The sequence below is a fragment of the Phyllobates terribilis genome, unplaced genomic scaffold (genome assembly GCF_046119375.1).
Source record: "Phyllobates terribilis strain yellow unplaced genomic scaffold, ASM4611937v1 Scaffold_5__5_contigs__length_657084704, whole genome shotgun sequence".
Lineage (NCBI taxonomy): Eukaryota > Metazoa > Chordata > Amphibia > Anura > Dendrobatidae > Phyllobates > Phyllobates terribilis.
The window spans coordinates 170903666-171047844 of NW_027362765.1; the positions used below are offsets into that span (position 1 = coordinate 170903666).

At 44.5% G+C, this 144179-nt stretch overlaps 2 protein-coding genes across 4 annotated transcripts; one reads left to right on the forward strand and one right to left on the reverse strand.

Annotated features, from left to right (window-relative positions):
* The first annotated feature begins 17716 nt into the window (after window positions 1–17716).
* Window positions 17717–65062, forward strand: FBXL20 (F-box and leucine rich repeat protein 20). 2 transcript variants are annotated; one of them, XM_073683417.1, is made up of 15 exons: window positions 17717–18187; window positions 30003–30064; window positions 30176–30230; window positions 34652–34726; window positions 34821–34915; window positions 37447–37515; window positions 46590–46685; window positions 48388–48514; window positions 51674–51748; window positions 54208–54341; window positions 57727–57787; window positions 58338–58382; window positions 58486–58542; window positions 60234–60446; window positions 60539–65062. In XM_073683417.1, the coding sequence occupies exons 1-15, from the start codon at window positions 18146–18148 to the stop codon at window positions 60644–60646; spliced, it is 1314 nt and encodes a 437-aa protein (XP_073539518.1). In that variant the 5' UTR covers window positions 17717–18145; the 3' UTR covers window positions 60647–65062. The 2 variants fall into 2 exon arrangements, with proteins under 2 accessions (XP_073539518.1, XP_073539519.1); XM_073683418.1 differs by having other exon boundaries at window positions 54211–54341.
* Window positions 65063–68570: 3508 nt separating this feature from the next.
* On the reverse strand, window positions 68571–92436 carry LOC141272566 (transcription factor CP2-like protein 1). Of its 2 annotated transcripts, XM_073683419.1 has the most exons (15): window positions 92077–92436; window positions 90671–90813; window positions 88484–88560; window positions 85981–86086; window positions 84453–84559; window positions 84175–84327; window positions 83905–84015; window positions 83717–83811; window positions 83511–83565; window positions 82997–83090; window positions 82044–82134; window positions 81454–81533; window positions 75604–75749; window positions 69814–69865; window positions 68571–68845 (listed from the first exon to the last, which is right to left on the reverse strand). In XM_073683419.1, exons 1-15 carry the CDS (start codon window positions 92157–92159, stop codon window positions 68808–68810), a joined length of 1431 nt encoding a protein of 476 aa, XP_073539520.1. In that variant the 5' UTR covers window positions 92160–92436; the 3' UTR covers window positions 68571–68807. The 2 variants fall into 2 exon arrangements, 1 of the variants encoding a protein (XP_073539520.1); XR_012322019.1 differs by lacking the exon at window positions 81454–81533.
* Between the last annotated feature and the right edge of the window lie 51743 nt (window positions 92437–144179).

Genomic DNA, 144179 nt, shown 5'->3' on the forward strand with positions numbered 1-144179 from the left:
AAAGACATGTACTGAAGCAGATATGATTTGCCAAAGAACACATCAACTGGCCTAAAGAGAAATGGAGAAACATTTTGTGGACTGATGAAAGTAAAATTGTTCTTTTTGGGTCCAAGGGCTGCAGACAGTTTGTCAGACGATCCCCAAACTACATTCAAGCCACAGTACACTCTGAAGACTGTGAAGTATGGTGGTGCAAGCATCATGATATGGGCATGTTTCTCTTAATATGGTGCCGGACCTATTTTACCGCATGCCAGGGATCATGGACCAGTTTGCATATACAGTTGAAACCAGAAGTTTACATACACTATATAAAAAGACACATATGCATGCTTTTCTCATTATCTGACATGAAATCAGAATAAACCTTTCCCATTTTAAGTCAATTAGGATTACCATAATTTTTAATATTTGCTAAATGCCAGAATAATGAGAGAGAGAGAATGTTTTAAGGCATTATTATTTATTTTATTATTTTGGGATAGCATAAACTTCAGTTCCTGCATAACAAAAGCAGGGATTAGGACCGTAAAGGTGCAATTTTTATAAGGGCTATATCTCTACAAGGCTATGTACTTAGTTATATTGTAAGTAAGGGCTGGCAGACTTCCTTTAAAGCCACCAACAGGGATTCCCTTGAAGGAGTTTTTTGGGCTCTAGACAAATTTTACACTGTCATGATCTGGTAATCTGCAGTGACATAGAGTGATTGCAGAAACTTTCCTAGAGCCCAGAAAAACTCACACTTTTAGTGCTGGTATCCAGAATAAAAATGAATGCTGTATTCTGATTATTAGCTTCATTCACTTCATATAGTGCCAGTATAGGGCAGAGTAGGAGGGTCCATGAATTATTGCAGTATTTTACTTCCTCCCTGCTAAGATTTTCAGTGAATATAAAAAGTCTACACAACTTTGTTAAAATGCCAGATTTTTGTCATTTAAAAAAAATCATTATACAAAAAGAGTCTTTGCAGAACTTTTTCCACCTTTCATGTCACCCACAATCTGCAAATCCATTGAGAAATAAACTGAAATCATTTTGAGGGGGCGATAAAAATACCAAAACTATAATGATGTGGTTGCATAAGTGTGGACACCCTCTTATAATTGGGGAAGTAGTTGTATTCTGAATTAGCTGATTTAAACTCATGTTACATAGTAGTTGGTACACATCTGCCATCATTTACAGTGATTCTCATTAACCCCATATAAAGTTTACATGTTCTAGTAGAATTTTCCTGGTCTGTAAACGGCTTACAATACAGCAAAGGGATCTCATTGTTGAAATTTATCAATCAGGAGAAGGGTACAAAAAAATTTCCAAGGCATTTAGATATGCAATGGAACATTATGAAGACAGTCATCAAGAAGTGGCTTAAATTCTGTACAACAGTGGCATTACCTAGTATTGGATATCCCTCAAAAATTAATGAAAAGACAAGAGGAGGGGGGAGGCTGTCAAGAGGCCTAGAGCAACCTTACAGGCGCTGCTGGAATTTCTGGCACATACTGGTTGTCAACTGCATGTGCCAACAGTTTCCCATATTCTTCATATGTCCAGTGAGGTAGGGTGGCCAAAAGAACACCATATCCACAGTGAAGCATGGTGGAGGCAATATTATGCTTTGGGGCTGTTTTTCAGTAGCCGGAACTGGGGCTTAGTCAAGGTTTAGGGAATTCTGAACAGTTCCAAGTATCAGCCCATTTTGCATCAAAATCTCCACACCTTTGCTAAAAGCCTGAAGATGGAAAGGAATTTCACCTTTCAGCATGGCAACAGCCCTAATCATACCTCCAAAACTACAAAAGAATGGCTTCACCAGAATAAGATCAAAGTTTTCGAATGGCCCAGCCCGAACCCAGAACTGAATCCAATCGAAAATCTGTTGGGTGACCTGAAGAGGGTGCTGTACACATAAGATGCCCTCATAATCTGACCGATTTGGAGCACTACAGTCATGGCCAAAAGTATTGAGAATGAGACAAATAGTAATTTTTCCAAAGTTTACTGCTTCATTTTTTGTAATGGCAATTTGCATATACTCCTGAATGTCAAAGAGTGATCAGCTTAACAGCAATTACTGTACTTGCAAAGTCAATATTTGCTCAGAAAATGAACTTTAACCCCCAAAACACATTTCAACATCATTGCAGTCCTGCCTTAAAAAAGGAGCAGCTAACATCGTTTTAGTGATTGATCCATTAACACAGGTGTGGGTGTTGATGAGGACAGGGCTGGCGATCAATCAGTCATGATTAAGTAAGAATGACATCACTGGACACTTTAAAAGGAGGCTGGTTCTTGGTATCATTGTTTCTCTTCAGTTAACCATGGTTATCTCTAAAGAAACACGTGCAGCCATCATTGCACTGCACAAAAATGGCCTAACAGGGAAGAGTATCGCAGCTACAAAGATTGCACCTCAGTCAACAATCTATCGCATCATCAAGAACTTCAATGAGAGAGCTTCCATTGTTGTCAAAAAGGCTCCAGGGCGCCCAAGAAAGACCAGCAAGCGCCAGAACCGTATGTTAAAACTGTTTCAGCTGCGGGATCGGACTACCAGCAGTGCCGAGGTTGCTCAGGAATGGCAGCAGGCTGGTGTGAGTGCTTCTGCACGCACTGAGGCGGAGACTCCTTGAGCAAGGGCTGGTTTCAAGGAGGGCAGCAAAGAAGCCACTTCTCTCCAGAAAAAACATCAGGGACCGACTGATATTCTGCAAAAGGTACAGGGAGTGGACGGCTGAGGACTGGGGCAAAGTCATTTTCTCTGATGAATCCCCTTTTCGATTGTTTGGGACATCTGGAAAACAGCTTATTCGGAGAAGAAGAGGTGAGCGCTACCACCAGTCTTGTCTCATGCCAACTGTAAAGCATCCTGAAACCATTCATGTGTGGGGTTGCTTCTCAGCCAAGGGAATTGGCTCACTCACAGTCTTGCCTAAAAACACAGCCATGAATAAAGAATGGTACCAGAATGTCCTCCAAGAGCAACTTCTCCCAACCGTCCAAGAGCAGTTTGGCGCCCAACAATGCCTTTTCCAGCATGATGGAGCACCTTGCCATAAAGCAAAGGTGATAACTAAATGGCTTATGGAACAAAACCTAGAGATTTTGGGTCCATGGCCTGGAAACTCCCCAGATCTTAATCCCATTGAGAACTTGTGGTCAATCATCAAGAGACGGGTGGACAAACAAAAACCAACAAATTCTGGCAAAATGCAAGCATTGATTATGCAAGAATGGACTGCTATCAGTCAGGATTTGGTCCAAAAGTTGATTTAAAGCATGCCAGGGAGAATTACAGAGGTCTTGAAGAAGAAGGGGCAACACTGCAAATATTGACTTGCTGCATTAACTCATTCTAACTGTCAATATAACCTATTGGTACTCATAATATGATTGCAATTATATTTCTGTATGTGATATAAACATCAGACAAACACTAATAAAAACCAGAGGCCAGCAGATCATGTGAAAATATAATTTTGGTGTCATTCTCAAAACTTTTGGCCATGACTGTACTGCAAAGAAGAATGGGCAAAGATTGCCAATTCCAAATGTGCCACATCATATATTCAAACAATACTTCAACAAAGTATTAGTTTAAGGGTGAGCATATTTATGCAACCACATTATTTTAGTTCAATATTTTTTTTTTCCTCCAGAAAAGATTTCAGTTTTTCAATTGATTTGTGCAGATTATGGGTGACATTCAAGGTGGTAAAAATTTTGAAATTATTCTTCTTGTAATTATTTTTAACATTACGAAAACATGCCATGTTTTCCAGGGGTATGTAGACTTTTTAAATCCACTGGATGGGGTGATATAAATAAATATCCCTAAAATACATGATTATATTGGCAGAACAAGAAATTACAAGTTGTCTTTAAAGTCTTGTGATCACACCAGCATTGGCATTGTTTCCTGCAGCTAGTCAATCCTCACAATGCAGAAAGTGGTAGACTATGTGAGCAAGGAGGCTTGTAGAGATTGTGACCTTGACCAGGTTGTGGCGTCATAGCTGGGTTTTGAAGGAAACGGTACTGTTAATGTGGATTCAGTAGCACTGTAAAGTTGCTTATTACTGGATGTACGAGGGATGTTCAGTAAGTTATCTATCCCAGTATGTTCTGTCAGTGTTCGAGAGCTGAGCTTTTCTGTGTATGTTAAGATATGTCTGGACATGCAATACCCACAGTAGAAGTTCAGTCTGATGAAATCACTGGAAGTGACAGGATGGCAAGTGCAGTACAGTGCGGCTCTATAAAGAAAGTGAGGGATTCAGAGCTTCCTTCTGTGATTAAATATCTTATAAAAGAAGCCTAAAAGAAGGAATGATTGTGCTATTTAGTGCTGATGCACCTTCCTACTACCAAGTGAAGTTTTGTGCCAAGCATTTTAAATAGGGTAGGGAATCAATTGAAGATGACCTCCATTCAGGTCTAACTGTCATTGCATCTTCAGAGCAAATGTGCTGTAAAAATGAAAGCTATACTTTTTGAAGATCATCAGGTCAAAGTCAGTGTTATAGCTCTTGAATTATTTATTTCAGTTAGCACGGTTTCCAGTATTGTTCATGATGTTTTGATGATCTCAAAGGTCAATTCCATCTGGGTGCCACGAATGTTGACGATTGAGCAAAGAAGATGTTGCCAGCAATTTAGCCAAGAGAATTTAGACATGCTTAGAGAAAATCCAGGAGACTTTTATTCTCAAATTATTACAGGTGATGAAACATGGGTCTACCACCATGATCCTGAGACCAAAGAAGAGTCCATGCAACGAAAGCAAAAGGGGTCACCAGTTCCAAAGAAATGTTGAGTTCAGTAGTGAGCTGGAAAGATCATAGCAACATTCTTTGGGGATGCAGAAGGTGTTTTATTACCAAAATATATGCCACACAATTCAACAAGTACTGGAGACACCTACGTGAGGCGAAAAGAAACGTAGTGGGAAGTTGTCGACAGGTGTGTTGCTGCTTCATGACAATGCACCAGCTCACAAGTCACGCAAATCATAAGCTGTTATCAGGGGCCGTGGCTTCTTAGAACATATCTATCCACCTTACAGTCCAGATCTGGCTCCAAGTGATGCTATTTCGGAATCTGAATAAATTTCTGTGTGGGAAATGATTTCCAGATGATAATGCAGTTAAAGAGGCAACAACAGGGTTCTTGCAGCAGCAATACAACTCCTATTCTAAGGGCTGGAGGCAAAGTGGAATAAGTGTGTTTTTAAAAATATCAGAAATGTGACAAAAATTTCAAAAAAATGTGCAATTTTCAAACTTTGATTATCCCTTTTAATCTCGATAGTCATGCCACACAAAAACATTAATAAATAACATTTCCCTCATGTCTGCTTTACATCAGCACCATTTGTAATATGTTGTTTTATTTTATTAACATTTTAAAAGGTTTAAAAATGTAGCAGGAATTTTTCATTTGTTTCAAGGAAATTTACAAAACTTATTTTTTAGGGACCTATTCCATTTTGAAATGACTTTGGGCGTCCTATATATTGGAAATCCCAAAAAGTGACACCATTTTAAAAACAGCACCCCTCAACGTATTCAAAATGGCTTTCAGGTAGTTTATTAACCTTTCAGGTGCTTTTCAGGAATTAATGCAAAGTGACATGACAGGAATGAAAAAAATTATTTTTACCACCTAAGTGTTTCTAATTTTTGAACAGGATGCTATAGCTGGAAGACTTAAGGCCTTTATTTGCCTATGTATTGCAATGGCAAACATCAGAACCTCATTAAGAAGATATCAGGGTGCCGATGGGGTTAAAGAGGACACCCGCACTCTTTTAACCATCTAGATGCTGTAGCCACTATTACCAGCAGTATTTTTAAGGAGTTAAACGGCCATGACCGGTGCCAACACTGATCATGGCTGATGCAGTAAGTTTTCAGCTATAGTGTACAGCTGACAGCTACAGGATTGTCACCCATGGGGGGATGCAAGTCTCTTATATCGCAGATCAGTTTTAAGTCTTATTGGCGGTCATTAAGGGGACTGATAATCATGAGTTCCAAGCAACGCTTGATGATGATGAGCTTGCAGTGTAAACAGGCTGCTGATAAGCAAAATGCTTGCTCATTGGATGAAACTATTTTTTGCAAAGCATGAAAGATCATCATTCTCGGCAGCACATCATCAAGATTAAACGGGACTCACATTACTGAGAACTATGGCAGCCTACGTGCACTGAATGATCTGTTACAAACCGTTCAGTGCGCATAGTTAAGCGCAGTCTGACTGTCTAAACAGACTGTTAAATGACTGCCGATCGTAACGATCAGCAGTTGTTTTATGCCACCCACCTGATGACCAGGCCTGTTTTGCATGTCCCCTGCTGATGACATTAGCACTTTTTCTTCTGATCACATATACCTTCTCCTCACATTTGGTGCATTGTTTCATTTTTTTTTTTTTTTTTTAAAGGTGCATTGTGACATTTTGCTGATTCAGTCATCTCCACCATCAGCTCTATATCATTGGATAAATGAGTATTTGGTTTCATATCTCTTCTATCATTTTTCTTTTGTGCTTTTGTTGCCAACTGCATTATGACAATTTATATCTGCTGGCGAAGAAAAAGACTACAAGCGTGAAATTTTATATATTGGTTAAGGAATTCTGGTGCAGATTCTGAAGTGTTGCAGTCCTAAAGCCTAACTCCATCCATGTCTTATATTCACTAGGGAGTCGTTCAGTCCCCCCAAAAATTGGTGGGCCCTGCAGACATTTATCCAGACATATTCTTCGGCCATTCTGAAATCTCCAGTAAATATCACATAAGGGTCCTGCTTAATTATTGGGCCTGCGCACAGTACTTGCTGGTCACCTTGGCAGATGTACATCCTAGTATACAGTAGCGACTCTACGTCAGTTGTCAATTTCTTATCTGGTTTTAGACGAGCTAAATGATGGCTAAAATGGATATTTTTTACTGTTTTGTTCAAATCATGATTATTAATGCCCAACAGTCTCCTAAAAGATGTATCCAACGTACATGTATCCCTGAGATCTGTGCAGTTATTGAGCCTTGCTGCTGCAAGTTGTAGCATTTCCAATGCTGGCTTGTGACAGCGATATTCTGCTGTAATGGGCAGTACATGCTTCATCTGCCGCCTAATAATAAAATGAAAAAATTCCTCTGTTCATGTGAAGATTTTTCTTCTAATAGTTAATTGCAAAGTTGCATGTCTTTACAAGTACATTGCAATTTTAACTAGTTATGATTAGAATAACCCTTTAAACGGACCTGACAATTGACAATCTTTTATATATGATAATTTTTTCAGAACATAATTGAGAGAGACCATCAGGTACTGCTTTACCCTGATGAACATTATAATCCATTTATTGTCTCTTATTCTCCATTCCATCTTTCTAGAGTGAGAGATTTTTCAGAAGTGGAAAACATTCAAGACAGTTTGCTATCTTCCCAGGAATGGACAACCCAGCAAATTCACCCCAAGTCAAACCATTCTACGTTTGGAGAAACTTCAAAAAACACAAGAGCTTAGCTCAGACTCCAAAGGTCTAAACATGTTACATTTTCAAACCATGACAGTAACATTAGAAAAAGACTGAACAAATATGGCTTCTCAGGGCAGTTTGCAAAATTGCATCTGAATAAACCACAAGACTTCTAGGATAATGACCTTTGGACAGGCAAGATCCAATGGTGGCCATAATGACTTGTGCCATATTTTACAAAAACTAGACACAGCATATCAGTATAAGCATCCGAAGCAAGGTGATGGATGTGTGGTGATTTTGGCTTGTTTTGCAGCCACAGGACTTGGGCATCTTCCATTAACCCCTGTATACTAAAGTATTCTAGAATCAAATGTGAGGCCATCTATTAAAAAAAAAAAAGGTTGAAACTGAATCATGCAACAGGAAAATGAGCCTAAGTACAGCTGCAAATCTACATCATAATAGCTGAAAAAGGAAATAAAGGTGTTGTAATGGTCCAAAGTCCACAAATCAAGCCAAGTGAAATACTGTGGTGAGACCTTAAGAGATCTGTGCATGAACTAATGTCTACAAACCTCAATGAACTTAAAGAAGCACTCCTCCCATCAAAATTGTTATGCTCTTAATATATTGCAGTCATCATATTATATAGAACTGTTTTCCATTAGGTCTATGACATCTCGTGAAAAACTGACTAGCTGAATCCTTTTAAGCTCTATGTAGAAATAGGAAGTCTCTTTTCCCTGTATGAGTAATGAGTCACTGCAAAAGTCCTTGGAAGGAGGCAGCAGCTGGGTCAGGAGTTGAAGAGAGGAATGATCCTGACTTCTTCCATCCTCTGCTTCTATATACACATGGTACGTGACCCAGCTTTCCCATCCTGACTTCTCCCTTCCTATGCTTCTATATACACATGGTATGTTTCTCAACTAACTACTACCCCCCACTCTTATTTATGACCATGTTTACTTGGCCCTTGAATACCCTGCATCTGGCTTAGTCTTAATCAGCTGATCAAGATGAGCACATACCACTCCCGTCTGATTCACACCTGACTGCATTCTGTAGGACATATATGGTGAACAAGAAGTCTGCTACAGACGTGTCTGCAGTGCATTGCTTAAATGTGAGATATGAATTATACCTGAATTGAACCTGAAGGTAACTGGATACTTGGACATTGTAAACGATGTTTTTGTTTGTCTTCTCTCTCACCCCCTTAATCCTTCACTTCTTACAACCACCCCTAATCCCTTCACTTAGCAAGGAACTAGGTCTCTCCCTTCATCTCTCCCTCCACATTCATCTCACCTCTTCCTCTGAACTATTCTTCAACATTCAATCCTGTGTCTCTAAGCACAGACAGCCACATCATGCTCCCACCTACTAACACTTTCTCTGCTAATCCTCACTGCTGGCGATATCTCCCCAAATCCTGGTCCTCCTCACCACATCCCCACAGTCAGTTCCACCTATCCACGATCTATCACAAACTCTCACAACCCTTCTAACCTCATACACATCTGACCAGCCCCCACTTCTCCAGTCTCACTAACAGGATCTGTCTGGAACGCTCGTTCCATCTGCAACAAACTTTCCTACATCCATGATCTCTTCATAACTAACAAATTTTCCTTCCTCGGCATCACCGAAACCTGTCTCACCCCCTCTGACACAGCCTCTCCAGCTGCACTTTCATATGGTGGATTCCACCTTTCCCACACACCCCGCCCCATTGGCAAGCATGGTGGAGGACTTTGCTTTCTCCTGAAAGATAACTGCTCCTTCACCAAAATCCCACTGCCACCCTCCATTACTCTCCCCTTTTGAACACTGTGTGTGCATCTACCCCCCCCCCCCCTTGATCAGCCACCACCTTCCTAGACCATTTCACCACCTGGCTATTTCACTTCCTTTCCGCTGACATCCCCACTATCATCATGGGCGACTTCAACATCCCCACTGACACTTCTCTCTCAGCTGACTCTAAGCTTCTATCCCTCACTTCCTCCTTCGGCCTTACTCAATGGTCTTCCACTGCCACTCACAAAGATGTCCACACTCTGGACCTCGTCTTCACTCGCCTCTGTTCCCTGTCTAACTTTTCTAACTCACCCCTCCCTCTTTCTGACCACAACCTACTTACATTCTCTACCCTCTCCTCTCCAGGGCAACAATCCCCACTCCACAAATTGGCATACCCTCGCAGAAACCTCAAATACCTTGACCTACACTCACTCTCTGAATCCCTCCTCCCTCTTACAGACATCAGTTCCTTACATGACGCAGATGTTGCTGCCGCATTATATAACACCACAACATCTGCAGCTCTCAATTCGGTCGCCCCCCTCACACATACCAAAGCTCGCACAATGAACAGGCAACCCTGGCACACCAGCCTAACCAAGGAACTGTGACGGGCCTCCAGGGTTGCTGAGCGTAGATGGAAAAGGTCCCACTCCAATGAGCACTTCATCTCATTCAAACAGTCCCTCACTACCTTCAACTCACTACAGCAAAACAAACATACTTCTCATCTCTCATATCCTCCCTATCTCACAACCCCAAACAACTATTCAACACCTTCAATTCTCTCTTCTGCCCCTCAGCGCCTCCTCCCTCTCCTCTCATCTCAGACGAAGACGTTGCCTCATTCTTCAAGCAGAAGATTGACACCAGAAGACAAAGTTTTTGTCTAAAGTTCCCCCAGCCCCTCATCACACCTACTCAATCCTCCTTCTCCCTAACCAGCTTCTCCACCATTACGGAAGATCAACTTTCCTCTTTACTCTCCAAATCACACCTCACCACCTGTAAACTTGATCCAATCCCGTCCCACCTCATCCCCAACCTTACCACTATCTTCATCCCAACCCTAACTCACCTTTTCAACCTGTCACTAACTGGTGTCTTCCACTCATGCTTCAAACATGCCTCGATCACACCCATCCTCAAAAAGCCCTCCCTTGACTCATCCTCTCTGACTAGCTATCTCCCCATATCACTTCTCCCCTATGCCTCAAAACTACTGGAACAACATTTCCACTTTGAACTGTCCTCCCACCTTTCCTCCTGCTCTCTCTTTGACAGTCTCTAATCTGGCTTCTGACTGCACTATTCTACTGAAACTGCCCTGACTAAAGTCACCAACGACCTACTAACCGCCAAATCCAAGCGACACTACTCTGTCCTACTCCTCCTAGACCTGTCATCTGCCTTTGACACAGTGGACCATTCCCTCTTACTAAAGACTTTCTCATCTCTAAGCATCATAGACTTGGCCCTATCTTGGATCTCTTCATACCTAACAGACATGACATTCAGTGTCTCCCACTCACACACCACCTCCTCATCTTGCCCCCTATCTGTGTCCCCCAAGGTTCAGTCCTAGGACCCCTCCTCTTCTCCATCTACACCTTTTGGCTTGGGACAGCTTATAGAGTCTCATTACTTTTGGTATCACCTCTATGCGGATAACACACAGATCTACCTCTCCGGACCCGACATCTCCTCCCTACTAACCAAAATCCCACAATGTCTGTCCGCTATTTCATCCTTCTTCTCTGCTAGATTTCTAAAACTTAACATGGATAAAACAGAATTCATCTTTCCACCATCTCATTCACCCCCCCACCCGATCTATCTATCAATGTCAATGGCTGTTCACTCTCCCCAGTCCCGCAAGCTTGCTGCCTTGGGGTAACCCTGGACTCTGATCTCTCCTTCAAACCACATATCCATGCGCTTTCAACGTCCTGCCGACTCCCAACTCAAATATATCTCCTGGATCCGCACATTCCTCAACCACGAATCTGCAAAAACACTAGTGCACACCCTTATCATTTCCGCCTCGACTACTGCAACCTCCTGGTCTGTGGCCTCCCTTCCAACATTCTTGCACCCCTCCAATCTATCCTAAACTCTGCTGCCCGACTAATCCACCTGTCCACCCGCTATTCCCCAGCCTCTCCTCTCTGTCAATCCCTTCACTGGCTCCTCATTGCCCAGAGACTCCAGTTCAAAACCCTAACCTTGGCATACAAAGCCATCCACAACCTGTCGCCTCCATACATCTGTGACCTAGTCTCCCGATACATACCTGCACGCAACCTCCGATCCTCACAAGATCGCCTTCTCTACCCTCCTCTTATCTCTTCTTCCCACAATCGCATACAAGATTTCTCCCGTGCATCCCCTCTACTCTGGAACGCTCTACCCCAACACATCAGACTCTCGCCTACCGTGGAAACCTTCAAAAGGAACCTGAAGACCCACCTCTTCCGACAAGAGTACAACCTGCAGTAACCCTCGCTCCACCATACTACTGCACAACCAGCTCTGCCCTCACCTACTGTATCCTCACCCATCCCTTGTAGATTGTGAACTCTCACGGGCAGGGTCCTCGCTCCTCCTGTACCAGTCGCCGTCACGTTTTGTTCAAGATTATTGTAATTGTTCTTGTATGTATACCCCTTTTTCACATGTAAAGCGCCATGGAATAAATGGTGCTATAATAATAAATAATAATAAAGGCAGGGACAAGAGACCTCCTGTTTCTACATAGAGCAGATAAAATAGAAGAATTAGCTGTGTAGAAAGGTAAAATGAGCAATTGTAAGTACACAGTGCTTTATACCGTTTTTTGTGGACTATAAGGCTATGTTCACACATGTTGAGTTTTTAAGAATTTTTGGCTGCAGATTTTTATGCAAATTTTCAGCTGCATTTTGCAGTACCAGCAAAGTCTATGAGAAACCAAAATTCTCTGTTCACACATTGTTTTTTTTTTTTGTTGCGTATTTTGGGCCTTGGTTGGGTTTTTGGAAAATAGAGCATGTCACTTCTTTCAGCATTTTTTCACCCATAGGAAGTAATGAGTGGTGAAAAAAACGCATCAAAATTTGCATCAGTGTTTTTGATAGCAAAATAGAATGTTTTTTTTTTTTTTCACTGAACTTTATGTACATGCATAAATAGAGACAGAAGGACAGTGAAAAAAACGCACAAAAAAGCAGCAAAGCATGCGTTTTTAACGCAGCTGATTTCCTGCCAGAGATCAGTTTTGCTGCAGATTTGTTATATAAAAAAACCCAACATGTGTGAACATAGCCTAAGATGCACCGGACCATAAGACACACCCCAAATTTCAAGGAGGAATTTTTTTTTTTTAATGTGTCAAATGGGGGTCCGTCCTATAGTCCGAATTTAGCTTACCGGGGAGGGAACAGTGGCAGTGAAGCAGGGTTGAAGGAAGTTGGTGGCGGCAGGAGTAGGGTGATGCTGCAGACCCTGGGTAGGGAGGAGGGGATGTCCCGGAGGTTCGAGGCAGGAGTCATTCATCTCCCACTATGGCCATCAAGAAAATGTCAGCGGTGCAGGCAGGAGCAGAGTCCCCGCTCTGCACATTAATCTCCTGACAGTGGGCTTCAGGAAAATGGCCGCTTCCAGCAGCGCATGCTCCGCCTCTACATTTGCAAATGAGGTGTTGCTCCAAGCCCGATCAAAGCGACTAATCAATGGCTTCATTAACTCCATCAGGAGTGATTAAGGTAACTACATCAAATACTTGGACTGGCTAGGGATTTGTTGACTGACATTTGATTGCATTTTAGAATTAAGTTGAGAGTGGTCTAAAAACTTTAGAGAAGTAATCATTGCCTTGCACAAACAATGAAAGGGATACAAAAAAATACAAAGGAATTGGATATTCCTAGAGATATGGTAAGAGGCAGACTTCACAAGTTCATAGGAACACCAACTAGACTAACTGGCCGTGGGAGAAAGAGAAAGCCATCACTGGCTGCCGCCAGATTCCTGAGGGGGCTGGTGGTCAAAAACCCTTGAGAGATTGCAAAATATATGCTGCAAGATTTGGTGGCAGCAGGCATTGAGACTTCAGTAAATGCTGAAGTTCTGTTGTCGAACTCCAAGCTGTACATCTCTACTGACCGAAAAGCAGAAGAAAAGTCCTCGCCAATATGCTCAAAAACCATAAAAATAAGGCACAGACATTTTGGGATTCTGTTACACTAGCTACACTACCTGGACATGGCGGAAATAGGAAGCTATCACCAGTGTAAACCAGATTACTGAGGAGGGAGGTGGTCAAAACCCCTCAACTGGCTATAAATGACCTGCAGCAAGATTTGGTGGCAGCAGGCATTGAGGTTTCAACCTACATAGTAAGGTGTACACTAAACATTGAAGGTATCCATGGCCAAACTCCAAGACATACAGCTCTTCGACCCAAAAGCACAAGAAATGTCTGCTTCAATATAACATAAAATTTTTTTTCAGTAATAAGGTAATACAGCATTTTTAAAGAGAAATACCTTTAACACATTTTTCCTTGTATATAGCCTTCAAAAGGCATCACATATGTATGTTTAAATATCTCCAGCGAACTCTGTCAATTATTTGCCATCAACTTTCTTTCCTTACCCGATTCACTAAAGACGCTTAGGTCATGAACCGTAAGGAGTTTTTCTGGTTTGAAAGAGTGAACATCTTCAAAATAACACTTGTTCTTAGGCTATTAGCCCATCTGTATTTTATCCTTATCCCCACCCTCGTCCATTTCCGGCTTTGGATACTTCATGTGGTTCCCAAGTTGCCAGAGGACCAACAAAAAACAATGCTTAATAGGTCTCCTGGATTGTCATCTAATTGCGAGCTGCCGCCCATGCTCATGTTCTTGATATTTGCCAAGGCCATCTAACAAGACGTTGGGTATGTCCTAGCCAGGCAATATGCCCTGTGGACTAGGTCCCATCTGGCATTGTTACCACGCAGACCTCGTTTAGTGTCCACCACACTCTTTTGGACACAGATCTAACAGTCCCATTAGTCCCAATCACCAATAACGCTGTCTTTCCTACAGGCCATGCATGTCTCTTATTTTTAGGAGGGTCTCTCCATCGCTCACTTTTTTTTCTCCCATGTCATCTTACATTTCTTACTGCCCTACTTGCCTCAATTCCCCCACACTATCTACTTACTTTATTTTTGAGAACAGTCAAAATAGTGAAAAATAGTGTTGTTATGATACATATAAGACGTGACCAATGTAGCCCTCCTGGACCTCCCTAAGGCTGTGCACCCACGATGCGTTTTTTAAGCGTTTCCACAGCGGCAAAAACGCTGCCATGTTCCCCAATGATAATCCGCATGTGCTGTGCACATGCTGCGGAAATTTCCGCTGCGGATTATCATTGCGGAAAAAACCGCAGCACTACCAATTATTTTGCGGAAGAGCTGCGTTTTTGCCGCCATTGACTTGCATTAGAACGCATGTAATCAGCTTCACTAGATAAGCACATGCGGAATACATGCGTTCAATGTGCGGATGGTACCCTGGTGTAGAGGAGAGGAGACTTTCCTCCGCACCCGGGTACCATAGAAATTGTAAAAAAAAAGAATAAAATAAAAAATAAATATTATATTTACCTTCTTATGGCCCGCGGTTTGCTTGTCCTCCCTTGCCGGCAGATCGCGATGGACTGGAGGACCTGCGCTGACGTCATAGTCATGTGACGGGTCACGCGACGCTGACGTCGGCAGGTCCTTCAGTTTACCGCAATCTGCCGGCAGCCAGGACGGAGCAAAGCAAGACAGCGCGGGCCATCGGAAGGTAAGTATAGATTTTTTTTTTTATTTTTAAACATTCTTTCGGTCACACTATATAAATCCATGCTGGTTGCATGGATTTATATAGTGTGACCAAGTTGTCAAGCACTTTCCAAGTGATGCTAAAATCGCTTGGAAAGCTCTTGTCAACCCGCATGCGGAAATGCATGTGAAGAACGCTTCACTTCCGCTTGTCTCTGGCAGGAAAAACGCATGTACAATCCGCATGTACAATCCGCATGTACAATCCGCATGTACAATCCGCATGCATTTTTTCTGCCAGGGAGATGCAGAAACGCTCAGGAAAAATCCGGAGCATTTCTGCATTGTGGGCACATAGCTTAAGCCTGTAAAGTGTTTAATGCTTGCAGCTTGTGGGCTTGAGTGGCTTGTTCACTAAGTGATAGACTGGGGGCTGAAGTGAGAGGTGCATTGTGGTATCGCTTCATCTGAATCGAGCAGAGATCTACCATGTGCACCTTTTCTCTATTCATTCTCTATAGGATGCCCGGAAATAACAGAGTACTGTGGATGGCAAGTTCTGTCAGTCCCCTAGAGAATGAATAGTGCGGGGTTGCCCATGCTAGCCCTCCACTCAGATGGGGCTCTGTTCTCGGGATCGTTGGAGGTGCCAACGGTTGGTCCCCTAACGATCACCAAGCTATCCCCTATCCAGTGGGGGATAACCTGTTTTTGTAATAACTTTATAGGGAGGTATGTGTGATGTTCCAACCCCTTTAATTTGCCAGGTATGTCCTACTGTAGCTTCTGAGGCAACCTATGGAAAGTTACGTGCTCAGTAAAGTTACCTCCGCTGTAACCAACAGGGCCGCACAGCTGGTCACTTTACTGTGGCCCACTGGTGCCGTCTGGAACCACAGAACGGGAAACATTACTATATTTATATATACACTACACACAAAAAGTTAGGGATATTTGGCGTTCGGGTGAAATTTCAAGATGATCCTAAAATGCATCTAACCTTTTCAGGTGAACTTTATGTGACCTTCTCTAAATTTTTGGATGCTCATGTTCAACTGTTCAATGCTTCAGTTCTTTTGCACAACTTGCTGTTCTCTAACAAGGAGCTCAGTGGGAAAATTCACAGCAGGTGTTTGATCCATGAATCACCCAACAAATTTCGGGGGTTCAATTAGAATTGGTATTAAACAGTCCTCCACATCCTGCTGTTCACATTTTGATATCATGAGACCAAGACGACACCTAACAATTGATCAACAGTACGAGGCTTCAAGGATGTTCTCAGACGGAAATGTCCACGGAGATTAGAGTATCATAAAGTGTCATCAGCAGGTTGCAACAGAGATACAGAGAGACTGGAAGAGACACAGAAAATAGACATCCTTTGGCCACATCCCACACTGATGACTGCTTCATTGTGAACAATGCCCTTCGGAACTTAAATGTGCCTGGAGTTGTATGGCATTCAAGTGTCATGTCAGACCATTCAAAACAGTTTACATTATTAATTTCACCCGAAAGCCAAATATCCCTAACGTTTTGTGAGTAGTGTATATACATATATATTATTGTTGGTTTTACTGTCTTCGTGGCATATACAGGAGGCAGAAGCGTAGAATTGTATGAAATTCCATTAAATGTCTCCATTTTTGTCTATAAGCGTGGTTTGGTCCAGCAATTTAATCCTAATCATTGCACCATTGCTGTACTGGACTGGGAGGTCCCAACCCATTTAAATATCCCAGAGGATTTTCCCTTTTAAGTTGCTGTACAGGATTAGTAATACAGGGCTGTTTTCTTTCAGAAACAGCGCCACACTTATTCATAGGTTGTGTCTGGTACTGCAGCTAAGCACGCCATGTTTTCAAATATCATCCCTGCATGATTTTTTAGGAGAATCTTAGTAACTTGATTGCATATAATAAATAGGAAACCTTTTATCGGTTCCTGGTAAATCTACCAGACTTTCCTGACAGCAGTGGACATGGAGGAAGCATATAATCCATTCTGGTCTCTGAATTCATTGCTATTTTCATTCTGTACAAAGACAAGTCCGGACGGTGATCAGCTGCCGGAGACATTCTTCCTCCTTTCCTGAAATTGATTTAATCCTCCAGGTGACTGATCTATTCTCTCTCTGAAATCCCCTGCTAAATCTTCTTACTCACGGGTTTAAGATAGAAAAACGCAGTGGACAAAGCGGATTAACCCATTAAACACTTGGCCATGAGTCCACAACCCTGCAGCTATTAAAAAAAAAGTAATAGAAAAACATCAGAGAACCTAAAGTGTGCAGATAATACAGAAGTGCAGCTACTACAGAGGGGCAGATGTCATCCCCAAGTGAATGTAGCTGTGACCGAAAAAGTAGTGATTATGGGGGCAGACATTGCTAACAATGGTCCTACCACAGCCAGCCTTGCCCTAGTCTGCAGTGGCTGCTTACAGGGAACAATAGACTGCATACACTTTAGGGTACTGTCCCTTTAAATCTACACTCTTCCCCGTGTAAGGATTCCCGCGATAATGACGTAACGTTTAAATGCCCGTGCTCTCTTTCTTATTGGCTGAAGCTGTAATAGAAGGAGGAGGGGGGACTTGGGGGACTTGGGGCCCCTGGGGGGCCCGGTCTGCCGGCGGAGTGTCAGACTGTCAGCCGGGAGTAGGCGGCAGTTTCCGGCCTGTGCTCCAGTCCCCGGTGCCGGCTTTCCCATTAGTCCCTGGGGCTACGATCAGCTGTCAGCTTGTAGCCCCGCCCTCTTCTACCTCAGACAGCCAATCACAGGCGCCGATGCTGGCAGGTGCGGGTGTTATTGTTTTGGGCTAAAGTTAAAGGCCTTAGAGACGGGAGAGGATCCCGGGCAGCCCCGGTGACAGCACACGACACAGCCCGGGGAGCGGAGCTCCTGTCACGGCCGCTCAGCTGCGCCCACCCGGTCACTGCTGCTGGGACAGGCGACACCCCGGTCACTACTCGGCGGATCCCGGACACAAAGGGGCTCAGCACCCCGAGAGCGCCCACAGCGCCCCCATGCGGAGAGAGATGAACGGGGTAACCAAGAGCCGGTTTGAGGTGCGACTCGTGTACCGGGGTGATCCGGGTGTTGTGTGGGGGATGATGGGGGTGATTTGTGGGGTCAAGGGGTGTATGGATGATGACAGTGACCTCTGATGTTGGGGGATGGGGTACCTATGGGGTGAGACCCATGACCATTACCTGGAACCGCTGTGGTCATTGCACTGATGGGTCCGACCGGAGGAAACGGATTGGCTAGAGAATGTACCGGATGTTTAATGTGATGGCGCAGTCATGTGATGACACCGCTTAGCTGACATAAATCCCAGCAGTGTAACAGTTAATCATGAGACAAAGCGATTCTCCATAGTTTATTATTTTATCATTGCATCTACCACCAATTTTGGGACTGGGCAATGGATGAACCCCAATATGTCTGATCCATCCCCCGCACCCTGCTAAAATTAGTGTCATTCAGGCTGATGCCCCCCCCCTTCTACTGTTCGGGCCCTCCACGCCTGACCCTATTCTTCAGAGATGAGCGGGGTCGGAGGTCTCTGGCCGCCCCTCGTCTCCCTCACATCTGCACGTGCAGGTTTATGGGGTAGCTGGTCTTTAAGGCCATGCCCCACCTATCAGTATTCAGTCTGCATTTTTTCCTCAGGAGTGGGAGCCAAAACCCTGAGAAAAAATACTGATCGAATACTGATAGTGGGGACGTGGCCTTAGGGTGATGTCCTCATCTGTGGGCTCGGCTTATGGAAATAAACATTTTTTTTCTTCATGATTATTTTTCATAGATTGTGACAACCCCCCCCCCACACACACACACACACACACACACACACACACACACACACACACACACCTTGTGGCTGCACTTACGGGGGGTTTTGCGGCACCTCTCATTTTCACATCTGGCATTAAGAGGCAGCCGGTGCGTGTGTCGAGGCAGCGGCTGGTGTCTCAGTTGACATGCAACAGCATTTTTTCCATGGCAAAGAAAAAAACAAAAAACAAAACATCAGCTCACCGTGTCCAGGTATCGATCAACCTCATAAGGGTGCAGTGCACGGACAGAGACCACGGGCCAGCTCCAGGGTGAAAATGATCAGGTAGAAGGCAGGAAGACATCTGGCAATCACAATGGAAAGAAGGGCTGTGGAGTCAGTCAGTGTCCATTTTGGTGGAATCGTAGTCGGTATAAAATGGACCGACTCCAACCCCTAAAATATATAATAAATTGGGTACAGTAGTTCAATGCAGTTGGTGGGGAATATTTTTTCATAAGAATTTGGGAAGGTTATGAAATGTCCTATTCCTGATCTAAGGGTCTAGACTTTTAGCTGAGATGAATCTGTGCTACAGTAAATTTATCATTTAAACATGAGCCATGTATGAGGGAGTCGGAGTCGGAGGTTTGGCTTACTGACTCCACAGCCCTGATGGAAAGGACTATATTATTAGTAACCTTTTAAATATCAAAAAGAAAAACCACACTAGGCCTATGCGTTTCAAGAACTAAGGCTCGTCATCCTAGCTGATTAGGAAGCTTCATGCTCAAAACGCGGAGGCTTAGTTGGTTTTTCTTTTTTTCTATTTTGATATTTTAATAGGTACTAATAAATAATGTTTTTATAGTCCTTTCCATTTAGGTTGTCGGATGTCTTCCTGCCTTCTTCTACCTGAGCATTTTTCTAAGCTTGATCCAGAAATATAAAGGCATTCTTATACCTAGAAAAAGAATGAAATGATCTGACATGTTGCAACCAAACATGCTGTACTCTTCTTCTTCCCGAAATTTGATGTCATGGAGGAGTCAGGCTATGGTCCTATACATTAGCTGGCCGTCCAGTCCTGGGATTTCATCATGTGTATTGTTAGATTGTCCAGGAAAACATTGATGATCTATCTGTCGGATCAGGGTTTTCCTACCAATTACCTTTATCACCTACCTACCGGACATGTGTAGATAATATGCAGCAAAAATCCTCTGCTGTGACTCCGACAATAAACTGCAGCCTATCCAGCGGGTCCACACTGGCCACACAAGGATTCAATGGAGCTTTGCTTTCAGCACCATTATATCTAGTCCAGACAGTCCTCTGTGAGCGACTCCATGCTGATATATTTTCACTAGCAACCCAAGACCACGTCCTACATGTATTTGGAAACATCTGAGTGCAGTCCGATGTTTCACGCGCACTCATAGACTTGTATGGGTGCGCGTGATCCGATTATCGGATACTATGGACTGCTCCATAGTATAACATTGTGCCGAGAGCGATCTGATAAAACATCGGAGAACACTCGGCCGTGTTATGTGCTCGTGTGAGCAAACTCTAAAACTGATAATTTTGTAGTTCTGATGGAGCAAAAGACGCAAAATAGAAATCCACAATTTTTTTGATGCTTCTATGTAGTTGACTGCAGCTCTGAAGGTCCAGGGTATGTAATTCTGTCTGGGCCTGCTCTGATAATCCGGGTGTAGGACTTATTAAAGGACGGCTCTCCTACATCAGTGAGAGCAAGAATGTCACGTGTTCTATGATTGGGAACAAGAGGAGGATCCACTCTCTGCCGCCATCCCCCTCTCTGGCTACAATTTGGGGGGTCAAGCATACATTCAGGTTTTTGTGAATTGTGTTTTTTTTTTTTTTTCCCTTAGGACAGAAAAAAAGGAATTTTATAAAACCACAATGTCTGAAAGAACTACCCTACAAAAATCTCAATATTCCAAAAGAACCCCTCTGCTGGAATATTTCACCCGTAGATTAGTATGGGCCATACTGTGCCTTTGGTGTTGTTTTCAGCCACAATATGGGGTCTCACTGGAGCAGCGCAGCAGGACGGCCTGTAGTCAGACGTGCCCCGCTGTAGGGGTAACGTGTAGTGTTAATACCTATGTACATTACTTATGCCCTTCTCATTGGTTGAATACATAGATTTCCATCAGTGGTGGTCAGCAGCTTCTGCTTTGTCACCTGGACATCTCGGCATGCAGAGACGTGCAGTCATATCGTTGTGCTATAAAGGACTATGTTGGGGGAACCCTTCTACACAAGCAATCTTAGATGGTCTGTCTGTATAATGTTTGGCTGGTGCGGGTCCAACGAGTGTAGTGTCCTCTTCATTATTATCACTGGCACGGTGCCTCGCCCATGTGGGTAGTTGCCACTTGCACTGCAGCTCTTCTTACATGAATGAGACTGACGGACCCCTTCTTGGTGCTGATCGGAGGGGTCCCACTGAACAAACATTGATGGTCTACCCTAAAGCTGACCATTCAGCTATTTCTTCTTATTCCCCCTATAATGTGCACACTATTGTGCTTATGGTTTTATTAGGGGGAGGTAAATGGCAGACCCCGCTGACAGCTGCTTATCTCCAGTAAGAGTAGAGGATTGTGAGCAGTCAAAACCTTCTTTCCTCTGACAACTACAGTACTATCTGGGGAGATGTAGAAAGCCCCCTCATTGTGTATTGCTGCCTTGAAGACAGGCCATTATTCTTCATAATACCCCTCAGTTCCACCCGATGCCAGCAACAGAGGCAAGGCACATCAATCAATGCCTTGTATGTTCTCCTATTGCTAAACTCTGCAGGGCTTTCTGGGCCATGTAGTGCACCTCAGCCTGCTTCTTTAGATTTTAATAACTTGTGCTATGGGTGGGGGTGGTACGATGGCTGCCCTGGAAGGTTCGCTTTATACGCAAGCTACAACTGAAATTAATTTCTGTTCGTGCCAATGATGTTTAACTTCCCTGAGAGATGTAATGATGCCGCTGGCTCGCGGGTTTGACTGTATATTTAATTAAACCTGCCACCCCCACCCGGCAATCAGCGTGGCGTCCGGAGCCATATATCAGAGCGTTGTCTCATCTCAATTCAATGCAGATAGATAACAGAGATGGCCGGGGGGTATTATGTGAGGATCAGAGGACCTTTATACCAGCTGGGACATTAAGCTGGTGCATGCCCCCCGTGCCCTCACACAGGAGGAGCCTGGAAACCACTGCCAATTGTGCCCGAGTGTTCATCCCTTATAGAAGTGTCAGCTGACGGAAGTGCAGAATTATAAGGCCTCGTGCACACGTTCAGTATTTGGTCATTATTTTCCCTCAGTATTTGTAAGCCAAAACCAGGAGAGGAACAATCAGAGGAAAAGTGTAATAGAAACACGTCACCACTTCTGTATTTATCACCCACTCCGGGTTCTGGCTTACAAATACTGAGGTAAAATACTGACCCAATACTGAACGCGTGCTTCTAATATTGGTCACATGGATGTAAGGAAGTATTCACACACGTATGTGAGCAGTGGTCACAGAGGGCAGAAACCTTGATAGTAATTCTGTTGAATGTCTGATGTGACTGATAACAGAGAACAATTGACTGCATAGACGCCAGGTTATTGGGCCTTTCACAAGCTGCGGTATTTGCATACTGACATGTTGACACTGAGATGAAGCGAGCAGCATTGGGTTTATGCCTGGTATGCAAAAGTCCCCGCACCTGCGAGCCGTTGTGTATACCGCCATATATGTGTCTCCAGCCGCCTCCTGTACAGTGAATGTTATCAGCTCCTCTCCTGCCCAACTACAGGAAAAACGACATTTCTCTAGTTGCCCTGCAGACTTCTGGCCGCAGATTGTTTGCAAGGCGACCATGGGGAGCACGACATTACCGGCTGGTTATTATTGGACCCTCCAGGGTGGTGGAGCATTTCTAGTAATAGTGGTTGTCTCACTAGAACAATGTCTTAAAATAAAGCCATTCTGCATACGACCAGGGGTCCAGCGTCCGAGCACCCCCACATAGCGATCAGCTCATATTGCTGGGGCAACCTTCCACCTCTGATATTACATGGATGGGCTGCGTCCCCTAGATGATGATGATGCCGCCCTCAGAGGGGTCTTCTTGTAACATGCTATTAAACCCTTGACATTTCATCATTTAGGGAATCTACACCAATGTGTATGGAAACTGCTTAAAAGGCAGCTCCCTATTAACCGCGTGTCTCTGTTTTATAAGCAATAATGTGGCAATAATCTGCTTGTTTAATTCGGATGAGGCAGGGGGCTTTCGATATCCTGCCGCCCTGTGGAGGCAGCCGTGGTGTTAATAAATACAGTATATATTCAGGGAATTGCCATTTATGTAGGATCCTTGTATGATCGTTTAGTGATAAGCCTGTGACTTTACAGTTCTGAAACTTTCTCTGAAATTTGGGGGGCTTACACATATCCTTGGGATTTATGTGACACATATCACATTCTCCCCTTACATTAGAACTTCTTTACAATTTTTAAGCTACCCACTTTTTGTTCCTGAGATTCAATAAATGCCTTATGGGGTCATCTCATAAACATAACCCCTGTTTATGTGCCCTGTTGGGGCAATAAAAGACTATAGGGGGCTCCTGCTTTGGTAGTCTTGGCCCATCTACTCATTACATAGACTCGTCATTCTTCTAAATGGCTTTCCCTCTGATAATAGCTGATCTCCGACAATTAGAGAACCTGGATCAGAGGCGATCAGCCGGTTGCCATTTAAATTTACGTTTGGTAGATTAGCAATAAGTAGAGGACAGGTGACTGGGAGTGCAATTGCAGGATCAGACTGCACAAGGATTGTTGTTGTCTGTTGCTATGGAGACACAGATTTGAATAGCAGCTATAGGTTAAACTGTAGGAATCTTTTAAAGGCTTGCTTTACTACTTCTATATTGATAACTGATCCTCAGGATATGTCACAAATGCCAGGTGGTGGACTTGCACTGATCAGCTGTTCTCGGTGCTGGCAGCAGTTGTGGAGCCAAACAGCACAGGTCAATTGCGTTTGTATCAGCCGGGTACTGCAGATCCACTCCTAATCACTCATAAAGGGGTGGATGTGCAGTACCTGACCGTGGCCACTACACAGTTGATGGAGCTGTGCTGTTCAGCTCCACAACTGCTAAAATCCAGCTTGCACTGAGAACAGCTGATCGGCGGCTGTGCCAGGCGTGGGACACCAATATGGTATTGCTGGGGTAGGTCCTTAATATAATAGTGTAGCATCTCTTTAATGAAGAGAATCCCCAAATATTTATATATAATAAATTATATATATTATACACACTGCAGAAGTACGAGCAGGCCTAGATCAGGAAGGGTTTTCATCCCTTAGATGTAAATGATCTTGAGACTGGTGATGCAATGAAATATACAACTCATAATGCCAAAATATTCTAAATGTTGGCAGATCATTTTGGGTTCTGTATACAGTAGAGCTGATAAAGGGATGTTCTGGGAAAGAGTCTGCTCATTGCTGAGCTGCTTTATTCAGACTGCCACTACCAACCCAATCATTATGCCTACTAAACTGCCCAGCCACCATGTGTCCCTGACAAATCCGAGAAATATTCTACATATCAATTAAATCTGCTCACGTCCTGTAATTATACTATAATAAATGACTATAACTCCTCTGTACTTACATTTTCCCCCGTGTGTTACTGACCTGAATGATACATGAGAAATAATTTCTAAACGTGTCACTTCCTATCTTTTCTTGCTGGGCAAGTCAGCAGGAGGCTCCTGTTACAGCAGAGTCTGAGCAGCACCTATATATTAATAATTTTTATTTCTATATCGTCAACATATTCCGCAGCACGTTACATTTCAGAGTAGTATAGTAATTTAATACATAAATATAGAGCGCTAGTGCCCTCTCTGGGCAACCAGGGAACTGACAGCTGCAGTCCTCATGGGGTTGGCTCTATGATCTCTTTTCTTTTGGGTTAGGCTATGACTAGTGTTGAGCGAATTTGTTCGGCATTTCAAATTCGTGTTCGGGGTTCCGGCTTGTTCGCGCCAAAAAATCGGCTCCGCCCATGAACATCCTTGATTTGTCACGCAGATGCGAAGGGCACTAGTTGACGGGCGTAAATCTATTTATGGCTGGCCAGGTGGCTGTTGCCAAGGATGGCTCTGTGGCATTTGTCCAACCCTGGAATTTGAGGTTTCGTGAAAGTTCTAGGAAGAATCCTTTCTTTAAAATTCTGTTTTAGTTGCCACCTTATGACAGGTAAAACACATTCAAATGTTGCAAAATTTTTGCACAATACGAATGTCATTTGGTACTCAGGCTGGCTCGCGCCAAAGTGGGCAGAGCTGAAGCTTGGCATGGCGAAGCCCACCCACTAAATACATCAAAAGTTGCGTCGTAACCTGTGCCATAAATGTTATTCCAGACCCTGACTGCTGTAAAATGTGCCTAATTCATCAAGTGGCCGGTGTCTATGAAATGCCAGTCTTATTAAATCCATCCCTGAGTCTCTAGCGTGTATGTGTGATATATACACTGCTCAAAAAAGTAAAGGGAACACTCAAATAACACATCCTAGATCTGAATGAATGAAATATTCTCATTGAATACTTTGTTCTGTACAAAGTTGAATGTGCTGACAACAAAATCACACAAAAATCATCAATGGAAATGAAATTTATTAACCAATGGAGGCCTGAATTTGGACTCACCCCCAAAATTAAAGTGGAAAAACGCACTACAGGCTGATCCAACTTTGATGTAATGTCCTTAAAACAAGTCAAAATGAGGCTCAGTATTGTGTGTGGTCTCCACGTGCCTGTATGACCTCCCTACAACGCCTGGGCATGCTCCTGATGAGGTTGCGGATGGTCTCCTGTGGGATCTCCTCCCAGACCTGGACTAAAGCATCCGCCAACTCCTGGACAGTCTGTGGTGCAACGTGACGTTGGTGGATGGAGCGAGACATGATGTCCCAGATGTGCTCAATCGGATTCAGGTCTGGGGAACGGGCGGGCCAGTCCATAGCTTCAATGCCTTCATCTTGCAGGAACTGCTGACACACTCCTGCCACATGAGGTCTGGCATTGTCCTGCATTAGGAGGAACACAGGGCCTACTGCACCAGCATATGGTCTCACAAGGGGTCTGAGGATCTCATCTCGGTGCCTAATGGCAGTCAGGCTACCTCTGGCGAGCATATGGAGGGCTGTGCGGCCCTCCAAAGAAATGCCACCCCACACCATTACTGAACCACTGCCAAACCGGTCATGCTGAAGGATGTTGCAGGCAGCAGATCGCTCTCCACGGCGTCTCCAGACTCTGTCACTTCTGTCACATGTGCTCAGTGTGAGCCTGCTTTCCTCTGTGAAGAGCACAGGGCGCCAGTGGAGACTTTGCCAATCCTGGTTTTCTGTGGCAAATGCCAAGCGTCCTGCACAGTGTTGGGCTGTGAGCACAACCCCCATCTGTGGATGTCGGCCCTCATACCACCCTCATGGAGTCGGTTTCTAACCGTTAGTGCAGACACATTCACATTTGTGGCCTGCTGGAGGTCATTTTGCAGGGCTCTGGCAGTGCTCCTCCTGTTCCTCTTTGCACAAAGGCGGAGGTAGCGGTCCTGCTGCTGGGTTGTTGCCCTCCTATGGCCCCCCCTCCACGTTTCCTGGTGTACTGGCCTGTCTCCTGGTAGTGCCTCCAGCCTCTGGACACTACGCTGACAGACACAGCAAACCTTCTTGCCACAGCTCGCATTGATGTGCCATCCTGGATGAGCTGCACTACCTGAGCAACTTCGGTGGGTTGTAGAGTCCGTCTCATGCTACCACAAGTGTGAAAGCATAACCAACATTCAAAAGTGACCGAAACATCAGCCAGAAAGCATTGGTACTGAGATGTGGTCTGTGATCCCCACCTGCAGAACCACTCCTTTATTGAGGGTGTCTTGATAATTGCCATCTATTGTCTATTCCATTTGCACAACAGCATGTGAAATTGATTGTCAATCAGTGTTGCTTCCTAAGTGGACAGTTTGATTTCACAGAAGTTTGATTTACTTGGAGTTATATTCTGTTATTTAAGTGTTCCCTTTATTTTTTTGAGCAGTGTAGTATATTATGTGTGCCTCTGTATAAGTGGTGTCTTCTGGGACCCAACAATCCTTTTACCACCCATTAAGACAGCTGGAGCATACGTAGCTTATAAAGCTATATGCGTTAAAGGGGTTGTCCCCTTTTACCAAACTTTTAGCCATAGGCTCAGTTGTATGTAGACGGAAAAGATTTACTTACCCTCCCGGGGTCCAGCAATGCATCTACTCCACTGTCCCGGTTTCTGTTAGGCTGCAGCAGTGATATCATGTTGACAGTGCTGCTGCCAATCGCTCAGCAGCACTGCTGATATAGACCACACAGCCAATGTGGACGGATGCCCAAGGCTCCAAAGTCTGTGCGGTGCAGAATTTTGACCCCTCCACCATTTTCAAATCGGCAGCAGTGGCCAGTGTCACTACTTCTTAGATGATGCTAAGGCTGTGTGCCCACGATGCTTTTTTGGTGCGGATTTGCAGCGCGGAAACGCTCCAGAAACGCATTGCATACCTTATCCCATGACTTCCTATGACATTCTGCAACTTCTGTGCACATGGTCAGGATTTTTTCTGCGCGGATTTTAGGTGCGGAAAAAAACGCAGCATGACCATTTCTTGTGCGTTTCCACATGCGGATTTACCTATACAATGCATTGGCAAAACGCATGGCAAATCCGCAAGTAAAAACGCGTGTAAAATCCACATGCATATTTTTTCGGCCAAGGACATGCAGAAATGCTCCGGAAAATTTCTACTTCATTTCTGCATCGTGGGCACATAGCCTAACTGTTCTGCGCTGCCTATGCAGGAGTTGAGATGGCATTTTCATCGGCATAGGCAGCAACAGAGATAACAAAGTTATTGGTGTAATGAAGTGAGCTCTGTCATCTGTTACTGCCTATGCAGAGCTCAAGCACCCGACAGCTAACCAACCCATCTCAACTGCTGTTCTCTGTATAAGCCGCCACCGGAATAACTGAAGCTTAGCAGCTAATGAATGAAGACATTAAAACATGTGCAGTCTGAATTCAACCCCTTGCTGCAATAGGACATAAAGTTACATCCTATTGCTGCTCCCTGTCTTTAAATCAGGATCAGAAGCTGAGCGTGCTTCTTTCCCAGCAGATGATTGCTGTGATATTCAGCCTTCATCTTCCTCTAAAAGCTGCATGTGCAGCGGAGCTCCACCTGCTACTATTAACCTGTTAAATGCACTGTCAATCTCTTGACAGTGGCATTTACAGCGCACCAGCGGGTGGCTTGCTGTTCTAACAGCTCAATGACGGACGGGGGTCTGCTGAAGACCTCTCTGCCTGTCATGATGTTTCTCCTGTGAATGCCAGCTTCTGACTGGTGTTCATAGGAGACCATGATTTAGTTACGTTATATACACAGCGGTACTGTGGTATTGCTGTTGGTGGCTTGCGAAAGTATTCGCCCCTCGTCTTTTTACCTATTTTTTTTTATATATTTGTGTTTTAAATATTTCCGATTTGTGTGTGATGCACTAGCACTAAATAGTCTAAGTTGGTGAAGTGAAAAATATATGGGCATAAATTAAATTTATGGGATCAAATAACTAAAAATTGGCTTGTGCATATGTATTCACCCCCTTTTGCTATGAAGCCCCTAAACATTTCTGGTGCAAGCAATTCCCTTCGTAAGTCACATGCTTAGTGAAAGGAAGTCCACCTGTGTGCAATCTAAGTGTCACATAGTCTGTAGGTATATAAACACCTTTTCCGAAAGGCCACAGAGGCTACAACACCATTAAGCAAGAGGCACCACTAACCAAACAACACCATGAAGACCAAGGAGATCTCCAAACAAGTCAGGGACAAAGTTGTTGAAAAGCACAAGTCGGGGTTGGGTTATAAAAAATAAATATGTATTCTTTGCGTCAAACCAACACAGCTTATCACCCCAAGAACACCATCCTTACAGTGAAGCATAGTGGTGGCATCATGCTGTGGGGATGTTTTTCGGCAGCAGGGACAGGGAAAATGGTCCGAGACGAGGGGAAGATGGATGGTGCGAAATACAGGGATGTTCTTGAGCAAAACCTGTTTCAGTCTGTCAGTGATTTGAGACTAGGACGGAGGTTCACCTTCCAGCAAGACAATGACCCAAAGCATACTGCTAAAGCAACACACGAGAGGTTTAAGGGAAAATGTGTAAATATTCTGGAGTGGCCTAGTCAAACCTTAATCCTATTGAGAATCTGTGGTCAGACTTGAAGATTGCTGTTCACCAAAGGAAACCATCTAACTTGAAGGAGCTGGAGCAGTCGCCCCCCCCCCCCCAAAAAAAAAAAAACTGTTCGCTTTTTTCACAATTTCATCATACTTGGAATTTTTTTTCCCGCTTTCCAGTACATTACATAATAAAATGAATGGCATCATTTAAAAAGCCCTCACCCGAACAGAAAAATAAAAAAGTTTATGGCTGTTGAAGAGGGCGAGGAGAAAACAAAAGCGTGAAAAAAATCTATAAAAAGCCAGGATGCTAAGGGTTTTACTCTGTCTTAATTATTAAGACTTGTTTCTTTTTTTTTCTTTTTAAGCACTTTTTCCAACCCTAAATAGGGCCAGCATTAGGAATAAGGTTAAGGTGCTTTTATACACATTAAAAAAGTAACCTTGATTTCATAGGGAACAGGAAAAAATTTGAGGGTCAAAGGCCAAACTACAATGACCTCAGTATTTATACTGGACTGGTGGAAGGCGCTCGGGGAGCGCTAATGATTTGCCGGATAGGTGGTGCACATCCTTGCCATGCCCTGGGTGCTGCCAACCCACTGACAGAAGATGTTTGGGGGTAAGAAGAACTGGGCATGTAGGATTACACCTGTGCATTGCTTTAGATGGTCTGTGTCAGAATTTTCTGTAGTATTTCCATGTTTTTTCAGTCTTTCACATGAAACTTTGCCCTTTTACTCCTTTTGTTAACCCTTTATTGCTTGTTTTTCTTTCAGATGTTCTCAAACAATGATGAGGCTCTAATCAACAAGAAGCTTCCAAAGGAGCTTCTGCTTAGGTAAGAAATTGCCTTTTACTATGAAAATGGGGATGAACGCCCATTACTCTAGTCATTCTGGCGAGACAGTTCATATTGTCACACCTTTTTTTTTTTTTTCTCTTTTATTAGGATCTTCTCATTTTTAGATGTTGTAACCTTATGTCGATGTGCTCAAGTCTCCAGGGTAAGCGAAGACCAGTGAGATCAATCGATCCCTTCGCCTTGACCATGACTGTCTCCTGTGATGTTGCCCCGGGTGTAGTTAGATCCCAGTAATGCCCCCGTGAAGAGGATTACTTTTTGCGGATGATGTGCATAGATCCAACTGATTAAATAAATATAAAAAATTCGCGCTGAGCTGTCGGAGAAGAAGGAGGGAGAGAGATAAATTTATCAATAAAATCAATTTATTATAAATAGGTTAAAAGGTCTAAATAGCAATTCCAAGAAAATAATTATGAATGTGTCCCCAGAGGTGGGTAGATAAAAAAATCCAATTGATAGTAGCCAGTCAGGGTATCAGAGGGACCATAGATTAGCAATGATACCTAGAAGGGGGAGAGAGGGGAGGTGTATCAGTAGGGCATGTTTTGGTTCTTATTGTAGAGGTTGATGAAGAGAGATAATTACCTTCCTTGTATAAGAGTATTCTTATGTTGCGTATTCTCACCAGGGGTGATATCCAAGTGGCTAGAATATATAGGTGCCTATTTGTGCAAGAGATTTTAAAGAAATTATTAGTTAAAAAGTGTTACAATCGTGCTTATTTATGGTTTTAAAATCGTACTCTTTATGATTTTTAAACCCACAGGATACCTGGTATCGCAGTTCTGTGTATGATCCTATGGCGTTGATTAGAGATAAAAAAGGGGTCTTGAGGGAGGTAGAGCAGAGCGCTTAGTTAGCCTAGTTGCCCTAGAAGGAGATAGAGAATTGTAACTAATTCAAAATACATGCGTCACTGTATAGGTCTCCCCAATAGGTGGTAGTAGCGGGAGGAGGACCCGATACTAGTGTCCAATATATAGTTTATATAGTACCCAACGTTAATATGTGTCCAGTAGATGCACTATTAAGTAGAGTGTATAGTTGCTATCAAAAAGTGGTCAGTATCTCTAGCGGATATCAATATTAATCTTATGGCAAATGAGAGTCTTACAGCAATGAGAGTCTTACCTCCTCTTCGGTATAAATGATTGCAAGGGGCAGTAAGAGTGCAAGCTGGAAGGTGCGTTGCGGGTACTGCTGTTGTCCTTTAGTATATAGATGGTATCTGGTTTACCTCGTGGGTGGTTGAGTAGAGCGGCAGGAGGAAGCAGAGCCCCGGCCGGTGGCTATGTGCTTCCGTCAATATAACCTCGTTGGCGCGCAGATTCAGGTGGAGCCGGCAAGGCAAGAAGGACCTTGCGTGACGTCACTGACACGTGATGGTCATGTGATTCCTCAGGCTACGGAGCGCTGAGAGAGCCAATTCCAATTCCGACGCGTTTCGGAAACGAACGGTTTTTTATTATCTTCCAAAAATCCACAAATCCCTCACAAATCCCCCTGGTAGACCTATCATTTCCGGGATCCAATGTCTTACATCCAATCTCTCTAGATTCATTGATCGCCATTTGCAGCATCTGGTCCCTCAACTCCCAGCCTTTATTAAGGATAGTAAGCACATTTTAACCATGCTGAATAAGATTACCTGGAAAGACAACTATATCCTGGGAACTCTTGACATATCATCACTATACACAGTAATACAACCTAAAAAAGGCTGTGAAGCTGCTACTTATTTTCTCAACAAATTGAGCAATACCCCCCCAGAACAAATCACATTCATTATAGAATGTATGGAATTCATCTTGTCCCACAATTATTTTCAATATGGGACGAACTACTATACCCAGGAATGGGGTACTGCCATGGGGACCAGATTCGCGCCTAGTTATGCCAATCTATATGTAGGCAGATGGGAGGATCTTTATATCTACCCAGGTGGGGCTCTACACGCGAATCTGGTCCTCTGGCAACGTTTTATTGATGATATTTTTTTCATCTGGTCCGGAGACCAGAAGTCACTTGATGAATTTCTATTGGAAATTAATGTTAATGAATTTTTCCTTGAATTTTCCTCTAACGTCAGTAAACAGCAAGTGAATTTTCTAGACATTGATATTTATATTGAACAAAATCATCTTTTTACACGTACTTACTCCAAACCTACTGACGTTAATGGCTATATACCTTTAGACAGTTGTCACCTACCAAACTGGCTATTAAACATCCCAAGAAGCCAATATATGAGAATCTACAGGAACTGCGCAAGGGAAACTGATTGAGGTGGAAGCGCAAATACTTACTAAAAAATTTTTGGACAAAGGTTACAAAAAGGACTTTTTGTTAGCTACTCATAAAACTATCTCAGAATCACAACGTGAAAATCTACTAACTGATAAAGCCAAACATGATGGAATGAATCAGGACAATAGGAATCAAGAAACCTTGGCAGACATCCCCATCATCACCCAATTCAATGCCAATACAAAGATATTAAAAAAAAAATTGTCCGAAAACACTGGAGCATCCTGAAGGAGGACAAAATCATTGGGGATTTAATACCCCCACATCCCAAATTTGTCTTTAAAAGAGCTAACAATCTAGGGAACATAATTGCTCCAACAGTAAAAAATCCAATGATAACTAACTCCCATAATATGGAAGGCCCCCACCCAAATAATCACACAGGCTTCTATCCATATCATAAATGTTCTGTTTGCAAACGCCTATCATTGAAAAAACAAAAAACTATTAAAAATCAAAACATTGAACTTCCAATTAGTGATTTTATTACATGCTGTACAAAGGGAGTGATTTATGGGTTAAAGTGCCCATGTGACAAGCTATACATTGGTCGCACTAAACGCCCTCTGTATGTAAGGATCAACGAGCACCTTAGAAATATTAAAAATAAATTTGCAGGTCACCCTCTCTCCAGACACTACACCATGAAACATGGGGGGAGGATTATTGGTACCCAAGTGACCGGTATTCAAACTGTCCCCAAACACTGGCGACAAGGGGACTACATTAAGTATATGTCTAGAATTGAGAGTCAGTGGATTTTTAATATGGATACTCTGAGACCTAAGGGTCTCAACAGCGAGATTGAATTATTTGCGTTCAATGATTGAAGGACCTCCTACCTGGAATGAAGGACTTCCCACAATGGCCGCCTATAAAGTATATAAACAGCAGGTACACCTTTGAGAGCCATCCCTGAGGAAGGAAACCGTTCGTTTCCGAAACGCGTCGGAATTGGAATTGGCTCTCTCAGCGCTCCGTAGCCTGAGGAATCACGTGTCAGTGACGTCACGCAAGGTCCTTCTTGCCTTGCCGGCTCCACCTGAATCTGCGCGCCAACGAGGTTATATTGACGGAAGCACATAGCCACCGGCCGGGGCTCTGCTTCCTCCTGCCGCTCTACTCAACCACCCACGAGGTAAACCAGATACCATCTATATACTAAAGGACAACAGCAGTACCCGCAACGCACCTTCCAGCTTGCACTCTTACTGCCCCTTGCAATCATTTATACCGAAGAGGAGGTAAGACTCTCATTGCTGTAAGACTCTCATTTGCCATAAGATTAATATTGATATCCGCTAGAGATACTGACCACTTTTTGATAGCAACTATACACTCTACTTAATAGTGCATCTACTGGACACATATTAACGTTGGGTACTATATAAACTATATATTGGACACTAGTATCGGGTCCTCCTCCCGCTACTACCACCTATTGGGGAGACCTATACAGTGACGCATGTATTTTGAATTAGTTACAATTCTCTATCTCCTTCTAGGGCAACTAGGCTAACTAAGCGCTCTGCTCTACCTCCCTCAAGACCCCTTTTTTATCTCTAATCAACGCCATAGGATCATACACAGAACTGCGATACCAGGTATCCTGTGGGTTTAAAAATCATAAAGAGTACGATTTTAAAACCATAAATAAGCACGATTGTAACACTTTTTAACTAATAATTTCTTTAAAATCTCTTGCACAAATAGGCACCTATATATTCTAGCCACTTGGATATCACCCCTGGTGAGAATACGCAACATAAGAATACTCTTATACAAGGAAGGTAATTATCTCTCTTCATCAACCTCTACAATAAGAACCAAAACATGCCCTACTGATACACCTCCCCTCTCTCCCCCTTCTAGGTATCATTGCTAATCTATGGTCCCTCTGATACCCTGACTGGCTACTATCAATTGGATTTTTTTATCTACCCACCTCTGGGGACACATTCATAATTATTTTCTTGGAATTGCTATTTAGACCTTTTAACCTATTTATAATAAATTGATTTTATTGATAAATTTATCTCTCTCCCTCCTTCTTCTCCGACAGCTCAGCGCGAATTTTTTATATTTATTTAATTTGCATTTTTTGGACAACTGTGGTTTTGTTTAAATTCGCTACAGACCTCTCGGTTTTATTCCCAAGAGCGCCAAAGATATATACTTTTATTTTTTTTATAGATCCAACTGATGTCTTATTTTAGAGATAAACACCTTTAAGATCATTGGTTTTTCTTTCAGGCCTGGAATGTCCTCGCACTTGATGGAAGCAACTGGCAGCGAATTGACTTGTTTGACTTCCAGAGGGACATAGAGGTAATTAATTGAGTAGTTTTTCATGTCCTTTCCTTCCATCAGGTTGAATATTTTGATCTCTCCACAATCTTTTGTCATCACTAATATGTTCCAGGGTCGTGTGGTAGAGAATATATCAAAGAGATGTGGGGGCTTCCTCCGCAAGCTCAGTTTACGTGGATGCCTTGGTGTAGGGGATAATGCTCTGAGGTATGTGCGGACCAACATTGTGGAATATACTGTAATAAGATGACTTTAGGACAGAGACTTGCTATATGCTATTTGTATATTTGCATGACTAACGCTATGTAGAGTCGCAGTAGAAATTCATAGGTTTCCCCGAGAGTCTCAGCTGATTATACATTGGATTCTACCCACAAACTCCAAAATGCCTTAGGGTGCTTTCACACTGCGTTCTTCCCACGTTCAGTGGTCTCATTGGTTTTTGCATCCAAACCCCCGCACAATGGGTTTCGGGCCTATGCGCCGATGGGGCCATTGACTAGAATGGTACAGACGGAGTCACCCTGTACTCTGTCGTGCATCATTTTTGGACATGTACGCCTACGTCAATGGCCCCGTCGGCGCATACGCTGAAACCCGTTTTGCGGGGTGTTCGAATGTAAGCCCTGAGTGGACCACTGAACTTGGTGAAAAATGCAGTGTGTGTGAAAGGGCCCTTAAACTGCAAACTACTGTGCGGTAAGGCAGGGTATTGGAAATTGCTGCCTCGCAATAAACAGTGTGGAAAATAAGTATTTAATACACTGCCGATTTTTCAAGTTTTCCCACCTACAAAGAATGGAGAGGTCTGTAATTTTTATTGTAGGTACACTTCAACTGTGAGAGACGGAACCCAAAAAAAATCCAGAAAATCACATTGTTTGATTTTTACATAATTAATTTGCATTTTTTTTTTGCATGAAATCAGTATTTGATACAATAGAAAAACAGAACTTAATATTTGGTACAGAAACCTGTGTTTGCAATTACAGAGGTCAGATGTTTCCAGTAGTTCTTGACCAAGTTTGCACACACTACAGCAGGGATTTTGTCCCACTCCTCCATACAGATCTTCTCCAGATCTTTCAGATTTCAGGGCTGTCATTGGGAAACATTGAGTTTCAGCTCCTTTCAAAGATTTTCTATTGGGTTCAGGTCTGGAGACTGGCTAGGCCACTCCAGGACCTTGAAATACTTCTTACGGAGCCACTCCTTAGTTGCCCTGGCTGTATGTTTTGGGTCATTGGCATGCTTGAAGAGCCAGCCACGACCCATCTTCCATTCTCTTAGTGAGGGAAGGAGGTTGTTGGTAAAAATCTTGTGATACGTGACCACATGCAGTCGTCCTGTTCTCTTTGCAGTAAAGCACCCCCAAAGTATGATGTTTCCCCCACCATGCTTCACTTTTGGGACGGTGTTCATGGGGGTTGTTCTCATCCTTCTTCTTCCTCCAAAGACTGCAAGTGGCTTTGATATTGGAAAGTTCCATTTTGGTCTCATCTGACCGCATGACCTTCTCCCATGCCTCCTCTAGATCTTCCATATGATCATTGGCAAACTTCAAACAGGCCTGGATATGTGCTGGCGTGAGCAAGGGTACCTTGCATGCCCTGCAGGATTTTAATCCATGACGGTGTAGTGTGATGTTTGAATCACTGGTCCCAGCTCTCTTCAGATCATTGACCAGGTCCTCCCATGTAGTTCTGGGCTGATTCCTGACCTTTCTCAGAATCATCCTTGCCCCACAAGGCGAGATCTTGCATGGAGACCCAGACCGAGGAAGATTGACAGTCATCTTGTGTTTCTTCCATTTTCTAATAATTGTGCCAACAGTTGTTGCCTTCTCGCCAAGTTGCTTGCCTATTGTCCTGTAGCCCAACCCAGCCTTGTGAATGATTGAGTGTGTGGACAGGTGTCTTTTATACAGGTAACAAGCTCAACAGGTGCAATTAATACAGGTAATGAGTGCAGAGTAGGAGGGCTTCTTAAAGAAAAACTGACAGGTGTGTGAGAGCCAGAATTCTTGCTGGTTGGTAGGTGATCAAATACTTATTTCATGCAATAAAATGCAAATAAATTCTGTAAAAATCATGCAATGATTTTGTGGAATATTTATTTTTTTTTTTTTTTAGATTCTGTATCTCACAGGTGAAGTGTACCTATGATAAAAATTACAGACCTCTCCATTCTTTGTAGGTGGGAAAACTTGAAAAATCGTCAGTGTATCAAATAAGTATTTTCCGCACTGTATTATTAAGCACTTTCTCATACTTCTGCAAACACAGAGATTATCACCTTCATATGGCCATTTACTTCATGTGTACATTCTGTTTGTGCATGGTGCACGTAGCCTAATATGACTGTGTCCTGGCCCTTCTCTGACCTTGCAATGGCTGATTGTGAACCCCAATAATTTTTATCCTTCCTCTGTACCACTGAGCTCTGCCAGCAAGAACTTAACTATGGGAGGTCAATCGGCTGCCTCAGACTGTAACCTTCTTATTTCTACTACTCTGGTTAATGATTGCCGAACTCAATGGTTTCCTGACTGTTCAGGAGAGGCATCAGATGATCGCTCTACTCTATGATTAGTGTACAGGAGGGTCCCAGCCCTGGAATTGGGCAACAAGCTCAATAGTATCTTAAACACTCCTAAATGTCTGGAAACTTTTATAATTTCCAATGCTTTTCCTCTCCTTTTTAAATACTTACAAAGTCATATTTTTTTCCCCTTACAGAACATTTGCCCAGAATTGTAGGAATATTGAGGTATTAAATCTAAATGGCTGCACCAAAATCACTGACACGTGAGTAATAGTCTGCAGTATATGGGAGGTCCATGTCGCAGTGGACTTTGTTGGCGAATCATCCTTTCTGGATATCTGATGATGTACAGTACAGACCAAAAGTTTGGACACACCTTCTCATTTAAAGATTTTTCTGTATTTTCTTGACTGTGTAAAGTGTTATGCACACGCCCGGACTGACTGGCGTGTGCGTGATTTAGTGATTCCACTGTGCCATGAACCGGAGAGTGCCCGGAGGGGCGTAACTAAGTATCCACCCGATCCGACTTAGGTCGCACGACGGCTAACGACGCCGTGCACCAGGGAGGAACCGAGCAGAGGGACCAGGTGCTACTCCAGGTCAGACGCCGGACACGGCTGTTGACCCACACAGGGGAATACAGGAACAGGCAGGTTAGGCTGGCACACAGACTGGTGGGTATTGGTAGGCACGGCTGGCGTACAGATGGGGAGGTACTGGCAAGCACGGCTGGAGTGCAGACGGGATAGGGTCCAGTACAGACTGGGACTCAGGAACAGAACCGCAGATGCAGTAGACAAGCAGAGCAGAGAGGAACCGCTGGAGCGGTGGGCAAGACAGAGCAGGGTGAAACCGCCGGAGCGGTAAGCAAAGCAGAGCGGGCAGGAACCGCCAGAGCGGTGAGTAAGGCAGAGCAGAGATAAACCGCCGGAGCGGTGAGTAAGGCAGAGCAGAGGGGACAGGGCTCTGTTCACACGGAACAGACGGCAAGGGAAAGGCAGAACCAGATACACACAAGATACTTGCAATGAAGTAGCGAGTGGACTCTAAACTCACAAACGGAAGTACAGCGACAACGAGTAGGAGTTAGGTGCAGGTTCAGACTCTGCAGAAAAAGGGAAGGTACAGACATAGAGAAAAACAGGTAACAGGCTAGGAGAGTATTCAGACAGGAACTGAGTGTTCAGACAGGAACTGACACTGCAGCGAGATACAGGAGCGAGTCTGGGTATGCGGCCCCCAGAATGGCGGACAAACAGGCTAGAAGACACAGATAACAGGTCTGGGTATGCAGCCCCCAGAAGGCGGGACGAACAGGCTAGGAGTGTGTTCAGACAGGCCTGGGAATACAGCCTCCAGGAAGGCGGACAGGCAGGAAAAACAGAACGGGACCTGGCACATCAGAGGCTAGGAGCTCTCTGAGGGTAAGAGTTGCTCAGGTACCAGCTTCAAAGTGGAGCTGGTTTAAATATCAAGTGACAGACAGCAATAGGTTGGGGACGCATTAGGGGTGTGCCTACAGCAGCTACAAGAAACAGGAAGTAACCGGGCCGCCTCCCTAAGCAGTCAGAACAGAGGTAAGCAGACAGCATGAATAGAAGCCTGGCTAGCAGACTGGACTGAAGATCAAGTTTGCGATCTTGCATAGTGGTAGATGGTGCACTATGCAAGCCCGCCACCAGGTATGTTACAGTACCCCCCCCCCTTTATGCCCCCTCTTCTTCAATCCTGCAAGAGTGTTCCGCAGAGAATTTGGAGGCTAATCCTTCTCTTCAAGAGGATTACCTCTTCTGTCCACTAGAGGAAACGAAACTGGTCTCATCATCTTGGTAACTAGGATGCTTCCTCCCATCAAGCCATCCTCAGCAACAGATGAAGTGGGTGAAGTACCAGGAACAGCACACAGCAAAGTCTCTCTCCATTTATTATCAGATAGCACCCCGGTGGATTCAAGAGACAACTGGAGGTCCTCCGCCTGGTTGGAGGGGTGCAGAGACTCGGGGATAACCACTGCTTCGGAGTACACCTGGCCAAGCTCACTGGATGAAGTGGGCAAGGTATCAGGTACAGGGTGAAGGAAAGTCTCTCTCCATTTGTTATCAGGTAGCACCCCGGAGGATTCAGGAGTCAACTGGAGGTCCTCCGCCTGGTTGGAGGGGTGCAGAGACTTGGGGGTATCCACCGCCTCGATGGACGTAAGGCCAGATTTATTAGAGATGGAGGGTCCTTGCTTTGGGACCATCTTCAATCTGGTTTCAGAGATGACATGTCTGTGAGGCTGGACGGTACCTGAAGCCAGATCATTGGTACAATCGTCGAGACTGTGTGGGGACATTGCCTCCGCTTCTCTTCCTTCGGAGACTTCAGCACACAGCGAGTCAGCGACTAGCAGATCTGGTGAAGAAGAAGAAGAAGAAGAAAACATTGCTGACTGTCCTGAAGTTATGGGAACTGGACACCCCTTGTACCTTAACAGTCCCCCAGGATACACCATGCAAGGTCTCCAGACCTGAGCGGGCACTAGATCTCTTGGCTCTGGACGACCTGTGGGTAAGCCAGTCAGCACCTGGAATGTGAACTTCTTCATATGTAATGCTCCAATCTGGAGCTTAATTTGTACAGACATATTTTGACGGTTTCTGGGTAGGGCTCGTCCTTCCGCAGTCAATGCCCAAACCGGTTTCTGGAGTGTTCGGACGGGAATCAAACACTGACTCTTCAAAGCTTTATGCCTGAAACTTCCGGTTAATCCAAGGCTTTCACTTGCCACGGAGACAGTCATTGTCATCTGTGGAGAGGAAACACAAACGCCAAGGGCAGCCTCTCCTACAGGCCTAATGTCTTGGGATTCTCCAACCGTCGCTGGACAAAGACCGTCAGGGGGTCCCAAACAACCGCAGCGGGACCGCAATCCGATCTTGTGACTGAGTTCCGGCCTCTGCTTTGCCTGAAGAACATGGTCAACCTTCATGGATTCAAGTGGGTAGCTGCTTCTACAGGCTGGAGGACAGAACCTGGCGTGATGGCTTGCCTCTACGCCTTGCACGTCTGGACTGCCTCTTGAGGTTGGGAAGAGAAGTATTCAGTGGAACATAGTCATCCTGTGTGGACTCTGGGCGGGCAGCAGTCTCTTCAGGCTGGATAACTGGTGAGTTACCCACACACATTACCCATCGGGGCTGCTCCGGGATATTGGGAAGGGAAGCTATAGCAGTGGCTTCAGGATTGGGGTCATCGAAGACCATTAGAAAGGCCGCCAGGAAGGCCTGCAGGTCAAAGACGATAGGGTCCCATGCTTCCCATAGGGGGCTGATCCATTTCAAGGCATCAACCGCTAGGTAGGACATCATAAATGCCACTTTAACCCGATCGGTAGGAAAATAGTGAGGACAGAACTTGAAATGCAGCAGGCATTGCTCTACGAACGCACGACTTCGTTTTGGATCCCCATAGTATCGTGGTGGATCCGCAGGAACGAGTGCTGATAGCTCCATTTGGACTGGTGCGTACATCGCCTGGACATCAGCTTACGAAAAAAAAATTTCTTGGTGCACGTATTCGCCAGACAAGGATTCAAATGTCTCTGAGAGCGAAGGGCCGTGGGGCTCAACGGGAACCATGGCCTGAGCAAACTGTTGTGCACACGCCTGGACTGATTGGCGTGTGTGTGATTTAGTGATTCCCCTGTGCCATGAAGCGGAGAGTGCCCGGAGGGGCGTAACGAAGTATCCACCCAATCCGACCAAGGTCGCACAACGGCTAATGACGCCGTGCTCCAGGGAGGAACCGAGCAGAGGGACCAGGTGCTACTCCTGGTCAGACCTCGGACACGGCTGTTGACCCACACCGGGGAATACAGGAACAGGCAGGTTAGGCTGGCACACAGACTTGTGGGTATTGGTAGGCACAGCTGGCGTACAGACGGGGAGGTACTGGCAAGCACGGCTGGAGTGCAGACGGGATAGGGTCCAGTACAGACTGGGACTCAGGAACAGAACCGCAGATGCGGTGGGCAAGACAGAGCAGAGAGATACCGCCGGAGCGGTGAGCAAGACAGAGCAGAGAGATACCGCCGGAGCGGTGAGCAAGACAGAGCAGAGAGATACCGCCGGAGCGGTGAGCAAGACAGAGCAGAGAGATACCGCCGGAGCGGTGAGCAAGACAGAGCAGAGAGATACCGCCGGAGCGGTGAGCAAGACAGAGCAGAGAGATACCGCCGGAGCGGTGAGCAAGACAGAGCAGAGAGATACCGCCGGAGCGGTGAGCAAGACAGAGCTGAGGGGACAGGGCTCTGTTCACACGGAACAGACGGGAAGGGAAAGGCAGAACCAGATACACACAAGATACTTGCAATGAAGTAACGAGTGGACTCTAAACTCACAAACTGAAGTACAGCGACTACGAGTAGGAGTTAGGTGCAGGTTCAGACTCTGCAGAAAAAGGGAAGGTACAGACATAGGGAAAAAACAGGTAACAGGCTAGGAGAGTATTCAGACAGGAACTGACACTGCAGCGAGAGACAGGAACTGACACTGCAGCGAGATACAGGAGCGAGTCTGGGTATGCGGCCCCCAGAATGGCGGACAAACAGGCTAGAAGACACAGATAACAGGTCTGGGTATGCGGCCCCCAGAAGGCGGGACGAACAGGCTAGGAGTGTGTTCAGACAGGCCTGGGAATACAGCCTCCAGGAAGGCGGACAGGCAGGAAAAACAGAACGGGACCTGGCACATCAGAGGCTAGGAGCTCTCTGAGGGTAAGAGTTGCTCAGGCACCAGCTTCAAAGTGGAGCTGGTTTAAATATCAAGTGACAGACAGCAATAGGCTGGGGACGCATTAGGGGTGTGCCCACAGCAGCTACAAGAAACAGGAAGTAACCGGGCCGCCGCCCTAAGCAGTCAGAACAGAGGTAAGCAGACAGCATGAATAGAAGCCAGGCTAGCAGACTGGACTGAAGATCAAGTTTGCGATCTTGCATAGTGGGAGATGGTGCACTATGCAAGCCCGCCACCAGGTATGTTACATAAAGGCTATTTGACCAAGAAGGAGAGTGATGGGGTGCTACGCCAGATGACCTGGCCTTCACAGTCACCAGACCTGAACCCAATCGAGATGGTTTGGGGTGAGCTGGACCGCAGAGTGAAGGCAAAAGGGCCAACAAGTGCTAAGCATCTCTGGGAACTCCTTCAAGATTGTTGGAAGACCATTTCCGGTGACTACCTCTTGAAGCTCATCAAGAGAATGCCAAGAGTGTGCAAAGCAGTCATCAAAGCAAAAGGTGGCTACTTTGAAGAACCTAGAATATAAGACATATTTTCAGTTGTTTCACACTTTTTTGTTAAGTATATAATTCCACATGTGTTAATTCATAGTTTTGATGCCTTCAGTGTGAATGTACAATTTTCAAAGTCATGAAAATACAGAAAAATCTTTAAATGAGAAGGTGTGTCCAAACTTTTGGTCTGTACTGTATATCTGGATTAGAAAAGGGGCATGCTTTATTTATTTATTTTTTTTTTTATAGAAACTGCACCACTTCAGCACATGGGCTGTGTCTGGTATTGCAGCTAATCCCCATTAAGGTTAATGCAGCATAGTCGAGACACAGGCCATGGACAAGTGTAGTACTGTTTCTACTGCAATAAAAAAAATAAAAAATTCTATTTCCGAGCATCCTCGCTAATGTACAAGCTTCTTAAGATGTTATGCAATCAAAGGTGTTGGTTCATATTTTTAAATGGGTAAAATTGGAAAGTGTTTCTAAATAAAGCAGCTTTGCAGGTTACCTCTTAATAAAAATCCTCTCCATTCTCAAGAACGGAGGGATTTTTATTTATGTAGTGTACTGCTTGTTCCTAAGGTCACCGGCCACCTCATAGGTGGTCAGTCTCCTCGGCAAAGAGCGCGCTTTCCAAGTGCTGCTCTGAAACTGACCATATTGTTGGATCCGGCCAGCCTCTGTGTCTTTCCACTTCTCCTATGTTGCAGAGGCAAAGTTGTTTCAGTTAGTAGTGCTCAGTTTGGGCCATCGGAGAGTACTGTCCGTCTTCAGGAGCACACCGCCCCCTTCAACCAGGAAGCGGAGAGGCAGGGAAGCAGTGCGTGCCTGAAGACAGGAACATGAAACAGCCTCTTCTTTTGTGGTTTACAAAAATCTAATTTTAAGACTTCTCCCAACCTTATCTGGGGTTACATGTTGAAATCCTGTACAGGAAACATTGTTACATAACTGTAGGAATGGCCGTTTTAAAGGGGGTTTTCACTTGGAATGTGTTATCAGAAAATGACCTCTTGTTTACTTCAGGTTTTTGTTAAATGTATTTTTATAATCTTGTGGGGGGGGTTTTCCTCCAATTTCTCATAACTATCTATATAGAAAAATCAAAATCTTGCCGTTTTCACACTGGTAAGTAACTAGGCCTTATACTTGACTCTTGCTTCCTGTGCTGTTCTGATGATGTCTCATCAGTCTTAATATTATCACAAACAAGATTACAATGAGAGGTAACACCTGTATATACAATGGATAACACCGGATCCACCATTCACTATACACGGTTACAATTTATTATGACCTTTGCCTGGATTAGCGCATGCCCATTTTATTCTTCGATACAGGAAGCAGAAGTCTAATATTAGGCCTAGTGGCCATCTTTTCTTTTTTTTTGCACCGTAGCACAAATATTTTAAAAATACCATTAATATAACATAATTTTAACAATAGGTAATTTTCTGATGACCCATTCCCTTTAAAATGGTGATTGTGTCAGTGAGGGGGTCATCACTACCGACACAGAATAGCATCCTGTACTGAGGGGACTTTAGTGACAGCCATATCTATTCTCTCTGATTGGGTATCGATCACTTACAATCTCCCATTACAAAAAGTCGTCAGTTTTCGTGACAGTGAATCCACATGTTGGTTGAAATCAGACAGCTTGTTAGGCTATGTGCGCACGTTGAGTATTTGATTGCAGAAATTTCTGTAAGGTTTCTGCATCTCTTGGCAGCATTTAAGTGATAAAAGAATGTGTCTGTTTTATTTCAAATAGTGTTTTACTGTGTGTGTGTGTGTGTGTGTGTGTGTGTGTGTGTGTGTTTATTTAACTCTTTACTTACAGGTTTAGTAATGAGAGTGTCTGGCTGACACCTTCATTACTAAACCTAGGGCTTGGTGTCAGTGACACCTAATCCCATTGCCCCTAATCCCATTCAAATATGAAATGCCATTTCTGAGGCAGCTGAGGGCTGCTATTTTTAGAATAGGAAGGGGCCATTAGGCCAACATTTTCCCTGGCTATTAATAACAGGTCACACTCACAGCGGTTTGGGTAGCCTTTAGGGTACATCCCCACGATCAGCAACCAGCAGCGCTTTGGACACAGTGTATTTTCGCTGCGTCCAGAATGCTGTGTTCTAATGCCACACTTGTTTTGTCAGTACATTCGGATCCACTGCATGTAATGACATTTCAATTGGTCAAGATCTGAAGTGGAGACTAGTGTCTTCGCTACAGAAATTGACATGCTGCGGGTGAGTTTATGCAGTGTCAAAAACAAGCACAGTGGGCATGGGATTTCTTATAAATAAAATGAATTTAAATAAAAAAAAATGGTGTGGGCTCCCTCCTCATTTCCATAACCAGCAGAGCGAAAGCCGACCACAGGGGGCTGATATCACTAGCCAGGGAAGGGTCCATTAGCCAACAGCTGTTTTCTTAGTGTTTACTGGCTACAGGGGGACCCCTGAAAAAAAAATTGACGTACGGTCCCCCTATAAAATCTAACCAGAAAGCTGTAAGCTGATATTAATAGCCAGGGAAAGGGCCATGGATGCTGCCCCCCTACGAGGCTAATAATATCAGCCCTCAGCGGCCCCAGAAATGGCACATCCATAAAGTGCACCAAATTTGTCACTTAGCCTTGCTCTTCCCACTTGCCCTGTGGTGGTGGTAAGTGGGGTAATAGGGTTGGGGTTCATGTCAGCCTTGTATTGTCAGCTGACATGAAGCCCAGGTTAGTAATGGAGGGCGTCTATAAGACGTCCTCATTCCTAACCCATAGTAAAGGTTTTGAAATAAACACACGGCCTGAAAAAAATCCTTTGCTTCAAATAAAAGTCCACACGGTTTTAATCATTTATTTAAGAATAAAAAACACAGTATACTCACCTAATGCCTAATCCGCTGAAGCCAAAGTCCCCTGTAAAAAAAAAAACAACAAAAAAAAAACACCATAGCCCTCACCTGTCCGACGTGATGACATAATACAGAGTGTCCCACAAAGATCTGGGTCAGTTCTAGAGCAGTCACATCAGCAGTCATTTGAGGACAGCAAGCTATGCAATGACAGGAGTGTAATCACTCCTGTATCAGTGTATAACACTGAGCTGCCGGGAGAGAGGTCACCGGAGTTCAATCAATTTTCTAACGCTGTGATGGTGCTGTAAGTGAGATCACTGGAGCTCATCAGCTGATTGAACTCCGGTGACCTCTCTCGGCAGCTCAGCACTATACAGTGCCGGGAGCGATCACGCTCCTGTCAGTGTATAGCGTGCTGGGTGATCCGATCGCCATGGGACACTCGGGATTATGTCGGATAGGTGAGATATGGTGGTTTTATTATTTTTTACTGGGGACAAAGGCATCAGGGATTTGGTGAAGGTGAGTATAATGTGTTTTTTATTTTAATATTTATTTATTTTTAGTTTTTTTTTTTGTTTGTTTTGTTTCACTGTGAGCAAAGGCGCCGGTTGATGACATCTCCCATCAGCGGCACCTTCTCTCGCTATTATCAGCGGCGGCAGACATAGGCTGATGGAAGGAGTAGTCTCTCATCAGCCGACGTCTGTGACTTGCGGTCAGTTCTTTGTGTGTTTTTTGCCTTGTTTTTGACCCATTGATTCCCAATTCTTTGTGCGTTTTTCTACGTTTTCCACCCATTGATTTCAATTGAGTCAGTCAAATTCGCAACAAATCCGCAAACCTTTTTATAACTGTGTTTTGTTTTTTTTTCTGCAGATTTGACTGACTCAATTGAAATCAATGGGTGGAAAACGTAGCAAAACCACACAAAGAATTGACTTACTGCAGATTTAAACTTAATGCAAATACTCAAAAGAAAATTACTGATCATGTGCACAGCACTTCAGGATTCTCACTGACTATGCTGGCACAAGGATTCCCTAACGTTTTTGGGACACTTCCGCTTGGGGAAAAAACGCACCGTGTGCACACAGCCTAATAGTCTATGCAGAATTGAGTAGAAATCTTTGATCTAAGCCGTTTACAGACTGTTGGGAGCAATTGAATTATTGTGTCTGTCCTTCCTTACAGAACCTCGTCTAGTCTCAGTAAATTTTGCTGTAAATTGAAACATTTGGACCTGGCTTCATGCACATCCATTACCAACCTTTCCCTCAAGGCTCTCAGGTAAGCATTACCTTTACCTTGCAGGGCACAAACATAATTCACTGCTCCATCCCATGTGTGAACTGTGCTCTTTCTATACATTTGTCTGATTTTTATGGGACAGTTTGAACATCGAATTAAAAGCTTTTCCATAACATTCTCTTATTCCCAGAATGCATGTTATTGACCCAGTATTATAATGGTGCCTAGGAGACTGAAGGGTTAACATCGAGGCTGGTGCCTATGGGCTGTGCCTAGTGTTGCAATTCTTGTCATTCAAGTGGATGGCACTGAGCTGCAATACTAGACCTTGCATGAAGGCGAGAAACCGCATTTTTTTTTTTTCTAATCTTAGACAACCTCTCACAAGGAACGCTAAACCTGATAATGAATGTTGAAATGAAATATTAATCCACCTGCTTCCAGCACCCTAGGGCACAAGTGGGGGAGCTTTCTGCTGCAGCCAGTTGTCTTACAGTCACACACGGGCGGAGGAAGAAGACCTGGCTGAGCTCTGAGACACACAGAAGATTTGTTTTTATAGTTCTCAGTTTTAATAGAACAATGAGCAATAGGATTAAAGAGAAGGATAACATTAAGAGAGGAATTGCCAGAATATATATATTACATAATACACAATACACACACTCTCGCACATCCCTCTGGCCCGCCCTTGTATCTTATTACTGGTACCTCCTTCTCTGCCTCTCTGCTCTCGCTCCTGAGGACTGCAGTGACAAGGTGAGGGGGCGCCTCACCGGAAAAGTGTAAGTGAAGCAAGCTGCAGGCGTCCGGGACGCGTGGGGTATCGAAAAAAGAGAGAGAGAGCAGCACTGTGCCCAGAAAAACACGCCTCTTTCACTCATCTGGCCCGCCCTTGTATTACCTCCTTCTCTGCCTCTCAGATCTCGCTCCTGAGGACTGCAGTGAAGCGGCGCAGGCGCAGGTGGAGAAAAACTAAAGCACAAAAAAAATGAAAAATGTTGTGGTCCTTGAGTGGCTGAAAAGAAAAATAAACGTGGCGTCACGAGTCCGTCAGTCTGATCTATCAAAATGTAAAATTAATTATCCTGATTGGTGAATGTCATAAAGAGAAAAAAAATCAACACACCAGAATTGTAGTTTTTCCAGTCAATGCAACTACTGTATGTAAAAAAATACAATAAGAAGTGATAAAAATGCAAAATCTACCCCAAAATGTTATTCATAAAATCCATCAGATCGCCATGCAAAAATATGCACGCCCTCACAAAGCTCAATCAATGTAAAAAAAAAAATAAAGTATCAATATTGGTGACACAAACAAAATTTTTTTTTTTGTTTTTTTACATTTTAAAAGAAAGACAAAAAAAAACTATATACAAGTTTTGGTTTCGCTGTAGCTGTACTGACCTGGAGAACCCTATTCCAAGGTCATGGTGACGACACAATGAATGTGTTAAACACAAAATACTGTTGCAGAACTGATTTTTAGTATTTTTCTCCACAATTTCACCGCACTTGGCTTTGTATGTTTTCCCATTTTTGAGTACATTGAATGAAAAAATTAATGTAGTCATTCAAAACTGCAACTCATCCCGCTAAAAAACCCAAATATGTGGATGGAAAAAAAATGTATATAGCTCTTTTGAAGAAGGGGTTGAGTGGAATAGTGTGATTATTATGCAGTTTGTGGATTTACTGTTATTTTTTTAATGAATGTTCTGTTTTTTCTACATGACAGTGAGGGCTGCCCCCTCCTGGAGCAGCTGAACATCTCTTGGTGTGATCAGATCAGCAAGGACGGGATCCAGGCTCTGGTAAAGGGCTGTGGGGGGCTGCGGTTTCTATCCCTCAAGGGTTGCACTCAGGTATGACTTTTTTTATTCTTCCCTGCATTTGATTTGTGGATTAATCAATTAAAAACAATGTCTAATGGTACTATTCCTTAAAGGGGTTGTCCGGTCTAAAATGAAAAGTCTGCAGTCACCCTGTGTGACTGCAGACTTGTGAATCCCCCCAGTTCAGGCACTGTGTGCTGCGAGGATTTGCCGTTGGCTGTCCCAGGAACGCCGGTTAAGTATGCAATATGCATAGTCCTGGGCAGAACCCGTCTAGGGGGTGCAGCCTCGCTCAGTACACTTTTTTTAATTTTAGACTGGACAACCCCTTTTAAGATAACGGAAAAACTGAAGAAGCTCCACTGTCTTTGATGCTGCAAGGGAGGACGGGTGGTACGATGCCGGAGCCGCATCTGTTAAAGCTACTGTGTTTCAGCGTATGACCATTGCCGTGCAGCATCCCTCACTATACGTTTTACATGTCCTACGTAAATCTACAATGTAACAACCAAATAAAATGGACTTGCAGATTTCTCTTAATTGTCTGTGTTATTGGAATAAACACAGACCGTGGGGGTTTAATAGCTACCACCAAATTTTTCATGTTGAACTGGACACACCATGTAACTGTAGCTGCAGAGCGGAGTAATACAATATTTATATATATTTTTTATTTTTTTTTTTGTTCATTTGCGCCTCTTTGTTGCGGATATATTAGCAATCAAATGTTTGGCACCTAGTGAGTTAACTTTAGTTAAAGTGGTATTCCCATCTCCAAGATCCTATCCCAATGTGTAGCAGCAGCAGAAGCAGCAGCTACCTCCAATTAGAAATGTAGTATAGTACTCCTGATAAGCTGTGTCAATATTGTGGGTATCCATGGTTACGTCCACTGATATATAGTGACAGTTAGTGGTCATCTCCGTGGATACCTAAGGTACTGCAATGCTCTGCACATTGAGTAAGCGACATAGCGAATCAGAAGAACTATACTACATTTCTAATTGGAGGTTTTTGATATTTATTCAATATTATTATTAAACCTTTTACATATTTGGATAGGATCTTTGAGATGGGAATACTCCTGAAAATATTAGACTTTATTCTGCTCTGCTGCCACAAATTAGATGATGTCCAGTTCAACATGAAAAATTTGGTGAAAGATCCTGTCCCACCATCTATATCACTCCTAAGGGGAGTGAACCAGTTTTTAGCTTGGTATCTGGTGGAGGCAGACCTTCTTGCTTATCCCCAAGTGGGGAGGGAAATTGCAACCTGCCATGACGTGAGAGCGAACGTGCAAGTATAATTTTTGGCAGGCTAGTCAGGGACCAAATTAGATACCTTCTGCTCCTCTGGCCATAATCGCCATAGGGGGGGGGGGGGTGCAGTAACACACTTGATAAGTGGTTTGCTTTGCGATGCTAGTGTCTTTAACTTACAGGGGTATTCCCATCTCCAAGATCCTATCCCAATATGCAGCAGCAGCCTCCAATTAGGAATGTAGTATAGTTCTTTGAGTTACGACCACTCATAGTGACTGCTAGTGGTCATCCACTCATTGTTAACGTTGAGCTGTCTGTTTCAGTTTTGGACAGTTCTACTACTTTTTTGTAAGCTTGTCAGCCATAGTCTTGTCAATGACAGTTTACAGGTACAGGCCCTGTTCCTGCCTTTCTCTACCAGCTAAGACTGCTATTGGGTGTGCCGTGATGTCTCATACTTCCAGGACTACAACAACAAAATACATTTTACCTAAGTGGGCCAGTTTGCTTCTTCAGAGTAATATTTCAGGCCACCCCTTTGAAACCTGAAGCTACTGCCCAAACGCCATGATTGCCTTGTTGGGCTAACTGTTTCTTGACAGGTTTTGTTTAATGTATCTTTAAGCTCCATCTTTCTAACAGCTGTCCCTATTACTCTAATTTTCCCTTAGGAAAAAGGTCTCCCACCCCCCTCCCAAGATGAGGCCCAATAAGATTACAAAGATCTTCCTCTGGACAGCACCTTTCGTGGTGTACATTCTAACTGCTTGTGGGCTCACCATAATAGTAGAGCTACTCTTTCCTAACACTTTTCTGTGGGAGTTGGAGACCCTTCCTTCCTTTTCAGCATATACGGCCCCTTAATATCTAGGGGTGTGATCAATTTCTCTGGGCCTCAAGACAGAATGATTCCACTATATCTGTAGCCTTTTTATTTGCATTGTCTACATCACCATGGGTAGGCAAGAGGGTGCATGCTATCTATTTTCCATATCTGGACCACATGATAATGGTGGCTTCCAAGTCCTCCATTCGAGAGAGCCTTAAGATTACCTTGCCAATTTTGCCTGACCTCGATTATCCTCAACTCCAGTCCAGACCAGAACCATTTCTTTTTAGGAAAAACTCTTCTCCCTAAAAATATATTGTCTGGTTGTTCCCGGCATACATGCAGGTTGTTGTGGTAAATTGATGCGAAAGTTGATCCTCCTGATCTTTCTTGGACCATTCTTTCTTTTTTTCACAGCCCCATACTCCACCCCTTCCATTTTTTTTATCCCTTGTACCATCTTGCGCCGTGATACAAGTTCACAAACTTTTTGGGTCACATCATTCTTGTTCTCTGGTCAATTTGTGGCTCTCCAACGGTGATCCCAAGATGACATTAGCCACTCTCTTCTTCCAAAACTATGGTTGGTTTTATTTCAGATGAACCAATAAGTTGCAGGAGGGCCCAAGTCATAATGCCTCTTCCTTAATCCATTTTCTTCTGGACCTGCATAAACAGGTCCACCCTCTGGTCAGTCACCTGGTCAAGGGTTGAATAAGCAATACCAATTCACTTGACTACCTAAGGCACCAAGAAGGGACTTGCAGCAACTCAGTCACATCATAATTTTTCATAAAGATCTGTCTCGCATGGGTGAAAAGCAGCCTGGGCCTTTAGATTCCTGATTCATTCTGGTCCCAGATTTAAGATTTGGTAGGAATTAAATCAGTGTTTTATCAGGTGCAAATTTACCATTTCTCTGAATGCTGAGCTCTGTATAACCTGCCCACACCACTGATTGGCAGCTTTCAATGCACACTGTGCATAGGCTGAAAGCTGCCCATCAGAGGTGGGGGCTGGCTATACAGTGCTCATGAATAGGAGTGTATGTGGATATTAATTTTACATGTCTCCTTCTGTCTTTCTCCTGTGTAGCTAGAAGATGAAGCTCTTAAGTACATTGGATCACACTGTCCAGAGCTTGTCACACTAAATCTACAGGCGTGTTCAGTAAGTGGACTTGAGATTCAAACGTTGTGTGTGTGTAATTATCAGTCTGCTAGATGCCTTATTTGGGAGATTCTTCAAGTTATCTCAATTTCAGTGAGGAGCCATCTAATATTATTGGTTATGGATGGGTAAGTCTCAGCCCTTAGATTAACTTGAAGCTCTTGGTCTTCAATGCAGAAATCACTTTTTTATGTCTTTATTAGTACTGGTCTCCTAAGATAGGGCAGGAGGCTGAGGCACCTCAAGCTCCTAGATCCAACTACAACTTCTGCTCTTTCTGTATAGTTACACCCCTTGTCTGGGCTATATAGACAGTTATTTGCACTCCTCAACATAGACATTGCAACACCAAAAAAGAAAAGTTGAATTATTTAAATCAAGGATCCATGGACATGTTAATGATGCAATAAATGGAAACACAATTTTCAAAACTTCTTGAATATTCACTATAGAGTATGAGAGCCATGCGCAGAAATCCCCTCTTACATGCCTTGCTGTTATCAATGAGGTTATTAATGGTTGTATGAAGAATGTTCTGCCATGTAGAATGCATTTGGGCACACAAATTGTCAAAATCCGCTGCTGGCAGCTTTTTTTTTGCAATTGCTGGCCAATGACATCCCAGATGTGCTACATGTGAGACACTGCAGGCCATGGTGGCATCTTTAGCCACAAAAACTGGTCACAGTAGTACGAGCAACATACAGCCTGGGGTTGTCATGTTGATAAACTTCTGGGACACTTCTGAGAAATGGCCATACCACTGATTCCTCAGACTACTGTACAATTATGGCATCCACACCAAAATCCCGGGAGTGGGACATTCCCTCATGAAGTCCTGTTCATTGTGTTGCCCATATGGTCTCCAGACCAATCTCTGGTTATCGTTGCATCCAAGACAAAAGCTGGACTCCTCAATGAAGAGGATAGACCTCCATTGCAGTTTTGCTCTGAACCATCATGGTGTTTGTGAGAGGTGGCGTGACTTCAGTGAAGAAGCCTTCATGTCGGAAGGTTACAGCAATCCCACTACTGGGTTTATGATTCAGGATGGCAATTTTTGCTGTAGCCAGGCCTCACTAGTTTTCATTCTTGGTACACTAACAGCACTGTGTTACATTGATTTGGTGATGGAACCAGTTGTTCAGCCATTTCTTCAGTGTCCCTGAAGCTGTTTTTCAACGACAAAGCCAAGTTATTACTTGTGCTAATGTGAGCAGCCTGTATTGCTTAAACTGCTACCATGGCCTACAGTGTCTGAAACGTCATTGGTCAGCATTTATAACGAGAGCTGCCAGCAGGGTATCTTGATGATTTGCGTGTTAAAATGCATGCAGCGTGGCAGAGTATTTAAAAAAAAAATCATGATTTATTCAGTATTGTGTATGAGCATCATACGCGATACTGATTAAATCATAATTTTTGAAATTTTTGTTTCCATTTTTTTCATCATTTGCATTTTAACTAATCTGTCTATCAATTTTGCATATTTCCTCGACTTTTCCTTCTTGGTGTTGGAATTTCAATGTTGAGTGTAGATTCAGATTGAAATAGTCACATAGGATAAAAATGCCTCATTTGTAAGATGAGGGAGCACAAATTACCATGTTGAAATCTCAAATAGATTTTCCTTTTAATCACTGTCTAATATGCGATAATCACAACAAAATCAATAATTGAATTGGGCACATTTTTATGCAGGTCCAATAAACATGGGAGTACCTGATGTCCTGGACCAGTTATCTCCAATATGTTAATCGCCAGCTTTTAGAAAACTGCAATTCCCATCAATTCCAAACTGCTGGATGCTGGAATTTTATGTTTTGCAAAAGCTGGAGAGCTGCAGGTTGGAGAGCGATGATCTGAACCATTTAAGCTTGGTGATTTATTGCTTTGATCAGACCTTATTGGTCGGGAAGATTATGCTGTGTAAATCCAGCCTAACATAGTCACTTAAAGGGGTTTTTCAATGCCAAAATACATTTGATAGTTTTAAAAGAATAACTGGAGATATACTCTCCTTCGAGCGTCCCCACAAATACAGGCTATAGAGGTCTGCGCCAGCTCCGGAAGCGACTTCTGTATGGAAGTTTCAGGATCGCTGCAGCCGGTGATATTTTCTGGGGAGTCTCTCTTCTAGTCTCCTGACCACTTCGGTGGTCTTGTGACTTCTGAATGGAGCGGATATCCCTTCCAAAGCTGGTGCAGACCTCTGGAGTGGCCTGAGCTGGGTCCGTAGGAGGTGCGCTCTAGCAGGTTTGATATTGAGTTACTTGAACTTTTAGGGTTCCTTCTATTCACCTCCCTGTCTATAAGTTATCTGAGTCTGTCTTATAACCTCTGCCCACTCTCTAAACTTGGTGACACCTGATGATTACACACCTGCCTACTCGCCTGGGCCCAAGCCATGGCAGCACTGCTTTTAGCTCATGTCCCAGCTCTCACTGCCTCTGTCCCAGCAGCAAATAACGGATGACGGTCTCATCACGATTTGCCGTGGATGCCACAAGCTGCAATCTCTCTGTGCCTCCGGCTGCTCCAACATCACAGACTCCATTCTTAATGCACTGGGACAGAACTGCCCCCGGCTCAGGTAACGGGCAGGGTTGAGTTGTGTATACACAGTCACTGGGGCAGAAATGTATATATTCCCCTCCCTATCCCATATAGAGCAATATTATACACTTTACCTACACCATTCAGGGATAAATGTATTCATTTGCTTTATTTAAACTTATGACATAATGAATAGAATAAATAATATTTCCAACAAAATACTGCTCTTCAACTAAATGAATTAATGAAAATACACTGCTCAAAAAAGTAAAGGGAACACTCAAATAACACATCCTAGATCTGAATGAATGAAATATTCTCATTGAATACTTTGTTCTGTACAAAGTTGAATGTGCTGACAACAAAATCACACAAAAATCATCAATGGAAATCATACTTATTAACCAATGGAGGCCTGGATTTGGAGTCACCCCCAAAATTAAAGTGGAAAAACGCACTACAGGCTGAACCAACTTTGATGTAATGTCCTTAAAACAAGTCAAAATGAGGCTCAGTATTGTGTGTGGCCTCCACGTGCCTGTATGACCTCCCTACAACGCCTGGGCATGCTCCTGATGAGGTTGCGGATGGTCTCTTGTGGGATCTCCTCCCAGACCTGGACTAAAGCATCCGCCAACTCCTGGACAGTCTGTGGTGCAACGTGACGTTGGTGGATGGAGCGAGACATTATGTCCCAGATGTGCTCAATCGGATTCAGGTCTGGGGAACGGGCGGGCCAGTCCATAGCTTCAATGCTTCATCTTGCAGGAACTGCTGGCTCACTCCACATGAGGTCTGGCATTGTCCTGCATTAGGAGGAACCCAGGGCCAACCGCACCAGCATATGGTCTCACAAGGGGTCTGAGGATTTCATCTCGGTACCTAATGGCAGTCAGGCTACCTCTGGCGAGCACATGGAGGGCTGTGCGGCCCTCCAAAGAAATGCCACCCCACACCATTACTGACCCACTGCCAAACCGGTCATGCTGAAGGATGTTGCAGGCAGCAGATCGCTCTCCACGGCGTCTCCAGACTCTGTCACGTCTGTCACTTGTGCGCAGTGTGAACCTGCTTTCATCTGTGAAGAGCACAGGTTGTCAGTGGCAACTTTGCCAATCCTAGTGTTCTGTGGCAAATGCCAAGCGTGCTGCACGGTGTTGGGCTGTGAGCACAACCCCCATCTGTGGACGTCGGGCCCTCATACCACCCTCATGGAGTCAGTTTCTAACCGTTTGTGCTGACGCATGCACATTTGTGGCCTGCTGGAGGTCATTTTGCAGGGCTCTGGCAGTGCTCCCCCTGTTCCTCCTTGCACAAAGGCTGAGGTAGCGGTCTTGCTGCTGGGTTGTTGCTCTCCTACGGACCCCTCCATGTCTCCTAGTGTACTGGCCTGTCTCCTGGTAGCACCTCCAGCCTCTGGAAACTACGCTGACAGACACCGCAAACCTTCTTGCCACAGCTCGCATTGATGTGCCATCCTAGATGAGCTGCATTACCTGAGCAACTTCTGTGGGTTGTAGAGTCCGTCTCATGCTACCACAAGTGTGAAAGCATAACCAACATTCAAAAGTGACCAAAACATCAGCCGGAAAGCATTGGTACTGAGATGTGGTCTGTGGTCCCCACCTGCAGAACCACTCCTTTATTGAGGGTGTCTTGATAATTGCCAATAATTTCCATCTATTGTCTATTCCATTTGCACAACAGCATGTGAAATTGATTGTCAATCAGTGTTGCTTCCTAAGTGGACAGTTTGATTTCACAGAAGTTTGATTTACTTGGAGTTATATTCTGTTGTTTAAGTGTTCCCTTTATTTTTTTGAGCAGTGTAATTTTGTAAGGGCTTAAAAGGGTAGTCCAGGACTTGAAAGACCTCCTTCGATCTGATAGATCTTCATCATTTAACAGTTGCTTGCAGATACACAGTGGTCGGAAATAGATTGTATACAGATCTGGGACACCAAGTCCATACACTTTATAGTGGCTGTTCTTGGGTTCTGCAGCTAAGTTCCCATTCACTTCAGTATTAGCTGAGCTGCAGTACCTGGAAAGGCCACTGCAAAGTGTATAGAGCTGTGCTGTTCCCGCTCCATACACTGTTTTTCCTTTTGGCTACAAGGAGAAGAGGGCTGGCAAATGATTTAGACACACCACCAAAGTCCCTTAATTTTCAGATAAATCTTTACACTTCAGAACCTCCATGTAAGAATTAAAGGGGTTGTCCAGTAAATTTATATTGGTGGTCTATCCTCTGATTGGTCATCAGTATCAGATTGGTGGGACACCCCCACCAATCATCAGTTTTTGGTTCCGGCAGAAGAGCACAGATTTGTCGACTGTACTGTGGCTGCAGTGAGGTACTGTAGATCCAGTCGTGTTCATTCATTCAAATAGGCGTGCATGTGCAGTACCCAGTTGTGGCCACTATACAGTTGATGGAGCCATGCTGTTACGCTCCGACACTGATCGCGATGCCAGAGGTGGCCGGATGTGAACAACACATTGGTGGAAGTGCCAGGTGTCGCACTCCCACCCATCTGATATTGATAACCTACCCTAAGGATAAAATCTTCAACATAAAAGTAGTGTACAGCCCCTTTTTAAGGTGCTTTTTTCTTCCTGCTTACTCAGGTGTAGTATTATGGAGAGTAGTTTCATCCTTTTGTATTAAATAGTCCTGTTGTTGCATTATGTAACATGTAGCAGAGACATTGAGCATTAAAGAGGTTGTCCACTACTTTAATATTGACAAACATTCCTTAGGATAGGTCATCAGTATCTGATCAGTGGGGGCGCGACACCCGGCACCTATGCCGATCAGCTGTTCTCAATGCTATCGGCGACCGGAAGTGCTCAGATCAGTAGGGGGTGGCTGTGCAGTACCCGCCGCGGGCACTATCAGTAAATGGAGCAACTCCGTAACTAAGCACTTACAGCTGCCGCTGATGCCTAGAACACTTGATTGACGGGGTCGCACCCCCCACGATCAGACATTGATGACCTATCATAGGTCATCAGTGTTTAAAGTAGTGGACAATCTCTTTAAATTATGCAGAGGACCATGTCCTGCTGGACTTGGCCAGCTTGATGGACTTTAAATCTGATATGTGGAGGAGATAGAAAATGATCCTGAACCCAGAAAATTGACTCTGTAGTCAATTACAGTATTATCAGGGGAAAGTTTAGCTCCTCCTCATTGGTGACCGCCTTCAGTTTCCATCATTGTGTTCAGTGCTATCACTGAGGATTATGAGAACTGTAGGTTTTGCACTAAAAGTTAATTTATGTAGGTATGACAGATGTAGAACTGGTTACTGTGGCAGGAACATTAGTTATCATGATGACAGAAATCCAATATTGTAATTGGCCATGAATGTTGTCTATATTAAGTACATATAATATATTGCAATTTTTTCTTGCAGAATACTTGAAGTAGCTCGATGTTCACAACTGACAGATCTGGGGTTCACCACTCTTGCAAAAGTAAGGCTGATGATTTCTGCTATTGCATTCATATTGTGTATCTTACCTGCTTTGCTTTCTATGTCCTTATATCTTCTCGAGTGGGGAATAATAATTTTCTATTTTCTACTTGTCAAAATGCCATTGGGGGAACTGTTGACTCATCAGATGATGACACTCCATGTATACAATGACCATGAGTATAGTCTTACTGTACACTCAGTGCTCTGTGTCCAGGTAGGATATTGTGAGTCTGATCTTCAGCAGGGTTCCCCATGGGGGAGCACACCAGGGAGATCTAAAGACATTAGTCTGTTTATCCTTTTGTGGCATCTGGTAAATGATAAGTAGTATGGATGCCCTTGCCTGCAATAGATAAACCATGAATGTTTTCCTCCACTGTAGCTTTGAGCTGGGTTTAAGTTTTGTTGGTTGTTTTGCACTACAGTATAACCCATTTCCCGGGGTTGTGAGACAGCAGGTCCATAGCAATCAGGTCATATTGTCAGAAAGATACTTGGCAGCACTAAAGCCTCGCTCCTTTTTTTTTTTTTTTTCCCCCATTCCCTAGAACTGCCATGAGTTGGAGAAGATGGATCTTGAGGAGTGTGTACAGGTGAGCTGTCACCTGCCTGACGCTGTGGGGATTACATAACCGTAGGTTTCTGTGTGGACGCGTGTTAAAAAAAATTACTAACATCCCCACTGTTCTGCTGCAGATCACAGACAGCACTCTCATCCAGCTCTCCATACACTGTCCACGGCTGCAGGTGTTGGTAAGTATTACAAGTTATAATGTCTGAACCCAGCAGCATACACTCCAAATTATTAGCCTTCTATAAGGAAGTCTTAAGTACAAAGCTAAAATATTACACAGGTACGTATTATTCATGATTGGTGTTGTATTTAAAGTAACATTGCGGCACTTTTTGACGATATAGTGCAGCACAGGCAATAAGTAGGGAATAATGTAGAGGCTCATGCTTATACCTTGTGCAGTTGATTTGCCATTTTTGAGTGGTCAGTTTATTCATTGTAAAATGCTGCGGAATATCTTGGCGTTTATAGCAATAAAATTATTTATTCATTCTTCCCCTCTGATATTGTTTCCCCTAAAGCAGACTACACTTCCCATGATGCCTCAAGCTTTGCAGAGGGGAGGTTTTATCACATAGAATTAGGGCAGAAGTGATAGATCAGTGACCTAGAACTGCTGTCCCCCGACTCTCGCACTATAAATTCCAATGTATCTTGTTTGATGCAGCGTCAGCCTTCCTCTCTGCCGTCTGCTTGTGATGGGTTTCTCTCTGTCAACTCTTATAAGCAGTAGAGAGGAGAGACGGGCTGAATTTGCATCTCCTAGAAATGAACAATAAATTCTGCACATAGAACACTGTGGACTATTTTTCTGACGTGTCAAGAGAGCCGTGATCTAGTAGATAAATCCATGCAATGCTATCTTTGGGTCCATTGGGGGCATTTTTATCAGCGAGAAGGGTGAGGAAGAGTTTGAGGGCTGTCAGGTCATGATGGCAGTCCATCATCCGCAGATAGTGAGAGACTGACCCCTACACATCAGGGTTTGTACAGGACTGGTCAGACTGGGATTACACAGCTGCCAAAAAAATATTATATGAGACCAGACTTCACTTTACACGCCTTTTGTTTTATGATCCATTTCTGTCTTTGGCTTCAAAAACTGTCTGAAGAAACCTATCCTAAAGGCTGAAGACTAAACCTGATTCATGGCCAACTTAAAGGGAACCTGTCATTAGATTCATGCTGCTCATACCATGGCCAGCATGCATCAGAGTCTGGCTGTGTGTGATTCTAGCCAGTTATTTTTACTTTTGAAATAAGTTGAGTTTCAGAGAAAACTGTTTGAAAAGTCATCCATGGATTTTAGGGAGGGACTAGGCTAGCTTGGGATAGCCCCCAGACTGCTTCTTTTTGCGCTGCTTCAGTTGATTGACAGGTCTCTCCCTACATATACATACAATTCATGCTGTTTCATATTGCTGCATATGGTTTGTCATGAGAAATCTAATGTATAAATCATATCCAAATCAAGCTAGAAGTGCAGCGGGGTCGTGTCAATGCAGTTACACTGTGTCTTCCATTGAGACTCCCACAGTGTACTAGCAGCCTAATTTGCATACGACTTCTGTATTAGATCGCCATGACCAGCACATTAGATCTCTATATAAAAAAAAAAAAAAAAAAAGTTACCCTTAAAGGGAACATTAGTCTATATTTAAATGGGTGAGTGGTGTAGACCCCAGTACGTGTGATCTGTGGAGGTCCTCAGCGATCTTGCCTTGTTTCTAGATTATATCTGTTTATGGGACAACCTTTTTAATGAAAGTTAATTTAATAGCACCCAAGTGTTTTAATTATTGTAATGGGAGCATTGATGTGTAGCTTTATATATAAAGGGGAGTCCATTACTGCTGTTTTCTGCACACAGAGCCTATCCCACTGCGAGTTAATAACGGATGATGGGATCCGTCACCTGGGCAATGGTGCCTGTGCCCATGATCGCCTGGAGGTCATCGAGTTAGACAATTGTCCCCTAATTACCGATGCATCCCTTGAGCACCTCAAAAGCTGCCAGAGTTTGGAACGTATTGAGTTGTATGACTGCCAACAAATATCAAGGGCTGGCATAAAGAGGCTGCGGGTGAGCGTAAAAGTAATTTTTTTTTTTTGGGGATACTTTTATTGTTCACTACTCTCCTAATATATTTGTACCCAACCTTCTTCTTTTTCCAGACACATCTCCCCAACATCAAAGTCCATGCCTACTTTGCTCCAGTCACACCCCCTCCTTCAGTAGGGGGCAGCAGGCAACGGTTCTGCAGATGCTGTGCCATCCTATGAGAAGAGACACACTTTGGGTCTCCCCCCACCACACCTGTGTGGGTTTAGAGGTGGACTCATTCAAAGGACAATGCGCCAGCTTACTGAGGTGATGGGTGGAGGTGAGACTTCCCTCCCATATGTAAGACGCACATGCCCACTACAGACAAGGCTGGGTCCTGCAACCCACACAAGTTTGTATTTTGTTTTTTTATTTTTTTTTATTTTAACGTTACGTTATTCCGACTGGTGGAAAATTGAAGAGAGAAAGGTAACACTCCAGGATATTACCCCTCAACAAAGGAATGGCATGGGAGAATATTTTACAATTTTGTGGTCTGGACCAGTGACCTTTAGGCCATATCCACCTAGTCCTCTCCTGTGGTTAATGGGCAACCCTATAAGGATGGGGGAGGGGGCATCTGTAAATTTTGCAGGGAGAAGATATCGACCTTTCTCTATGGCTTTCATTTGAGTTGGGTCCTGGTTTTCCCCTTGCTGTAGCTCCAGAGGAGAAAATGTGGACTCGGGAGCATTGATAAATGTACAAGGACCTAATAATCAAATTGCTCCAGCTCTGACTTCCACGTCTAACCTTGGCACTGCAACAGTGAAGCAGCTGCGGGCAACCACCTTGGACCCTCCTTGCCCTCCCCCTCCCCAGGTTGCACATGTTAGACTCTCTTGAATCCTCATAATGCATTCCCCAACAAATGAAATGGAAATTAAAACAAAAAAGTTACAAGAAATGAGTTATATATTATATATAAATATATATATATAGACTTTGTACAATATAATTTTAATGATCTGATGGGATGCTCCCTCCTCACACTCGCGTTGATGTGATAATGATGCCAATTACAGAAGTAAAAATGGAAACAGAAGACCATGTTCAGTTACTACATCTCCTCTCGTCTGTGTATGTGTGTGGCTCCAGGTGTTCGAGGGCTGCCAAAGCTTTTTTATTTTTCTGTGTGTTGTTTTGGGCTGCAGTATTAGCCTTTGTTTATCTTGTGTGTCTTGGCTGCTGCAGTAAAGTTTATGCCATTGTAGTGAAGGGGAATAGAAAAAAAAATGCAGCCGAAAACTACACCTAAAGACAATGACCTATGCCTTACTACTTATTTATGTTTTTTTTTTTTCTTTTTAAAGGGGCAATACATGGGGGGGAATTGCAGCACTGCAGTCCTTTCATGTGGTACCGTTCACAATGAAATGAATCATAAAGTGACGTACTCTGTATTTATGACTGCGTTGCACCATTTTTAATTTGGTCTGGGTGACCTGTTCGACACCTTGACTGGGTCGAACTTTTTGGGCACAGCGCTTGGTGGATTGCTGTTTTGGACACAAAATACTGGCAAACACGTATTTGCAACCAATTAGGCACCTATAACCAATTGTGTAAGTATATTATATATTACACACAGTACGACATTTTGATAAATTTAGCAGAATTTTCTCCATATTTCGGTCTAATCTTCCTCCTATACATTATACTCGTGGTGCCATCGATGAATGGGCTTCTGTATTGTAGATGTTGTGTTTTTACAGTGCAGCAGGGTTGGCATATGGAGAACGTAACCATGTGTATTGCATTACAGTGATCGTAGACTGTAAGGCCAGGTTCACACATGGTGGGTTTGTTGCAAACTTTTGGTGGTGATGCCGGACAATATGTAAACTGTAAAAGTCTTTTTATACTAAAAAAAAAAAAAAAAAAATCTGTGCTGACTTAAGGGTGTTCGATAAAATTCAACCCTTTGCCATGCCCCAGATTTGTTTCTCGGAATTTCACTACAGATGTTACCTGTTGTTTTTCTAAAACATTATAGAATCTTGGCAAGCAATCAATTTGGGATTAGGGGTACGGTATTACCCTACGCCAAATGGGGCTCCATTTTAGTTTTTTTTTTTCTACCTTAATTCCTGAGTTGGGCAGCTACCTCTCCTGAGGTATGGCCATGATCTAGTGCTGTGCTATGGTTGTAAGCTTTCCCAAACTACAGTCGTGCCCAAAAGTTTTGAGACTAACACAAATTTTATTGTGTTCCAGTGTTTTTTTTTTAGATCTTTTAGTCAGATGTTTCTATGATTGCTACAGTACAATTCTCAGCATTACATATGTTTTTAAACCTTTTGTGGACAAAAATATCAAGACTCAATATTTATAGTGTTGTCTCTTATTTTTCAAGACTTCTGCAAGTCTCCCTGGCAGCTGGATATCAGTTTCTGGGCCAAATCCTGATAAATGCAACCCATTCTTGTCTAATCACAATTTGTGTTTTTGTCCCCCTGCTTTTTGAGAACTGACCACAGGTTCTCAATGGGATTGAGGTCCGGGGTGTTTCCTGGTCATGGACCCAAAATTTCAATGTCTTATTCACCAAGCCACTTGGTTATCACTTTTGCTTTGTGACATGGTCTCCATCATGCTGTTTCCATGTCAAAAGGCAAACGTTATAACTAAGTGGCTTGGTGAACAAGACCTTTTATTTATTTTACTCACTTATATAGCGCCAATAATTCCACATCCCATCGCAGACCATATCGGCGCTGTCCCCATTGGGACTCACAATCTAGATTCCCTATCAGTATGTCTTTGTGTGGGAGGAAACCGGAGAACCCGGAGGAAACCCACACAAACAGAGAGAACATACAAACTACTTGCAGATGTTCTCCTTGGTTGGATTTGAACATTGGTAATTAACAATGCTTAAAAATGTCAAATTGCTCCTGGATCCCCGGAAGATGTTTAGATTACATTCTTTATTCATAGCAGTGTTCTTGGGTTGCTTTTCATCCAAAGGCATGGGCTCACTCCCAATTTTTGCCTCCTACATGAATGGTCACAGTATGCTTTAGTGTTGACATGACATTGTTGCTTTCACCTTTTCTTCTCCAGAGAATCCTTTTTCAAGATGTCCAAAATAGTCCTCAAAGAAAATCACTTTACCGAAGTCCTTTCATTCCAATCCCTGTACTTCCTGCAGAATGTCAGTCTGTTTTTATTTGAGAGGTGGCTTCTTTGCGGCCCTTTTTTGACACCAGGTCAGCCTCCAAAAGCCTTTGCATCACTGTGCATGCAGCTGCACGGACGCCTGCCTGCTGCCATATCTGAGCAAGCTCTGCACTGGTGTTAAACCGATCTAGTAGTTGAATCCTCTTTAGGAAATGTCCCTGGCACTTGTTGGACCTTTTTGGTACCTTCTTCACAGGAATTTAACTTCTCTTTTGAAGTTCTTGATGATTCAATAAATTGTTGATTTAAGGGCAATGTAACAAGCAAACAATGTCTTTGCCTATAAAGCTGTTTTTAAATGTAAAGCAATGATACCCATGGTTACCACCAAGGAAAAGCATACAATCAAAAGAGAAGACAATGGGCCTGAGTTATCAAGGCTTTTATGCCAGTATTCTGCACAGTACTTCGCAGGGGCACATTTCTAAGATTATCTCAGCACAGGAACGTTTTTTTTTTTTTTAACACATCCAATTGTGGAACTTAATTTTCATCACAAGGTTTTGGAATAAAAATATCTTTGTTTGTGGGTTAATCCCTTTTAAGTCGGGTCCACACATCACTCTGCTAGTATGGGTGCAGTCTGATGACCGTATAACACTGAGGACGATCGCATCGCAGTGTCGGCGGCTCTCCTCACCCGAGTGTGATAGCTGCATAGAAATACATGCTGTCACACCCTGGTCAGGAGAGCATCCGACCAGTCTGAGGATTGCGATGTGATCGTCGTCCGTGTTATACGGCCATCTGACTGCTGCTCAGCTAAACATTTCGGCCCCTTTTGTTCAGCACAATTTTGATATTTAATGGTATCATCTAAGAGTCTAGTCAATATTTTAACTTTCTTTACCATTGAGCTGTGAAAAATTAAAACATTTTTTTAGGTAAACCTACTTTGTATTGTAACAAACAATTTTTAATTTCTACAAGAGGTAAGAAGAAAAAGAAAATATACCCCCTTAATTAAGCCATTTTTCCCAAGTACAGTAATATCCTATATGTGGTCATTCATTAGGGAAGGGGCGCTATTCAGAACGGAAACTTTGCTGGATTTGTTTCCCGTCACCATACTGTATTTACAGAGCCCCTGAGGGATAAGTACAGAGGAAACGCACCCCCCCCACACACACACACACACAAAATTACCTCATTTTTGGAAACTGAACTTGTGACTTTTATCAAGTGTCTTCAAGAAATTGATGTGCAGCAGTTGGCAAAAAAGTGATAATTCAAATATTTTTTCCAATTACGGTTAGTTTCCTTTATCTCCCCGATGCTGACCATGTGGTATAAGTGACATATTAACTTTATTCTGTGGGTCAGTACAGTTAACGAGATACCAAATTTATATTGTTCTATTTATGTTTTACTATGTTTGCACAATAAAAATACTTTGTAAAAAAAAATAATAATTTGTGTGTCGCCAAATTCTAGGAGACCTAAAAAAATTATTTTTCTGTTGACAGGACAGTATTAGAATTTTTTTCTCTCTATGACTTTTTGATTTTCTTTTTTATTCCATATTTTGTGAGAGAACGTGACAAAACAAGCAGTTTACTCCCCCCCCCTTTTTATGGTCTTCATTAGATGGGATAAATAGGATGCTCAGTTTATTGTGTAGGTCCATATGGACACGATGCCAAATATGTAATTGTATCACTTTATGTTAAAATCCAGTTTTTCCAAAAGATTGTCTTAATGTTTTACCTGTTGGCCTGTTGGCATATAAAAACTTTTCAATTTTTGTTGACTGAGCCGTTTGAAGACCTGTTTTGTTTTTCTTTTGCATGATGAACTATAGAATTTTTTTTTTTTGTTAGTATCATTTTTGAGGTTCATGGAACTATCGCTTTTAGTAAATATTTAATTATTTAAGCAAAATGATCTTAAGGCCCTCTTCACACGTCCTGGTGTTTCCAGTACTGGAAAAAACAGTACCGATGTGGTCCGTGTTACATCCGTGTGTATGTGTGTGCAATTTGTGTGACATCCGTGATCTGTCCGTGTGACACGTATGGAATGAAATACAGCATAGAAATTAAAAAGTGTTACGTATTAAAGATGTTCAAAGATAGAAATAGATATCGATGAGGAACATAGACGATAATAGATGTGGTTAGAGAGAGAGCTAGATACACTTTTTTTTTTTTTTTTACATATTAAATAATTAATTGAAAAGAAAATGATGTGGGGTTTTCCCTATAGTTTAAAAACAGCGCAGATAAAGCAGACAGCTGCAGGCTTATATTATCAGGCTGGGAAGGTCCCTGGTTATTTGCCCATCCCATCAAAAAAATAGAAGCCCACAGACGCCCCAGAATTGGCTCATCATATTAGATTAGCCAATTCTGGCTCTTTACCAGGTTCGTGCGGTGGCAATGATGCTCATATATGGGTTTGATGACAGCTGTGATTTGTCAAAAATCACAGCTGCCTTCAAGTCCTGGTGTTAGTAATGGAGAGGTGTCAGTCACACACTACAATTACTAACCCTGTAAGTAAAAATCAGTGTACACACACACACACACACACACACACACACACACACACACACACACACACACACACACACACACACACACACACACACACTCCCCCGTAGGTCCACCATAATCCTCCCTCCTCATGTTAAAGGCATTGCAGGACGGTATCCGTGGTTACGACCACAGATATAGTGACAGGTAGCTAGCTGTGACTGTACATATACACCGTGATACCCCACCTATTCCAACAAATATACACTTTTTTTTTTTTTTTGGGTGGGGTGGCCCAACTAGGACTTTTGCTATGGGGCCCAATGATTTCTATCTACGCCCCTGTGCTGCATCAAAAACTCTCCAAAACTCATTGTGGGCACACAGCCTTATCATTTGGTTAATTTCAGACAACTATGCCAAGTACAAGTATATAAAAATATTTGGCTTTTTTCTTTTTGTTTGTATCGTGATCTTTAATTTTAAAAAACAAAACCGCTTGAAATGTTCTCACTGGATGCTGGGTTTGTTTGTTTTTCTACACTTTTTAAACAGTTTCTCTATCAGAGGTAGGATTACAATGACCTTTCCACACCTCTACAAAAACAGGCCCCACCAATCACAGAAGGCGAAGTCACAGCTGACCTGCTCCCCCTCCCTTCACAATGACCTTTGCTCTGTCCGAGTACGCTCAGGCCGAGCTCCGAGTCTTTATAGCTGCTCGGTGATATGGTTGAATCGCTCCTGTGTGCATGATTTGCAACTGTTTGACAGTTTTATTACATGTGAGGAATGTGTAAGAAATAGACATTCCTCACATGTAATAAAACTGTCAAACAGTCGCAAATCGTGCACACGGAGCGATTCAACCATATCACTGAGCAGCTATAAATACTCGGAGCTCGGCCCGAGCATACTCAGCGAAAGGATTAATAGAACATACTCGCTCAACACTACTCATTAGATGTCTCAATATAAAAGATTGGGTCCTTGTTTCCAGAAACACGAAGTTAAGAGTCTATAAAATCTCCTGTGGCCGGTGTGAAAACGACAAGATTTCTATTTTCAATAGAGAATGTGCTATGGAACAAAAAAAACATTTCTGAAATTGATAAAAGAAATTAGACAAACTATTGTCATTTTCTGATATTAGCTCTTTTATTTTAAAGGTAAGCTATTTGTTTTGTGTTTAAACTTTTGTGTAACACAAAAAAATTACCTTCAAAGACCGGGTTACTAGATCCGAGAGCTAATTTTAAAGGTGAAATCCTCAGCCCGGCCCTAAGGAACCCTCCATATCACAGGTACGCGCTCACTCAGATGTCCATACAAATATGTCCGAGATCAGACCGCAATGTACAGACTGGTCACGGATCACTCAACCCGAGCGGGACAGTTTCCTATATTTCTATGAAGCTGTCCCGCTCAGGTGGGAGACTTGCAGCCCGATATCAGACCAATTTTTACGAACGTCTGAATGCTCCCTAAGGCAACGGCCCCACTATCCGTATTCAGTCAGTATTTTTTCTGAGGAGTGGGAGCCAAAACCAGGAGTGGGTGATAAATGCAGAATTGGTGACTTGTTTCGATCACTCACTCCTGGTTTTGGCTCCCACACCTGAGAAAAAATACTGACCAAATACTGATAGTGGGGCCGTGGCCTAACACTGAGTTGTGACTTCTGGATTGTCCAGCAAACACTGGAGCGATTCATCAGGTCACAAACTGCAGAAGACGACCGGAGCAGTGCTGATCACTGATGAAGACTGAAGCTGGTGAGTATAATACTAGGGTCAGGGAACTTAGATTAGTGGCACCACTTCAGCAGTATAAAAAACCCATTGGAGTGGTGCTTTCTAAACGCCTGGCTTAGAGGTATTCTGTGTTCCTGTCTGCACAACAGTGTTGCTTTTATCTGCCAACTGTGGGGGAGGTTTCCCTTTTTTTTTTTCTGAGATTCTTTTCCAGTGTATTCCTTTTCTTTTCTAGGCTCCAAGAACTGCATATTAATCCAGGTGCTGACAAAACCTCACAAAAGCATCTTTTCCATCCACTATCAGAGCATTTTACTTCCCACTGATTTTTGCGCTGCATATTCGCTGGCAGAAAATTCATTAGATTTTGAAAAATATATCAATGTAAATTGAGGGCTCGATATCGCAGTATATCATTTTATACTATGGATGTAGGTGTGAATTTCACCCTTTGTGAAATGTGGAGTTCCTTCTTCAGTGATAGATCTACAGAAGGAGATGTCGCTGCGGCAGGTCCGCAGTGCAGACAGAACGTAGCCTTAGGGGGGGACCTGAATCACATGCAGTGATCTTTTTATACTTGCCAAATTTTTGAAATGCAATTTTGGAAGTATATTATGAACCTTGTAGATTTCCTCTCCTGATTTTTATTATTTGGAACAGGAAAACAAGTATAAACGTGTATATTCGAGTGATTTTATAAGAAATTTTTATTACGAATATTAAATACACAAATATCAAAAATATCCAAACTCTTTCTTGTATGTAGAAGCGCAGCAATTAGAGGCTTTTTCTAAGAACAGGACTAGGTTTGTTTAGCGTCACACTTGGCCATCCGTTCGTCCATTGATGTGACTGGCAGTGTTTGAAGCTGCTGATCCCCTCTTGTGTGGAGCTGACAGTGCAGAAGTGTTAACGTTTCTCACTCGTTACCGGAGAATACAATGGTAGCCATCTGGGTTTTGCACTGCAAAAAAAAATTAAAATATAAACTCATACGAAAGAATGCTGTTTTTTGGGTTTCCCCGAATATTACACTGTAGATTGTCATCTTTTGTAAGATCCTTTTAGTTGCAGCTGTAGGCAAATGTAATTTTATTATTGGATTCTTTGATAAAAGAAGATTAGGGGTGCAAGGTTTAACATAAGGCTGTGTTGAGATATCAAACAGAAATACAAAATTCTTATTGCATAACAGAAATTTATTTTTATTTGGTGACAGATCCATCCAATGATGGACCCAAATGGCTCCCGATGAGCCCCCAATCACTATAATGAAGCCAGTCCTTTTACTGGGAAAAAAAATGTTGCTGCGTACTTAAGATATGGAATCTGCAGTGGATGCTCCACAGAGATGTGAACTAAGCCCAAGGAGAACTGCTGCACTACATGTCCTCGGCTTGATCTGCAGCATGCGCATATGCAGGCGCAGCTCCCAGGATACTAGATCAGTCACTTTCACTACTTAATGCCGATTAGTTGGCTTTGACACTGGTATGTTTGGAAGACTAAGCCCCAGCTGCGCAATGATCTGCTGAAGGTTTAAGGAGGAAAATGAACATTCGCCATCCCCTTCGTCCAGTATAAAGGTGTCGCATAGATGGCCCCTACAATCAGCTTGTTGCTGGGGGTCATGATTTACGGAATGGGGTTTTCAAACCATTTATGTAGATAAATACCCAGCTTTTTTATGCATGGAGTTGTAATTTAGTAACAGCTTGCGCTGTTCAAGGCTCCTGAAAATATGTATGTTACATAAAGACAATAATGTATGTTGTAATAATATGGATTGGATTAGTGGCATGTACACAGTGGTGCTGATCGATTCTGACTAAGCAACCCGTCTAGTTAATTATAGCGGAGCTATAGGTATATCATGCATTATATATACTGTTAGCCAACCAATGAGTTTGTCTATGAAACAAATGAACTCACATTTTTGCAGCGTAGCTGTAAAGCAGGATTCATCCAGCATGTTTCTCACCATCTGGGGGGGGGACACAGAACCAGGTTAGAATCTGTATATTGCCACAAAAACGCTCAACATTGCATAATATGGTAAAAATAGTGTACAAATCCTGAGCTGGTGCGTTGTGTAATATGGAGCACAGTAGTTTGGAGGGCGTGCTCGATGTTTCCTCTGACGTGATTTGATTGCTGGATCATGATATCTATTCCATTGTGAAAGTAATTTATTAGATATATCTGCATGATGCAGCTGAAATCCATCCTCTGTCCTTGTTTTTTGTGGTGTTGTAGTATGTGATGATTGGATGAGTATTATGAGTTTATGGCAATTGTCGGCCAATAGCTATTCTCTACCTCTCCCATGCGAAGTTATCATGTGTTTTTAATGGGGAGAAGGAAAGAGGCTATTGCCAGACTCCTAGTGGTGTCTTATCTTCTGCAGGAAAAGTATCGGACATATTGACAGCCAACATGGCTGATCAGTTGGGATACACATGAATGGTTTGTCCTAACTCATCAATGTAACCTCATTTGATGCGAGTTATGGAAACCTTTGAATGTTCTCACCAGAACTGGGAAACCAGTAGTGCCCGAGCTGTTGGATTTTTATGATGTGAGGTCCATTATTAGACCAGCCCTTCATGAGTAATAGACTATTCGTAAACTTCACAACCTAGTGGTTATGAGCTGCTTATGTTATATGGAAATTGGTAAATCCCAGATAGAATGAAGATATTGTTAGAACCTTGCTGTTAGGTTTTTTTTTTCCTTTGCTGGTCACATGACCTTGTTGGCCTATTTAATCCTGCTCCGCCCTTCTGGCTTTGCTGGACTTCATTGTATATCTACTTTCTAGCTAGCCTGTGCTCTGTATCTAGCTCTGTTAGTTTGCTTGGTCTACGGACCTCTATGTTCTATCTATTTTGTTTGTTCGTCTGTCTGCTACTATTTCTGTTAGGAGGTGTCCCATATTCCTCCCAGTCCTTAGTACTTGTAGGGATTCCCTCCCCACATCTATAGGTCTCCGTACAGACTAGATTAGGACTTTAGCAGGTCTGATCGCAGGATCAGGTTCCCTGTTACATCGTAGGGATTCAGCTGAGTCCTATAGTAGGGACAGATCTCCTCTCTTTCCTTAGCTTTGGTAGCAGAACATAACAGTAAGTCCAGCCTGCAAATTCTCTAAGGAAAGATTTTTTTTTTTTTTTTTTGTTGTTCCATCATGGTGTCTGTTCAGGATTTGGCTAAACACCTGCAGGGACTCTCTCTGGAAGTGGCCGAGCTCCGTCAGCACGTGAGTAACTGTCCTGGAGCATATTTCTTGGAGCCTAAGGTATGTTTGCCGGATTTATTTTTTGGTGAACATCGAGAATTTTTTTCATTTAAAAATGCTTGCTTATTGTATTTTCGTTTGAGACCCAAGTCCTCTGGGGATGAATCCCAGCGCGTAGGGTTCATAATGTCACTTTTGCGCAAAGAGCCTCAGGAGTGGGCCTTTTCTTTGCAACCTAGTGATACATGCTTCAGATCAGTGGATAGTTTTTTTTCTGCTTTAGGATTATTATATGATGATCCTGACCGTGTGGCATCAGCTGAGACTGAGTTGAGACGTTTAAAACAAGGATCAGGTAATGTGGAAAAATATTGTACTCATTTTCGTCGTTGGTCCACTCAAACAGGGTGGAACGATTCTGCTCTGAAAAGTCTATTTCTTGCTGGGCTCAGTGAAAGGGTTAAAGACCTGCTAATTGCTTATCCTACACCTGAGGATTTGAAACAGGCTATGCAATTAGCTATACGGGTGGATAGAAGACTGCGTGCTAGGGTTAATGAGAGCAAATCCTCTGCTATGTCAGTTTCTGGTTATGATAATGTGTGTACTAACAGTGGTGAACCGATGGAGATTGGATCGGTGGCACCTCGCTCTCAAGAAAAAGACCGTCGTTTTTCGGAAGGCTTGTGTTTCTATTGCGGAAAATCTGGTCATTTGATTAAAGGCTGTGAGCTTCGTATGAAGAAAGAAAAAAAAATGGTCAGTCACGCCCGTATTGCCTGTTTAAATTCCAAGGGTATATTTTTAGCTGCTTCCACGATTGCTCAGGAAAAATTAATGGAATTTCGGGTGTTTGTTGATTGCGGGTCTACACTGAATGTAATTGATGGGGGATTCGTGGAAAAACTCAATTTAAAACCTGAACCTTTATCATCCCCCATTGCTGTGGTTTCTGTGGATGGCTCCCCTTTGAAGAATATTACTCTCAAGGTCAGTGAATTTCCTCTCACTATTAATGGTGTTCACCATGAGAAATTGGATTTGGTAGTGTTGAATAACTTGCCTTCTCCAGTAATATTGGGTTTGCCCTGGTTAAAATTTCACAATCCTGTACTGGATTGGTCTACCAGTGAAATTAAATCCTGGAGCCATAAATGTTATGACAAGTGTTGTTACGGGCGTATTGCAGCTTTGGATAGGGGAGAATTGCCTGTTCCTATTCAGGATTTTTGGAGAGTTTTTTCTGAGAAAGAATCGCAGGTTTTGCCTCCCCATAGAGACTATGATTGTTCTATTGAATTTGTCCCTGGAGCGATTCTTCCTAAAAGTCGTTTATTTAACCTTACTATTCCTGAGAGGAAGGCTTTGGAGGAATACATACAGACAAGTTTGGCCGCCGGTCACATTAGGCCCTCTAAGTCTCCTGTGGCGGTTGGATTTTTTTTTGTAAAAAAAAAAGGACGGCGGTTTACGTCCTTGTCTGGATTTTCGTGAGATTAACAAAATTACGGTACGCAATCCTTACCCACTGCCATTGATTCCTGATCTGTTTAACCAGTTATTGGGGGCCAAGTGGTTCTCTAAAATTGACCTTAAGGGGGCATACAATCTGTTGCGCATGAAGGAGGGTGATGAATGGAAGACTGCTTTTAACACTCCTGTGGGTCATTTTGAGAATCTGGTTATGCCTTTTGGTCTTACTAATGCTCCTGCATTTTTTCAGAATCTGATTAATGACATCCTTAGACCTTTGATCGGTAAAAATGTGGTTGTGTATTTGGATGACATTTTGATTTATTCGCCAGATCTGGAGTCTCATTGGCGGAGCGTGCGTGAGGTATTACAGTTATTAATGGACAATTCGCTTTTTGCTAAGCTGGAGAAATGTGAGTTCGCTGTACAGAGAATTAGTTTTTTGGGCTACATTATCTCCAGCAAAGGTTTTGAGATGGATCCGGTTAAGGTTCAGGCTGTGCAGGAATGGCCTAGGCCTATTGGTTTGAAATCGATACAGAGGTTTTTGGGTTTCGCCAATTACTATAGAAAATTCATAAAAAATTTTTCTAGTATTGTCAAACCTCTGACTGATCTCACCAGGAAAGGTGCTGATGCGGTTCAGTGGTCTTCTGAGGCCATTGAAGCTTTTGTGTATCTCAAGGAGAGGTTCACCTCTGCTCCCATCCTTATGCAGCCTGATGTTACTAGGCCGTTTTTGGTTGAGGTTGATGCTTCCTCTGTGGGGGTTGGCGCAGTATTGTCTCAGGATAACGGGGATGGATTACATCCCTGTGCCTTTTTTTCAAAAAAATTTTCGGAGACTGAATTGAATTACGATATTGGTAATCGGGAATTATTGGCTATTAAACTCGCATTTGAACACTGGCGCCACTTCTTGGAAGGTGCGGAATTTCCCGTTCAGGTTCTTACGGATCATAAAAATCTGATATATCTTGATGCTGCCAAGCGCCTGAATGCCCGTCAGGCTAGGTGGGCACTGTTTTTCTCGCGGTTTAATTTCTCCGTTACTTACATCCCTGGTACTAAGAATGTTAAGGCGGATGCCTTGTCTCGCAGTTTTTCTCCCATAGTCGGTGCTGAGAAAGAGGAAAACATTTTACAAGAAGGTGTTGTGATAGCTGCTTTAGACTCCGTTTTGGAAGATGAGATTCTTAAAGCTCAGGAGAATGCCCCATCTAACACTCCTCATGGGAGGTTGTTTGTGCCTGGGACCTTTAGGAGAGATTTGTTTGTTGAGTGTCACGAATCTCGGTTGGCAGGTCATCCCGGAATCTCTGAGACCAAGAGACTGGTGGGTCGCAGTTTTTGGTGGCCTGGATGGCAGAAGGAAGTCATTAAGTGGGTGCGCCAATGTACTGTGTGTGCTAGATCCAAGTCTTCGCATGCTCCTGCTGCGGGGTTGCTTTGCCCTCTGGAGGTTCCTAGTGCACCTTGGACACATTTGGCTATGGACTTTATAACTGACCTTCCCCCCTCTGAGGGTTTTACTGTCATCTGGGTGGTCGTGGACCGTTTTAGCAAGATGTGTCACTTGGTTCCCTTTGTCAAACTGCCCTGCGCTAAAACTCTCGCTAAGGCCTTTGTCAAGGAAATTGTCAGACTTCATGGCGTTCCTACTGACATTGTTTCTGATAGGGGTCCTCAGTTCGTGGCTCGTTTTTGGCGTGCCTTTTGTGACCGGTTGGGAATTCATTTGTCGTTTTCGTCCGGATATCATCCTGAATCTAATGGCCAGACAGAAAGGAAAAACCAGGATGTTGAGCAGTTCTTGCGTTGTTTTGTGGCAGACAATCAAGAGGGGTGGTCTGAGTTTCTGCCACTTGCCGAATTTGCTCTGAACAATCATACATCTTCTTCTGCTGGTTGTTCGCCTTTTTTTTGTTGTTCTGGGAGACATCCGTCGTTTGGGTCGTTCTCCAAGTTGGGATCTGCCGTGCCTGAGGAGGAGAATTTTTCCGGTGATTTGGAAAGAGTTCGGACGGATGTGCGTGGTAATCTTCAGGAGGCCAACAGAAAATCTAAAGACTACTTTGATAGGAAACGACAGGAGGTTTTGTTCGCTGTTGGTGACATGGTTTGGTTGTCCTCTAGGAATCTGCGGTTGAGGATTCCTTCTAAGAAATTGGGTCCCAAGTTTGTAGGGCCCTTTAAGGTGCTTCAGGTTGTCAACCAATCTGCTGTTAGGTTGGAGGTTCCTACCTCCTGGAGAATTAATCCGGTCTTTCATGTCTCTCTGTTAAAAAAAGCTGTTGTGTCGGATGGTGACGCCTCTGCCTCTGTTCCTCCGGTGGTGGAGGACGGGGAATATGAAATTTCTCGCATCCTTGACTCTAGACGGTATAGAGGTAGTTTGCAGTATCTTGTGGCCTGGAAAGGTTTCGGACCCGAGGATAACTCTTGGGTGAGGTCAGATGATGTTTCCGCGTCCAGACTTATCAGAGCGTTTCACAGGAGATCTCCTGATAAGCCTGGTCCTAGGGGATCCGGAGGATCCTCTTAGAAGGGGGGGTACTGTTAGAACCTTGCTGTTAGGTTTTTTTTTCCTTTGCTGGTCACATGACCTTGTTGGCCTATTTAATCCTGCTCCGCCCTTCTGGCTTTGCTGGACTTCATTGTATATCTACTTTCTAGCTAGCCTGTGCTCTGTATCTAGCTCTGTTAGTTTGCTTGGTCTACGGACCTCTATGTTCTATCTATTTTGTTTGTTCGTCTGTCTGCTACTATTTCTGTTAGGAGGTGTCCCATATTCCTCCCAGTCCTTAGTACTTGTAGGGATTCCCTCCCCACATCTATAGGTCTCCGTACAGACTAGATTAGGACTTTAGCAGGTCTGATCGCAGGATCAGGTTCCCTGTTACATCGTAGGGATTCAGCTGAGTCCTATAGTAGGGACAGATCTCCTCTCTTTCCTTAGCTTTGGTAGCAGAACATAACAGATATCATGAAACCTTACAATGGATACCTACCATGTCACTCAGCAGGATAAGGATCCCGTGGGGGCCAGTCCGGGAGATCCGTAAGATGTGGTTTGCTGGGACACTGAATAGGTCGGCCAGTTTGTTGGTCAGTTCGGCTGCAGTCACATCTTCCATGTAGATCTCCTGATATAGGGCTGAGAGAAATAGAAGATGAACCCCATTAATTCTTCTGCTGTACATCACCTCGCCCCTGTTATTTCATTCTATATCTCCTATATAATTTAGCTGAAATCTCATCACCATTGGCCGCTCTAAGACTAAAGATGAAAAAACGTACATGACAACTGATGTTGATTCCAGTCCTTCTGTTGCTGGCGGCCATAAGAGAACCAAAACCTGTTTTCTCATGGCTTTGATATTCCTTGCCTGTCAGAAGCAATGTCGAGCCACTGGCTGAAGACTGTCGTTTTACATTGCGGTTATGTGTGAGCGGATGGCCTTGGGCATATGGGTGTTGACTTTTACATTCCCTACAGTTTCTGTTTTGTTTTATTCTCTCTGCCTAGTTCATGTGCATGCTATTTTGTACTATAGCTGTAATTCTCCAACTTTCCCAGATTAGGGAGGCTGTTCTCCATACTGACTATACGGCTGCAGAAGAGGCAGATGATGAGAATGGGCAGGAGCACTGGCACATTAATACTGCATGACTATCATAGCACCATGTATGCCAGAGGTCTTATCCAATGCTAGGTATAAGGTCTCTGGCACATACTTGTTATATCTCACTTTTTATATGATGTAAGGACGACACTGCTGTATTATGAGAAGCAGGGCCTGCGTCGGGGCAGGCAAACTAGGCATTTGCCTAGGGCCCCCACTCTCCCAGGGTGCCCTCAGCCAGTGGGTGAGCCGCTAATAGCGGCACACCATGTGGCCGCTATGGGGCTCGTGAGTCTGTACCGGCTCGGGGCCCCCCCTTCCCCGATGTCGATAGTCAGTACACTCCCCTCCACCCCCTTCACCCTCCTAGAAGCCAATACAGTTGGAAGCAATGATGGAGTAGAGAGTGTCAGGTGACGCTCCCTCTCATCATTCCCCCTCTGCATCTGACGCAGTGGGCGCGATGACGTCACTTGATCGCGCGCCACGCTGTGCCGGGCAATGGAGCTGCTGAGACGTGCTGCAGAGACTGGAGCAGCAGGGGAAAGGGGAGAAGTGAGTATTGTATTTATTCTTTTTTCAAATCAGTGAGTATGTGGTGGCTATAATACTGGATGACTATGAGGAGTGCATTATTCTATATGTACTATATGGGAGCTGCATTATGCAATATGGAGGACTATGCGGAGTGCATTTATACTATATGAAAGACTCTTCCTCAGCCGGTGTAAAGAGACCGGGAAACAAGCGTTGAACGACTTCAATATTTTTGATCTCGCTCGTTTAACGTCCTGAACTCAGCGCATGTAAATACAACAGAAATGTTTGTGTGATGGTGCAGTATCTTGGCATTTGGGGCCCCACTTAAAACTTTTGTCCGGGGCCCCACTTTGTCTAAAATCGGCCCTGATGAGAAGTATCCATGTGTAAGGAAACTTCATGGCTCCTCATTCCCTCTTTGAATAACTTTCCCAGAGAATGAATGGGGGGAGATTAGGATTTATTTTTGCCTAGTGAGAAACGCTATAGAGAGAACCAACGTGTCATGCTCCGACCTTTTGGGCCCAGGGAGATTCCATCATGGATGGTTCAGCAACCAGAATGCTGCAGGTTGCTTATCTCTGATTTCTACATTTAGGCCACGGCCCCACCTATCAGTATTTGGTCAGTATTCGGTCAGTATTTTTTCTCAGGAGTGGGAGCCAAAACCAGGAGTGGGTGATAAATGCAGAATTGGTGACTTGTTTCTATTATACCTTTTCTCTGATTGTTCCTCACCTGGTTTTGGCTCCCACTCCTGAGAAAAATTACTGACCGAATACTGATAGTGGGGCCGTGGCCTTACACTGCTCCTTTAGCATTTTGGGCCTTTTCTTGCCAAGGAACATTACACTGTCAAAAAATACCAAAATAGTGACTTGCACATAACTCTTGGATTCTCCCCATAGTTGCGGTGCAATCATTATACAGTACTGTGCAAAAATTTTAGGCATGTGTAGAAAAAAAAAAAAAGCTGCGGCGTAAGTGCTTTTATTCGCCTTCAGTGCCGGCACCGTTCCAGCGGTGTCAGCACTGCACTCACATTCTCGGGGCTCACATGAGATTGTTATGTTATGTGAGCCCTGTGTCCAATCAGCGCTAACATCACTGTCACGTATAAGTAATCAAGAAGTGAGCGGCCCGCTACAGCGCTCACTCCCTCTTGATTACTTATACGTCCAAAGGCGAGAACAGTGATGTCAGCGCTGATTGGGCGCAGGGCTCACATGACATATCCTCACGTGATCCCCGAGAATGCGAGTGCCAACACTACTGGAACGACTCTGGCATGGGAGGTTAGTATAGGTGTTGTTATTTTAATGGGGACAAACCTTCAGATTGAAAAGGGGTTGTCCTAGTGATGGACAACCCCTTTAAGGGTATTCTGTTGGCACAGAATGACTGTTCAAATTCACTCCTGCCGCTCGGTGCTTCATGGTGGGGCCAACTATTTAAATACACCTTCCCACCTGCCTGTTTGCCATTGATCTCCACCATCCCCCCCCCCCCTTATTTGATTGACAGTTCTGGCTTCATAGGGCCAGAGAAGGTAGGAGATGAATGGAAACCAAACAGGTGGGAAGGTGTATTTAAATGACTGGCACCAAGCGGCTCCTGTACTTGGTTTGAACAATTTTCTTTGTGGTGACAGAGTCCCTTTAATAGTTTATCAATAACAAAATGCAAAGAGAATGAATCAAAAAAATCTAAATCAAATAAATATTTGGTGTGACCACCCTTTGCTAGAGCATCTAGAAGAATTTATGCTGTTTTGAAGGCGATGCTAGGGACTATGTAGGATTATAGTCAGATGCATGAGTAACCAATTATACCAAATGGGTGATAATGATCATTATTTTCATATGTAGGTTGAAAAACTGTCATTAACTGACACTGAAAGAGTTGTGTAGGAAGCTTAAAACTTTTTGAGGAAGAGCCAAACTGCTACAAAAGTGAGGAAGAAGACTGTTTCTTGTCATAGGAAATGCCATGGTAAGACTGACCACATTAATAAGACACAAGGTTATACTATGTCAAAAAGTTTACCCCTAAGCAAGATTTCAAAGTAGACAAGAGTTTCAAGATTTGCTGTCCACCTCCTTTGCATATGTGGCACCCCAGGGGTCTGGTTTTCCACAGTAACAGCAATGTTATGTCTGAGAGCAGGTGGGAGGTCTCTTGGTCAGGGATCCTATGCATGCCACACCTCCTGCCCAGTCCTGGGAGGGGAAGAACTTCCCCTATATAAACCTAGGGCTGAGGCAGGGTGAGTGAGTAGAGAAGAAGCAGAGAAAAGAAGCAAATATAGGAAGAAACAACAGGAGCTCTGTGGGAGCAGTGTTACAAGGAGTCAGGGGCTGGCAGCTGCAGAGCTCGCCCTGACTGAGAAGTTATCACCGGACCCGGAGTCCGAGGCTGTGGGGACTAACTCCTATCCAGCAGCAGAAACCGACCGGCAGGGGATTGCAGGTCCTCTGGCCCAGAAACCCGAAGGCCCCGAGTCACCGGCCATACGGGTGAGCACCACACGGTACACTCAGGGACGTGGGCTACTTATACCCGCCTCTAGCAAGGTAGCCAGAAGAGTATCGTTAGTTTGGGAGGCCTACAACTCCGCCTGGCCAGGGGAGATCCCATCTGCTCAAGGACTGACCAGGCCCCAATCGCTAGCCAGTACTCCGGGAGGGTCTATCTTTGTCACCAGTAAAGACCCTGAACTACACAGTACAGTCTCCGAGTGGTTCCTGCTACCCCCATCATCCACGTCGGCTGCCCTGAGGCCATACCCCTCCCGTTGGGGGTTATACTATCACGCTGCACAATCCTACCACCGGCCTCCGCGGTCTGCCCTGCAGCAGCAGCTCCCTGGCTGCACTCAACGGGTGGCGTAGTCGTCCAACATCTACCGCTAAAACAGCGCCACTTAGTCTGACTCCCTGGGCACGGACCGGATCACCGCCACGAGACTACAACCCTCAACAGATCCGGCTCCGGGTAAGCTCCCGCGTGCGCAACGCAGCGCGACACAGGCCCAGGGGCGCGTCACATACACCTCAAGAAATGGGCAATGTTGAGGAACTTAGATCCAGAGGTCTTAGTACAGCTGATGAAAGACACATTATTAAAGAATTGTGGTCAAAAAGCCATATCTTCAACATGGAAACAAGGCAACCTAACTATGCTTGAAATCTTAAGAACTAGAGTGTAGAAAAATGGCAGCAGGTGCTCTGGACTGATGTCAAAATTTTAAATATTTTGGCTGTAACAAAAGGTAGTTAGGTCACTAACGGGCTGGAGAACAGTACAATAATTAGGAGTCCTGGAAGTGATCTGACCCCCAACAGAGCACTGATCTCAACATCATTGAGTCTCTCTGGGATAACCTGAAGGGACAGAAGGATTTGCACAAGCCTCTACATCCACAGAAGGTCTGTGGTTAGTTCCCCAAGATGTTTGGAATAAACTTCCTGCCAAGTTCCTTCAAAACCTGTGTGCAAGTGTATCTAGAAGAAGTGATGCTGTTTTAAAAGACAAATGACAGTCATTCCAAATATTGATTTTAATTACTAATCTCTCTTGTTCATTCACTTTGTTTACTTTTATCAATTAACAAAATGCAATTTAACATTTCTAATTTTTTTTTAAAGCAGTCTTACTTTGCAGCATTTTTTTTTTCAACATCTGCCTAAAACGTTTGCACAGTATTGCATTTCTGTCATCTAAATTTATAAAACCAGAGAGAAAAAGAGAGCCAACTCACCCACTCTCCTTGGCGTCCTGAAACCCGGAACTCAAGGAACAATTGCATAAATGGAAAAAGTACAAAATTGTTCCAGCTTCTGTCGTATGCAAAAAGATTTATTGGTAAAATGGAAATTCTATGGAGAAAAGGGAAATTGAAACGAGTTGCTATGTCCCTTTTCTCCATGGAATTTCCATTTTACCAATAAATCTTTTTGCACACGACAGAAGCTGGAACAATTTTGTACTTTTTCCATCTAAATTTATAGTTTGTTAGATGTAAGCCCTAATTCACCTTCAGTGTAATCCTCTCTTAGCCTTAGGCTGTGTGCCCACGATGCGTTTTTGGTGCGTATTTGCAGCGCGTAAACGCTCCAGAAACGCATTTCATACCTTATCCCATGACTTCCTATGACATTCTGCAAGTTCTGTGCACATGGTCCGTATTTTTTCTGTGCAGATTTTACTCACAGAAAAAATACGGACATGACCTATTCTTGTGCGTTTCTGCATGCGTATTTGCCTATACAATGCATTGGAAAAACGCATGGCAAAAACGCATGTAAAAAACGCATGTGTTTTTCTGCCAAGGAGATGCAGAAATACTCAGGAAAATTTCTGCTTCATTTCTGCATCGTGGGCACTAAGCCTAAGCCTTACTAAGACTGGAAGTGCCTTGCGCCTAGTATCTCGATCCCTTCGAATTGTCCACTTGCCAAGTAGGAGAGTAATCCTGCTTGGCATTTGCGTTGCAAGATCATAATCTGTTGCTGGTTTATTTGGTCACAACAACATTGTGGCTGTGCCCAGAATGTGACATTGGTCATAGGAAGTGCATCATAGAGGGGGATTATACTGATAGTGTTGCCTGTGATAAGGCATTAGTCACCGGGTGTGGAGGGAACACACATTACAACGTTCAACAACGTAAACCGCATGGACAGCAGTGCTCACCGGTCTGTATTGCATCTGTGTCTTGGTTCTTGGCTGATGACTCTGTACTAATGTACAATGTGAGACGAGGCCGTACAGACCTGTTGGGACAGACAGATGGAGAATTTTGTTCTTTTTCCCCCCATATATTACTGATTTCCTTAAAAAGTGAGCTTGGGCAACAAGCAAATTCCACCCCTACATGTATAAAAGATACCACCATACAGTATCCAAGTAATGTAATCGTAAAGTGACATCTTTACACTGCCATATATTGCTCACATATTACTGTCATCAGTGGTTAAAAAAAACTGCTATATAAATTCTAAATATTTTTTCCCATACAGTGTTAATAGACCCTAATCAATACTGCCTTATAGATCAGTGTAGAGCAGGAGATGGCGGATGATGTCTCCTATTTCTTTCCTATTGGTCATAAAACTGTTGTGTAACTTCCTCAAGTTGTTCCTTGGACCCCATTTTGCCTACCCTATTAAACCTTATACCCATAAATCTTTTAACCATAAACCTCACTGAACCGCATCTTCAAACATTGACTCCTGAAAATGATTTCCCAATGTTCTACATGTGACAGAGCAAATGGTATTTACCTTGATGTCAGAGCATGAGACAATCGGATCCCATCTGCCACTCCACAGATTTGAGTAAGGTCCCTGCGCGTCATTTTTAGGAGGTCCGCACCTGGTGGAAGGACCAATTTGGAAATTAGGACTTGTAAACTGAGTGTCTTTAGACTATATGCAGACTGGGTTTTGTTGTGGTGTTATTGAAGCAGATCCACTCAGAAATCAAAGATCACCCCATCTCCCATGATGGATGGTGTCGATGAAGAAAAGGTTGGACAGTGTGAATTCAAACTCCCGATTCTTTGTTCTCCTGTTAGAGAAGCCGCTGCCAGATGAGGCTGATTGTGGCTTACTAATCTCTCCCCATAGAGAACACAGGAACGCTGAGAGATGTAGGGCGGCAATAGAAGGGAGACTATGGGATTTCCATTATACCTCTATATATGTGATTCCGGAGGTTCTATTTCCATTTTTTTTTTCCTGTATGAATCTGGTATTAAAAATTGTCCTGTATGATGGAGACCCTTATTTTATAGAATGGTAACGGAAGAAGCTGTGGGAACTGTCGGCATCTACATCAGATTTATATAGGTTCCTGACAGTAGAAATGAGGTCATATCCCCATCGCTGAGCCCTGTGTTATACCACCATGTACGACAGCAGGGTAAATTGAATTTGACAATAATGAAATATGTTTCTGTATCAGTCTAGCATGTAAACTGATCTGCACTGGGTCTAATGAAAAGATTACATGCTATAGGGCTGGCTAGCATGTAAATGTCATAGTATTATGGTACATTACCATGCAGTTTTGAGATTTGCATAATATATCATCTGTAACCAGAGACATATGACTAGATAATGAGGATATCATTAGTCTGACATAGAAATTGCAGCAATACCATTACAGAACATCAAAAGTGAACAAGTGGAGGAGACAAATTACCCCGGGGGCCTCCAATTATTACCCTTATTACCTGTGAAATTGCAAAATGTTCGGCAGTAATTAGAGAATCGGTTTCGCAGCAGCCATTGCTGGGTGTCGCTGATGCAGGCGGAGGGACTGAGACTCTGGAGATTGATAATAAGAAACAGTATTGGTGATGACAAAGGAATATAATGCACCTTATCGGCGGCAGAGGGCAGTGCCATGTCTTGTTTAGGCTTGGTGTGTTCACTTTATGTCTGCTTCTTCCAGTATGCCCATATTACAAAGTCTCTTCCATAAAACTTGTAAAAAAACAAACCCTAAAACTTAACTTAATTTAAGGGGTTCTATGAGCTTAGAAAAAAAGGTCTTTTTTGTGAGAAGTTGCACCTCTCTTAGACTTTGTTTGGTATTGCAGCTCCGTTACTCTTACCGAAATTTGGCTGCACTACCAGACTGTGGACAAGAGTGGTGACGTTTCTTCTCTCCTACTAACACTCAACCTCTGACTCCTCAGTTTGGGATAGATACTCGTGTTTTCATGAGGTAGATCAGATGCTCACCTCTCCTGTACACTCTGTGGAGCTGTCTGAGGCACATACAGGGGATGCACAGATCCTATGGGAGAAAATGGGAATCGACATGTCATTAAGGTATAGAGCATTGACTAAATATTCCACTATGGTTTCCTGTGCTTCGTACCATCAAGCTGCTTACGAATAATTTGGTTCATCTCTATAAGCCCAGACAGGGAGGCATTGGCATTTACCTGTCAGGGGTGGGCACTTTGAAGTTACGTGGTGAGCAGATGCCAGGAGTGATGCTAGGACTTCTGGGTGTTTCAACCTCTGGCCAAGGTATGCACTACACAAACATAAAGTTATTAATCCCTCAGATTTCATGAAAAAATACACAGTATGACCTCACAAAAGTGAGTATAAGCCGCAGTGTGGGTACCTCAGTAAGGATAGTGGTTTCACAAGGGGGTTGGTACTTCTCACGATCTAGCGCTGAACGCTTCTCCACCTTCTCACGATCTGTCTTCTGCTTACGGTCTGCTCCTTTGGGCTGGGAACAGATGCAAGGAAATGTAGATAAGGACCATAGAGTGTATAAGCTGGTGTGAAGTGACCACTTCTAGCAAGTGTTGGATGCCGGTAGCTGTAGTTTTGCAGCAGTTGTCCAGCCTTAGGTTAGAGACTACTCTACATTGTCTGGTCTGGCTACCTTGAACACTTTGACTTGGCAGCTACAGGAATACAAGTGCTCAGTAAAGTTGCCCTGAGAGTCGGCCTTGTAGGTGTCCACCTGGATTCGGAAGGGGGCTCCTTTTTCTCCACCGTTTTTTCTTTGGGTGAACTCTGTACTGATACAGTGAACCTGAAAAATAATTGGATTTTACTGACTTAAGCCATTACCCCAGCGGTATCCTACAGTTCACAGTTATTTATTGCCAGTGAAAGACACCAAGGTCTGTCCACTAAAGTCGCTCGCTTTTTCCTCACCTGTATGAAGACAGACGTTCTTTTACTGGGATCCCATAGAAATTCAATGACGTTCAATACACTGGGATGTACCAGAGGGTTAATGACTCCCACAGACAAAGGGACATCTGGAATGAAGAACACAAGACATGAAGCCCCAGGCGATTAACGTGAAACTTTTTCTATCTAAAAATAATGGGGGATTTATTATGAGAGATAAGTGGTCGCCAGAGGTGTATGGCAGTGGAATATTCCCCTATGCTCATAGAAAGCATGTGCGCATTGGTCAAGCTAAGGTTGATTCCACACATCCGACTACTCCGATCAGCAGACCCGGCTTGACTGCCAGGACTCCCAACCTGTACTAAGCACTTCATAGGAATATGTGAAGCAGTTGGGTAAGGGCAGGAGACCTGGTGGTCTAGTCTTCTGATCCGGGTACAATTGATGTGTAAAGTTGGCCTCAGTGCTTATGGTGGGAGGAAATGCAGAGCGCTGTGGTTCTATTCACATCTGTACTATTTTTAAAGAGAATCTGTCAGCAGGTTTTTGCTATGTAACCTGTTGGCAGCATGAGATGAGGGCTAAGACACTGATTTCAGTGATATCTCACTTATTAGGGTGCTTTCACACTGAGTTTAGGCACCTGTATAACAGGATTCGGACCTATGCGCCGACGGTGCCATAGACTATAATGGTGCTGACAGAGTGAACACGCGCTCTGACGTGCATCATTTTTCGGGTGTGTACTTCTACTGAAGGAGGACACCTAGATGAAGTCTACTACGTCTAAGTGTCTGCCTCCAGTAGATGAACATAATGCACGACAGAGCGCATGTTCACTCTGTCAGCACCATTATATTCTATGGCCCCATTGGTGTAGTCATCGAACGGGTGCCTAAACGCAATGTGAAAGCACCCTTAGGCTGTGTGCTGCTGTTTCCATACTGTGAATGTTTTATCACCAGGACTTTATCACAGCCCAAACTAGCTCCCTAGTGCCAAGTGGTCCTACCACGCCCCCTTCTGTGATAAGCAGCTCACTGTCAATAGACAATGTACATAGAAATCTGTGGTGTGAGCGGGGTCAGCTTTCTGAGCTCTGCTACATCTAAAAACTCTGATTGTGTCACAACTGCTGCACCTAGTAATCTAAGTGATACATCACTGGAATCGGGGTCTCTTTTCCTACATTATATTGCTCTCAGATGAGGTATCAAAAACCTGATGATAGATTCCCTTCAACAATTATTCTGTGCTGTCATATGAGCAAAATAATGAGATTGAGAGCGAGCCGTATAAGACTTCTAATGAAGTCTACTTGGTTTCCGCCATGATATTTGTCATTTTGCCAGAAAAAATAGTGTGGCATGCTGTACTGCTTTTTTCCAGTATATATGTCAAAATCTGGGCTGGAGCCTCCAAACGCAGATGTGAACCTAGACCCTTAATATCCCCCACCCCTGTTGTGCAGTGATATTGCCTCAGAGATAAAGCTGCTGTGTTACAGATGATTATAGGGAGGACTTGTTATTTAAAGCGAGTGTACCTATATCCAGAATTCTGTCTCCTGGGTGACTGAGCTGCCAGCTTTCCAATTGCTGTCTTTCACTATATTGCAGGCGCCTGTCATGGAAAGCCACACGGATTACACTCTGTGGAAGAGATAAGAAAGACATGATGTGTCAAGTTCCAAGCTACGTTATGGCGTATGTCATGTACTGTAATGTCACCTAATGGCAGTGCATCCTGATCTATGCCAACCTTTTGAGCACCATTTTTCAGTTTACACATAGAGTACACTATCACCATCCCCTCCGCCAACACACACACACTATACACATATATGCACACACACATAATATACTTACACATTAATATACACACATACATATATACACATACACACATAATATATACGCATTAATATACAAACATAATATACACACATACATACATATATACACATAATATATACACATTTATATACACACATATATACATATATACGCATACACACATACATATATACACATACACATAATATATACGCATTAATATACACACATAATATACACACATACATACATATATACACATACACACATAATATATACGCATTAATATACACACAATATACACATACATATATACGCACTATACACATATATGCACACACACATAATATACTTACACATTAATATATACACATAATATACACACATAAATACATATATACACATACACACATAATATATACACATTAATATACACACATAATATACACACATACATACATATATACACATCCACACATAATATATACGCATACACATACATGCATATATACACATACACATAATATATACGCATTAATATACACACATAATATACACACATAATATATACGCATTAATATACACACATAATATACATACATACATATACATACACACATAATATATACACATTAATATACACACACATAATATACAAACACGCATAATATATACACACACAAATAACATACACACACGCATACACACACTTTCCCCTGGAAGTTAAACCAGCTAAGGCTATGCGCCCACGATGCAGAAATGAAGCAGAAAATTTCTGCAGCATTTCTGCATCTCCCTGGCAGAAAAAACGCATGCAGATTGTGCATGCGTTTTTCCTGCAGAATACATGCGGATCCACATGCGGGTTCACATGCGTTTCCGCATGCAGATTGACAAGCGCTTTCCAGGCGATAGCATCACTTGGAAAGTGCTTGACAACTAGGTCACACTGTATAAATCCATGCAAACAGCATGGATTTATACAGTGTGAACCGTAAAAATTAAAACAAATAAAGCTATACTCACCCCCGAGGCCCCGGCGTGGCTGCAGCGCTGCTTCCTGTCTGGTTCCCGGCTGCCGGCATATCGCGAGACAGAGCGGTGAAGGGCCTGCGGTCACATGACTGTGACGTCACCGCAGGTCCTCAAGTGATGCCGGCATTCAGAGAGAAGCCGCCGGACAGGTGAATATAACTTTATTTGTTATTTTATTCTTTTTTTACAGGTAGAATGGTACCCAGGTCTGGATGAGAATCTCCTCTCCTCCGGAACTGGGTACCATCCGCACATAGAGACGCATAGAAGCCGCTTGTACAAATATACAGTCACGGTTTCTATGCGTCTCAATGCAAGTCAATGGCGGGAGTTCCGCTGCGCTTCCGCAAAATTAAATGACATGCTGCGGATTTTTGTACGCAGCATAAACGCTGCGGAAAAATCCGCAGCATGTGCATAGAACATGCGGAATCCCCTTGGGGACCATGTGGTGCGGATTACCTAGCGTTTTACAAGCGTTTCCGCTGCGGAAATTCCGCAGCATAAACGCTTGAAAAACGCTACGTGGGCACTCAGCCATATACTTGCTAAGCCCCCACACTACTCTGGTGGTCTCAGGTCTGTCTTTGTTTATTTGGCTGCAGTAATGATGTGTCATCTACCTATGAGGCCACTGCTGTGTCCAACGATTAGCTGCAGCGGTCTTGTGAGTAGATTACACATCATCATTACAAAGACGTGGGGTATTTAAGAGTTAACTATTGATCTTTCTATTTTATGACCAGCAGAACTGCGAATGTAGCTCTGAAGTATAAGCGGCTAACATAGGACATTTTCAAAAAACATCACAGAAGAAGATACAGCCTTACCCACACCAAATCAGTTTACAAATGCACTAGCAGGATGCAGCAGACCCCCATGATAAACGCAGGGGCAGCACAGGTGCAAAATACTGATGAAAGTAACCACTCAAAACCACTTTTTACTTTATGACTAGCAGAACTGCGAATGCAGCTCTGAAGTATGGGACGGACGGTCCAAATTGTGTAATGCATTTATAAATGGTACAACCTTTTCCTGTAGAATGTGTGGGTGTATTATATACACACTATGAATAAAATCTTGCATATTACAGCACACAGGTCCAGATTTACATTACAGGTATTGTAAAAAAAAAAAAAAAGCAAGAACTAATGTCTGTAAGACGTGTGCACCAACCTTTAGTGACCGACGACTTTCTGCTATGTCACTTGCTCCCTTCCAGTTACTTAACAAGCGGATCTCATAGGACTGACCTACAACCAATTAGTAAAGAGCAGAAATAAGAACTCAGATAATATGACCGGGATACAGGATTTGCTATGGACTGTATAATAGGACAAAATGATCACGAGCTACATTCTCTTCCCTGAAGGTAATTTTGAAAGCTAAAATGACCTGTCATAGATGTTGCATCTGTCAGGTCATCCTCATTTATTGATTTTCTATTCATTTAATTAATACTCCTGACTTCCTCATACTTTGGTTCCCCCTGCTGGTTACATAGCTGTTCTGCGGCATAATAATGCACTAATGTAGACAGGACTGGGTCCTAGATCACCTTATCAGATGCTGTAATTTATCAGTGAGTCCCAAATCATGTTCGGTATTATTCACACTAGACTCTTCGGATGGGCTGACAACTTTAGGAAATGTGTTTATATAATACTCTGGTAAAATTATAACATTACATATACATGTATTTAATCTTATCTTCTCCTTGGGCTGCCATTCAATAAGTGACATTTAGAGCGGATCTTCCCCATAAATAGAGTATTGGAGTTTTTTATGATAATTACATGACACTTCCATGTATTAGGTAATGTGCATGTAATGCCTATTCGCTTGCTTGGCTTTTATTTGCTGTCCTGCTGGTTTTCTGAGTGTTAGTACTAACTGGAACTGGTTCCAGCAGGAGGATGACTGGACCAAAGCCGCAACCAAAACACTATAAGACAAGCTGTCACGTATTCCTTAGATGATGGCAGTTGTACCTTCCCACGTTATCATTAGGTAGGCAATGAATCCTTAAAAAATAAATGCATAGACCATCTGTTTAGGCAGTGTAGAACCACAAGTACCATCAAGCCTCTAAGCCTTAGTGGAGGAAGTTTTAGTGCTTTACTAGACTCATTGATTTAATGGATATGATATGAGGAGTCAGCCTATCTTCGTGCACTCTGCACCGATTTAAAGGGGTGGCAAACTTTCCAAGGATAAAGAATGAAATGAGACCGGAGCAGTGGAACATTACACTCCATGGCCTGTGCCAGTATTTGGAGTGGAGCCTACATGGTGGCATCATCATTGTAAGGCAGGATTTAATTAAATTGTGTGTGTATAGATATATATATATGTATATATGTATATGTATATATATATATATATAATATGTTATAGAGCTTTGCTATAAACTGGTCCTGGCTTGCATTAAAGGGTCAGGGCCGGTTTTAGACAAAGTGGGGCCCCAAATGCTTACATATTGCACCATCACACAGAAACAATTAGGTTTCATCTACATGGGCTGAGTTCAGGCCATTAAACTAGTGCAATCGACTATAGTCAATTAGTTCAGCGCTTGTTTACTAGCCTCCATACCCCGGCTGATGAAGAATGATGGGCACAGAATGATCACTAATAGATCAGTCTGTCCCTATACAGTATCATGATGTCACCAAACGTCCTGATGCACTCTCAATATAGGAAACTACACTGGTAATGCAGAACTGCTATGATCAATGTTGTTTCTGCTGTAAAAATGTTGGGGCCACTAAAGGGGTTGGGGCCCTTGGCATTTGCCCAGTTTGCTTTCCCACCACCCACTTATTCTTGCCTTGTAACGGGGTATTCCAGTAGGTAGAATTAATACCCAACCACTTGATAGATGAAAACTTTTTGATCAGTGGGTTCCCAACTGCTAGAACCGCCACCGATTGCCAGAATCCGGTACTCAAGGAACGGCAGTGTGCATGCCTGACTGTTGCTCCATTCATTTTCTGTGGGACTGCCGCACACTGCCACTCCATTCTGATGGGGATAAAAGGACCCCGTTATGATGATTGGTGGAGATCTCCGTGGTTCTCTTGACCACTACCACTTGGTGGATAGGTGATAACTACTTACTACTAGAATACCCATTTAAACTGCAACATTACATAGAAATACAAGTGATTGACATACATCATCAACAGCGACGAATATCACATCAATCCTAGTGTATGTTGTACTAACACAAGAATGAACCTTAATGTGCTATTAGTTCTATACAATTCCTTATGGTGCCGTTTTATAATACTCAGCATGGGTACTATGGTTATGACAAACTGATAGCCATTTAAATAACGTTAGTAATAACTCCTTCTTTACCCTGGTTGAGGTAGGTGAGCGTCTCCTCATGTAGCTTCACGGCTGGAGAGCTGGGAGCACAGAGGACACACTGGAAGGCCGGGCACAGCGGGGTGGGCATGGGCTGGTCCTCTTGTTTCAGAAAAGGCAGTGGTATGGTCTCCCTGTAAACCACATATAGAAAAACAGAATGGAATGGAATTTAGGAAAGTTTAATATTATATACAAGATAAAGCTACTCCACCCCTCAATGTAAATTATAACAATACTAGTCATGGTGGAATTCTGAACCCATATAATACCAGGAGGTGTGTAGGCTCAGTACATTCATACAGATCACTGAAGTTCAAGATGACAACAAATATTTCTTGCAGCAGCTGCAGAACCTCCTTTTAAGAAGAAGCATCCTCTCCATGATTGATTTTTATGCACCTCCCCCTAAACTTAAAGCAGCTGGGAAAAATAACTGTAGCTGCTGAAGAACCTCTTTTGTGACGGAATAGGCAGTCGATGGCTGAGATTTTAATTCATGCCTGTTAAATACTGCATGTTCCTTAAAGGATTAGTCCCATTTTTAGATGGTATAACTTATCCATTGAAACATGGATTTACAGCGCCCTACCTTAATGATGAGGGGGTGTGCCATGTGTACCATCCTTCCATTCATCCTCTATGCGACTGCTGGGAAAAGCAGAGTTCAGTACTTGACTATTTCCAGAAGTCCCTCAGTGGATGATTGTGGTGTAACTGTATGACTTCTACACTAGTCAGATGGAGCAGTTCAGAGCCCGCTCTCGGGATCAGTGGGGGTCTATGCAGTTAGCTATCCTATGGATTGGTCATAACTTCTAAAACTGAGAATAACCCTTTAATTGTAGAGCTTTATCCAGGGCGCATCTCACTAGTCTCCCATCATTTGTGCCTACCCCACAACCTTATACCTTCTTGGTTAAATCTGACCACAGCTCCCCTAAATATAAATATAAATATATATATATATATATATATATATATATATATATATATATATATTCTTAACCCTTTCAGAGACAGATCTTAAAGTCTTCGGATTGGCATAGATAGTCCATTGTCCGGTCAGCTAGATTTGACCTCTGTGACCCCCCCTGAGTGACACTAGGCATGCGCTGTACCACTTTCCGCCACGTTGACTCCACTTGTCTTTTTTCAGGCAGCTACATGCCCAGGCCATTAACTATTATGAGTCTGCCAGGCGGCGTTTGAAAAAGCAGAATGGAGCTAAGATATGCCACCAATGACTATCCTTAGACAACTCCTTTAAAAAGTAACTTTAAAAACCGTCATGCCATTATATAAAAATATACTATTTTCCTATGGATTCAAATAATACCAAGACCATCACGTACATCTTTGAGCGCCTGCGTAGGCAGTAGCGTTGTATCAGTTACCTGTAGATGGCATTGGTTGGGCTCTGGTAATGTTCAGCGGGTGTGGGCCAGTAATGCTCAGGTTGGCTGTGCCAGAACAGCATGGTGAATCCTTACTTCTGATACAATGAAGTTTGGGTTTAGTAGTCCAGGAAGTGAAAAGACAGAAGCATTGTCAGAATGAACCTGCTCTTATAAAGCAGAAGGATGACAATAGAGGCTGGGTCTATGTCTGCACCTGTCACCCAAGCTTCAGCGGCTCCTATTGGCTGCTAGGGATGATCCAGCCCAGTGTCCAGAGAGAGTGAGTATCTGTATACATATATACAAACATGGAGACATCACACAGGGCTCACTGTTTATATGTACGCAAGAGCGCAAAGGAAGAGAAAACTCACAACACCAATATACACTGTCATGTCACACAGTGCAGGCACACTCCGCACCTACTGATAAGGAGACAGACTTCTTATCTGCTCGGCAACACACAGCAGACCATATCTACACTACAGACAAGCGCATGAAATGAATGGGTTAATAAGGTTGAGCAATGCCTGAAAGGGGTATTTTCATTTATTTCATAGATCAAATGCCAGAAAATACACCCTGTAGTAAGTAAACAGTAATAGTACATGTAAATAACAGGGCACTTAGTTAACACTATTTTGATCAAAAAAGCATAAAAGCCATCCCACCACGACAAGGTGAACCCAATCGGGATGGTCAGCCGACCTCAAAATAGATAAGGGCAGAGCAGGACAGGGGCCCGACTGTTCAGCCACCTGTCCATGGGAAGCTATATACATGAAATGCCTTTCTTAAAAAAAAGGGAGCCACGCTCCTGTTTGTACATTTTTGCTCTATTTCATAGATGTAGATCCGATATCTGGAACCCACATTTATCTCAAGAATGGGGATCTCATTTGCTGGCTAGCATATGCTTGGCCATCTCTATTAACTTCTATGGGAATTTCTGAAAACCGGTAATCTAGCGAGCTTGGATATTTTTGGAATTTCCATAAAAGTTCAGTGAGAGACGAGCATGCGTGGTCACCTCTCTACTGACAGTGGCTGAGAAACTGGGGACTTCTATTCTTAAATTAGTTACAGATTCCAGAATTGGGCCCCACATCTATTACTGTTGTGGCCTCATATCCCATGGGCGTTTTATTTATTTATTTTACTCACTTATATAGCGCCATTAATTCCACAGCGCTTTACAGACATTATCGGCACTGTCCCCATCGGGGCTCACAATCTACATTCCCTATCACGCAAAAATAGGGAACATACAAACTCCTTGCAGATGTTGTCCTTGGTGGGATTTGAACCCAGGACTCCAACACTGCAAAGCTGCACTGCTAACCACTGAGCCACCATGCTGCCCCGTACCACAAATGTCTGAACTGAGAATACCTGTCTAAAAGGATCGTAACCATTTCAAAGATTACCACTCCAGAAGCTGAGGAACACCAAAAAAAGTTGTTACTCGTTCTCTTTGGGTCCAGCACTGCCTCTCACTGCTGCTCCAGTGACTGTGTACAGGCTGCAGCAGTGATGTCACAGCGACAGCTCTGAAGCCAATCACTGAGCGTAGCTACATTGCCAGTGTAAACAGCCCAAGCTGCTGAACTCTGCAACCTATACGATATCACTGGAATAGCAGCCATCGACAGTACTGGACCCTGGGAGGGTGAGGAACAGATCAATTTCTTTTTGGTGTTTTTTTTTGCCTCAGTGGGGCTCTGTGAAAGTGGATAACCCTTTTAATTGGAATACATCTTGAAGGGATCAGCCTATGAACTTAAGAGTTGTAAGTTTCTGGCCCCCAATGCAATTTGTGTAGAAGATCCCCTCCTACCCCAACTATCATGTGCCATTTATAATATTGGTGTCTTCTTGTGTTGCATTTTGGCTTGGGCCACATTACAAACCAGGCATGAGTATAATTATACCCCTAAATGCTACTTACAGTGCTGCTCACCATTATTGGCACCCCTTCATTTTTTTCATAGACTGTACAATATCTTCAGAAATAAATGGAAATGTACCAAAGTTATATCCTCAGGATTTTTTAATTAGTGGTCCAAAGTAATACAACAATAAAACATTGTTTTTCAACTTCCATATTGCAATTTCAAAGAATAAAATGAATAAACAGCATGTGTAGCCATAAAGGCACCCCTAATTAACACTTGGTTGCACACCCTTTGGCATTACTGACAGCCTCCAAACGTTTCTTGTAGCCATCTATAAGCTTCTTGCACTTCTCAGCTGGAATTTTCTCCCACTCTTCCTTAGCAGTTTGTTCAAGCTCTTGAATGTTTGCATGGTTCTTTTTCCCAATGGCAGATTTCAGCTCACTCCAAAGATTTTCAATGGGATTGAGGGCAGAACTCATTGCTGGCCATTTTAAAACAGTCCATTTTTTCTTTTTCAACCATTCCTGTGTACTTTTAGATGTGCGCTTTGGGTCATTGTCTTGCTGGGGGACCCATGATCTTCGACTCAAACCAAATTTTCTTACACTGGGTATTACATTTCGTTCTAAAATCTTGATAATTCTCAGATTTCATGATTCCTGTGCTACGGTCAAAGGTTCCAGTACTAGATGCAGCAAAGCAACCCCACAGCATTATGGATCCTCCACCATGCTTAAGTGTTGGTAAGGTGTTCTTTTCCTTATAAGCTTCATTGCGCTGTCTGTAAACAAACTGTTGCTTTGCATTGCAAAAAAGCTCTATTTTTGTTTCAGCTGTCAACAGAACATTTTCCCAGAAGGATTGTGGTTTGTCAAGGTACTCTTTGGCAAAGATCAGTCGTTCCTTTTTATGTCTTTCTTCAGCAATGGTTTCTTCCTTGGCCTTGGTACCTGATGTATGGACTTGTTGAATCCATGACCCAGACTGTTCCAGGTTGGCCTTCAGGTCTTTGGATGTTTTGTCGTGTTTTTTTTTTTTCCACCATTTGCACCAACCTTCGAAGACATCTCTTGTAAATTTTCCTCTTTCCCCCACGTCCAGGGAGGTTCTTGACGGTTCCATGCTTGGCAAACTTGGCAAACTTCTCAATAACATTGCTGTTAACTGTTGACACTGGGATACCAAGGTCTTTGGAGATGAACTTATACCCTTTGGAAGTCTTGTGTTTGCTAATAGTAGCCATTCTGATGTCCTCAGACAGCTCCTTTGTCTTCACCATTATGACAAAGGAACAGGGGCTACCATGAGGCTTTTTCAAACAATGAAGTCCTCATTCATTGGCTAATTCATGTCCAATGGGCACCAACAATTAATCACACGTGGATCTCTTTTGTTATTTACCACAGGCTAGTCAAAATGTGTTTCCATACTAAATTAATGTAAAGGGTGCCAATACCAGTGACACAGCAAGCTTTAGGTTTTTCTATTTTTCCCTCCCATTGTTTTTTGTTTTAAATTATTGTTTATCGTTTGCTTTTTTGTATTTAACACTCTATACAAAAAAAACTGTTTTACTTGATTCATTTTTTCAGGAGATATTCTACGTTATGTACTTAAACTTCATGGGTGGCAAAAACGATGAGCAGGACTGTAGATAGATAAGAAACTACCACATTTCATATGGCTTGGTGCACTAATGATTAGGCCCCCCATAGCTTGTTAGCATGGGGGTCTCATGGTTGCACAGACCCTGTTTTTGATGCGATATGTTACAGTTTGTCTGTTCTCCCCTGTCATTGGTCATTGGTGTTTTTAGTGGACATTGGTGGTACTAGTATGTTTAACATGTACCTTACAGCAGGGTTGAGCAATTAATTTTCATGGGGGGCCACATGAGAGACTGTGACTGTTGTGGAAGGCTGAACCAATATGCTGAAATTAATTATGCTCAATATTAATATTAACATATTAAATATAATTATTTAAATTAGTATGAATTGTATCACTTAATATTGAACAGAATCAAGTATGCTGACATCCTCCTATATACCGTATCAGCCTGAACACAGCCCCCTATATACAGTAAGAGCCCACACATAGCCTCCTATATACACTATGAGCCGCCACATGGCCATCTATATACAGTATGAGCCTCCACATAGCCTCCCATGTACAGCCATTGCTCCACATAGCCTCTTATATACAGCGAAGGAAATAAGTATTTGATCCCTTGCTGTTTTTGTAAGTTTGCCCACTGACAAAGACATGAACAGTCTAGAATTTTAAGGGTAAGTTAATTTTAATATTGAGAGATAGAATATCCAAAAAAAAATCAAGAAAATCACATTGTATAAATTAAAAAAATCCCATGCGTGTCCGAAGTAATCCAATGAATCCGAAGTAGTCCAGAAATGGATACCTGAAAAATATAAAAAGACAGAAATAAACACAAGAGACAGTCCCTCGTTCCCCATTTTATTACCCAAAATGTTCCCTGAAGCTCCGCCTTAGTCCACGTTCCTTAAATGGCTCTGGCAACTGTGAATAGCAGTAAAGTGACCGCTATTCACTGGCGCCGGGTAGTGACTAGAACTCTCATCAGCAAGACCCGACGGCGATAATGAGAGTTGACGTCAGTACCCGGTTCCTGTGAATAACAGCCACTTTACTGCTATTCACACTCGCCGGAGCCAGATTCGAGGAACTTGGACTACAGCAGAGCTTTGGGAACATTTTGGGTAATAAAATGGTCAGAGGAACGTGGACTACTGCGGAGCTTCGGGGAACATTTTGGATGTCTATGGGTGTCTGATAGACACCTTTCTATTACTAACCCCAGGGATTGATGGCAGCTGTGATTTTTGACAAATCACAGCTGTCATCTACCCTAACTACCATTACCCCGATAGTCACCGCACCAAGACCATCGGGAAGAGATGGGCAAAGCGCCAGAATTGGTGCATCTAGTGGATGCACCAATTCTGGGTCGGCGACATGCTGGTATTTTTAGGTTGGAAGGGGCCCAATAAGCAGGGATCTTCCCAGCCTTTAGCTTGGCTGGTTATGAAAAAATAGGGATCAAATGTTGTTTTTTTCATTTATTTATTATCTAAATACAAGTCCAATAAACTACACGCTCACTGCACTAATTATATATCTCCCGGATATCTAGCTTTCTATGTACCCCATATTTTATCTATCCATCTATCTACTCCACATCTATCTATCTATTTTCTATCTTTGCACATCTATCACCTAAATATCTGTCATTTCTATTCTGCATTCTATTCCAATACGTGTCACATGGATGGTGCACACGGACGTCACACAGACACAGATAGCACCGGTACTGTATTTTCCAGTACCGTAAATATCAGGACATGTGAAGGGGGCCTTATCCACATTCTGTTAAAATTGTTAGGCAGTGGGACTCCTAGACTCATAAAGCCTATGCACTAAGGGCAAGGGCTGCCAAAAATTAGGAGAGACTGCAATACACCCTGGAAGACACGTAGAGGATGGCCTCAACATTTTTTTCCCATTTTTTAGGGGTGGGACGCCTAGACTGGTAAAGTCTATACACTAAGAACAAGGGCTGAGAAACATTCACCCCTGGGGAATATGTACTGTGTGTGTATATATATATATATATATATATATATAATCGACATAATTATGTACAGTACAGACCAAAAGTTTGGACACACCTTCTCATTTAAAGATTTTTCTGTATTTTCATGACTTTGAAAATTGTACATTCACACTGAAGGCATCAAAACTATGAATTAACACATGTGGAATTATTTACTTAACAAAATATGTGAAACAACTGAAAATATGTCTTATATTCTAGGTTCTTCAAAGTAGCCACCTTTTGCTTTGATGACTGCTTTGCACACTCTTGGCATTCTCTTGATGAGCTTCAAGAGGTAGTCACCGGAAATGGTCTTCCAACAATCTTGAAGGAGTTCCCAGAAATGCTTAGCACTTGTTGGCCCTTTTGCCTTCACTCTGCGGTCCAGTTCACCCCAAACCATCTCGATTGGGTCAGGTCTGGTGACTGTGGAGGCCAGGTCATCTGGCGTAGCACCCCATTACTCTCCTTCTTCGTCAAATAGCCTTTACACACCCTGGAGGTGTGTTTGGGGTCATTGTCCTGTTGAAAAATAAATGATGGTCCAACTAAACGCAAACCGGATGGAATAGCATGCCGTTGCAAGATGCTGTGGTAGCCATGCTGATTCAGTATGCCTTCAATTTTAAATAAATCACCAACAGTGTCACAGAAAATCACCCCCACACCATCACACCTCCTCCTCCATGCTTCACGGTGGGAACCAGGCATGTAGAGTCCATCCGTTCACCTTTTCTGCGTCGCACAGAGACACGGTGGTTGGAACCAAAGATCTCAAATTTGGACTCATCAGACCAAAGCACAGTTTTCCACTGGTCTAATGTCCATTCCTTGTGTTCTTTAGCCCAAACAAGTCTCTTCTGCTTGTTGCCTGTCCTTAGCAGTGGTTTCCTAGCAGCTATTTTCCCATGAAGGCCTGCTGCACAAAGTCTCCTCTTAACAGTTGTTGAAGAGATGTGTCTGCTGCTAGAACTCTGTGTGGCATTGACCTGGTCTCTAATCTGAGCTGCTGTTAACCTGCGATTTCTGAGGCTGGTGACTCGGATAAACTTATCCTCAGAAGCAGAGGTGACTCTTGGTCTTCCTTTCCTGGGGCGGTCCTCATGTAAGCCAGTTTCTTTGTAGCGCTTGATGGTTTTGGCAACTGCACTTGGGGACACTTTCAAAGTTTTCCCAATTTTTCGCACTGACTGACCTTCATTTCTTAAAGTAATGATGGCCACTCGTTTTTCTTTATTTAGCTGCTTTTTTCTTGCCATAATACAAATTCTAACAGTCTATTCAGTAGGACTATCAGCTGTGTATCCACCAGACTTCTGCACAACACAACTGATGGTCCCAACCCCATTTATAAGGCATGAAATCCCACTTATTAAACCTGACAGGGCACACCTGTGAAGTGAAAACTATTTCCGGTAACTACCTCTTGAAGCTCATCAAGAGAATGCCAAGAGTGTGCAAAGCAGTCATCAAAGCAAAAGGTGGCTACTTTGAAGAACCTAAAATATAAGACATATTTTCAGTTGTTTCACATATTTTGTTAAGTATATAATTCCACATGTGTTAATTCATAATTTTGATGCCTTTAGTGTGAATGCACAATTTTCATAGTCATGAAAATACAGAAAAATCTTTAAATGAGAAGGTGTGTCCAAACTTTTGGTCTGTACTGTATATATATAAGAGAGTTGTAGAAATAGGCTTCATACACATATACACATTCTGTAAAAAAACACACCCTTGAAAAATTAAGAGCGAGGGTCGCATGATGACCCGCTAAAAATTATGAGTGTGGGCCGCCTCACAACCCTCTAAAAATTATGAGCGAGGGACGCATGATGACCCTTTTAAAAATAAGGTCTCCCTCCTAGATCAACTTTCCCTGAACTGCTTCCAGAGGAGAGTGTGCCGAGCATTGGGTCATCAGGTCTTATATAAGACCCAATGACGCGATGAAGCCAGCCAATCACAGTAGCGCCAGTAGCCAACATGGCCACTGCATTGTTTCAGTTCTTTAGGTTTTCATTTTGAGGTTAATTACTATTTCGATAGATGTCTGCCAATGGGATTTTCTCTGTCATGCTTCTGTAGCGCCCCGAGGGTTCGGTTGCTACAGGGGTATTGCACCTCAACCAGAGGTGTGATATTCCACTCCCAGGTAAGGATGGAGTGTGGACCAGGGCTCAGTTAGCTGCATACACCACACACACCCCATTTCCGGGGGACAGCTCGACGGTGCTCCCATTTATATATATGTAAGCACAACTGACCATGTCCCAGGCTGGAGTGGGGAGGGGGGAGAGAACCCTGTGATGTAGGAGCAGATAGGGGACGGTTTCTGGAGCATAGGAAGGAGCTCATTGGTTGCAGATCACCTGAGCTCAGACACAGTGAAGCAGATAAAAGATGGGGGCCATCTTAGGAGGGAGTTCAGTGTTCTGTGAGAAGAGAAGGCAGGGAGCAGAGCTGCTGCATGGGCTCTGCTCCCTGGGCAGGCCTAGCACTGAGGCCAGAGCCTGAGGGAAGAGAGAAGAAGGAGAAGGAAAGAAAGAGGACAGAAAGAGGAGTAGATGGGCTCCAGAAACAAGAAGGCAGAAGGGACCCTAAGAACCCACGAGATAACGGGTGAAGGGTCGGGCTGAATAAGGGTACCGGATTCCCAAGTTGGTGAAGGTAAATTGTCCCTCAGCCAAGAACCGGAGGTCGTGATCATCTATTGGTGCGACCCCCCTGCTACACCCACTAGGAAGGCACCACATAGGGTCAGGGAAACCGGCGATAGGTTTCACCAAGAGAAGGCCCGAGGCAGCTGGACAGAAGTGTGGTCACTGGTGGGGCACGAGAGGCCAGAGAAAGGACAGAAGGGGGTCCTGTGCCATACTCCTGAATTGCCTGGGGGTTGACCGAGCTCCTCATCTGGTGGACGCCACACGGCTTGGGCAGTCATTCCCTGCAGAAGTGACTCGGATAACAACTGTGAGTAAAAGACCCTGGACTGCATCACTGACTCTGTGTGATTTATGCTGCGCCTGCACCATCACCCCCAGCATCCTATTACACTGCCCTGAGGCTACACTCTTCCCGTGGGGAGTTATCCTATCCCTGTGCTGCATACCAACATCAGCCTCAGCGGTCTGCCTTGCAGCGGCGGTCATCCCTGACCGCAATCCACGGGTGGCGTAGTCAGACATTCAAAACATACAAATAGACTGCCACAGCATTTGGTCTGACCACCCTGAGCCACGGGATCGGTTTGCCACTACTACCCCCCATCATCGCACTAAGGCCCGGTTCCGGGTGCCCCACGGCCCAGGGGGCGAGTCACTTCTACTTCGAAGCCTTCTCATCTTTTCTTCAATGGGATTTGGAATATGAGTCAAGAAATGGAGAGCTGTTGCACTACCTAGATGATTTCTTATTTATAGGTTCTGCTGACTCTAGTTCCTGCAGGGATCTACTTTTGAAAATCATGGAGTTATCAAATCTCTTTTGTATCCCTCTGGCAGAGGAAAAACTGTTTATCCTTGCCATTGTTTGGAATTTTTGGGAATAGTCCTCAATTCCGTTAGAATGAAGTATAGACTTCGAAGTTCAAAATTCTAGAAACTTGTTCCACTAATTGTTAGTCAAGTAGCAAATGAAAAAAGTAATTTGAAAGAGTTTTAGTCTTTGTTAGGGTTACTAAATTTTGCCTTAAGTATATTTCCAATGAGCAGGGTATTCTCTAGACGTCTATAAGATGGTACTAAAGGGATTCATTCTCCAAAAGCCCACATCAGACTAAATAAGAACATTATGGAAGACTTAAGCCCCCGTCTCACATAGCGAGATCGCTAGCGAGATCGCTGCTGTGTCACGGTTTTGGTGACGCAACAGCGACCTCACCAGCGATGTCGCTATGTGTGACACTTTGCAGCGATCAGGCCCCTGTTGTGAGGTCGCTGATCGCTGCAAAGTGTCCTGGACCATTTTTTGGTCGTTGCTCTCTCGCTGGTCAGCACACATCGCTGTGTGTGACCAGCGGGACCAGCGATCAGGCTGGTAACCATGATAAACATCGGGTTACTAGGGCACACGCGCACTTAGTAACCTGCTGTTTATCATGGTTACGAGCCTGCTAAAGTGAGCAGTAACCTCCCGCTCACTGTAGCAGAGTGGTAACCATGATAAGCAACGGGTTACTAAGAGCGCGTGTGCCCCTAGTAACCCGATGTTTACCATAGTTACCAGCCTGCTCCTGCTTCAGCAGGCTCGTAACCAGGAGCAGGACATCGTGGAAAGATTCTTTCCACGATGTCGCTGCTCCACTGATCGTTGGTGAGCCTGCCTGTTTGACAGCTCACCAGCGACCACATAGCGACGCAACAATGATCCCTGACAGGTCGTATCGTTGTCGGGATCGTTGCAGCGTCGCTAAGTGTGACGGGGCCTTTAGGTATGTGGTTAGAGTTTCTGGGTAAGTTTAATGGTCGCAGTTGTTTACAACTTGATTTCATGTCAGATGAGGCTCTTCATCTGTTTACAGATGCAGCCGGGAGCATTAGTTACGAAGCTTTCTTTGAGGGTCATTGGTTCTGGCCCATTACATGGATTCAGAATAAAGTAGTTAAAAATTTAATAGTTTTAGAATTATTTACTGTCTTAGCATTGGCGGACACAGACTGTAGTGGGCCCCTGTGCAAGAATTTTTTGGGGCCCCCCCCGCCCTTTATAGGGGGCATGAAGCCCCCCCCCCCGTGCATCTCTCATCCCCCCGTGCATCTCTGATTCCCCCCACTACTAGTTAATTAATTGTATTTAAAAAAAATAAAAGTTGTTATACTTACCCCCAGGGATGGCTCCAGGTTTTTATGGGCCCTGGGCGACAGAGTTTCAGTGGGCCCCTTTAACACATACCATGATTCATGATGCACAGATACCACAGAGAAATATATATATATATATATATATATATATATATATATATATATATATATATATATATATATATATATATATAGTACAAGGCCAAGGATTTCACTTACTACATGACATGAGCGATATCTATTGTAAATTCTACAATAGCTCTGAAACCGGCGAATCCTCACAGCGCACAGTGCAGACCGGACAGTATAGTCTTTCATACAGTATTATGGGCACCATATAATGCTCCATATAGGATACTGACCCCCTTATAATGCTCCATACAGGATACTGGCCCCCATAAAATGCTCCATACAGAATACTGACCCCCATATAACGCTCCATACAGAATACTGGCCCCCATATAACGCTCCATACAGAATACTGGCCCCCATATAATGCTCCATACAGAATACTGGCCCCCATATAACGCTCCATACAGAATACTGACCCCCATATAACGCTCCATACAGAATACTGTCCCCCATATAACGCTCCATACAGAATACTGACCCCCATATAACGCTCCATACAGAATATTGGCTCCCATATAACACTCCATGCAGGCTGTTCCCCCCTTATAATGCTCATTACACGAGCGATATCTATTGTAAATTCTACAATAGCTCAGAAACCGGCGAATCCTCACAGAGCACAGTGCAGACCGGACAGTATAGTCCTCTATACAGTATTTTGGGCACCATATAATGCTCCATACAGGATACTGACCCCCTTATAATGCTCCACACAGGATACTGGTCCCCATATAATGCTCCATACAGGATACTGGTCCCCATATAATGCTCCATACAGGATACTGGTCCCCATATAACGCTCCATACAGAATACTGTCCCCCATATAACGCTCCATACAGAATACTGTCCCCCATATAACGCTCCATACAGAATACTGACCCCCATATAACGCTCCATACAGAATATTGGCTCCCATATAACGCTCCATGCAGGCTGTTCCCCCCCCTTATAATGCCCCATTACACAAGCGATATCTATTGTAAATTCTACAATAGCTCAGAAACCGGCGAATCCTCACAGCGCACAGTGCAGACCGGACAGTATAGTGCTCTATACAGTATTTTGGGCACCATATAATGCTCTATACAGGATACTGACCCCCTTATAATGCTCCATACAGGATACTGGTCCCCATATAATGCTCCATACAGGATACTGGTCCCCATATAACGCTCCATACAGGATACTGTCCCCATATAACACTCCATACAGAATATTGGCCCCCATGTAACGCTCCATGCTGGCTGTTCCCCCCTTATAATGCCCCATGCAGGATGACACCCCCCTTTTAATGCCCTATGCAGGATGTCACCTCTACCCCCCATAAAATGCCCCATGCAGGATGTCACCCCCCCCCATATAATGCCCCTTGCAGGATGTCACTTCCCCCCTTTTCAATGCCCCATGCAGTATGTCAGACCACCCCCTCCCTTATAATGCCCTATGCAGGAGGTCACACTCCCCCCTCCTTATAATGCCCCATGCAGTATGTCACACACACACCCTCCTTATAATGCCCCATGCAGGATGTCAATTCCCCCCTCCCCCTCTTATAATGCCCCATGCAGGATGTCAATTCCCCCCTTCCCCTCTTATAATGCCCCATGCAGGATGTCACGCCCACTCTCCCCCCACCATATAATGCCCCATGCGGTATGTCACCCCCCCATATAATGCCCCATGCAGTATGTCACCCCCCCATATAATGCCCCATGCAGTATGTCACACACACCCCATATAATGCCCCATGCGGTATGTCACCCCCCCATATAATGCCCCATGCAGGACGTCACACCCACTCCCCCCCCCATATAATGCCCCATGCGGTATGTAACCCCCCCCATATAATGCCCCATGCAGTATGTCACATACACCCCATATAATGCCCCATGCGGTATGTCACCCCCCCCCATATAATGCCCCATGCAGGACGTCACACCCACTCTCCCCCCACCATATAATGCCCCATGCGGTATGTCACCCCCCCATATAATGCCCCATGCAGGACGTCACACCCACTCTCCCCCCACCATATAATGCCCCATGCCCCCATACATAAAAAAAAAAAAATCAAATACTCACCTCACTTCTTACCTGATGCTGATCCGGACTCCACAGCGTCGCCCGCGTCTTCCCGCTGTGACAGCTCAGGAGAGATCGCGCGCGCTGTAAACATATCACCACGCCCTCTGACCTGAGACGTCACAGTCAGAGGACGTGGAAGACGCTGCGGAGGCACGGGGAGGGGTAAGTATTGTGCCGGCGCCGTCACATGACCGGAGATGTCCCTGCGCTCAGCATGGGGCCGGGGGCCCATGCTGAGCGCAGGGACATCTCCGGTCATGTGACGGCGGGGGGTCCCCATGAGGAGACGCACAAGACGGGGCCCCAACGGGGCTCCGAGGGGGCCCAGACAGCCCGGGCCCCATGCTGGAGTCAGGGAAGTCATGCCCTGATGGCGGCCCTGCTGGAGGCTGGAGGGGCCCCCTCTCCCTCGGGGCCCCCGTTCAATGAACCAGCTGCACGGGCGGTAGGTCCGCCACTGTGTCTTAGTGATCATGGTCATCTGTGGTTCTAGACTTAGGAATAGAAAAATTATGATTCACTCTGACAACCAAGGAGTTGTTTTTGCAATTAATACTTTATCATCTTAATGTGGTTGGGCAGTGAAGTTTTTAAAGCATTTGGTGCCATGCTGTTTAAATCAGAACATTTGGCTAGAAGCATATTATAATAGAAAGCAAAAGCAATTATATAACTGAGGCCTTTTCTCATCGCTAGTGGATGAAGTTCCGTCAACTGATGCCGGAGACCAATCAAGAAGGAACGTTTTGCCCACCTCATCTTTGAGACCTGATATGGGATTGACCCTGTTATTTATTGAAAGGTCTATTGCTGTCAGAACGTGGGTGGACTACTCAGCCGCATGGTGGGAATGGATTAAGTTTTGTAAATGTAAAGATTTGGATAACTCAAAAGGAAAAGTGGAAATGGCTTTACAATTTGTTGAGATGCTGCTGCGGAAAGGCTTATCTTATTCATCGATTGCTAAAACTCTCGCTTTAATTTCCTTTTTCTTAAATCTAGGAGGAGGCAATGCTCTGAGCACCCTTTTTCCCTTTAAACTGTGCATGAAAGGTTATAAGAAAGTGTTTTTAAGACCTATAAGAAAGTGTTTTTAAGACCTGATGGTAGGAGCCCGATATCAATAGATCTGCTGCAGAGGCTTTAGTTAATTTTATCAGATGTTTGTACTGATAATTTCGAGATATGTTTATTTAGGACAGCATTTATCTTTGCCTTCTTTGCTGCTTTAAGAATAGGGGAGCTGGTTTCTTCTAGCAAGACAGCTATGTCTGCTTGTGAATGACGTTTCAATAAAAATAACAAAGGCCAAAACAGATCAACTAGGGAAAGGCTGCACTATTAAACTTCATAGCATGTCTAGTTCATCAATTTGCCGGGTAGCAAAGTTTAGAAAATAGTTCCCTTTCCTAATTTCCTTTCCTTTTAATGGACTCAGAAAGAGGGTAGGAAAGGTCCAATAGCTGGATGTTCTAAAGGACAGAAATGTCCAAGAAGAAAAGGAGATTTTGCTAAATGAAATTCTCACTGCCAATCAGTAACAATCCCGAAAAGAAGGAAGAATTTGAAGCATTTAAAGAGACCAGGATGTATGAGCACAGAACTTAAACACTTGTTAAAAACGAAAAAAAGAAATGTATATTAAATAGAAAGAGGGTGACAAATCTAAAGAAGAATATAATGCTGTCTGTAGGGAATGCAGGGCAATCGCTAGAAGAGCTAAAGCCAGTAATGAAGTGAGGCTTGCAAGGGAGACCAAAAGCAATAAAAAAGGATTTTGGGGTAATTTTAAAAGAAAATTCAAAGATGAGAAAAGCAAAAGAAAATTCAAAGATGCTACAGGATTTTTACAGAATGAAAAGGGTGAAGTGGTCAAAAATGATGTTGAGAAGGCCAAACTTTTAAATTCCTATTTGGCATCTGTGTTCTCTAAGAAAGCAATTGTAACATCAACTGATCTTCACGGTGCTATCGAAGAAATAAAAGAATCCACACTATCTATAAACAGAGAGATGATGAGGGAACACTTAGCTAATTTAAATGAATTTAAATCTTCTGGTCCAGATGAATTACATCCTAGGGTACTGAAAGAGATATTAACACATATTATTGATCTCACTATTATTTGAGGAGTCCAACCAGCTAACATATAACCTCAAATTTTAAAAAACAGAATCTTTATTAGGAATAATCTTAAAACGGACTACACATCAAACCTGTGAACACACCAAGGACATTGATGGGTCACCTGATGTATAAAAGAAAAATACTTTCTGATATAGTGCCAATACTCAAACATCAATTCAGACCTCAATTGACCGAGTATATATGTACACAAATCAAGCAGGAGATTTTCAATTTAATCAGAATTCACATTCTATAGATATCCATATAAATGACCTCGCAATGCTCCCACAGAATGGCAATCAGAATACAGGACCCAAATAAACCAGTTTAACAGTGTGCTACCATAATACAGTTACTTTAGTGCAAAACAAAGTGACCAAGTTCACACTTTAAAAACAATATTTGGCAGTTAAGTCTTCTTTAAATCTCTCTAGGAAGAATCTTAGTCCCTCACACTTATTGTTCAGACCCTATGATACACCAGTCTGTTCACTTTTTCCTTCCTGCCAGCAGAGGTTGGCACCCTAGTTAAAGATGGCGATATGGCGCCCCCGCTCATTGACGGCTGTCCCTACAGTAGCCCTGGACAGCCCTATCACTATGCTGCATCACAATACAATGCAGCCTCCTAGATAAAAAAAAAAAGTCCCAATATATAGGAAGAAATATTAAAAGACTTATCTTAGATGAATCATACAGATGAATGTCCCAAAAACATATCCTCAGTGGGAGTATAAGCCTCAACGCGTTTTCCCATATTCTGGTTCCTCAGGAGGCAGATAGATATGTGTTATTTCCACAGGGATGTCTCATATACCAGATTATTCAGTGCACATTGATAAGTGTCTGTACCAGAGGATTGGGATGAATGCCCAACCTCTACTGTGTATTTAGAGATATATGCGCATATATCTGTGGTAGGGCTGTCCAGGGCTACTGTAGGGACAGCCGTCTATGAGCGGGGGCGCCATATTGCCATCTTTAACTAGGGTGCCAACCTCCGCTGGCAGGAAGGAAAAAGTGGACTGACTGGTGTATCATAGGGTCTGGACAATAAGTGTGTATATCAATGTGTAAATCATGCTATTTATATGCTAGGATAGTAGAGGACAAATCGTCATATGAATAATGTACAAAAAGTGAAAAAATGATGATCAATAATCCAAAATAATCAAAGTATCAAAATGTATTAAATAATTGAAATAGGGATACACACATGTGAGGAATGAACATTTAGAGAGGCGCCCTGGGAAGGAGCAATGCCAAGTATGGTAAATATATAGAATCAATCATCATAATAATATTACATGACAGATCAGCCCAATATGTCTCCAAGTGGAGAGAGGTGTCTAAAGTGCATGTGCATATAGAGTAAAGGCAAAACATGAGGCTGGCGTGCTGGTGGTTTGCAGCCCCTGTACACATTGGTGTCCATAAAAGATAAAAGATATTTTATACTTCAGTACATACCATTATTATATATCAGTATTCACATGCACTTCAGACACCTCTCTCCACTCGGAGACATCTTGGGCTGATCTGTCATGTAATATTATTAAAAAAGATTGAAAAAGATTAAATCGGCGATGCAAACATTTACGTCAATTCTAGGTGATTTTTCCTTCAGGCACACTGATCTGGAAGGATTTATGGGGGTGATCTGGTCCATTTATCCGATTTTGCTCTGGACATTTTTAATTTGGACATGCGGAATGTGATTGAGAATTGTCTATGGTGTTTTGGAGAGACCATTTATCGTTGACTCGTGGCGTTTGGGAAAAATCACCCTGCATGTGCTGGGTGGATTTGGTCATTATTATGGTTTTGGTTATATTTACCTATCTGGTTCTACTTTATTTATGTGGTATATTTGGTTCAGTATGAAGTTATTTACTTATGGTAACTCTTAATAAACATCACTGCTATTTTTCATCCACAATTGTGTGTTCTTTTGTGTTTTTATTTATGAATTTATTTTATTATAGCATGGCTCTTGTGCTACCATGGTACAAGCTGGACATAAATGACTGGACACACCACGTGCACACACAATGTGTTAATGAGTACAAAATCTTCCATTTGTCCCTTTACTACAGAAAGTATTCAGGCCCCTTTACATTTTTCACTCTTTGTTTCATTGCAGCCATTTGGTAAATTCTAAAAAGTTCATTTTTTTTCTCATTAAAGTACACTCTGCACCCCATCTTGACTGAAAAAAAAAACAAAACAGAAATGTAGAAATTTTTGCAAATTTATTTAAAATGAAAAACTGAAATATCACATGGTCATAAGTACAAAAGTGTTACATTGTGTCCTCAATAGTTCAAGGCCAGGTGTGGAGCATGACACTACATCTTTCTTTGGTGTTTTTTGAATCCCTGTGTCTCAGACTACCCCTCAGGTCCTACACTAGGCATAACACAGTTATCAGCTAAACCCAGACTATTCCTTGAAGAATCTGACTCGCCCCCTGGACCGTGGGGCACTCGGATCCGGGCAATAGGGGAACGATGGGGGTAGTGGTGGCAACCCGGTTCCGTGGCTCAGGGTGGTCAGACCAATGGTAGTCTGCTATGTGCTGTTCATGTTGTCCAACTACGCCACCCGTGGATTGCGGTTATTATGAACCGCCGCTGCAAGGTAATCCCCTGAGGCTGATAGTGTACGCAGCTGAGGTTGTTTAACTCCCCACGGGAAGAGTGTAGCCCCAGGGTTGTGCAATGGATGATGGGGGTGATGGTGCAGGGAGTCCCAGTACCGGTAGTGCTGGAGAAGCGAGAAAGTACACAGACAACGTACTGCAATCCAATGTCTTTTACTCACAGTTCATGTGCTCCGGGTCACTTCTGTACAGGTAGTGACCGCCCGAGCCGTGCTGCATCCACCAGGCGTGGGGCTCAGTCAACTCCCTGGCAGTTCAGAAGTCTGGCTCAGGACCCCCTTTTGTCCTTTCTCTGGCCTGCCTCACCAGTGACCCACTTTTGTCCAGCTGCCGCGGATCTGCGCGGGTAAACGTGGGCCCCGTTCCCCACTGTCCTATATGGTGCCTTCCTAGCAGGTTTGATGAGGCGTCGCACCAATAAATGATCACGACCTCTGGTCTTTGGCTGAGGGTAGTTTCTCCTCCACCAACTTGGGATCCGGTACCCTTAATCTGCCTGACCCTTCACCCGGTATTCTCATGGGTTCTTAGGGTCCCTTCCACCTTCTTGTTCCTGAGCCCTTCTGTTTCTCTCTCTCTCTCTTCCTTTTCCGTTCCTTCTTCTCCTGTTCCTTCTTCTCCTGTTCCTTCTCTTCCCCCTTTCTCGGCCTTTTTTCTAGGCCCACTCCTGAGCAGAGCTCCTACAGAGCCTCTGCTCCCTGTCTTCTCCTCTGACTGAACAGACTGACTTCACTCCCTATCTAAGATGGTGCCCACCTTTTATACTTCCCTCCAAAGCATGAGCCCAGGTGACCAGCAACCAATGGCTCCTACCTATGCTCAGGAACCGTCCCCTCCTGCTCCTACATCACTGGGTTTTCCTCCCCCCTCCCCACTCCAGCCAGGGACATGGTCTGTCGTGCCTGCATTACTGTCTAATGGGAGCACCGTTGAACTGTCCCTCGGAAATGGGGTGTGTGTGCTGTATGCAGCTACCTGAGCCCTGGTCCATACTCCATCCTTACCTGGGAGTGGAATATCACACCTCTGGCAGAGGTGCAATACCCCTGTAGCGGCCGAACCCTCGGAGCGCTACAAATCCATACTTCCAAGCAGAGGCATAGCTAGGGTTTTGGTTCGGGGGGGGCGAAACTTCTGAGTAGCGCACCAAAATAGTGGATGTAGGAGAATCTCAGCAGATTACTGCGCTGTTACTAAAAAAAAATCTCTATTCAAAGACCAACACTGATTTTACCACCATATGGTGACCATATAGTGGTAGATATTGGTGCACATAGTGTAAAGCATTCCACATAGGCCTCCATACAGTGTAATGCACTTCCCATAGGCCTCCGTACATTATAATGCACTCCCCATAGGCCTCCATATAGTATAATGCACTCCCCATAGGCCTCCATATAGTAAAATGCACTTCCCAAAGGCCTCCATATAGTATAATGCACTGCCCATAGGCCTCCATATAGTATAATGCACTCCCCATAGGCCTCCATATAGTATAATGCACTCCTCATAGGCCTCCATATAGTATAATGCACTCCTTATAGGCCTCCATATAATATGATGCACTCCCCATAGGCCTCCAAATAGTATAATGAACTTCCCACAATGACAGGCATGGGGGTCTTCAGCAGATCCCGGTTGTCATGACAACCCATCAGTGCCCCACGATAATGTGGCGCCCCTCAGGGTTCGACCGCCACAGGGATACTGCACCTCTTTAATGGGGTGTGGTATCTCTCCTTCGAGGTAAGGATGGTGCAACTGTCAGGACCACACCTCTGCATCCAATACTACACTTCTCCCACCAGAGGGGGCTAATAGGCACCAGTGTGCTGCCCCATCCAGGATAATGGGAGATTGGGAAACTAAAAGATAGAGGGAACCAAGTAGTGGGTGAGGGTGGAGGATGCACATTTAGGTTACACTTAATAATTCATATTTAATAAACAGCCATCTTGGGCTTATGGTCTTTTGGTTGTGATCTTCATCACTGAACGTGGCTTTCTGTGTGAACCTGCAGTTGATGGGGACACGGTCCTCGTACTCTGGCCTTGAGTCGAGGAGCGGGCAAGAGTTAATGGTTGTCTCTACCCTGTCAAGGTCCCTACCGAAGAAGGCCTGGAGCAGAGGAGTCTAGCTCCACCGCAAAAGGATCCCAGGGGGATGCAGACGGAGCGGTACACGCCACCTGTCCTCGCTACTCTGGCCTAGTCAGAGGGATTCCTGCTGCAAGAGGGGTACCGGCCCACGATATCTGACTTTGTTACTCTGTCTCAGTCGGAGAAGCCCGGAGGCTCAGTGGATCCCACCGGGTAACGGAGCGGAGTCGCCACCCGTACCCTTGTTCTGTGCATAGTCCAGAGGGAGACCCGGCCTTTCTACACACACGGATAGGAGAGGACTTAGTTTGAAGTCTAGGAACACTGTGGTGCGGGATCCTGGCTAAAGCACCTGAATTACTCGGAGGTTGTCGGATCCCAGGTTCTGGTGGCCGCAGAGCCCCGTGAGGAGCAGGGAGAAGCCTTGCAGCTGCATGCTCTACCGTGAGTAAAAACCCTGGAAGTCTACCCCTATGGCCTTCGGTCTCTTTATTTCTGCACCGCACAGCACCAGAATTCCTCCACTACAACTCCCTCCATCCGCCTCTCTGCCCTGAGGCCCTGCTCCGCCTGTGAGGAGTAGCACCATCTCTTGCTGCCACTACATCCCGCCTCAGAGGACTGCCATAGCGCTGGTGGCCATCACCAGACACCACAGGTGGCGTAGTCGATAATAACCACTCAACCCTGATAGCCCATTACTTTTATGTGACAGCCCTGGGCACGGAACAGATCCAGGCCACGACTGCTTCCCCCAACATCTGACCCGGCTCCGAGTACCCCATCTCCCAGGGAGGGCTGTGAGCGTCACAATCACATGACAGGGGTGCCGATGGGCGGGTCTTATGATGGAGGTAGTTTTTATGGGGGAGTGTACTTCTTCTCCCTGTATGAGTTGCCCAAATCATAAACAGATAGCAACACAGCAGAAAAAAAAAAACATGCTCCCATCATAGCTTAGGTTTCTCAGTTTGTAAAGTACAGCCCTGATTTCCTAATCTAACCTCCTGCATGATTAAAAAGTGCTGAGAGATTAGAGCACAAATATCTGGCACCTCTCTGGGAAAGGGGGGAGGGAGCACAACCCAGTTTAGCAGCTCTCCTCTTTTCATAGGATTGTCAGCTCTGCTGTACTGCCCTATTCTCCCACCCTGCCAAAGCTAGAAAATGTCAGTAATCACATTTATATCTGTTGTGTTCAAAAGCAGTGTTGGGGGACGGCCAGCTCAGCAGAGCTAGCAGTGTTAGGAGAGGAGAAGAGCTGAAAGAAGATCTTGTAATGTAACATCTAAACTCACCTGTGATTCCCCATTCCCCTACATGGACCTTATCTGAAAGGTGTGAATCATCTGTGCTCTAATCTCACAGCACTTTCTAATCATGAAGGAGGTTAGACAAGGAGATCTCACACACTGAGAAATCTAAGCTATGGGGAGGGAGTGTTCACCTTCTGTTGTACTGCTGCCTGCTTATGATTGGACAACTAATCTGGGTGAAAATTTCACTCCTCCAGTGAAAACTATTTGATAACACCCACTTAGACTTAACAAAAGTTAACTCATTAGGTGCCAAATACGCTGATATCTCTGCAATGAAAAAGCCCCCAAAAAAAGTTTTATTCTACTTTGCGGCTTCTATTATGTTGTGTGTCTAATTCAACATGAAACATTTGATGAAAGGTACTCTTTAAAGGGAGCCTTTCTTGTTGGGAAACACTATTTACCTGCAGATACAGAGTTAATCTGTAGGTACAGTGGGGGAAATAAGTATTTGATCCAATTCTGTTTTTGTAAGTTTGCCCACTGACAAAGACATGAACAGTCTATAATTTTAAGGGTAGGTTAATTTTAAGATTGAGAGAATATAAAAAAAAAATCACATTGTATAAATTAGATACATTTTTTGCATTTTGCAATGAGAAATAAGTATTTGATCCCCTACAAACCATTATGAGTTCTGGCTCATACAGACCAGTTAGACGCTCCTAATCAACTCGTTACCTGCATTAAAGACAGCTGTCTTACATAGTCACCTGTATAAAAGACCCCTGTCCACAGACTCAATTAATCAGTCAGACTAACCTCTACAACATGGGCAAGACCAAAGAGCTTTCTAAGGATGTCAGGGACAAGATCATAGACCTGCACAAAGCTGGAATGGGCTACAAAACCATAAGTAAGACGCTGGGTGAGAAGGAGACAACTGTTGGTGCAATAGTAAGAAAATGGAAGAAATACAGAATGACTGTCAATCAACATCAATCTGGGGCACCAAGCAAAATCTCACCTCGTAGGATATCCTTCATCATGAGGAAGGAGAGAGATCAGCCTAAAACTACACAGGGGGAACTTGTTAATGATCTCCAGGCAGCTGGGACCACAGTCACCAAGAAAACCATTGGTAACACATTATGCCTTATAGGTGTAAAATCCTGCAGTGCCTGCAAGGTCTCCCTGCTCAAGAAGGCCCATGTGCAGGCCCATCTGAAGTTTGCCAATGAACACCTGGATGATTCTGTGAGTTATTGGGAGAAGGTGCTGTGGTCAGATGAGACAAAAATTGATCTATTTGGCATTAACTCAACTCGCCGTGTTTGGAGGTAGAAGAAGGATGAGTACAACCCTAAGAACATCGTCTCGTACTGAAGGGAAGATGGATGGGGTCATGTATTGCAAGATTTTGGCCAATAACCTCCTTCCCTCAGTAAGAGCATTGAAGGTGGGTCGTGGCTCGGTCTTCCAGGAAGACAATGACCCAAAACATACACCCAAGGCAACAGAGGAGTGGCTCAAAAAGAAGCACAGTAAGGTCATGGAGTGGCCAAGCCAGTCTCCAGACATTAATCCCATAGAAAATTTATGGAGGGAGTTAAAGCTCCGAGTTGCCAAGCGACAGCCTCAAAATCTTAATGATTTAGAGATGATCTGCAAAGAGGAGTGGACCAAAATTCCTCCTGACATGTGCGCAACCCTCATCATCAACTACAAAAATCGTCTGACTGCTGTGCTTGGCAACAAGGGTTTTGCCACCAAGTATTAAGCGTTGTTTGCCAGAGGAATCAAACACTTATTTCTCACTGCAAAATGCAAATAAATTTATACAATGTGATTTTCTTGATTTTTTTGGGATATTCTATCTCTCAATGTTAAAATTAACCTACCCTTAAAATTATAGACTGTTCATGTCTTTATCAATGGGCAAACTTACAAAAATAGCAAGGGATCAAATACTTATTTCTCCCACTGTAAATAGTGCTAAAATTGTTACTGAAGCAGGGGCTACAAGAAGAAAATGAATTTATATCCTCCCTGTAGCCGATTGCTTTCACTCAGAGGGGAGGTTCAGGAAATGGTTACAGTAACCACTTGTTGGCAGCGGATTAATCTCTGTACGGTCCAGCCGTTCAACAGTAAATATATATTTATTCAGGAACAAAGATAACAGCTTACAGTACTACACTGTGTTCCAAATTATTATGCAAATAATATTTTCTCAGATTTTCCCAAATTACCTATATGAATTGCAGTCATTGTAATTTTCCAGTCAAATAACTATTAGAGTACAATTGAAAGGTTTTTGTACAAACTGCCTATGATAACAGTATATTTTTTAAAAACTAAAAAACTCAAACTGCACTCAAAATGCATGTTCCAAATTATTATGCACAGCAGAGTTTTCAACCTTTTCATTTTAATAAAGAACAAAAAAATGGTCATTTTTGAAATTATAAGCATTAGCAGGTTATTACAAACTGAAATTAAACAGTTTTCAACTCAAAACTTTATTCTAGATGATGTTACATTTGCACATAGGACCCCTAGTTCGAAAAGGAGCTTCTGAACTCTCTCATCCATTGAATTTGTCAGGTTTTGGATGGTTTCTGCTTCAATTGTTTTGCATGAGGACAGAATACCCTCCCAGAGCTGTTGCTTAGATGTGAACTGCCTCCCGCCATCATAGACACTCCTTTTGATGATGCTCCAGAGGTTCTCAATGGGGTTAAGGTCAGGGGAGCATGGGGGCCACACCATAAGTTTGTCCCCTTTTATGCTCATAGCAGCCAGAGATGCAGATGTGTTATGTGCAGCATGAGACGGTGCATTATCATGCATGAAAATGATCTTGCTGCGGAATGCACGGTTCTTCTTCTTGAACCATGGCAGGAAGTGCTGTTTGAGAAACTCCACATACATTATGGAGTTCATCTTTACCCCTTCAGGGATCCTAAAGGGGCCGACAATCTCTCTCCCCATGATTCCAGCCCAAACCATTACTCCACCTCCTCCTTGTTAGTGCCGTAGCCGTGTTTGCATGGGGTGTCCATCAACCAGCCATCCTCCACTCCATCCATCTGGACCATCGAGCATTGCACGGCAGTTTTTTAAGTCAGTCTTCATGTATTGTTTGGCCCACTGGAGCCGTTTCTGCTTGTGTGCAGTGGATAGAGGAGGTCGACAGGATGGCTTACGCACAGCAGCAAACCTCTGAAAGACCCTGCATCTTGTTGTTCGGGGGACGTTGGAGGCACCAGCAGCTTCAAAAACTTGTCTGCTGCTATGACAAGGCTTTTTGCCGCTGCTCTTTTAACCTGACGTAGTTGCCTGTAGGAAAGAGTCCTCAATTTTACCTTATCAGCACGCACACGTGTGTACTGTGGATCAGCTACATACTTCTTGATTGTGCGATGATCACGATGAAGTGTCTTGGCAATGTTGATTGTAGTCATGCCTTGACTTAAACACTCCACAATTTGTTGCTTCTCAGCAGCCGACACATCCTTTTTCTTTCCCATTTTGGCAGAAAATGTAGGCTGCTTAATAATGTGGGACAGCCTTCTTAAGTAGTCTTGCCTTTCATTGGACACAACTGCTAAACTATCTAGCACAGGTGTCTGCAATTGCTTACAGTGATATAAAGAGCCCTGACACACATCACCATCAATGAGTTTAACTGACAAACAAAAAAATTCTTACCTTATCACTCCTAAACACTTTTTGCATAATAATTTGGAACACAGTGTAAGCTATAAAAGAAATACTGTATTTCTTATTGCTTAGGATGTTAGAATCTTGTTTGTCAACTTGCAAAGTGAAGGTAAAATGAATGTACTCCAGCTATACACACAGTCAGTGCCGGCGTATGGGCAGGGCAGACTAGGCATCTGCCTAGGGTCCCCACTCCCTTGGGGGCCCCCAGCGGCTACAGCAGGAGCTTCACTGATAATAGAATTATAGTGAAGCTTCCGATGTAGAGACTGGTTGAGGACCTGTAGTGACAGTCTGAAGAGCTTCAGGAACTTTGGTGAAGGTGTTGCATCGAAAGATGAGCGTGCAGTGACGGACAGGAGCACCGGCCACTGAACCTCCCCCATCAGAGTGAGAGAAGCGCTCATTGGTCAGTGCTCCTGTACTCCTGCACAGAGCCTGAAGGGGAGTGGGAGCCAGAGACCAGCACCTTCTGAGCTGAGCTGCCAAATAACTTCTCCTGTGTTCACCTGTGTGCTGTGCTGTTCCTGTCAGCCACCAGCTGTTCCTGTCAGCCACCTGCTGTTCCTGTCAGCCTCCTCCTGCTCCTGTCAGCCTCCTCCTGCTCCTGTCAGCCTCCTCCTGTTCTTGTCAGCCTTCTCCTGTTCTTGTCAGCCTCCTCCTACTCCTGTCAGCCTCCTCCTGTTCTTGTCAGCCTCCACCCGCTCCTGTCAGCAGTCCCAACAGAGGAGAGGGCAGGGAGGTGTCTGTTGGGACAGTGCTGCTGTGAGCAGAAGCTGCAGCTCATAGTGTGGAACATCTTCATTCCCTTCAGCATAAAGCAGTGTGTGTATGTGAGGTATGTGCAGTGTGTGCTGTCTAGGAGAGATTTGTATGTGTTTATATGAATGTTTGTTGTCCTGCATACATGTGCTGTGTGTAATGTGTGTATCTACTGAGAATTTGTTATGCAGAGTGTGTGTGCCGTGTACATGTGTGTGGGCCTTGTACATGTGTGTACAAATGTGTGCCATGTGTATGTGTACATGTGTGTGTATAGTGTGTGCCTTGTACGTGTGTGTATAGTGCGTGCCTTGTACATGTGTGTGTGTAGTGTACATCTGTGTATATAAGTGTGTATGTTTAGATATTTTATTGCATTATTCTAACTTGTATATATGTTAATAGCATATGTAGATGGTCGTGTATAGACACACAGTGGCAGTATGTGACACACACTGTGTGTGTGTGACACAGGTACTTTAGATGCAGTGACACAGAAACACAGAGCAGCCAGTACATGGTTAATAAACAGGGGGGGATTTATTGTAACAGGGTCAATCTCCATGCAGGGAGTAACAGGGGAAATATGGGGACAATAAGGGGAGTAGCAGGTAAAAGGCTATAACCGACAATCCACAGTTTGGCTAGATGTAGCAGAGTCAAGACGGTTGTAATCGGCAGTTTTACACTTAGCTGACTCTTGTTCCCCACAAGGTCGTTGCCGACTGATGCCGGTGTGGTTTTCTTCTGGCTTCCCCGCCTAAACAATGCTTCGTCTTCTGGGGGAAGCGGGCGGTCTCCGGTATGACCCGCTGGGCCCCTAGTCCATAACACTGTACCTCATTTGCTTGGCTTCACGGACCCTGCGTCTCTTCTCCCTCTAGTCGGGCTTGACTCCAACTGTCAACTCCCTGCTTTCCCGTGCAAAACTCCTTTTTCTCCCTCTTCCTAGACACGCCCCCAGCTCCCCGGTCACCTGACCCCTGAGCTCTGGCTCTGCACATGCCCGAAGCTTCCCGGTCACCTGACCCCTGAGCTCTGGCTCTGGACATGCCCCAAGCTTCCCAATCACCTGACCCCTGAGCTCTCAGTCTGTCTTCCCCCTGAAACCAGAGACACGGCCCCGGCAGTTCCGGATCCCTTGTTCTGAAAGTACTTACACCCCGGTCTTCCCCCTTACACTCCCGCTCTCCTTTAACCTGCAATTCCACGGGCGAGAATTACTTCACCAAACGTTCACATTCTTGGACTTCCTGGACAATACGTTGCCATATAAACTGATCTTGTTCGTAGCGGTGAGGAGGCACTCCTGCTGTTGTCCGTTCTGACCGGTGTAACTCAGTTTGACCGATGGGGGGTGCAGGGTCACTTGGATTCCCAATCTCCGCCTGCCCGGTGGCTTCAACCGATGGTGTTCCCTCGCCGCCTGCACTGGGGACTGCAGGTAATCGAGTGCTGGGGCTCGGAGGTAGAATCAACAATTCTTCTTCATCCACATCGTGGCTTGGGGCAACTGTGACAGTACCCTCTCTAGAAGCAGGTGATCCTTCTTCATCTTCGTCATCTTTAGACAGACAGGGCCGCAGCATACTGCGATGAACCACTCTGGTACGGGCTCCTTTAGCCCCCTCGGGTTGAACTTCATACAAAGGTCCTTCAGCACCAACCCTGCGCTTCACTCGGTGCGGGGTCCGTTCCCACCGCCTACTCAATTTGCCCCGGGGCCGCCTGTCTCGAACCGACACCTGCTCCCCGGGCCTCAGAGCTGTCCCTCAAAGGGGCAATGTCTCATGATGTTTGAGCTCCTGAAACTTTTGTTGTACTAACCGTCGGAGGGTCTGCAGTCGATGCCAATGTTCCCGGACCCAGGAAGACATTTCCGTCCGTGGGTAGTCCTCCTCGGGGTCCAGCTCTAACTCGGTAATCTCTCGCCCCTTTCGCCCGAACAGTAAGGTATAAGGAGTGAACCCCATCGTACTATTCACTCGGTTGTTGTAGACCCACTCCAGCTCGGCCACAAACTCAGGCCATCGTACCTTCCGATCTTCCTCCAACGTGTGGAGCATTTGGATCAGCTCCATTTCCTTGAGGGTGGTAAGGAGTAGTCCGTGACTTCTCAATCCTGTACAACCGGTGCAGCTCTTCCATCACCCAGCCCTGGAAGCAGGTGCCTAGATTGGAATGGATCCTCTTTGGGCAGCCGTACACCCGAATGAAATCTCGGCAGATGGCATGCGCAGCTGATTCGGCGGTCTGGTCTCTGGTCGGGGTCACCACCGCAAACTTTGTGAAGTGGTCTGTCATCACCAGGCAATGTTCATACCCGAGATGCGCAGGTCCAACAGTCAAATAGTCGATCATCAGCACCTCCAAGGGGGCAGAAGTCACAATGGTTTGTATAGGGACCCGCTGCTCCGGGGGCTTAACCAGCTCACAGCTCCGACATCTTCGACTAGTGTCTTCTATTGTTGCTCGCAGTCGGGGGTGATACACCAGCCTCTGCAACCACTGAAATGTCTTCTCTGGTCCGAAGTGAGCCCCTCGTTCATGAGCTTCCTCAGCCACTACGCCGACAAACTTCTCTGGGATCACCACTTGCCAGGTGATCCCGAACTCTTGAAGTAGCTGTACCCGTCGGTACACCAGCCCGTCTCACAAACAAAGTCTCTCCCATTGTCCCAGCATTTTCAGCGCCCCCGGGGTCAGGGTACTCCTCTCTTCTTGACTGGGGACCTGTCTCAAAGCCACCCATTGACGTAATTGGGCAACTTCTTTGTCAGTCTGTTGAAGTCGGACCCATTCATCTCTTGGCTGCCCTAGCACTTGTTCTTCCGACGTCTCTCCGATCTGTCCCTGCGTCGCGACCAGCGGTCCCACGAAACTTCGGAAGCTAGGGACCTCATCCGCCTCCAAATCTTCATCGCGGTCATGATCAGGCCGTTCATATGTCACTCTGGAGAGGGCGTCGGCGTGAGTATTCTCTGCCTTAGACTGGTAGGCTATCTTATACCGGTACCTGGCCATGCGGGCCACCCATCGCTGCTCCAGGGCCCCCAATTTCGCATTCTCCAGGTGAGCCAGCGGGTTGTTATCTGTTCTCACCAGTACTTCGGACCCGGACAAATACTCTGCGAACTTTTCGGTCATTGCCCAAACCAGAGAGAGCAACTCTAATTTGAAAGAGCTATAATTATCTGGGTTCCTCTCAGAGTCGTGAAGAGAGCGACTGGCGTACGCAATCACACGCTCTTTCTCCTCCTGTACTTGGTATAACACGGCTCCCAGACCATGTAGACTCCCATCAGTGTGGAGTATGAATGGTGGGGAGAAATCCGCATAGGCAAGTATTGGGGCCTTGGTCAGGGCCCTTTTTAGGGCACGGAAGGCCTCTTCCTGGCTGCTTCCCCACCGAATCGCCTGATTCTTGGAGCCCGCCAGCACTCCCTTAAGTTGCTCCAGCAATGGGTTGGCTATGCGGGTGAAGTACTTCACGAATCTTCGGTAGTACCCGGCAAGTCCCAGGAAGGCCGAAACGTCCTTCACTATCTTCGGGGTAGGCCACTCCTGTACGGCAGCCACTTTTTCCCGGGTGGGCCTGACTCCTTCACCGGATACAGTATGACCGAGATATTCGATCTGTTTGCGGAACAGGTGGCACTTCTGGGGCTTCACTTTAGGCCATGACTCTGTAGGCGACTGAGTACTTGCTCCAGTCGCTGGAGGTGCTCCTCGAATTTGGCGGCATAGACAATTAGGTCGTCAAGATAAATCTGTGCCGCCTCGAAGTTCAAATCGCCCAAGCACCTCTCCATTAGACGCTGGAATGTCCTGGGGGCGTTAGTCAGGCCAAAGGGCATCCGATTGAACTTGAAAAGTCCCATGGGTAATATGAACGCCGTCTTCGCACGGTCATGTTCGGCCAAGGGCACTTGCCAATACCCGCTGGCCAGATCCAAGGAGGAGAAGTATCTTGCCTCACCTAAGGCCGACAGGGACTTTTCGATTCGGGGTAGTAGGTAAGAGTCTCGTACTGTACAGGCATTCAGTCGTCTATAGTCCACACAGAACCGCAGGGTCCCATCTTTCTTCTTGATCAGGACAATCGGGGCTGCCTACTGACTCTGACTCTCCCGTATCACACCATTCTGTAACATATGGGCTAGCACCTCCTTAACCTCTTTATAGATCTGGGGAGGTATCTGCCAGTATCTCTCCTGCACTGGGGCAGCGCTCCCTGTGGGAATGTCGTGGGTAATGGATTCGGTGCAACCAAAATCATCCTCGTGGCGAGCAAAGACTTCCTGATACCGCTCCAGTACCTCCTCAACCTGCTGCACCTGGCGAGGTGAAAGTCCCGTCAATTCAGCCCACATTTGTTCTAGGATTCTTCGTCCCCCCTTTGCACTAGCGCGGTGGGATTCCGGCGGCACGGTGACCGCCAGAGTCCAGGGGTCTCCTCGTACAGTGGACAGCTGTATCACATCAGGTCGCACCAACTTTTCTAGCATTCCCAGAATCTGGGCTATTTCTGCCCTGGGAGGGAGAGTGAGATCACCTTCGTCCAGATTAACGCACTGCACTATAACATTGCTACCCTGGACAGTGGCCAGTGTCCGAGCCACCAGGAGTCTGGGGGGTACTTTGTCCATCGATGGTGGTTCTATCTGAACTTCGACCCCCTCAAGAGGTCTGCAGGCCCGTGCGGTTAACGTGAGTACAGTTTGTCCTGGCGGTAAGGTGAGTGCCGTAGATGCTCGTACTATTATTTTCCCCAGGACCCTTCAATCGACGTCTCCTGACCCTGGGCGGCTCGGATTAATTATTGAAAAACCCTCCTTTGGGGGTTCGTGGGTCACACCGGTCTAGAGGAATCTCCTTCGGCTCACTGATCAGGATTTGCCCGATCTCTTTCAGCACATTCATTCTGAGGGTCACCGGGGGTCCACTTTTGGTTCCCCCTGTGACCAAGACAACCCCTTTTTTTCCCACATCTTTTCCACACACTCAGATCTTCATCCATACCACCCCTGCGACCGAGATGGGTAATCGATTAGCTGCCGTGAGTCGAATTACTAGTCCCCATTCAGGCCGCGCTATCTCTGGAAATCGCTGTTGAAAGTAGGCTTCTGTCATCGTAGTCACCTGGGATCCGGTGTCAATCAGGCAGTGAACAGCCCGACTGCTTATTTCGGCCCAGACAGTCGGGCTGGTGGAAACTAGGTCCTTGGGACTTCCTCTTTTTCTCTCCCCTTCCTTAGGCTCTGGGCTGTGTCCAGGGGTGGATTAAGAGTAGCAAGAGCCCCGGGCAGTTTAGAAGGCGCGGGCCCCCCCTCCCACCTGATTTATCACGTGACATGTCACATGATCCCCTGTGATAGATCATGTGATAGTTCACGTGAAATTAATTTGGCACAATATTAATTATAATATATTTTTTTAGGCTGTGTGCCCACTATGCGCTTTTTAAGCGTTTCTGCAGCGGCAATTCCGCTGCAGAAACGCTTAAAAAACGCTTGGTAGAAGGTCTGCCATGTTCCCCAATGATAATCCGCATGTGCTGTGTACATACTGCGGAAATTTCCGCTGCGGATTATCATTGCGTAAAAATCCGCAGCATTACCAATTATTTTGCGGAAGCGCGGCGTTTTCGCCGCCATTGACTTGCATTAGAACGCATGGAATCCATGCGTTTCAATGTGTGGATGGTACCCGGGTGTGGAGGACAGGAGACTCTCCTCCGGACCCGGGTACCATAGAACCTGTAAAAAAAGAATAAAATAAAAAATAAATATTATACTTACCTTCTGATGGCCCCCGGTGTCTTTATCCGATGCATCCTGGCTTGCCGGCATGGTCTGAAAAGGACCTGCCGTGACGTCATTTAGTCATGTGACGGGTCACGCGACCGCTGACGTTGGCAGGCCATCAGAAGGTAAGTATATATTTTTTATTTTTTACCATTCTTTTACGGTCACACTATATAAATCCATGCTGGTTGCATGGATTTATATAGTGTAACCAAGTTGTCAAGCACTTTCCAAGTGATGCTAAAATCGCTTGGAAAGCGCTTGTCAACCCGCATGCGGAAATGCAAGTGAAGAATGCTTCACATCCACATGTCCCTGGCAGGAAAACGCATGTACAATCCGCATGTAAAATCCGCATGTACAATCCGCATGTACAATCCGCATGTACAATCCGCATGCCTTTTTTCTGCCAGGGAGATGCAGAAACGCTCAAAAAAAATCCGGAACATTTCTGTATCGTGGGCACATAGCCTTACATTAATTGTATTGAGCACACGTAGCCATCTATACACAGCGGGAGGCTGCACGGTGCCATCTATACACAGCAGGAGGCCACACGGTGCCATCTATACACAGCAGGAGGCCGCACGTAGCCATCTATACACAGCAGGAGGCCGCACGTAGCCATCTATACACAGCAGGAGGCCGAACGTAGCCATCTATACACAGCAGGAGGCCGCACGTAGCCATCTATACACAGCAGGAGGCCGCACGGTGCCATCTATACACAGCGGGAGGCCGCACGGTGCCATCTATACACAGCGGGAGGCTGCACGGTGCCATCTATACTCAGCAGGAGGGCGCACGTCGCCATCTATACACAGCGGGAGGCCGCACGGCGCCCCCCCCAGAGACAGCAGGAGGCCGCACGGCGCCATCTATACTCAGCAGGAGGCCGCACATAGCCATCTATACACAGCAGGAGGCCACACGGCGCCATCTATACACAGCAGGAGGCCGCACGGCGCCATCTATACACAGCAGGAGGCCGCACGGCACCATCTATACACAGCAGGAGGCCGCATGTAGCCATCTATACACAGCAGGAGGCCGCACGGCGCCATCTATACACAGCAGGAGGCCGCACGGCACCATCTATACACAGCAGGAGGCCGCATGTAGCCATCTATACACAACAGGGGGCCGCACGGCACCATCTATACACAGCAGGGGACCGCACGGTGCCATCTATACACAGCAGGGGGCCGCACGGTGCCATCTATACACAGCAGGAGGCCGCACAGCGCCATCTATACATAGTGGGAGGCCGCACGGTGCCCCCCCCGAGACAGCAGGAGGCCGCACGGCACCAACTATACTCAGCAGGAGGCCGCACGCAGTCACGCATGCAGTCACGCTGCTGGGGGAGCGGTCCGGGGCCCCCCCTCCCGCCACTGCTACCGGTATAATGAGGGCAATCCGGCATTAGACACCCCGCCCGGAGCCGCGGGCCCCCTGCAGGCTCGGGGCCCCGGGCGGTAGCCCAGATTGCCCTCATTATAATCCGCCTATGGCTGTGTCCCCCAAACACGGAGCCCGTTAGTTTAACGGCTGCCGCGACAGGGGCCGCCCTCGGCTAGCACAGCCCCTGGCGTAATGTCCTGTGCCTCCACACTTCCAGCAGGTCGTGTCTCTGTCTGTGTAGGGCTGCCTCACTTCTCTACGGAACTCTCCTGCAGGGCGGAGCCTGAATTCAATTCTTTCCCTAACTGGGGCAATCGATCCGGATATCTCTGGTGTCGGTGCAGGGGTCTTCTTGAGACTGGACCATTCAGCCCCGTATCTCCTGTATCTCGTTTCGCATCTCTCCAGCCCACTCCGGTTCAGCTGCAGGCGGGGTGGGTACCTCATTACTCCAGACCATCCCTGCCAGGGCCGTCACCCCCATCTCCTGCTCTCTCACATGTGCCTCTGCCCCCACTTCTAGAAAAGTCATACGTGGGTTAGCGCACAGGCGCTCCCGCAAGGCCTGCTTCAGCTGCACATCCCTGAGGCCTGCCACAAATTGGTCCCTTAAGATCACATCAGGGGGGCCCATTCACAAATTCCCCATGTCGTCTTTTCTAGTGATATAGGCATGCACCCTCTGTAATGCATTAACATATTGCGTCACAGTCTCCCCCTCCTGCTGCACTTGGTGAAACAGCCGCATCCTCAGCTCTTCTACATTCGTGGGATCCCCATGCATCTCCTCCAATATCCACACCACTTTTTCTACAGTATCCCGGTCATGAGGTGGGCGGTACATCACAGAGTGCCGGGCCTCGCCTTCCAGGGCCAGTAAGGCTGTTACGCTCACGCCCAGACTGACTGGCGTGAGCGTGATTAGTTATCCCACTGTACCATGAACCGAGGAGTGCCTGTAGGGGCGTAACTAAGTATCAACCCGATACGACCAAGGTCGCACGGCGGCTTAGTCGACTCTGTGGACCAAGGAGGAACCGAACAGAGGGACCAGGTGCGACTCCAGGTCAGACCCCGGTCACAGTTGTTGACCCACATCGGGGAATGCAGGAACAGGCAGGTTAGACTGGCATACAGGCAGGTGGGTATTGGCAAGCACGGCTGGTATGCAGACAGATGGGCACTGGCAAGTACGGCTGGTATGCAGACAGGTGGGCACTGGCAAGCACGGCTGGTATGCAGACAGGTGGGCACTGGCAAGCACGGCTGGTATGCAGACAGGTGGGCACTGACAAGCACGGCTGGTATGCAGACAGGTGGGCACTGACAAGCACGGCTGGTATGCAGACAGGGAGATACTGGCAAGCACGGCTGGAGTGCAGACCGGGAGGTACTAGCAGGTGGGAGCGCAGGCTGGATAGGGTCCAGTACAGACTGGGAGACAGGTACAGAGCCGCAGATGCGGTAGACAAGCAGAGTAGAGCGAAACCATCGGAGCGGAGGACAAGGCAGAGCAGAGAGGAACTGCTGGTGTGGTGAGCAAGCAGAGCGGAGCGAAAACCGCAGGTGCGGTGGGCAAGGCAGAGCAGAGCGGAACCGCCGGAGTGGTAGACAAGGCAGAGCAGAGAGAAACCGCAGGTGCGGTGGACAAGGCAGAGCAGAGCGGAACCGCCGGAGCAATGGGCAAGGCAGAGCAGAGAAAAGCCGCCGGAGCAGTGGGCAAGTCAGAGCGGAAAGAAACCGCCGGAGCGGTGGGTAAGGCAGAGCAGAGAGAAACCGCCGGAGCGGTGGGCAATGCAGAGAGGACAGGGCTCTGTTCACAAGGAACTGACAGGAAAATGCAGGAAGATACGGGGGAAGGGAAAAGGGACAAGCAGAATCAGATACACACAAGGTACTTACTATGAAGTAGCGAGTGGACACAAAACTCACAAACACAAGTACAGAGACAACGAGTTGGAGTTAGGTGCAGGTTCAGATACTGCAGGAAAAGGGAAGGTACGGACATAGAGAAAAACAGGTAACAGGCTAGGATACAGTTCAGACAGGTCTGGGAATGCAGCCCCCAGAGTGGCGGAAACATACTAGAAGTCAGAGATAACAGGACAGGACCTGGCAATACAGTTGCAAAGACAAACTGAGTGAAGGTGTTGCTCAGGCACCTCCTATTGGGTGGAGGGGGTTTAAATATCCAGTGACTCATAGCAATAGGCTGGAGACGCATTAGGGGTGCGCCCACAGCAGCTATAAGAATCAGGAAGTAACCGGGCCGCCGCCCTAAGCAGTCAGTCAAGAGGCATGCACACAGCATGAACTGGAGCAAGATTAGCAGGCTGGACTGACAGCTAAAATTGCGGTCTTGCATAGTGGGAGGTGGTGCACTATGCAAGCACGCCGCCAGGGATGTTACAGTACCCCCCCCCCCTTTACGCTCCCTCTTCTTCAAACCTGCAAGGGTCTTCTGCAGAGAATTTGGAGGCCAATCCTTCTCTTCAAGAGGATTACCTCTTCTGTCCATTAGAGGAAACAAAACTGATCTCATCATCTTGGTGACTAAGATGCTTCCTCCTATCAAGCCATCCTCAGCAACAGATGAAGTGAGTGAAGTACCAGGAACAGCACACAGGAAAGTCTCTCTCCGTTTGTTATCAGGTAGCACCCTGGTGGATTTAGGAGACAACTGGAGGTCCTCCGCCTGGTTGGAGGGGTGCAGAGACTCGGGGGTAACCACCGCCTTGACGTTCACTTTGTCAAGCTTACTGGATGAAGTGGGTGGCGTTCCAGGTACCGGGTGTAGGAAAGTCTCTCTCCGTTTATCAGGTAGCACCCCGGGAAATTCAGGAGACAACTGGAGGTCCTCCGCCTGGTTGGAGGGATGCAGAGACTCGGGGGTAATCACTGCTTCGAAGTACATTTTGCCAAGCTTACTGGATGAAGTGGGCGGCGTTCCAGGTACCGGGTGTAGGAAAGTCTCTCTCTGTTTAACAGGTAGCACCCCGGGGAATTCAGGAGACAACTGGAGGTCCTCCGCCTTGTTGGAGGGGTGCAGAGACTCGGGGGTAAACACCGCCTTGATGGACGTAGGACCAGATTTATTAGACACGGAGGGTCCTTGCTTTAGGACCATCTTCAGACTGGTTTCAGAGATGACTTGTCTGTAAGGAGGGACGGTACATGAAGCCAGATCATTGGTACAATCGTCGAGACTGTGTGGGGACAACGCCTCCGCTTCTCTTCCTTCGGAGACTTCAGCGCACAGCAAGTCAGCGACTAGCCGATCTGGTGAAGAAGAAGAAGAAACTGCTGACTGTCCTGAAGATGTGGGGACTGGACACCCCTTGTACCTTAGCAGTCCCCCAGGATACACCATGCAGGATCTCCAGACCTGAGCGGGCACTAGATCTCTCGGCTCTGGACGACCTGTGGGTAAGCCAGTCAGCACCTGGAATGTGAACTTCTTCATATGTAATGCTCCAATCTGGAGCTTAATTTGTACAGACATATTTTGACTGTTTCTGAGTAGGGCTCATCCTTCTGCTGACAATGCCCAAACTGGCTTCTGGAGTCGTCGGACGGGAATCAGACACCGACTTTTCAAGGCTTTAAGCCCGAAACTTCCGGTTAATCCGAGGCCTTCACTTGCCACAGAGACAGTCATGGTCATCTGTGGAGAGGAAACACTAGCGCCAAGGGCAGCCTCTCCTACAGGCCTAATGTCTTGGGATTCTCCAACCTTCGCTGGACAAAGACCGTCAGGGGGTCCCAAACCACCGCAGCGGGACCGCAATCCGATTTTGTGACTGAGTTCTGGCTTCTGCTTTGCCTGACGAACGTAGTCATCCTTCATGGATTCTGTGCGGAAAGCTGCCTCTACAGGCTGGGGAACAGGAGGTCTTTGGGAGGAAAGAACCTGGCGTGGCGGTTTACCTCTACGCCTTGCACGTCTGGACTGCCTCTTGAGGTTGGGAAGAGAAATATTCTGTGGAGCATAGTCATCCTGTGTGGATTCTGGGTGGGCAGCAGTCTCTTCGGGCTGGAGGACTGGTAGGCTACCTACACACATTACCCATCGGGGCTGCTCCGGGATATTGGGAAGGGAAGCTTTAGCAGAGGCTTCAGGATTAGGGTCATCGAAGACCATTAGAAAGGCCACCAGGAAGGCCTGCAGGTCAAAGATGATAGGATCCCATGCTTCCCATAGGGGGGTGATCCATTTCAAGGCATCACCCTCTAGGTAGGATATCATGAATGCTACTTTAACCCGATCAGTAGGAAAATAGTGAGCATAGAACTTGAAATGCAGCATGCATTGCTCCACAAATGCACAGCTTCGTTTTGGATCCCCATAGTACCGTGGTGGATCCGCAGGAACGAGTGCTGATAGATCCATTTGGGCTGGTGCATAAATCGCCTGGGCCATAGCTTGAGAAAAAATTTTTTCCTGGTGCACGTATTCGCCAGACAAGGATTCAAAATGTCTCTGAGAGCAAAAGGCTGTGGGGCTCAACGGGAACCATGGCCTGAGCAAACAGTTACACTCGCGCCCAGACTGACTGGCGTGAGCGTGATTAGTGATCCCACTGTACCATGAACCGAGGAGTGCCTGGAGGGGCGTAACTAAGTATCAACCCGATCCGACCAAGATCGCACGGCGGCTTAGTCGACTCCGTGGACCAAGGAGGAACCGAGCAGCGGGACCAGGTGCGACTCCAGGTCAGACCCCGGTCACAGTTGTTGACCCACACCAGGGAATGCAGGAACAGGCAGGCTAGACTGGCATACAGGCAGGTGGGTATTGGCAAGCACGGCGGGTATGCAGACAGTGGGGCACTGGCAAGTATGACTGGTATGCAGACAGGTGGGCACTGGCAAGCACGGCTGGTATGCAGACAGGTGGGCACTGGCAAGAAACGGCTGGTATGCAGACAGGTGGGCACTGACAAGCACGGCTGGTATGCAGACAGAGAGATACTGGCAAGCACGGCTGGAGTGCAGACCGGGAGGTACTAGCAGGTGGGAGCGCAGGCTGGATAGGGTCCAGTACAGACTGGGAGACAGGTACAGAGCCGCAGATGCGGTAGACAAGCAGAGTAGAGCGAAACCGCCGGAGCGGAGGACAAGGCAAAGTAGAGAGGAACTGCTGGTGCGGTGAGCAAGCAGAGCGGAGCGAGAACTGCAGGTGCGGTGGGCAAGGCAGAGCAGAGCAGAACCGCTGGAGCGGTAGACAAGGCAGAGCAGAGAGAAACCGCAGGTGCGGTGGACAAGGCAGAGCAGAGCGGAACCGTAGGAGCGGTGGGCAAGGCAGAGCAGAGAGAAGCCGCCAGAGCGGTGGGTAAGGCAGAGCAGAGGGAAGCCTCCGGAGCGGTGGGCAAGTCAGAGCAGAGAGAAACCGCCGGAGCGGTGGGTAAGGCAGAGCAGAGAGAAACCGCTGGAGCGGTGGGTAAGGCAGAGCAGAGGGAAACCGCCGGAGCGGTGGGCAAGTCAAAGCAGAGAGAAACCGCCGGAGGGGTGGGCAATGCAGAGAGGACAGGGCTCTGTTCACAAGGAACTGACAGGAAAATGCAGGAAGATACGGGGGAAGGGAAAAGGGACAAGCAGAACCAGATACACACAAGGTACTTACTATGAAGTAGCGAGTGGACACAAAACTCACAAACACAAGTACAGAGACAACGAGTTGGAGTTAGGTGCAGGTTCAGATACTGCAGGAAAAGGGAAGGTACGGACATAGAAAAAAAACAGGTAACAGGATAGGATACAGTTCAGACAGGAACTGCTACTGCAATGAGATACAAAAACGAGCCTGGGAATACAGCCCCCAGAGTGGCGGAAACAGACTAGAAGTCACAGGTAACAGGCCTGGGAATACAGCCCCCAGAGTAGCGGAAACTGACTAGAAGTCAGAGATAAAAGGTCTGGGAATGCAGCCCCCAGAGTGGCGGAAGCAGACTAGAAGTTAGAGATAACAGGACAGGACCTGGCAATACAGTTGCAAAGACAAACTGAGTGAAGGTGTTGCTCAGGCACCTCCTATTGGGTGGAGGGGGTTTAAATATCCAGTGACTCACAGCAATAGGCTGGAGACGCATTAGGGGTGTGCCCACAGCAGCTATAAGAATCAGGAAGTAATCGGGCCGCCGCCCTAAGCAGTCAGTCAAGAGGCATGCACACAGCATGAACTGGAGCAAGATTAGCAGGCTGGACTGACAGGTAAGATTGCGGTCTTGCATAGTGGGAGGTGGTGCACTATGCAAGCACGCCGTCAGGGATGTTACAAAGGCTATTTCGGCTTGCATAGCTGGGGTCATCAGATGCATACTTAACATACTCCTAACTCTCTCAACCCAGTCCCACAGCATCATATTGTCCCCAGTGAACTTTGGGAGATTGCTGAGCCTGGCCCCCAGCGGCAAGCTAGATCTAGGGGCTCCCAGGATGGACTGATCTGCAGTATCTGTGTCTAAAGACTGCATCCTGCCGACTACGCCAAATGTGACACAGGTACTTTAGATGCAGTGACACAGAAACACAGAGTAGCCAGTACAGGGTTAATAAACGGGGGGGATTTATTGTAACAGGGTCAATCTCCACGCAGGAAGTAACAGGGGAAATATGGGGACAACAAGGGGAGTAGCAGGTAAAAGGCTATAACCGACAATCCACAGTTTGGCTAGATGTAGTCGAGATGGTTGTAATCGGCAGTTTTACACTTAGCTGACTCTTGTTCCCCACAAGGCCGTTGCCGGCTGATGCCGTGTTGTTTTCTTCGGGCTTCCCCGCCTAAACAATGCTCCGTCTTCTGGTGGCAGCGGGCGGTCTCCGGTTTGACCCGCTGAGCCCCTAGTCCATAACACTGCACCTCACTTGCTTGGCTCCACGGACCCTGCGTCTCTTCTCCCTCTAGTCGGGCTTGACTCCAACTGTCAACTCGCTGCTTTCCTGCGCAAAACTCCTTTTTCTCCCTCTTCCTAGACACGCCCCCAGCTCCCCGGTCACCTGAGCTCTGACTCTGGACATGCCCAAAGCTTCCTGGTCACCTGACCCCTGAGCTTGCAGTCTGTCTTCCCCCTGCAACCAGAGGCACGGCCCCGGCAGTTCCAGATCCCTTGTTCTTAAAGTATTTACACCCCGGTCTCCCCCTTACATGTGTATGTGTGATCCACATTTATAAATCCCGGCAGTGCAGACGAGAGGTCATAGGTGTAAACATTTAGCAATAGTCCAACGAACGAGCAAAATGCTGTCTATTCATCAGGTGATTGGATTGTTTATGGCAGAACAAAATCATTGTTCTCAGCAGCATATTGCCCGGTATAAACTGCAGATATACTGCTGATAACTTGATACTGTATGGGGACAGATTGATCTATTAGTGATCGCTCTGTCCCCATCATTCTTCCTCAGTGTAAAGAGACCGGGAAACAAGCGCCGAACAACTTCAATATTGTCCATCGCACTCATTGAACGGCCTGAACGCATGTAAATACAACCAAAATGTTTGAGTGTGATGGTGCAATATGTGAGCATTGGGGGCCCCACATTAAACTTTTACCTAGGGCACCACTTTGCCTAAAACTGGCCCTGCACACAGTGAACAGGAACTTTCTGTTTTTTTTTGTTTGTTTTTTTACAGCGCTTTACTTGCTGAAGACAGAAACTCATGCACTATTAAACAGTAGTAAATGGTTGTTGCAATATATACAATAATAAGCATTATCCAAACATCACTAACTACTCACTGCTCTGCAGTTGTGCTGCACACATACGCTGTAAAACAGGCCATTAATCAAAGTGTTGGTTAGTGATTACAGCCACGATTCCTTGCTTATTGATCAGTCACTGTTACAATGACTGGAAGCGAGCAGCTATAGGGAGGTTAAAACTTAATTTTCTCCCTGTAGCCACTGTCTCAGTAAGGCAGGCAACATGATTTTAAGACTATTTACCTGGCAATTAACCCTATATCTGCAGGTAAATAGCTGTCACCGGTCAGAGGTGACAGTCACCCTGCAGTTGGTTGCAAGAGATCTCTACATTTGGCATTACAGGCATCTTCTTAGGACCCAGTGGCTACCTCCCTCTGGCTAATTAACACCCTGCCTGAGTGTATAAATACCTGCTGTGTTTCAGAGGGAGGTGCCGGCGATATTCATTACTACCTGTGAAAGCTTTAGCAAGAGCAGTACGTCGTTCTCTCTGGAGCTTGAGGACGTGTGCGCATTTGTCTGGCGCTTGTCTAAAGTTAAGCAATTTCCCCCTGTTTGTCCACCCCTGTTGTCTATAGTGTTTAGTGGAGATCAACTAGTGCTCATCTCCTCCCTTCCCCTAGTCTTAGTCATACTCCAAGGAAAGACAGGGCGAGGCACACTTGCGGCAATTGGTGAAGAGCCAATACAGAGACGTTAGGGGAGACAGGGTGACGCTAGATAAACCTAGGTGGTCTCCACTTCCCGCCTTTCCCTAGAGTCTGGGCGCCCTTTCCCTCTTCCCTCTGTGCTGTACTAAGTCTTTCCCAGACCTGGAGTGACAATAGCATTTCCCAATATATAATATATAAGGTTCCATTTAAAGGGAACCTGTCAAGTAATTCATACTGCCAGAGCCACAGATAGCTTCAATCAGGGACTGACTTCCTAATTGAAAATATCCATGTTTTGCTCTGAAATGTTGTTGCATTTCAGAGAAAACATAGTATGAACAGGGAGTGAAAAGACGCAGGAGTCCAGTCAACGTGGCGGAAACCCACTAATTTATTTCCGCTTGGCTCTGTTTAATTTACAGATCTCTCCCTATGTGTGTATGTTTGCTCAACCGCTACTCCATTCACTTCCATGGGATTAACAGAACGGTGGGCTTGTGTATTGCAAAATGAGTTGCATTTTGGAACGCTCCTGAGCTTGTACCTGCTGTGCATATGTGGCAGATGTGGAGCAGATTTTTAACCCCTTCACGACATATGACATATATTTACGTCATATGTTGTATCCTTGACTTTGATGTGGGCTTACATGCTGAAGCACTGCTATGTATAGCACAGGCAATCAGACGATCGCAACTTCAAGTCTCCTAAGGCAGGGTTCCCCAACGCCAGTCCTCAAGGCCCACCAACAGGTCATGTTTTCAGGATTTCCTTAGTATTGCACAGATGATGATTCCATCACCTGCACAGGCAATAATTCCATCACCTGTGTAATAGTAAGGAAATCCTGAAAACATGACCTGTTGGTAGGCCTTGAGGACTGGAGTTGGGGAACACTGTCCTAAGGGGACTATTAAAGTAAAAAAAAAAAAAAAAAAAAAAGTTCAAATCATCTCTCATTTGACCCATTGAAAATAAAAGAATTAAAAATAAAAAAAATGCACATATTTTGTACCGCTGTGTTCCAAAATCTCCGATCTATCAAAACATAAAATAAAATTTGGGATATGTTGAAGATCTGACTATTGATGAGTACGGCAAAATTGCGGCGGCACGTATGTTATATATGGCAAGAAAATTGATAGCCCAAAAATGAATAGCAGATCAGGAGTCTATGATATCAGAATTTATTGATAAAGTTAACTGGCTAGTAAGTTTGGAAAAAGGTATATACCTAAAAAGAGATGTTATCTCTAAATTTGGCAAGATATGGGGTCTATGTATTGATGGCTATGGTTTGACATCTAGGGAACTGAGGAGATTTCACCTCGGCTTGCTTTGAGTTACATTTATATGATGCCTCAAATTAAACTTCTTTGTAAATTAATTAAAATGTTATTGGTACTTCCACAAGTTATATGTAATTGGATTGACTATTGTTACTATGTTCAAATATTTGTTCATCTAATTATGCTGGTTTTACAGAGCCAAGATGTATAAATAACTCATGTTTAAATCTTCTTAAGGTTGGGGGGTGGAGAACTGTGTTTCTCCAATGTTTGTCTGGTTGTTGTTGTTTTTTACTTTTTTATTTTTTTTTATTTTTTCCTTTATGTAAATCTTTATAAAAATCAATAAAAAAACATTTGATTTAAAAAAAAAAACATGAAATAAATTAATCCGATCAGTAAACAGTGTAACGGGAAACCCTCTGTCATTGACTCAGTGATTGTGTCAGTGATTGACAGCAGGATTTAACTGATTAACAGCTTTTAAAGGCACCTGATCATCACTGATTAAATCAGTCATCATGTGCGGGGAAAAATGCAGGCTCAGTATGTGAGCGTGCATCAAAGTCAGAAGAACGACATGACGTAAATATACGTCATATGTTGTGAAGGGGTTAAATAATTTTATCTAGCACAGAAAGTTATAAAACTTTGAAGAACACTTTATTAAGGAATTTATCTTCATTTCCTAAAAAAGAAATAGGATGTGAGTGGCTTCCAAACCCCTGCATTTCCCTAAGTCTATTTGCCTGCTGCATTTATAGCGGAATGTACTCCTCAGGAGTACGGATGCTGCCAGTGAAAGTGTCACCACCTGCCCCTTCCTCTGAGTGTTGTGCTTAGCAGAACCTACTTCAGCAGCTTATGCCCAGATATCGTGAGATCAATCAGCATTTGTGTCATATTGCTGGTCTTACTCATGGTACTGTCTCCTTATGCTCCAGTAATATAACTAATGGTTGTAATGCGGGTCATTCAACAGACCCTCACTATCCCCTGTATAGTGTAATGGACCCCACCACCCCAGTGATATATATGTATGTATACGTCTATATATAAACTCTGTAAGGCAGTGGCTTTCATGTCCATGCGGCAATGAGGGAGTGACACAAGAAAATTCAACTTAAATGTCCTTTATTGTCCATATGCTACACACATGAAAATTGCTCACCTCCGGATCACAGCCAGAAACACGTAAATAAAGTCCAGTGCTGCTGGCTCTTGCACCCCCGTTAGGTTCTCAGGTGTTATCGTGTTTGCGCACGTCGCTGGCTCTGGTCTGTGTTATCTTCACATAGCCAGTCATACATCCACAGCACCTTCAGCACTGCTACATGTGAATTTCCAACACAAACTGACACACCCAAACCTTAACTGCAAGTTTACATGAAAACTGTAGCCATGGACCACTTGTGAGACCCAGACTGGAGGGAGAGATCTGTCCCACTACCATCCTACAGATCTCTCCAAAAATAAAAGCCCAAGACAGGTTTTCCTAAACTGACTTGGTCAAATAACTTGTCCCAGTCCACACTTACTTTTATTTTGCATGTTAACCACAGCCGTGGCTGTGATTACAATGCACTCCAGCGGTTCAGCATGCTTCTAAGCTCATTCTCAGGGATACATAATGGCCCTCGCACATGATTCCCCTCACTATCTCACAACTCCTTAACCACTTTCTGACATAAGACGTATACATATGTCTCTGTGACCTGGAACTTATTGACCATGGACATATGGATACGTCTTGGAGATTTTGCGCGCACAGAGGCTGTGCGCAGGCGATCGCAGCCTGGTGTCAGCTAATTCTGACAGCTGACACCCAGCACTCAGTGCCAGGAGCGGTGTGAGTACCACTCCCGGCACTTTAACCCGCTAAATGCTGTGATCGCAGCATTTAGAATGCAGGCAGAGGGGAAAAAAGCCCCTCTGCCTTTGGATCGGAGACCACCGTGAAGTCATTGCGGGGTCCCGATCATTGCCATGGTGGCCCGATGTCGTCATGACGACATCCGGGTCACCAGAGCTAGGAAAGTTGCCAGATCATGCACTGCGCACTTTCTGTCCGTGCAGAACTGACAGTTTGGGTAATATAGGAGTGACCCTGCTTCCCTATACTATACAAGCGATCAGCCTGCAATTAGTGAAAGTCCCATAGTGCAACAAAGTGTAAAAGTAAAAAAAGTGAAGAAAAATTTGTAAAAATATTTAAAAAAAAATAATCACAAAATAATAATAAAAACTAAAAATATATTGTACCCATAAATAAATATTTTTATGAAAAAAAAAAAGTACACATATTTGGTATCACCACGTCCGGAACGACCTGACCTATAAAACTGTCCCACTAGTTAACCCCTTCAGTGAACACCGTAAAAAAAAACAAAAAAAAAAACGAGGCAAAAAACTATGCTTTATCATGATACCACAGAACAAAAAGTGGAATAAAACGCAATCAAAAAGACAAATGTAAATAAAAATGGTACCTCTGAAAACGTCATCTTGTCCTGCAAAAAAAAAGCCGCCATATAGCTTCATCAACCGAAAAATAAAAAATTTACAGCTCTCAGAATAAAACAATGCAAAAATAATTATTTTTTCTATAAAATAGTTTTTACTGTATAAAAGCGCCAAAACATAAAACACTATAAATGTGGTACCGCTGTAATCGTACTGGCCCGAAGAATAAAGCTGCCTTTTCAATTTTACCACATGCGGAACGACATAAAAGAAAAAAAAAACAATTCCTGAATTGCTGTTTTTTTTGTTCATTCTGCCTCCCAAAAATCAGAACAGAAAACGATCCAAAAATGTCACGTGCCCAAAAATGGTACCAATAAAAAAACGTCAAGCTGTCCCGCAAAAAACAAGCCCTCATATGTCTCTGTTGGCCAAAATATGGAAAAATTATAGCTTTCAAAATATGGTAAGGCCTAGTTTTTGCAATAAAATTGTATTTTAGTGTGTGACAGCACCAAACATAAAAACCGGCTAGAAATTTGGTATCGCTGTAATTGCACCGACCCGAAGAGTAAACTCGTCTAATCACTTATACCGCACGAGGAAAAATAAATAAAACCAATTCTTCACCTGCTGTTGCTTTGTTTATTCTGCCTCCCAAAGATCGCAGTAAGGCTCGACTCACATTTATCCTGCGCTCTACGCTGAGCACTTACACTGGGGTTTCTGTGTAAATATATGAAATACATGATTCAGACAGAACCCCAGGTGGAAGATTTCCTATAATGAGGCAGATGGAGGCACTGTGGACGCCGTCAGGCCTATGATCTGTCGGCGTCCGTCTTATTAGATGTGCATAAAAGTGCCGTCGCCCACAGTTTTGTGCACTTCTGAAAAAGGACAACGCTGAACAGAGGCCAGACGGAGTCCAGAGTAACTCTGCTGCCTCATTATAGTGAATGGATCCTTCGGGGGTTCATCTGAATCATGTCACTCGGAGATTTAGATGGAAACCCCAATATAAGTGCTCAGCGTAAAGCGCAGGATATATGTGATCCAAAATGTTATGTAAAATGTTCCCAACAAAAGCTTCAACTCAATCCACAAAAGAAAGCAAGTCCCCACTCAGGTCCGTCATCTGTTATCGGAAATATAGCGGCTTCCACATTACTGGTAGCACAAAGGCTCTGGAAAAGCGCCATGGGTCATCGCCCCCCCCCCCCAAAAAAACAAATTGAGCAAATTCTGCACTCCCAAATCCAAATGAGTTCCAGTGTGTGCTTAAACTGCAGTTAGCATCCACATGTTTGGCATTTCTGTAGCTATGAGAGCCCGCCTAATTTACAGGTGTGTGTCTCCAGAAGCATGAGCTGGGCACAACGTACTGGCCCCAGAAATTGTGGGACAAATTTTGGTGCCATTTTTACCCATTTCCCAGTGTGAAAATGTAAAATCTGGGGATAAAACAAAATGTTGGTGGTAAAAATGTAATTATTTTTTCTTCACTACCCAATGGTATAAAATTCTGTGATCCACCTGTGGTGTCAATATGCTCATTTCACCCCTAGATTAATTCATTGAGAGGTGTAGTTTGTAAAATGGGGTCTCTTATGGGGGGTCTACTGTTCTGGCACTTCAGGGGCTCTGCCAATGTAACATGGCACCCTCAAACCAGTCCAGCAAATTCTGAACTCCAGTATGGTGTTTCTTCCCTTCTGAGCTTTGCACTGTGCATCAAAAGTAGTTTTCAACCACATATGGGGTATCGTCGTGCATGGGACAAATTGCAGAACAAATTTTGGGGTCCATTTTCTCCTGCTGTGTAAATGAAAACATTTGGGGCTAAAACAACATTTTTGTGGAAAAAATATATTTTTTTCATTTTAATAGATCCACATTGTAAAATTCTGTGAAGCACCTGTGGGTTCAATGTGCTCGCTGCACATCTAAATAAATTACTTGAGTAGTCTGGTTTCTAAAATGGGGTCACTTGTGTGGGTTTTCCACTATTTAGGCAAATCAGGGGCTCTCCAAATGCGATATGACACCCGCAGACCATTACATCAAAGTCTGCGTTCCAAAATGTCACTCCTTACTTTCTGAGGCCTGCCGTGTGCCCAAACAATAGTTTTCCCCCACATATGGGGTATCTGCATGCTCAGGAGAAATTGTACAACAAATTTTGGGGTCCATTTTCTCCTGTTACCCCTTTTAAAATAAAAAAAATTGGGGTTAAAAAACATTTTTGTGGGAAAAAAATTGATTTTTTTTATTTTTATGGCTTCTCATTATAAACTCTGTGAAGCACTTAGGGGTTCAAGGTGCTCACCACACATTTAGATAAGTTTCCTGAGGGGTCTAGTTTCCAAAAAGGTGTCACTTGTGGGGGGCTTCCACTGTTTAGGCACATCAGGGACTCTCCAAACGCGATATGGCGTTAGCTGTATCTTTCTGATTTAAGGGCATGAAAATTCAAAGTTTGAAAACTGCAAAATTTCCAAAATTTTTGCCAAATTTTCCATTTTTTTTTCACAAATAAACACCAGTCATATCAAATAAATTTTTAACACTGTCATGAAGTACAATATGTCACAAAAAAACAATCTCAGAATCAGTGGGATCCGTTGAAGCGTACCTGAGTTATTACCTCATAAAGTGACACTGGTCAGAATTGTAAAAATTGGCCTGGTCATTAACGTGCAAACAGCCTTTGAGGGTAAAGGGATTAACAATGGAATTATGACACCAAGAAGAAAAAAATTGTAGAATAATGGAAATCACAGGATAAACGTGTTAATAATATGTAAATGATGAAAAAACGTAAACATTTTCTAAACATCTCGATTTATTCAGTATTAAGTATAAGAATCATATGCAGAAATCCCCGCACTTACATGCCTTGGCATGTTATCAATGACGTTATTAATGGCTTTCTGGGGAACGTTCTACCACTCTGAATGCCCTTGGGCACACAAATCATCAAGATCCACTGCTGGCAGCTTCCTTTGCAATTGTTCCAAATGTGCTCAATGGGAGAAAAGTCCGAAGATGCTGCAGGCCACGGTAGCACGTTTAGGCCACACAGCTGCTCAAATTAGCACAAGCTACATGTGACCTGGCTTGTGTTGAAAAAATAGTTTCTGGGAGAAATGGCCAATGTTAATCAATGTGTTAGTTCATCCAAACGTATGTAACGTGGCGTGGGGCGGTAGCCGTGGGCGAGGTACTCATCTCTTATGCCCCTGCATGTTACATGAAGGTGGGGGTCCTGGCTGGGTATGTGGACTTGTGCTATGGGGGCGCTACGCCCTTACAGGCGACTTGATGCTGGTGACTTCAGCTGGCCAGGACTAGGTGTTGCAAAGTTCAATGAGGGAGACCACCAATCAATAATAAAGAGTCTTTTACTAAACAGCAACTTGGTGGGAATTATGTACAATAGATAGCGGGTACAATACTTCACGGACATTTCCTTTATTACATGGAGCATCTTCAACATCTTCACATACATCCTTCCTGTCCTTCTCAGAATGACTCGGTTCTGGCTCACTCAGTCCTATATCTTCACCACAACCCAGCACAGTACAACAGTCCAGTAATTGACAGTTCTATTCTTAACCTGCGGTTCCGCATTCTCTTCCCCCTTAAGTGAACTAGTTTGCCAATATAGCCAGTACTTGGCTTCTCTGCTTCTGACGCCTTGGAACTCCCACCTGGAGCACTCTCTTTGTCTCACATTATCTGTCCTGGCTCGTTGCCGCTCTGAATTATAAACTTGGGGCTGTATTACTAGGCGTCCTTTCCCAGGACCTGTCTCCAAAGCATCACTCTGCCCGTCGGTCACTTCTCTCTTTCCCTCTCTTTTACTTAGGATCACGCCATCCACCGCCACAGTCTCCACTCACGTCAGGTACACCCACGCCATGCGGCTCTGTTCACTAGTCAGACCATAGGTCCACTTTTACTGCACGCTGGACCCTATCTAACTTCCTGACAGGAAACTGTCTCTGTCTCTTCACCTTATCCCCTCCCACTCTGGGCTTGTCCCAAATATTAACTCTCCCTGCTATCGAAAGAACACAACACTATCACCAATCTTGGCATCAATTTTTTCACAGCTCAATTGCACTTATTAACATAGAAATTTGACCTTTTAAAAATTGTAAACTATTGATGTATAAAAAGCATAACATATAGATGCCACATAGGTGACAATACAGATGCAAATAGTTAATTTATTTTCTGGATGGAAAATGAGAATTTTTTTCATATGCTTGTGTGAACTTAACCAAAGATTCATACAGATATTAGTTTTTCACATACGTTTTCTATTCATAATTTTTATGAAGTGAACACCCCATCCGATCCTTTGGTTGAACTTGATGGATGTGTCTTTTTCTCACCGTACTAACTATATAACACGTACCCATTAAATTTTATGCTAGTTTATATGTTGGTGCAAAAAATTAGTTGTCAACCTAGTTGAATCCAAGTGCTGTCTGATTTTCATTTTTGTTTGACAGGAGAAGTTTTAGAAAACTTCTCACATGCAAAAAAAAATTATGAAATTCTGCCGGTAAAAAATGGAAAACTGACCAAACATTGATGAAAATCGTTCTGTATTTTGTGTCTGAGAAAAATCACTGATGTCTGATTGAGCCCTAACACTGGCAACCCATTGATTTGAATAGGCGTAATGTTATGCCTAATTTTTCCGGTGGTTGCGCTGAAGTAGAATTGAACATAGACTGCTTGGTTTCCCTCAGGATTACATTTTAGCGCTGGAAGTCCCAGCGGGGAACATTACATGTACAGCTTATCCCAACAGACCTTTCTAACAAATAGGGATTTCTAAAAATGGAGAGCTACTCTAAGATAAGAGACATTGGATCCTGTAGGAGTTGTTTTGAAAGATTCATATGCTGCCCTTTACTTATAATCGGATGCTATGTCTATGGGCGGCTCATGATATCTTGCCAGGTGCCCGTTAATAGCTTCCACATTGTGCATGGACAGTTCTCAGTAAATCCCTGGACTTCTTTCTCCTGATAATCCTTGTGTAACATATCAGATTCTGAAAAGTCGTTTTTGTTTATAGTTGCCTTTAAGCCATGTTTAGTGTACAGAAATCCTATACAAAAAGCCAAGATGTTAAATCTGGTCTTTCGAGTCCTTGCTGTTATAATAAACCTGTTAACTCCCCTAAACAGATGCTTGTTGTCAATTCAGAATAACTTTAGTTGACCAGTTAGGACTGGCATTGGCAAGACGAACCCAGATAATCCTTTGAGAATTTTTCTCATGTCCTACTTCTGCTGAGCTGGCCTGAAATGGAAATGGGAAGCGCATTGTTGCTATAAAGCAGTGGACCTCAACTTCTGGCTCTCCAGCTGCTGCGAAACCGCAGGATACCTGGATGTTCTAGAAGACGTCGTTTATCGGCATCTGGAGCTGTGTGTGAAGCTAACCAAATATCCTATTACACAATTCTGAATTAAGGGATTTTGTCATCAGACTGACTGAGCCCCTTTTAAAGTGTGGCCACTTGGACAATTAGATAAATGCCCTGGGTTCTGTTTCTGACATACTTGGCAAACAACTAATGTCAAGTGAAGCCAATGTCAGTCGGGCATTTCTCCTGCAGTGGCCATTCTGGGAGAATGTAGTATTACATGACAGCAATTCAGGTAACTGGCCCGAGTCCACCAAAACAGATGTCACTCCTACAGAGCAGCTCACCATTTGGCTCATGGAGAGGGGTCTATACGGGCGAGTCCCTACTGTAATGTCAATGTCTCCGATAAAGGCCTATAGAAAGGAGCGTTTTTTGTGGGAAAAAAAGTCTCAGCATTGGGAAAGAATGTGATCAGCTTATCTTCAAGGAATCCATTGCCACGTTTACAATTCATGGGCTGTGATGTGGCCTGGATGCCGGCACTGGCCGTGGATATACTGACCCAAATTCAATTACTTCATAGACATATATCTGAGTGTTGAGTTTTGTTGGAAAACCTGCAGCTGGTCCGGACATCGTGGTCCATGCACGGACCATGAATTGTTGACATGTGAAACTGGGCTTACAAATAAAAATGGATCCTTTAATCAGAATCTTCATCTATATAGTGCACAGTCTTCTTGCCTATTGTGTGTTCTGAACTCAATGACAATTTAGCATTTAAGCCAAAGACTTTAGTAATTGGAGACAGACTCGTTAGGGACGTGCTTCCTGAGAACCCCTTATAACATTAAGTATAGTCACCGCGTCACAGAGAATATAATAAGCTTGTGGGCTAATCATTACTTGGATCTGACAGCTTTGCTAGCGAGATGTAGAAGCTGGAAAGAAATGTGTCAAGGGTTAAACCAAGAAAAAGAACATAATGTAATAATAAAGAACAAGACAGCCCAAAACAAACACAGGGCAGTAACACTAATGAAAGAGTACAGGGCTTATTGATAGTAACACATGTCACACTTCTGCCCTATGGCATATAATAGTGGCCAAATTGGATGAGTTCCTACTGTTAAACTCAAACTGCGCATCTGGATCTCTTCCAACCTCACTAGGACTTGGTGTAGTTGAGAGCCATCCCCAGCACTCAGCTCTGTACATGGGTGATATGTCCTAGAATGACCATTTTACCAAAAGTGATTTACCAAAAGTGAGGGTCATGAGGGGTGTCTTGGAATTTAATTTTGTAATAGTGCCCCTCCACCAAGATCTACCCCAGGTGTACCATCCTTTTCCAGATTAGGTTCATATTTTGCAACTGGTGTCTTCTAATCATTGTATTGTACAATACCTGTCCGTTTATAAATATTCTAATGTGTGGCAAGTGTAATTTTATGTGTATCAGATCTTGTATTCCTATCTATATTAGAGGTAGCCCCAGTTACTAAATTGGTCCTGGGCTCTAGTCAAAGGCATACATAGAAATCATGGAGCCCTATAGCGGAAGTCCTAATTTGTCCCTCCCCACAAAATAAAAATAATAATAATAATAATAATAATATTTGACAGATATTCGGTCACAGAAGAGCATATCTCACAACTTTGCACCCTTTACAAAGTAATTTTCCTACTATTGGGGCCCACGCATTAAGATACCTCTTTCATGGCCCCCATGAAGTATGATGCCAACAAAGTGCCCCCTCACAGTGAATTCCTTTTCAGTACACTCCACACGCACAGTATGATGACCCTACAATATCCCCCACTCCGCAAAGCATGATACACCCACAGTGACCCCAACAGAGTAAGATGGCCCTGACACAGCCCTCCATACAATGTAATGGCCCTTACACCCATCCACACAGTATGTTGACCCCTCCACATTATATAATGGCCTGCACATAGCCCTGTAAACTGTATAATGGCTTCCACATAGCCCTCCAAATACTATAATGGACCCCACTTACCCTGCAAACTGTATAACGGGTTCCACATAGCCCTCCAAACAGTATAATGGCCTCCATTGATAAATAAATAAAAATACTCGCCTCCCCTTGTTCCAGGCTCTTCAGCATGTGGTCTGCACTTCTGCACTGCTCGTCAGAGTGGGCTGGATGTAGTGACGTCATTGAGCCC

Bases quoted from the DNA above. Each gene is read 5' to 3' on its own strand.
- FBXL20 (XM_073683417.1), top strand. From the start codon at position 18,146: ATGCGGAGAGAGATGAACGGGGTAACCAAGAGCCGGTTTGAG. The intron at 37,516-46,589 runs GTGAGTAATAGT...CCTTCCTTACAG, and splicing joins TGCACCAAAATCACTGACAC to AACCTCGTCTAGTCTCAGTA. The intron at 48,515-51,673 runs GTATGACTTTTT...TCTCCTGTGTAG, and splicing joins CCCTCAAGGGTTGCACTCAG to CTAGAAGATGAAGCTCTTAA.
- LOC141272566 (XM_073683419.1), bottom strand. From the start codon at position 92,159: ATGCTGTTCTGGCACAGCCAACCTGAGCATTACTGGCCCACACCCGCT. The intron at 83,566-83,716 runs GTAAATGCCAAT...TTTCTCCCATAG, and splicing joins AAAGTGCCCACCCCTGACAG to GATCTGTGCATCCCCTGTAT. The intron at 81,534-82,043 runs GTAAATACCATT...CTGTCCCAACAG, and splicing joins TCTCATGCTCTGACATCAAG to GTCTGTACGGCCTCGTCTCA.